Below are 105,629 nucleotides of genomic sequence, written 5' to 3' on the forward strand. Positions count from 1 at the left end.
GATAAATAAATTTCATTTCCTGTCTTAGGAGTATTTTTTGAACATTGTCAATGTTAAATGAATTGCCCTTGTATATCCAAATTACAAAAAATCTGATGTCATTTTTGGAATGTTTATTATCTATAAAATGTGGAGTTAACGGAGCATCCAACAAACGCGCTCGTATTCTGGATTTGTGTTCACTGATGCGGAGCTTGATGGGGCAAATCGTGCTCCCGACATAAAGCTTCCCACATTTACATGTTATACAATAAACTACCTTACTTGTGGAACAATTAGAAAAATGATTTATCCTGAACTTAAAATCAGTATGAACTGAATGAAATTCCTTAACCGGTAAACTTAAAGGGCAAATTGGCTCAAAGTACACAGTCCCGCCATAGACTGGGACGGCGGGACTTTAACGTTCAATAGCCCGTTGTGTGAATTACACCGACATGACGTGGCCGTTAAAACCATAGTCACGCCAACCCCTGCTCTTGCCTCGGACCCCTCCAGCCCAACCCACTTGCCACCCGACTATCAGGACTTTGTGAATGTATTCAATGTGAAAGAGTGTGATGTTTTACCTCCCCACTGCCGGACTGATTGTGCTATTGAGGTGGTGGGGGATGAAAAACTGCTAAAAAGTAAGATTTACCCAATGAGCCCTACAGAACGAACAGTGCTCCACGGGTTTTTAGACAAAAACTTGGCTCGCGGTTTCATCCGACCGTCCACAGGGCCCTATTCGGCACCAGCCTTTTTAGTGCAGGAAAAAAATGGGGGATTTGTGTTTGTGTATTGACTTCCGAAAACTCAATGCTGTTACTCAAACAAATGCCTACCCCATCCCCCTCATTTCTGATCTCTTGGGACAATTGAAGGAAGGACACATTTTCACTAAGTTGGATTTAGTTGAGGCTTATTACAGAGTCAGAATTTGGGAGGGGGATGAATCTCGGACAGCTTTCTCCAGTTGCTTTGGGATGTTCGAATTGATGGTGATGCTGGGGAGGGGGGGTCACTGTTTTTTACCCCTGGCTTTTCATATTACTGATAATTCTTGTTTTTATTATTTTAATCTATGGTTTTAACTTTGTGAGCAGGTCTCTGGAGAAGCAGGAGATAACTATTTTCTAAATGAATAAAAACCCAGCTATGCCACCCGCGATCTGTGAACAGGGCCTTTGATTCCTATCAAGTATGTTTCAAGCCAATTTGGGGTTGAAGAGTAGGACAGAAATATATTGAATGAACGTGTCTGTTACAAGGCTTTGCTAAGGAAATGCAACGGAGAAGGAGAGATGGGTTGCCAGCATCCATACGTCTAACCTGACGTCCCGTTAACCGGTCAGAGGGTGTGTTTCACAAATGGAAGACCAGGGTAAAATTAGCATTCAATCAATGGTGGTCTGACTAATGGGTGATACAAAACATTCTGGGGGAAATCTGGGAATAAAGCACAGCTGAGTGTATTGACGGAAGATTTTGTCCTTTCCCTCTTAGGGTCCCTTGGACAGAACTTCCAGCTCTCCGTTCCTGCATGGGCCCCGGGGGTCTTCATGCAACTCATTAATGAGATCCTCCATGACCTGCTGTTCAGAGGAGTGGTAGTTTACTTGGATGACATTCTTATTTACTCCAAAACCATGAAGGAACATGTTGCTTTGGTCAGAGAAGTATTGCAATGTCTTAGAGATCATCAGCTCTATGCCAAACTTTCTAAGTGCGAGTTTCACAAGAAGCAATTAACCTTCCTAGGATATGTCGCCTCGCACCAAGGACTGACTATGGATCCAGAAAAGGTGCGAGCTGTGCTCAATTGGGAACCACCCTCTACTCGCAAACAAGTCAAAAGATTCCTCGGGTTTGCAAATTTTTACAGGGCGTTCCTCCCTCATTTAGCTCGGATTGCTCTGCCCATCACGGATCTCCTTAAAACTAAGGGGAAGGAGGATTCGGCCACTTTACCCAACGCCCGGGTGGAGTGGACCCCCCAGTGTCAAGCCGCCTTCAATAGTCTAAAGCAGCTCTTTACGTCCGAGCCGGTCTTGCAACACCCCGACTGCACTCAACCGTTCATAGTTCAAGTAGATGCTTCCGACGTAGCAATGGGGGGTGCACTTCTGCAACGGGGGGAGGATGGACACCTGCGTCCGTGCGCTTATTTTTCCAAAAAGTTTACCCAATCCGAACTCAATTGGGCTATTTGGGAAAAGGAAGCTGCCGCTGTAAAACATGCCTCGACAGTATGGAGACAGTTTTTGGAGGGTTCCACGGTGCCTTTTGAAGTGTGGTCCGATCACAAAAATCTGGTCGCCCTAACGGAGGCCCGCAAACTGTCTGCAAAACAAGTGCGTTGGGCGGACTTCTTTGCCCAATTTTGATTCATCCTGAAGCATGTACCAGGGAAGCAAAATCTACTGGCTGATACCCTATCTAGACTTCCCCAATATCCCACCAAAGTTGCCCGACCCACAGAGTCGCTCTTCACCCCTGCCCAACGGGGTCTAGTACCCACTCTGGCTGTGCAAACCCATTCTCAGACTCACTCCACGCCGCTGCCGCTTCCTGAGGGAACGGATGCCCCACGCCCGGGCGAGCCGGTGGTGCCACCCATCTCGCTTCCTCCTCCCCCGGAGCAATCTACAGCCATGTCTCCCAAGGCACGGGGACCCGAGCAACCTGTTCAGCCGCCCCCCACTCCTGTATCAACTCCGTCCCCGGTCCAGCTGCCCGCCGGCACTACTCCGGAGGGGGTGGAAGGTCTGTCCGAGTCCTTTAGGGACACTCTTCTTTGTAGTTATCAAGCGGAACTTTACTCGCAGACCCTTCCAGCTTCTCTAGTTAAACGCGGGGAATTTTGGTACAAGAATTCTAAACTGTATGTGCCAGAGGTGTTGAGGGGGGAGGTTTTAGGTTTGGTTCATGGTGCCAAGACCGCCGGACATTTCGGATTCCTTAAGACGTTGCATTTACTTAGGAGACAATTTTGGTGGGCAGGCATGCGGTCAGATGTGGACTCCTTCATCCACAGCTGCCCCGTCTGTGCAGCGGCCAAACGGGCACAGGGAAAACCGCCCAGACTTTTGCAATCGTTAGAGACCCCCTCTAAGCCTTGAGAGATGATTGCAATGGACTTCATGACAGATTTACCCCCTAGTGGGGGAAAGACTGTACTTTGGGTGATTACTGATCTGTTTTCAAAACAGGTGCATCTTGTGCCCTGCGCAGGTATCCCTTCTGCCCCGAAATTGGCCCGCCTCTGTGTGTCACATGTCTTCCGTCCCCATTCTTTCCCGCGCAAGGTGGTGACGGACAGGGGCTCAAATTTTGTGGCCAAATTCTGGAAAGCTTTCCTCAAACTGGTTGGAGTGGAACAGGGACTATCTAGTGCCTTCCATCCCCAAACAGATGGTCAAACCGAACGGGTAAATGCAGTCCTGGAATGTTATTTACGCTGTTATGTCAATTACCATCAGGAAGACTGGGTAAACCTGTTGCCTTTTGCCGAGTATGCTTACAATAATGCGGTTCACCAATCCACAGGGTTCAGCCCATTTCAGATTGTTCATGGTAAAGAGTTTAATCCTGTGGGCCATGTCAATGTGTCTGAGAAGTTGGGGGGAGCTGATGTGGCTGAATGGGTGCGTTCCATTCAAACAACCTGGCCATGGATGGTTAAAAATCTGGAGCGAGCCAAACGAAAGTACAAAGCTCAGGCTGACAAACATCGCTCCCCCGGTAAGGAATACAGGGTGGGGGATCTCATCTATCTGTCCACCAAGAACCTACGATCCACCCGCCCGTGTGATAAACTCAGTGCCAAGTACGTAGGCCCGTTCCCCATTGCCTGGATTATTAATCCAGTAACTGTAGAACTCTCCTTGCCCAAGTCTCTACGGAGAATTCATCCTGTGTTCCATGTCAGTCTTTTAAAACCATACATTCCTTCCCAAAGATGGCATCCTGAGCCACAACCTGAAGTGCCTGAAATGGTGTGTGTGTGGGAGAACATTTTGAAGTGGCTAAAATACTGGATTCCCGCTTTCGCTACGGTACCCTTCAATACCTGGTTCGCTGGAAACATTTTGGTCCCGCCCACAATGAATGGGTGACGTCTCCGCCCCCCACCTGGTGCAAGAATTCCATTCCGCCTACCCTCACAAACCCTCGATGAAAGGGTGAAGGGGGGTCTTTAGGGGGGCAGAATGTCAGGAGCAGGCCATGAAGACAGTTCATGGTTGTGCTCCCAGGTGTTGTTTTGCAGTTCTCTCCAAGGCCAATCCGTGCCCCGTGTTTAGACTTCATAGAGTCCTTCATAGATTCCTTTAGTGTGGGAATTGCCAAGTACTCTTTCCTGCCTCTGGGAGGGGGGTTGCCTGGGTTACTGGTTATCTCCTTTTGCTTTTCCATATATTCCATGTACCTTGCCTTAGCCCCTTATTAGTGTCATTCTGAATATGGCTTCCGTCTGCTGGAATCTGTTTACGGGTTTGCCTCAGGACTAGAGCTCACATCTTAGGATAAACAACGTCTTTGAAGCTGATGGCTGAAGAAGCTGTCTTTTGACAGTGAAAGCGTTAAAATCATCCGGAGGACGCTTCCAACTTGTTCCTGTTCGGTCCATGCTTCATTTGTTGATTCCTGAAAAAGATATATAAGAAAAAGACATTGTACTTACCTTTGAAAAATAATTGTCAAGACTTACCTGTTTCATGTTAGCTCTTTAGCTACAGTCTACCTATGTACATAACACTGTATATATCTTTGCATTTTCATCACTGTTGGCTTCTTGAATTTGTAAAAAATATAATTGCACTTTTGCATAATTGTGTGAGCCGAGTACTGTTGTTTCATACAGCCTGTCTATTTAGTATTTGTGCTTTGTTTTTGCCAAGTACCTGGAAGTTGGCAACCCTAAGAAAGGAGGAGGTGTTTAACTGCTTCCCCTTGTCTCTCCCCCCACCCCCCATCCAAGTCCCATCTCACTGCTTTTCTAGCCACAGAGAAAAAGGTAGGTGGTCCCTGTTTCAGAGGACTAGCACTCCTCCTGCCCTTCTTAGTTTTGTGGCATGGCGAAGAGTTCTCGCTAGCTTGAAAGCCTGCACGGTATTCTGTGCTAATTTGGCTGGTCCAATAAAATGTATTACATGGATGTTGTTGTTCTTCATGGTCAAAAGAACCAAGACAGACATTCACTTCAACTCAGGGGTTTGAGGAGATGAAAGGCCAAGGGAGATCCATTCAAATTATGTTTCCTTGCATATGCTTTTGGAAAACGGTCTGGAGATAAGAGTTGGAAGGGGCCATACAGGCCATCTAGTCCAACCCCCTGTTCAATGCAGGATCAGCCAGGAGCATCCCTCACAAGTGTTTGTCCAGCTGCTCCTTGAAGACTGCCAGTGAGGGGGAGATCACCACCTCCCTAGGCAGCTGATTCCACCACTGAACAACTCTTACTGTAAAAAAAAAAATTCCTAATATCCAGCCGGTACCATTCTGCCTGTAATTTATATCTATTATTGCGAGTCCTATCCTCTGCTGCCAAGAGGAACAGCTCCCTGCCCTCCTCTAAGTGACAGCCCTTCAAATATTTAAAGAGAGCAATCATGTCCCCTCTCAACCTCTTTCTTTTCTAATACCAGTGTTGAATTAGAGCCCTACTCCTGAGACCCTCACAGAGAGTGGCAGGTAAGGTTGCCAACTCCAGGTAGGGAAATTGCTGGAGGTTTGGTGGGGGTGGAGCCTGGTGCAGGCAGAGTTTGGGAAGCGGAGGCAGCTAAGCCGAGATGTGATGCGAGAGAGTCTAGCCTCTGAAGCTGCTATTTTCTCCAGGGGAACTGATCTATGTAGTCTGGAGATGAGTTGTAATTTTGGGAGAACTCCAGGGCCCCACCTGGATGTTGGCAACCCTAGCAGCAGGTGGGGCACACACAGATACAGGAACACTTTTGCAATAGATGGCTGGATTGCAGGGAGAGAAGGAAGATTGAGAAAGAATGCCAGAATTTCAAAACCTTATGCTAACTCAGGGAGAACATATTGTCCCCCTCCCCTCTGCTTTTTCAAAACGGGTGTCGTCAATTGAGACAGGAATTTGCAATATCATTTGGAATGAACTAATTTAATCCAAAATGACAGGTGCCGTTTCAGTTGGAGTAGGTGCCAAGTGAGTACAGTGGGCAGGGGGGAAGCAGGGGATGGTGTAGAGGTTGCCATAGAAATCTACTCTTGAGCACATTCAAACTCAATTGTTTTAAAAAGCAACATATTTTGTGATTATTTTTCCTATTGTAAAAATTATAACAATGTTATCACCCCAGCCTTTTCGTGAAGCACAAAAGAGTTTTGCCATTATTGTTTATTTATTAAAACATTTATAGACCACCTTTCCTCTTCGTTAGAGGCGGTTTGGAATAATAGTTAAAACATCTCCAGTTAAAACCAAAGATAAAACAGCAAGTCCCAAATCCTCCCAACTTAAAAGATGCCTGCCATTCAAACCCCCTCCAAAGCCCTGGCAAAGCTGGCCAGCTGATACAGCAACCTCCCCACTCTTGATCTGGGCTGGTGAAGCATGGCCCGACCTGACCAAGGGACATTTATGTCATATCCAGCCCTTATAACAAATGAGTTTGACACGCCTGCATTAGAGAAACTGAGTGAACTACAAATAAGCACTCCTGGGTATGGAGCAAGAAGCAGCCTCGGGAATGCAAACAGAAGAACTCACAAACCTTCATTTACAGGAAGAAGAAAAAGAGGGGGGAAATTCCACTCCTTTCCCCAATCATATATATTAGCTCTTGGGGAGGGTTAGCCCCCAGGTTGGGGAGGGACTTTGGTGTTATCATTCACTATGTTCCCTGGAGGAAGCTATTTTTAGGTTCTCTTAATCCCTCTCACTGTCTTGCCTAGATTTGCCCTCTCTCCTGTCTTGACTAATAACTGGGCTTCCAGGAACACAGGGTGGCACAATTCCAAATATTTATTATCTTTAGTGCTCCTTGAAATTCAAGGCAGATATTTTTAACCATTTATCTTTTTTGGATCCTGTTTTAGCTTGTTTTAAATGCTTCTCAATTCATCTTGCTTTAGATTCCTTCCAAACAACCATGCCTAGCTTAATGTCATCTTGTTTAAATGTTCCAAGTGTCCCTTACAAACCTGACATTCTTCTTTCGCCCAAGAAATGAGGCATAGTCTTTTGATTTGAGACCTTTCCTCATGGTTGTTAATGATATAATTCACATGAAAGCTGAACTACAAAGCCCCGTTCACATGATGCAGGAAATTATTTTGTACAGCCTGCAGCCCTGACCTGGAGGGCTCAGGCTAGTCTGATCTCATCAGACCTCAGAAGTTAAGCCACGTTGGCCCTGGTTGGTACCTGTGTTACAGGCTTTGACATATTAGAACATATGAACTGTGGAATTAGTGTTGTACACATGCAGAAATATTCAGTGTAAAACCAAGCTACACATACGAACTACAGACTATACAGCAGAGGCTTAAATTTCCTTTTACAAGGAAAGAGAGCCTGGATATTCTTGGCCAGAGGCTTATGTTTCGTAGTTGTGGCTTCTGTGCAGTCCCACATGGGACTGCGCTTGCGCAGGCCAGCCAACAGAAGATTAAAAAGCTTCTTGAAGAGTTTTGCTCCCTCGGAGCGCTCCCCTCCCCCCGTCAGTGATCAAGCCTCAATGGCTGTTCCTGTCCAGAGATCACTTGACAGGGGGGCAGGAGAGCACTCTTCCCTCAGTTCTTATTCTGCCGCCGCGGAAGGAACACGGAGCTTCATTTACTGCAATAAGTTTTTTTGAATAAAGTGAAATCTTGATATTATAAAGAACAGCCTGAGAGTGTTTAGACACAGGATGGCTTTATTTAAAAAATGCCATACATGCAGCACGAAGATGGCCACAATTGACGGTCACTCAGACTGCCTCATATGCTTGGGGGAAGGGCATATAGTCTCTAAATGTAAGGAATGTGCGCTCTTCACGCAGAAATCCAGACAGGATAGAGCCAGAAAGCTTATGGCGGCTCTTTACAAAAAATCGTTATGCCCAGATCGGGGAGACAGAGCAAGATCGGTGGGATCACCTAATTCATCATGCTCTGTAAATAAACGATCCCTGCGGAAACCACTGAAAAAGGTTAGGGCTGCATCCGAGCCTCCTCCGAAAAAACATAAATCTAAGAAAAAGCACTTCGGATTTGAACAATGAAGGGTTGCTTACCACCGGCAAAGTTAAGGCGCCGAAGGCAAAGGGCGCGAAGGTGGTGCAGACGACGCAAAAGGGAAGTCGGAACAAGTCCCCGTCCTCAAAGGGGGGGGAGATTGCACGGAGGCTACGATGCTGGAGCCAACAAAGGCCCTGTCTCCGAGACACAGATCTCCTTCCAGGCGCCAAGAAGCAGGTCAACCTCTCCAAGGAGGGCGCCGAGAAGGGTGGAAAAGGGCTCCCCGGAGGAACGGGGAAGAAGCCCAGTAAGACGCCTGCAGAGCACAGAGGTGCCTGCAGTAGGGCGTCAGAAAACCCCTTCGCTATCGGGGGCTGAGATTCAGCTGTTGTCCTCGGACGAGGGCGAAATTGACATCCCGGAACTGATTTCCTTAGGAGAGGAGCCATGGGAAGAGATGTTGGGGCCATGGCACCTTAATCAACAGCAGGGCTGGATGCCTTATGGTTATTACCCACCTCCTTTCTACCTGGGGTACGGTTTTATTGACAACAGACAGCACAGTTTTCAACCTTATCCCGGCTGGGAGAGCGTGCAGCCCCCCGCATACATCATCCTGGGTATCGGGGAGAAGAGTCGAGGCAGAAACGGGTCGAATTCATGATGGATAACTCCCATCGACTTCAGACGTGAGAGGTCGAGGGGGGCGACGATTCGGAAATGATGCAAGGGCGCCAAGCAAGTGTCAAGGAATCGAGAGCGCACCACAGCAAGCATTGTGGGTCGACTGCGACCATGAGGCAAGTGGCCATGGAAGGAGAAGAAGAAGAGGAAGGAGAGCTGGTGTCTGATATGGAGTCAGAGGCCACCTACATGCCAGCTCCAGACGATGCTGGGGGAGATCCCACCCCCATCTCTAACGCAGAGGACTTGAAAATGTTTGTGGAGTTGATACTCCACATGGCCAAATCGCTGGGCATTTCTGCTGTGCAAATAGACCCCAGAACGGAAGACCCTATTATGGGGGTGCTATATAGTGCTGAAATAGGACCACCTAAACTACCATTAGTACAGGGAATTAAGGAGGTGGCTATGGTGGGGTGGCAGAAACCTGCCTCTGTAGTAGCTTCAATAAAAAAGATTGAAAATCTTTATAAGGTGGCAGAGGATAACTGCGAGTTCCTGTATAAGCACCCACAGACTAACTCGATAGTTACAGAGGTGTTGTCTGCAATTTACAAGTCAGGAGGGCATTCATCCCCGTTAGATAAAGAGGGTAGAAAGCTGGATGGCCTTGGCCGAAAGTTTTACTCGTCAGCAGCGCTTGGAGTGCGTATAGCAAACTTCAGCGCGCTGATGGGCAGATACCAGATGACCCTGTGAGACAGGGCATCTGAGGTCATAGAGTATTTGCCAGAGGATAAAAGAACACTCCTCACGACACTACAGGTGGAGGGGGAAAGGCTAGGCAGGCATCAGGTTGCAGCGGCAAGACATGTAGCAGACTGCTCAGGAAGAGCGATGGCCTCTAGTATTGTCCTTAGAAGGCACTCATGGTTAAGGTCGTCGGCTCTAACACCAGATGTTAAGTCAAGGATTGAGGATCTCCCGTTTGACATGAAAGCGTTGTTTTGTGATCTAACAGATGAGATATTACACAATGTGCGTAAACAAAAGGCGACAGCAAAGTCCCCAGGAGTGATCCAACAGTCGGGTCCTTACTATAAGACCAGACCATATTACAGGCAGAACCAGGGGTACTTCCAAAATAGATTCCAAAGGCCCAACACATGGAGGTACCAACACTCACAACCAAGACCATATCCCAACTCGGGACAAGGTAGACGGTTTACACCCAGGAACAGGGGCAGGAGGGGAGGGTACTTCCCCAATGATCAAGCTCCAAAAAAAGGAGCAGCATGACTAGAAATTTAACATGATGTACCTGTGTTTTTTGAAAGATTGTGCCAGTTCTTCAGTAAATGGTTATGCATTTCGTCTGACTCATGGGTATTGAATGTTATACATCATGGCTACTTTATTGAGTTTATATCTAGGCCAAAATGTTCCCTGCCCCCGGTGGGGGGAGGATTAATGACTGCAGAACTCTCCAAGGAAGTACATAATTTGTTACAAAAGGGAGCGATTCAGGTAGTCCCGCCATCTGATTCTCAATATGGGTTTTACTCCAGATACTTCTTGATAGATAAGAAGGGTGGTGGAAAACGGCCAATTCTGGATCTTAGGGACCTCAACAAGTACGTCAGGGTCAGGAAATTTAGAATGCTCTCTATAGGGGAGATTCTTCCCTTGCTATCAACACACATGTGGTTTACGGTCTTGGACTTAAAAGACGCATATTTTCACGTATCAATACATAGAGATTGTAGAAAATTTCTGAGATTCCAATGCGGAGATGTGACATATGAGTTCACTGTACTCACTTTCGGTCTAGCAACAGCCCCTACAGTATTGACCAAGGTGGTGGCAGAGGTCATAGGATTCTTGGTGACCAAGGGATGTACCATCTTTCCGTATCTAGATGATTGGCTCATAGTGGGTCAATAAGAAATTCATTTGCAACATTCTGTCGACTTGGTTAAGGGAACCCTACTGGAGTTGGGGCTGATCATTAATCAGGAGAAGTCTAAGTTGAACCCTACTAAGATTATTGAATTCATAGGTGCTGTCCTGGATGCTGACAGGGGTGCTACATTCCTTCCCATGACAAGGGTAAGGGCATTACAAAAGATGGTGCGCATGTGCTCACGCAACAGTTTCCAGAGAGCGGTATCTATTCAAAAAATTTTAAGCCTGATGGCCTCCACCACAGCAGTGGTACCATACGTTAGGCTACACATGAGACCACTCCAAAACTGGTTCATTAGGGCATTCCGCAACAATATAGATCCACAATGGAAGAAACTGTCCATTCCAAGAGTGGTTGTTAGGTCACTTTCCTGGTGGGGACAGGAAGATACCCTACTACAGGGAATCAAATTTGGAGTTGGCACACACGATGTGCAATTATTTACTGAAGCCTCTTTGGGGGTTGGGGAGCACATTGTAAAGGTCTAGTAGGTAAAGGTAGATGGACTCATAGACAATCGGCAAAACACATTAACTTATTGGAAATGGAGGCAATTAGGAATGCACTTATTTCTTTTTCAGACATTCTGCAACACAAGGCGGTCCTCATTGCCACGGACAACATGACTGCAAAATTTTACATCAACAAACAAGGGGGCACAAACTCCCTTGTGTTGTGTCAAGAAGCATCCCGAATATGGGACTGGGCTATAAAGCACCAAGTGGACATCACGGCTATTCATGCGGCAGGCATATCCAACTGCGAAGCAGATGCTCTGAGCAGAGATTCATCTTTAGACCACGAGTGGTCCATCCACAGGGATTTTATACACCCTATTTTCCACACATGGGGGTGGCCTGGGATAGACCTATTTGCCACAGCAGAAAACACAAAATGTCACAGGTTCTGCTCCAGAGCAGGGGTAGACAAGGAATCTATGGGAGACGCATTCCAGTTTCAATGGAACGAACAACTCATGTATGCGTTTCCACCAATCCCCCTCATCCCGAATGTATTAGGGAAGATCAGGGCAGACAAAGCAAACGTCATCCTCATCACCCCATTCTGGCCAAAGAGGGTGTGGTTTCCAGTGTTGTGGGAACTAGCTCGGGGCAAACACATCAAGCTCCCGGGATCAGATTACCTCCTGCACAGGGGGCAGGTATTACACCACAACCCCCAGACTCTCCACCTGACAGCTTGGAGAGTAGGCCCATAGGGGAATGGTTGGGTAGAGTAGCAGAGGTACTGATAGCCTCTCGGAAGCCGTCCACAAGACGGGCTTATGGGCTGAAATTGAATAATTTTGTTGCATGGACTTCGGGTAAAGGAGTATCACCTCAGAATTGCCCACTACCATTAATTTTTGAATATCTTCTATCTCTTAAAGATAGAGACCTCTCAAACTCATCGAGCAAGACCCATTTGGCAGCCATTTCGGCTTTTCATGAGGGAGTGGGTACATCGTCCCTTTTTTCAAACAAAATGTGTAAAAAATTTCTAAAAGGTCTGAATAACCTATTCCCTCCGGTTAAGAAACCCTTGCACCAGTGGAGTTTATCGTTGGTGTTAACAAGGCTGATGTCAGCACCTTTTGAACCCATGGCCACCTGTGACCTGGCAAAGCTGTCATATAAAACAGCGTTCCTGGTGGCAATTACATCAGCAAGGAGGGTGGGTGATCTCAGGGTTCTGAGGTATGATCCACCATTCACAAAAAATTTCCCTAACAGGGTGGTTCTATGACCTAGCATAACTTACCTGCCAAAGGTGGTGTCCAAATTCCACTTAGCGCAAGACATCATATTACCTGTTTTCTTCCAAAATCCTCAGTCAAATGCAGATAAACGGTTGCATATGTTTGATGTGTGCAGAGCGTTGCTCTTTTATTTACAGAGAACCAAACAGTTCAGACTGGAAAATAATCTTTTTATTTGTTCTAAAGGCCCTAACAAAGGTAAATCAGTTACCGCCCAGACATCCAAATGGGTGGTCTCTGCTATTAAAATGGTGTATGAAACAGCAGGGGTGGAGTGTCCGTTACAGCTGCGTGCACACTCCACTAGAGCAATAGCTGCGTCGGCGGCATTCTCCTGTATCCACAATATACAGGAGGTCTGCAAGGCAGCGACATGGTCCTCCCCGATGATGCTCATCAGACACTACACCATTGATGTCGATTCTCGAGCGGAGGCATCTGTGGGAAGAGCAGCGTTGACATCGTTATTTTAGTGAGAGCGCACACCCACCACCTATGACGGTAAGCTTGCTATTCTCCCATGTGGGACTGCACAGAAGCCATGACTACGAAAAACAGTGTTGCACTTACCTGTGACTGTTGTTCGTAGAGTGGTCTTCTGTGCAGGCACACATCCCTCCCTCCTGACCCTGCTGTGGGCTGTCACCACTGTGTGTTCAGACCCGTGGCGGCAAATGGAGAACTGAGGGAAGAGTGCTCCCCCGCCCCCCTGTCAAATGATCTCTGGGCGGGAAAAGCCATTGAGGCTTGATCACTGACAGGGGGCAGGGGAGCGCTCCGAGGGAGCGAAACTCTTCAAGAAGCTTTTTAATCTTCCGTTGGCTGGCCTGCGCAAGAGCAGTCCCATGTGTACCTGCACAGAAGACCACTCTACGAACAACAGTCACAGGTAAGTGCAACACTGTTTTTCTGAATTACTCTGTCAAAGATTTCAGTGTTAGTGCAGATTTGCTCGTCACACTATCTGCCTTTTTCAATGGCCTTCCCCAGCCTTTTCAATGGGAAGAGAGCAAAGTATTCGCAACACTTTCTGCATTTTTTAGGCTACAGAGCAGAGTGTTTGCCGCACTTCCTGCCTTTCCAATGACTTCAAGTGCAGAAGTGCTCTCCACTCCAAGGGTATTTTATGCTGACTAAGATGTAATGATGTCATGTAAACAATATATTGTATTTTAAGATTTTAACATGAAAACATGATGCTAGAAATGAATGAATAGGTTCAATCTCAATGTATTTTTCTGGAGATGAGAATGATGATAAAGTTGATTACATAAAGTATAACAAAACTCAAAACTGACTCTTCCTACAACCTTGACACTGAGAGACACTGTCCTTCAGTGTTACTACTCTGAAGATGCCTGCCACAGTTGCTGGCAAAACGTCAGGAAAGAAAATTCCAAGACCACGGTTACACAGCCCGGATAACCTACAAGAACCAATGAACTCTGACCGTGAAAGCCTTCGACAATATTTCAAAACTGACTGTTTAAGAAATAGTATGCTTAGCCTCCTGGAAGTGGAAGTCCTTATATGGTAGTCTGTAGTAGAGCAACTGAGCATGTGCGGTAACATTCCTAAAACAGTGCAGAAGCGCTGTTACTCCAATGCATGGAGTTTTTTCAAGACAGCCCCTTTTCAAGGCGATGGAAACAGTATAAATACAGGCAGGGAAATGGCTAGAATTTCAGACCTCTAAGGGAGGCTCAGAAGATGGTATTGGTATGTATGGCTTTATAAAGGTAAAGGTCCCCTGTGCAAGCACCGGGTCATTCCTGACCCATGGGGTGACGTCACAGTCCGACGTTTCCAAGGCAGACTTTGTTTGCGGGGTGGTTTGCCAGTGCCTTCTGGTTTTATTTCTAAAGTGAACACAGTAGCTGACTTTTACAAGTAGATTGTGCAGAAGCATCAGTAGGCTGTGATGGTGGTGGAAAGTGCCATGAAGTCGCTGCCAACTTACAGCAACCCCGTCGGATTTTTAAGGCAACAGATGAACTGAGGCAGTTTGTCATTACTTGCCTCTGTGTAGCAATATTATTCTAGAATGTGAATTAGATACTTTGTGTTGGATTTTAAAACTGAATAGTATGTAGAACTTGCTTGCTTTACTGTATACATTGTTACTGAATTTTAAGACTTTGTAATACTTGCATATAAGCATATATATACATAATTTCATTGGAGCACATCAATAAAAAGACTTACTTTTTAAGTGAGTAAAGTAGTTGAGTCTTGCTTAGTAGGTGACTAACTGAATTAGATAACATACCACTTCTCAGGAAGGGGTCGATTCTAAGAGTATAGTCACTCGAAAGGCACTGACCCACTTCACCTGGATGGGAGACCAAGGATGTCCAGGGTTGCTACACAGAGGCAGGCAATGACAAACCGCCTCAGTTCATCTGCTGCCTTAAAAATCCGACGGGGTTGCCATAAGTTGGCAGCAACTTCATGGCACTTTCCACCACCATCACAGCCTACTGATGCTTCTGCACAATCTACTTGTAAAAGTCAGCTACTGTGTTCACTTTAGAAATAAAACCAGAGAACAGTACCTAAAGGCAAGGTTTGAATTACATTCTAAGAAAAATCAAAATCCTTTTCAGTTATTACGACCAACATATGTTACCTCCTGGGTTGAGTCTGTTGCCAGCCAGGTCCAAGCCTAGCCCCAACGGTAGGGTTGCCAACCACCAGGTGGGACCTGGAGATTTCTCAGAATTATAACTGATCTTCAGGCAGCAGCGATCCATTGTCCTCGAGAAAATGGTTGCTTTGGAAGTAAGACAGATGGTTTAAACTACTGATGAAAAGGGAGCCGGCCATTTGGCTGCTGCTCCAGTAGTATCCTGGCTAATAAATTTAACAGTGAAATGGGAGGCCCAGTGAAGGATCGCCTTTCCTGTTCAGGGGGCACCTTGACCTGTTCTGATCCCATGTGTTTATTTTTTTATTATTATTTAAACAACTAGTATTAAATCTTTACACAAATTTAAAAAAACGAACTTGAAAGGGGATAATAAAACTACTAGTTTGAACTAGACTTTTTTTCAGATAAACGAAACTTTTTGTCAGGCTGTTATCTCGGTTTAGATGTTTCCTTTCGTTTCTCTGCTGAACCGTCCAGACTTCAAGGACGGCTACACATACCAAAGCCTGGGAACGCCACTCCTGGGAAATAATGCTCTGTTTATGCTTTGTAATCTCCCGCCATTTCTCTGCCTTATATTTCCAAATAACGGGCAAGACAAACCATAGCTGTCATCTTGCCTTCAATGCACTGTATTGCCTATTTGACCAGTAAAGCCATCTGCTTGGAATCTGATTGTCTCTGTGGTGATTTCTGGTTCGATGGGTCAAGAGCTTACATTATGACAGCTATCCCTACTCTTCTTCATCGATTCTTTAGTCAGGCTGGAGCCCCGGAGGGTTCGCCTGCCACTCGGATGGGAGCTAGGAGGGCGCTCTCCGAGTGAACCGTGACTACTGCTTCTTGGAACCCTGGAGTCCTCATCTGAGGATCCTACCCTTCTACGGGACATAGTAGCTGAACTCTTTAGGACTAATTCAGAGGTTTGCCGCTTGAGTGGACTGGTCCAGACACAGTGGCAATCTCTAGTGAGGGTTCTCTGGATGTTAACGTCGGAGGATACTAATGCTCATTTAGACCTCCAGGATTTTGATCAGTTGCTGGATGATGCCCGGCTGGCAACTGAGGACTTACAAATACTAACCGATTTATTGGATAAGCTTATTGCCCGTGAGACTCTCTCATCCACGGCTCTAACGCGTCCTGTCGCCTTGGGGGAAGGTACCATGGCAGGAGCCGCACCGGCAGGTTTTTCTTTGGTACCCAATGCAGCTGTCAAGCTGAAGCCAAGAGGGTCGCTATCCAGACGGCCCTCCTCTTTGCGGATTGTACAAAGGATACCACGATAGCCACCTTGGCTCAACGTTTGACCTCGACGTTCGGGGCCGATGCACCCGCGGTCGCGGTCCGAGTGCAACCATTGCTAGGTGGGGATCCCGACCCCCTACTCACGCTCCTGGAAACGGAACTTTTACCGCACATTACCGCAGCTGCCGCTCTGAGACTTGAAAGCGCAAAAGCTCTCGCGGATAGGGAAGCTGCTGAAGCGGCTAAGGCGGAAGCCGAGGCTCAAGCCGCAAGGGATAAAGAACTGCAGTTGGCTGCGGATCGGGCGCGGACAGGCGGCCGCCCCAAAGACTCCGGAAGGAGCGGTCCTCCATTGGGTCTGTCTTTCCCCCCGATATTTGCCCCGTCGCGCACGACCCAACGCGCACGCCGCCTCGCGGAACGATGCCAAGACTCCGAGGAGTCTGAGGAAGAGGACTTGTATGGGGACAGTTCTCAATGGGCCACAAGTTTTAGGACAAGCAAACCTCATCGTACAGGTGGCCCGGGTGAGGACGTTCACCTGTTACGAGCTCAGAATCGAGAGCTATCTGGCCGTGTAGATCAACTCCAGGAGCTAATGGAACGCTTGCTTCAGGACAACAGGCAGTTACAGCAGGCCCTGACAACCCCGGCACAACTCGTTCCACAGGGGGTCGCAGTACCGGTTCAGGGAGTGCCAGCTCAGCCACCCGCTAATGTGCCTGTTCAACCTCCGGTTCTCGGAGGTCCCGTTTTACCTGCACCCAGGGCACCCGTGCAACCGGGCCAACCCATGCCCGGTCCTTGGAAACAACTCAAGTTGAAAACTGCTTACGATGGATGTCTCGAAACCCTGCCCTGTTTCTTGCATCAGGTGGACAGCTATATGCGAGAAAAAGGACAGTTCTTCCCTACAGAGGACAGCCGGGTTCACTATGTGGCTTCCCTTTTGACTGGTAAAGCAGCCGACTGGATGGTCCTCCAGTTCGACACCCGATCCCGCTCTATCCGTTCCCTCAACAATTTCATGACTGCCTTACGGAGGAGGTTTGAGGACCCCTTTCTGGGGGAACAAGCCAAAGCGGAGCTTCTACAACTAAGACAGGGCTCTACTCCAGTTCGAGAGTTTGCCGATGAATTTCAAAGACTAGCAAGCAGAATTGTGGGCTGGCCCGAAGCCACCCTAATTCACCATTTCAGGGAAGCCTTACACCCTGACATTCTGAACTGGTCGTATATGCGGGGTGATCCCGACACCCTCGAAGATTGGATTCTATTAGCCGAAGAGGTGGAAAGCCGCCGGCGCTTTATTTCCCTTGTCCGCCAAAGAAACAAAGAGAAAAGCGTCCAAAAACCCCAGCCCAAGGCACCACCCCCCAATCCACGGAAACCCGCGCGTCCACCCCAGGATCGCGAAACCCGATTTCAAAGAGGTGCTTGCCTCACTTGTGGGGAACTGGGCCACTTTGCAGCAGTCTGCCCACATCGCCCTGAACCCTTTCGTCCCAGCATGACAGCCCGAGCTAGAGGACAACCTCAATGCAGAGGCACCATGGCCACCCGCAGCACAGCGCCGGGAAGACCCACACCCTCTGCACTTCACGTTGAGGACTCATCTATCCTTCCTACATCGAATGACCCCGCCGGGTCCCGGATTACAAATGCCCCATTGGGGGACAACTTTCCTTCTTCTGACGAAGAGAACCCATGGAATCCTCCAGCTTTAAACCCGGAATCCCCCCTTGATTTGTCAAAAAACGGTTCCGGTCTAAACCGAAAGCTCCCACTAAAGTAAAAGAAGTAGAAACCACCGTTTATGTGGACACAGTTTTACAACACTATGAAGGTGGTCCCCAACTACCCGTTAAGGCACTCATTGACTCCGGTTGCGGTCGCACTCTCATCAATGAGGCCACATTTGCAGCACTCAAAGTCAAGTCCGAGGCTTTACCAGGCCCCGTCCAATTTGCCCAAATGGATGGGAGCCATTTCAAGGGGGGCCCAGTTGATCATCGCACTATAGGGGTGGCGATGGGTATTGGCTCCCACTGGGAGCAAATAGACTTTACCATAGCCCCTATCCGATTTGAAGTGGTCCTGGGAATTAACTGGATTAAAGGTCATAGTCCCAGTATAGACTGGGAGACGAACACTATCTCCTTTGCCAACCCCAAATGCGACCAGCACCGACAGCAAGTTGCGGTGCTGTCTCCACCCGCTCCGGCATTAATCTCCGATGTCCCATCACCGCCGTCCCTACCTGATGTATACCAGGACTTTGCGGATGTCTTTAACATTAAAGAATGTGATGCCTTACCCCCCCACCGGGCCACTGACTGTGCAATTGAGGTGGTGAAGGACTGCACATTAACCAAGAGTAAGATTTACCCTATGAGCGCTTCTGAGCGCACTGTACTACGGGACTTTTTGGACAAAAACCTTGCCAGAGGGTTCATTCGCCCATCGAATGCTCCCAACTCAGCCCCCGCGTTTTTCGTCCGAAAAAAGGAGGGCGACCTATGCCTCTGCATTGACTTCCGAAAACTCAATGCAGTTACTCAAGCCAACGCCTATCCTATACCGCTAATTTCAGATATTTTGGGGCAACTACAAGAGGGACGTATATTCTCCAAATTGGACCTAGTAGAAGCCTACTACCGCGTCCGTATCCGCGAGGGGGACGAACCCCTCACTGCCTTCTCTAGCTGTTTTGGAATGTTTGAATTCCTTGTGATGCCCTTTGGGTTAAAAGGTGCCCCGGGGGTCTTCATGCAACTCATCAACGAAATCCTCCATATTTACTGTACCGCGGGGTGGTAGTTTATTTGGATGACATTCTTATTTATTCAAAAACCATGGATGAGCACGTCACTTTGGTCCGAGAAGTTCTGCACCACCTGTGCAATCACCAACTCTTTGCAAAGTTGGCTAAATGCGAATTTCACCAGAGCAAAATAACTTTCTTGGGATATATAATCTCCCACCATGGCCTTAGCATGGACCCGGCCAAGGTCCAATCCGTCCTCAATTGGACTCCTCCCTCCAACCGCAAGCAAGTACAACAGTTTCTGGGCTTTGCTAATTTCTACCGCGGATTTATCCCTAACTTCGCCCAAATAGCGCTGCCCATCACCGACCTTCTGAAAACCAAGGGTAAAGGAAGCTCTGCTACATTACCCTCCGCTAAGATACTGTGGACTGATCAATGCCAGACCTCCTTTGTAGCCCTCAAACGCCTTTTCACGTCGGAACCTGTGCTACGGCACCCAGACCCAAATCGAATGTTCATTGTACAAGTCGATGCCTCCGACGTAGCTATGGGAGGGGCCCTGCTCCAAAGAGGACCAGATGGTCTCCTTCACCCCTGCGCTTACTTCTCAAAGAAATTTGCGCACTCCAATTGAACTGGCCCATTTGGGAGAAAGAAGCCTCAGCCGTTCACCATGCACTTACTCTATGGCGACAATTCCTAGAAGGGTCTAAAGTCCCCTTCGAAGTTTGGACCGATCACAAGAATCTAGCCGCCCTCACAGGAACCCATAAGTTATCCGCGAAACAACAGCGTTGGGCGGAATTCTTTGCTCAGTTTCGTTTTGTCCTGAAGCATGTCCCTGGAAAACAAAACGTTCTCGCAGATGCTCTCTCCCGGTTGCCTCAATACCCGGCGAAACTCGATCGGCCAACAGACTCTTTATTTACGCCCGCGCAAAGAGAAGCCCTGCCCGTACTGGCTGTACAAACTCGATCCCAGACGCTGCCCCAGCGGAAGCACACGATAGCCTGCGCGCAAGCTCCTCCAGCCCTACCGGCCACCCAGCTGCCCCCACAACGGAAACACATGATAGCCGGCGCTCCAGCTCCTCCAACCCAACCGGCCGCCCAGCCGCCTGCAGTCTGCACACCACCGCACGTAAGCGCTTCCCCCTCGTCAACCCCCATAACTGCTCCTACTACCACCGTAAACAAGGGGGGAGTTCCCGTCTCCGAATCTTTCTTAAATTCCCTTCGGGAACAATGCCTTATGGAACGCTCTGCTCAAACCCTGCCTCCAGGTGTAATTGAACAAGGAGGCTCTTGGTACAAAGACTCGAAATTATATGTGCCCAAAGCGCTCCGAAAAGACGTCTTACACTTGGCTCATGGAGTAAAAACAGCTGGACACTTTGGGTTCCTAAAGACCCTTCACCTGTTGCGCAGACAATTTTGGTGGGGGGGAATGCGTTCTGACATTGACTCTTTTATTCGCAGCTGTCCTGTTTGCACCACAGTCAAACGATCTCAAGGCAAGCCCCCAGGACTACTGAAACCACTTGAAATACCCAGCAAACCCTGAGAAGTGATTGCTATGGATTTCATGACGGATCTCCCTCTCAGCGGGGGAAAAACTGTGTTATGAGTTATCACTGACTTATTTTCTAAGCAAATACATTTGGTTCCATGTGCGGGGATCCCCTCCGCTCAGAAGTTGGCCCGCCTCTTCGTGTCACATGTCTTTAGACTTCATTCGTTTCCGCGCAAGATAATCTGCGACCGCGGAAGTAGTTTCGTTGCTAAGTTTTGGAAAGCTTTTCTCAAATTGGTGGGGGTGGAGCAGGGGTTGTCTAGTGCATACCATCCCCAAACGGATGGTCAAACCGAACGTGTCAATGCTGTACTTGAATGCTATTTGCGCTGTTATGTCAATTACCACCAAGATGACTGGGTGGAACTGTTGCCTTTTGCAGAATATGCCTACAATAATGCTGTACATCAGTCCACAGGTTTCAGCCCGTTTTATGCGGTGTATGGACAGGACTTCGGTCCTATCACCCCAATCGAAGGATTAGAGGGGGAGGGGGATGCCGACATTGCCTCTTGGGCACACACCCTCCGTACAACATGGCCCTGGCTGGTTAGCAACCTAGACCGAGCCAAGCGCAAATACAAGGCGCAGGCTGACAAGCATCGTTCCCCCGGTAGGGACCTGCAAGTGGGTAACTTGGTATACCTTTCCACCAAGAACCTGCGCTCCACCCGTCCGTGCCATAAGCTCAATGCTAAATACATTGGCCCATTTCCCATCATCCGCCTCATAAATCCTGTCACAGTGGAACTGTCTCTCCCCAAAACTCTGAGGCGTGTACACCCCGTTTTCCATATGAGCCTTCTAAAGCCCCATGTTGCTTCCCCACAATGGCACCCGGAGCTGCCTCCTGAACAGCCCATAATGGTGGGGGGGGAGGAACATTTCGAAGTCTCCAAAATCCTCGATTCCCGCATACACCACGGGGCCTTGCAATACCTGATCCGCTGGAAACACTTCCCCCCTGCCTATGACGAATGGGTTCGCGCACGGGATGTCTCCGCCCCCAAACTCATCAACGCTTTTCACAATACCTACCCGGACAGACCAGCCCCCTTGCCGGATGGGAGGGGGCCTTAAGGGGAGCAGGATGTCAGGCTGTTATCTCGGTTTAGATGTTTCCTTTCGTTTCTCTGCTGAACCGTCCAGACTTCAAGGACGGCTACACATACCAAAGCCTGGGAACGCCACTCCTGGGAAATAATGCTCTGTTTATGCTTTGTAATCTCCCGCCGTTTCTCTGCCTTATATTTCCAAATAACGGGCAAGACAAACCATAGCTGTCATCTTGCCTTCAATGCACTGTATTGCCTATTTGACCAGTAAAGCCATCTGCTTGGAATCTGATTGTCTCTGTGGTGATTTCTGGTTCGATGGGTCAAGAGCTTACACGTTTATATATGTGTGTGTGCATATGTGTGTTCACATGATATATTTTTAAACATTTTATTAATGCTTGAAACTTATTTAATATATTTTCACTTTATCAGTGTGAAGATTAAAAGTGACTGTGCTCTGGATGTTGAAATCTTCTGCAATTTGTCTTGTCTTAAAAATGACCCTAATTGTGGGAAGCTACTTCTGTTGAGTCAGCATTTTGGATCCTTTAGAAATGTTTCCAGGTGCTGTCCAAATCATGCTGTAAGAGCTTGTCTTGAAAAGGCTTCTGTCGTTCCTTACTTGCAAGCTTTCTCTAATGTGGATTATTGAAGCTGACTGCATAGAATTGTATCTTAAGATGGTAAAGTGATCAATAAATGTGTTAATATAGACCATTTTTGTTTGACCTTCCTAATTTTATATCAATGTATAAAAGCAGTTCATGCTAGCTGTTCACTTGGCTGTCTGTTTGGAATGGTCAAGGCAATTTTTCATGCATACAGCATAAGAACATAAGAAGAGCCCAGCTGGATCAGACCAGTAGTCCATCTAGCCCAGCATCCTGCCTCACACAGTTCGTCTGGGGGTCCAACAGCAGGGCATAGAGGCCATGGCCTTTCCCTGATCTTGCTTCCTGGCACTAGTTTTGAGAGGTTGACTGCCTCTGAATATGGAGTTGGGTTGCCAGCTCCGGGTTGGGAAATACCTGGAGATTTTTGGGGCGGAGCCTGAGGAGGGGGGTTGGGGAGGGGGGACTGCAATGCCATAGAGTCCAATTGCCAAAGTGACCATTTTCTCCAGGTGCACCAATCTTTATTGCCTGGAGATCAGTTGTAATAGCAGGAGATCTCTAGCTAGTACCTGGAGGTTGGCAACCCTAATGTGAAGGTTCCCTTAAGTCACCATGGTTCATAGCCACTGATAGGCCGATGCTACAGGAATCTGTCTAATCCACTTTTAAAGTTATATATGCCTTTGGCCATCTGTGAGGGACCGGAGGATGTCCTGCCCCTGAAGGGAAAAACAGCCTCTCAGGGGATTAATGCATGGGCAGAATGTTCTTGGTTCGCTCCTCCCTTATCTCACAATATTTTATTCCGAGACAGGATAGTCAAACACAAACGCTAGTCCATCCCACTATAAGTCTGAAGCAAGTAGCTGCTGGAGGCTCCCCGTGCGTTTGAGCCACCCATATAATGTGGGATAGTAGGGGAGTGACTGCTGTGTCATTGCCCAAGGATTGGCTGAGGGGTTATCCAATCAAAGGCCGATTCTCCCCTTTTTTTTTCTTGGGACACCAGCATTCCGGTATACCATCGTGATGGTGTGAAACACCCCCCCTACAGGGCTGGTCGGGGGGGGCGTCTGTCTGGCCTGGAGAGGGTCGGGGCTTGAGGCGCCTCTTCAGCCTCAGATCAGTCCGAGGGAGAGTCTGAGCTTTCCTCTCCCTCGGAGGCTACCCGGGTGGCTCTATGCTCAGCCAGCCTGGGTCACAGCCTGCTTCCTCCCTGGCTACTCTTCAGGCCAGAGAAGCTCCGCCCCTTCCACCCTCTGCCCTCCCCCCGGAAGTCCATAAAAGAAGCTCTCCTTCCCCGTCACGTCACTTCCCTTCCTAGCCAGCAGCGCAGCTCGCACCTGCCCCGCCCTTGCTCACCCGCAGCTCAGCTGTTTGTCGGGGCTGGGAGCTTGAACAAAAGGAGGTTAGTAGCGGGCTAGTCGTGTGATTACACGCACGCCGGCGTTCCAGCAATGTAGCGAAATTTTAAAAAAGTAGCGGTTTAGCACCGAAAAGATCGCTAAAAACCAGGGATTGCTTAACCCGTTTTTCCCCCCTTAAATCACACCTAAGGTGGGTCTGATGCGCTGCCCTTGGACAGTCATGCGTTTAGACCACGGGAATTCGCTACTTTTAAGGCACAAAGGTGAGACAAATTGGCCATGCGTTAAACCCCTCTGTCAGGAGCAGGCCATGAGGATGGTATGCGGTAGTGTTGTTGTGCTGTTTCCAGGTGCTGTTGTGCTATTCTGTCCAAGGCCAGTCTAAGCCCCGTGTTCAGTCTTCATAGATTCCCATACTGTGGGAATCGCCGAGTGCTCCTTCCTGCCTGTTGGAGGGGGGGTTGCCTGGGTAACCAGTTATCTCCTTTTGCTCTCCCATATATGCTATGTGCCTTGCCTTTGACCCTTACTAGTGTCCTTTTGAATATGGCTTCTGAAACCTGTCGATTCTAACCAATAAAACTGCTTTCGTGGATTTGCCGTCTGCTGAAATCTGTTTATGGGTTTGTCGCAGGACTAGAGCTTACATTAGGACACTAGTCCTATCCTTACTTGCTGACCTTGGCTGGAGCCCTGGAGGGTTCGCCTAGACCAGGGGTCGGCTAACCTTGGCTCCCGAGCCGCATGCGGCTCTTTGGCCCGTTGAGTGCGGCTCTCCGAACTTGGTTCAGAGCCCCTGCTCTCGCGCCAGCAGCCGGGCTGCGGAGCCGGCGTGCCTGAGAGAGAGAGAGAGAGAGAGAGAGAGAGAGAGAGAGAGAGAGAGAGAGAGAGAGAGAGAGAGAGAGAGCAGGCGAGTGGGAGCGCTGTCTCTCTCCCCCCCGCCGTGGAGAATGGCTGGGTCCCCCTTTCCCTTGCCCTCAAAGCCTCCCCTCCCCTCTAGCTGTGCGATTGCTGGGCGGGCAGCTCGGTGGTTCCTGGCCCGCCCCCACCGGCCTATCAGCTGTTGAGCGGGGCAGGCTTCCTTTGGTAGACCTGGCCTCCGGCTGAGTCCCATTGGGAGGCCATGTCTATCCACTGGCTTTCTTGGCGGTAGACCTGGACTCCGAGGAGGGGAAAAAGTCCCCCTTCAGAGGCGAGGTCTACCAATTGGCTGCTATGGGCCTCCGGAGGCCAGGTCTACTGCCAAGAAAGCCAGTGGGTATACCTGGCCTCCCAATGGGACTCAGCCGGAGGCCAGGTCTACCAATAGGCTTTTATGGCGGTAGACCAGGCCTCCAGACGAGGACTCCGGACGGGGAGGGGGAAATGGCAGGGACTTACAATTTAATTTTTATCAATAAATAAGATCACTATTAAGTATGATATCAAGTTTTATTCAGTGTACCTACAGTTTAATTAAGACTTAAAACTTTAATTAAAGTTTATTAAGTTAATAAACAGTGTACCTACATATATAGTTTAAGTTTAAGAAATTTGGCTCTCAAAAGAAATCTCAATCATTGTACTGTTGATATTTGGCTCTTTTGACTAATGAGTTTGCCGACCCCTGGCCTAGACACTCGCCTCCTCGGTTTGGGATGCAGGACGAGTTCCCTGAGGACCCCGACTTTCTGCGTGCCATCTTGGAGGAGGCGCAGCGGACTTACGTGGAGTCCACCCAGCTGGTTGGGCTGGTGATTGATCAGTGGCGTCGCCTGGCAGCGGCAACCCCCTGGAGGACTCAGGACCCTGATCTACGTGCCCACAACAATTTTTTTGGGCTCTATACTTTGCTGGAGGAGGCCCGGTTGGCGCAACAGGACTTTGCTCTCCTAACTCAGTTGTTGGCTGAGCTTGCGCTCTGCAGGATGCAACAGGAGTTGGCGGCCCCAATTCAGGGGCCTGAGTTCTGTTTCCCAATGGTGGAGGTTCAGGGGGGAGACGTTCTGCAAACTGTTCCAGATCCCGCCCTATGCTGCCGGGAAGCACAGAACGCTGCTGCCAGGACAGTCCTGGTCCTTGTGGATTTCACTCCGACCACGGCGACGTCGGCCGACGTCGAGAAGATACTAACTCCTGAATTCGGTCTTGCCTCTGCGGATCTGGCTCAACAGGTCCAACCGCTGTTGGGCCAGCACAAGGAAATCCAAATGCTCTTGGAGCAAATGGCCGGACCAATTGTGACGGCTACCGCTGCCAAACTCGAGGCGGACAGAGCGCTTGCTAACTGGAGGCGGGCGGAGGAGCAACTGTTGGCAGATGCGGCTGCAGCTCGGGCGCAGGCGACGGCAGGAAGTGGAGCGCGGTCGAAAGTTAGCGGGGGACTGGACTGTTCTTTCCCCTCATTTTCTTTGGGCTCCCCGGAACCTGGCCTGCCCCGGAAAGTGGAGCGCAGGCAACAGCTCACCTTTGCTCCTGAATGTGCAAGAGTATTCGGAGGAGGAGGACTTGTATGCAGAGGAGGGCGACTGGAATACAAACTACCGAGTCAGCCAAGCCCGACAGACTGGGGGGGCTGAGGAGGAGATCCATGCCTTGAGGTTTCAAAACCGAGAGCTGTTGGATCGTATGGCCCATATGCAGGACCAAATGGACGTGTTGATGGGTGAGTACGGTCGCCTACAGTGAGCTCAAGGGGAGCCTGCGCAGGCACCAGTCCCAGGCCAACAACCCCTAGGCCAGCAGCCTCCGATGCAGCCGGCTCCGGTGCAGCTGGCTCCAGAGCAACCTCCGGCATAACCGCCTCCGGGGCAGCCGGCCCCGGTACAACCGGCTCCCGGGCAGCTGGCCCCTGGTCAACCACCGGCACCACCACCAGTGGGACCGGTCCAGCCTGTGGTCCCGGTCGTGCAGTGGAAGCAACCCCGTTTGCAAGTGACATTTGATGGCTCCGCGGACGCTTTGCCCTGTTTCCTACACCAAGTGGACAGTTACATGAGAGAACAAGGGCATTCCTTTCCCACGGAAGACAGCTGAGTAAGATTCATTTCCTCACTTTTGACTGGAAAGGCTGCAGAATGGATGGTCCTCGAGTTTGATACCTGGGCCCTCTCCATACGGTCACTTAATGAATTCATGCGAGTGTTGAGAAGACATTTTGAGGATCCATTTCAAGGGGAGAAGGCCAAAGCGGCCCTCCTACAACTCTGTCAAGGATCCTCCTCAGTCCGAGAGTTTGCGGATGAGTTCCAAAGACTAGCTAATAAAATAGTGGATAGTGAAGCTACCCGGGTGCATTGCTTCAGAGCAGCGTTGCATCCTGAGATTCTAAACTGGGCATACATGCAGCGAGACCCAGCCACCTTGGAAGAGTGGATTTTACTGGTGGAGGAAATGGAAAGCCGCTGCCAATTTATTTCCCGTGCCCGATGGCAGGCCAGGGAGGGGGGAAGCCAGAGAAACCCTCCCAAACCTGCCGCTCCTCAGGCCCCGCGGAGGCCGGCTCTACCTCCGCAAGACCGAGCGTTGCGGTTTCAAAGGGGAGCCTGCCTCATTTGCAGTGCCATGGGTCACTTCGCTGCCACTTGTCTGTGACGTCCGGGACTGCCGAGTCCCACTCCCCAGCCAGAGGGGACTCCTTGCGGGAGAGGACGCGCTTGAGGGAGAGGCACCACAGCTGAGCGGAGCATCGCTCCAAGACAAAAAGCGCCCCCAGCTCTGCACACCGGAGAAGTGACAACGGACCTTTTGCCAGTGGACCCGTCGGGGTCCAGGATTACAGTTACTACTCCTGGGGAGGGTAGCTCCACTTCTTCAGAGGAGGGTGACCACTGGAACTCCCCAGCCCTTAACTTGGAGTCTCCCCTCGAACAGCCAAAAAACGGACTGGGTCTGCAGTAGAAGGAGCGATACCGCAGACCTCCGCAGGTGTTCCTGCGAAACCCGAGGCTCCTTTCATGGTGAATGAAGTAGAAGATCTGTGTATGTAGATGTGTTATTACGACATTATAGAAAAGGTCCTCAATTACAAGTTAAGGCCTTAATAGACTCTGGATGTGCCCGCTCGTTAATTAACGAAACCACCTTTAAGGTGCTCCAAGTGAAATCAGTCCCTTTGCCGGCACCTGTTCAATTTGCTCAAATGGATGGCAGTGATTTTGGGGGGGGGGGGCAGTCGACCGTCTCACTGACGGAGTGGTGATAGGAATTGGCCACCATTGGGAACAAGTCAACTTTACTATTGTGCCCAGTGTTCAATATGCTGTGGTGTTAAGAGCAAATTGGCTCAAAGGACACAGTCCCACCATAGACTGGGAAGCTGAGACTTTAACGTTCAATAGCCCGCTATGTGAGTTACACCGATATGAAGTGGCCGTTAAAACCGTAATCAAACCAGCTCCTGCCCTGGCCTTGGACACCTCCAGTCCGACCCAAGTGCCGCCCGAATATCAGGACTTTGCAGACGTGTTTAATGTGCAGGAGTGTGATGTGTTACCCCCATCACCACCACCGCCGGACGGACTGTGCTATTGAAGTGGTGGGGAATGGAAAACTGCCAAAGAGTAAGATCTACCCAATGAGTCCTACGGAACGGACGGTGCTCCGCAAATTCTTAGACAAGAACTTGGCTCGCTGTTTCATCCGACCCTCCACCGCACCCTATTCGGCACTGGCTTTCTTCGTGCATAAGAAAACAGGAGATTTGCGTTTGTGTATTGACTTTCGAAAACTCAATGCTGTTACTCAAATTAATGCTTATCCCATCCCCCTCATTTCTGATCTCTTGGGACAATTGAAGGAGGGACACATTTTCACCAAATTGGACTTAGTCGAGGCTTATTACAGAGTCAGAATCCTGGAGGGGAATGAATTTTTGACAGCCTTTTCCAGTTGCTTTGGGATGTTCGAATTTATGGTGATGCCTTATGGATTAAAAGGGGCCCCGGGGGTCTTCATGCAACTCATTAATGAGATCCTCCATGATCTACTGTTCAAAGGAGTGGTGGTCTATTTAGATGATATTCTCATTTACTCGAAAACCATGGATGAGCATATTGCCTTGGTTCGAGAGGTGTTGCAACGTCTCAGAGACAATCAGCTGTATGCTAAAGTGTCTAAATGTGAGTTCCATAAAAGGCAATTTTTAGAGGGTTCCAAGGTGCCTTTTGAAGTGTGGTCCGATCACAAAAACCTAGAGGCCCTAACGGGGGTGCGCAAGCTGTCCGCGAAGCACATGCGCTGGGCGGACTTCTTTGCCCAATTTCGATTCGTCCTAAAATATGTACCAGGGAAGCAAAACCTTCTGGCTGACGCTTTATCCAGACTTCCCCAATATCCCACCAAGGTTGATCAGCCCACAGAGTCGCTCTTCACCCCTGCCCAACGAGGTCTATTGCCCACCTTAGCTGTACAAACCCGTTCTCAGACCCGATCCCCACAGCTGCCACTTTCGGTGGGAGGGGAAGCCCCACGCCCGGATGAGCCAGCAGCGCCACCTGCCTCGCTTCCTCCTCCCCCTGAGCAACTGACAGCCACGGTTCCCGAGGTGCGAGGACCTGAGTCACTCCCTGCACCTGTGTCGTCTCCATCCCCGGTCCAGCTGCCCGCCGGCACAACACCGGAGGGGGTGGAAGGACTGATTCCTTTAAGGAGACTCTTCTTCGCAGTTATCAAGCGGAACTTTCCTCGCAGTCCCTTCCACCTACTCTAATTAAACGCGGGGAATTTTGGTACAAAGGTTCTAAATTGTATGTTCTGGAAGTGTTGCGGGGGGAGGTTTTGGGTTTGGTTCATGGCGCCAAGACTGCAGGACATTTCGGATTTCTCAAGACATTGCATTTGCAACGGAGTCAGTTTTGGTGGCTGGGCATGCGGTCAGATGTGGACACTTTCATCCACAGCTGCCTCATATGTGCAGCAGCCAAAAGATCTCAGGGCAAACCGCCGGGACTTTTGAAACCGTTAGAGACTCCCTCAAAACCATGGGAAGTGATTGCAATGGACTTCATGATGGACCTACCCCCTAGTGGGGGGGAAACAGTTCTTTGGGTGATTATTGATCTGTTTTCGAAACAGGTGCATCTTGTACCCTGCACAGGTATCCCTTCCGCCCCGAAATTGGCCTCTTTGTGTCACATGTCTTCCATCTCCATTCCTTTCCACGCAAGATAGTGACGGATGGGTTCAAATTTCGTGGCCAAATTTCGGAAAGCTTTTCTCAAATTGGTCGGAGTAGAACAAGGACTGTCTAGTGCCTTCCATCCCCAAACAGATGGTCAAACTGAACGGGTGAATGCGGTGTTGGAATGCTATTTACACTGTTATGTTAATTACCATCAAGATGATTGGGTAGACCTGTTGCCTTTTGCTGAATATGCTTATAATAATGCGGTTCACCAATCCACAGGGTTCAGCCCTTTCCAGGTTGTCCATGGTAAAGAGTTTGGCCCCGCTGGTCATGTTGATGTTTCTGAGGAGGAGGGGGGAGCTGACGTGGTTGGATGGGTGCGTTCCATTCAAACAACCTGGCCATGGCTGATTAAAAATCTGGAGCGAGCCAAACGAAAGTACAAGGCTCAGGCTGACAAACATCGCTCCCCTGGTAAGGAATGCAAGGTGGGGGATCTCGTCTATCTGTCCACCAAGAACCTACGATCCACCTGCCCATGCGATAAAGTCAGTGCCAAGTACGTAGGCCCGTTCCCCATTGCCCAGATTATTAATCCAGTGACTGTAGAACTCTCCTTGCCCAAGACTCTACGGAGAATTCATCCTGTGTTCCATGTCAGTCTTTTAAAACCGTACATTCCTTCCCAAAAATGGCATCTTGAGCCACAACCCGAAGTGCCTGAAATGGTGGTGGGGGGAGGAACATTTTGAAGTAGCTAAAATACTGGATTCTCACATTCGCTATGGTACCCTTCAATACCTGGTCCGCTGGAAACATTTTAGTCCCACCCAGGATGAATGGGTGCACGCCTGTGATGTCTCCGCCCCCCGCTTAGCACAAGAATTTCATGCAGCCTACCCTCACAAGCCCATGGTGGGAGGGTGAAGGGGGGGTCTTTAGGGGGGCAGAATGTCAGGAGCAAGCCATGAGGATGGTATGCGGTAGTGTTGTTGTGCTGCTCCCAGGTGCTGTTGTGCTGTTCTGTCCAAGGCCAGTCTGTGCCCCGTGTTTAGTCTTCATAGATTCCCATACTGTGGGAATCGCCGAGTGCTCCTTCCTGCCTGTTGGAGGGGGGGTTTGCCAGGGTAACCGGTTATCTCCTTTTGCTCTCCCATATATGCTATGTGCCTTGCCTTTGACCCTTACTAGTGTCCTTTTGAATATGGCTTCTGAAACCTGTAGATTCTAACCAATAAAACTGCTTTCGTGGATTTGCCGTCTGCTGAAATCTGTTTACGGGTTTGCCACAGGGCTAGAGTTTACACCCTCAGATGAGCCCGTAGGAGTGCTGCTCCAGCATCTAATCACCTTCAGAAGGGGGATGAGACGTTGGAGGGAACACAGGAGAAGAGGGGAGAGTTGAATTCTGCCTCAGGTAGAGAGCAGTGATAGCTCAGGTGTGGCTCAGGGAAAAGAGCAGACAGGGTGAAGGGTAGCTCTGCCTCGTAGTGTGGCAGAGTGGTTTAGCTCTGTCTCGGGGACAGAATAGAGTACCCAGCTGTTAGGCCTGTCTCTGGGGATGATCTGACCTTGTACCATTTAGTCAGAATCTTGGGAAATGGCAGCCGGGTGTGGGTGGAATCCTGTGTGTGAAAGAAGAGGATCCAAAAGCCAAATGTTTGTCAGCAAAAGCTTGTTTGTGCCTGAAAGCTTTCAAGAAACTTCTAACTACTCTCTGAAGCCATAACAAGTTTAAATGCATGTGCCTCAGCCAGGTTTCTCTTTTGTCTACCTGGAGACATGTGCTGCTGATCTGTTCCTTGAAACTTGTAAACAAATAAATCTTCTTAGCTGTATATATACTAATCCTGCCTCAGTGATCTCAATAATCTCCTTGTGCATTACAAAACTTACCTCATGGCAGCGAACCCAAAGCCTATACACTTGCTACCATTAGAACACCTGGTAACTGAGGGGAAGGTTTATAGTTTAAAAAAACCAAGACCCCCCCCCCCCAAAAAAAATCACAGGAGCCTGTGTGCATCCCCTTAGAAGGAAAAAAGGCCTTTCACGAATTGGTGCCTTAGCCATGGGATACAGACAAAAGGTTTCACCTTTTGTGAACTAGAAAGATATAAATATTTAAGACATTTTGTCACAATGCCTCCTAAGCTAGTAAAAGCACTTCAGGGGACTGAAACTGAGTTCATGGCTACAGGGGATTGGGCAGAACCTGACACTGTGAATAGTGACCAAGTAGTGATATGGAAGATAAAGCAATAAATAGAACTAGCCCATTTAGCACAGGCAGAAAGACCCTGAGAAAAAGAACAAGGGCTTGAGACATTAAAATTAAAAGAGGCCCAAGAGGAAATAGAACGGAAAGACAGAGAAGCCCAGAAGCAGCATGCAATGGAATTAAATAAATTAAAAATGGAAAAATTACCATTAAGGATTCAGTTGGGAAATATTAGGCTAGGTGGTGAAGCCTACCACATTGATCAAATTTCCCAAATTTCAAAAATGAGACAATATTTAAGCTTTTTTTGTTAGCTTCGAAAGGGCTTGTAAAGATTTTCAAGTAGCTGAAAGAATGATTTCTATCTGCTCACAAATGTATGGGGGTTAAGTGACATCTACAATGGAGACTATGATCTCTTTAAAGAAAGGGTGAGACAGAGATTTGGATTAATTGCTGAGCATAGCAGAAAAGAATTTAGGGCCCTCTGGAAAAAAATCAGATGAAAACTATTGTCAGTTGGCCTATTGTCAGTTGTTTACAGCCCTTTGATTTGTTGGTTGACTGATGTTGGGGCCAAAACTAGAATCAGGTAGTCAATGCGATAGCACTGGAACAGTTTTACAGGGTCATACCCAGAGAGTATAAATGGATTGTATGGGACAAAAAGCCACAGAACATAGGGAGAGCAGCTTGAAATTATGGATTCCCTGAAGGAGGGTTGGGGGTGGGGGCACATTTTACCTCAGGGAAACAAGAAGAAACAAGCTTGGCTCCCTCAGGAAAAACATTTACCTCAGAAAACCAACTCTACAAAGCGGACTCCTCAGACCAGAACTGAACCTGAGGAATTCAGCGGTTTTAATTGTAGAGAAACACGACATGTAAGATACAATTGCCCCAAATTAGTAAAGAAAAATAACTCAGCACCTGTGAAGCAACTAAATGTAGTTACTCGAGTAATGGCGGTTCAAAGCTCCCAGGGGACAGAAATAGCAACGCCCTCAGAGGTAGAAACCTCTCACCTATCTAGTGTGTAGAAGGTGCCTGAAGGGGTTACAAATGAATACATGGAACCAGTTGAAGTGAACAATGCCAAAGTCTTTGGCTGGAGAGACTTGGGGGCTCAAGAGACCCTAATAAAACCAGAAGAACACAAGGTGGCTTGTTTAATAACCTGCATATTGGTGGGTGTGGTCCTTCACACAATAAAGCTCATAATATTCTGTCTTTCTATATATTTTTAGCAACCATAAGTGTGGGTGTGGCTAAATTGAATGCAGGTACAGGTACTTTAAAAGGTACCAGAATGTGGATAAGATTGATTGGAGCATATGGGTTAACATCTATGCATTTACTGTTTGCTGCTAACGTGGGATGGTTATACATGCTCTTCATAGTATTTTTCCACTACCCGAGAGCAGCAACACTGAGCCTGAACCAGGTGAAGGAAGCAGAATGCCCAACTGCTTTCCGAATGAGTTCTGCCTCAGGTAGGGAGCAGTGATAGCTCAGGTGTGGCTCAGGGAAAAGAGCAGCTGATAACGTCAAAAATTGTGGTAACAGCCCCTGGCTTTGCAAAATCTTTCACTGTTACCACAGACCCTTCAGAAGTGTTTGGGGAGGGGGCAGTAGTGTGTGACAGGCACACCCAGTGTTATTCCTCAGCAGGAAGCTCCTAGCCGGAGAACAACAACCCCTTTCAGCTGTGGAGAAGGAGAGTTTAGCCACTGTGTGCAGGGCTCTGAGGAAACCAAGGCCTTATGTTTGGGGACGAAAGTTTACCCTACACACAGATCATTCTCCACGGTGCTGGCTCCATAACACTGAGGGCAAATTGCTAAGGTGCAGTTTGTTTTTACAAGACTCTGGTTTTGACAGCATGGGCATGAAAAAGTGGCAGATCCAGGAGGATGTAAGCTCAAAGGTGTTGTCTGTACCAAAATAAAAGAATGGTTTGTTAATACATGTTAAAATGAAAAGTGTTACTTGTTAACTATTTTCTTATTCTGTTTCTGTAAACCAGCATTTATAAGGCTTGATAATATTACTGTTATGTAATAACGAGTAAGTGTGCCTCAGTGGCCAGGCAGAGACCTGAAAAAGGTCTCACCTGTGTGAATGAGTTTCCAAAAGGGGATCGACCATATGAGGTATCAGCCGCTCAGGTGAGCCCGTAGGAGTGTTGCTCCAGCATCTAATCACCTTCAGAAGGGGGATGAGACGTTGGAGGGAACACAGGAGAAGAGGGGAGAGTTGAATTCTGCCTCAGGTAGAGAGCAGTGATAGCTCAGGTGTGGCTCAGGGAAAAGAGCAGACGGGGTGAAGGGTAGCTCTGCCTCATAGTGTGGCAGAGTGGTTTAGCTCTGTCTCGGGGACAGAATAGAGTACCCAGCTGTTAGGCCTGTCTCCTGGGATGATCTGACCTTGTACCATTTAGTCAGAATCTTGGGAAATGGCAGCCGGGTGTGGGTGGAATCCTGTGTGTGAGAGAAGAGGATCCAAAAGCCAAATGTTTGTCAGCAAAAGCTTGTTTGTGCCTGAAAGCTTTCAAGAAACTTCTAACTACTCTCTGAAGCCATAACAAGTTTAAATGCATGTGCCTCAGCCAGGTTTCTCCTTTGTCTACCTGAAGACCTGTGCTGCTCTGTTCCTTGAAACCAGCCTGTAAACAAATAAATCTTCTTAGCTGTATATATACTAATCTTGCTTCAGTGATCTCAATAATCTCCTTGTAAGTTACAAAACGTACCTCACAGCAGCAAACCCAAAGCCTTTACCTTTATAACGCTTGGTAACTGAGAGGAAGGTTTATAGTTTAAAGCAAACCTGGATCCCCCAAAATCTTTGGAGGCTGCGTGCATCCCCTCAGAAGGAAAAAAGGCCTGTCACAATTGGCCATCACTATATCCTCTGGCAGTGAATTCCACAATTTAATCACTTGTTGTGTAAAGAAGTATTTCCCGTTATCTGTCCTGAATCTCCTGCCCATCGGATTCATTGGATACCCTCCAGTTCTAGTATTTTAGGAGAGGGAAAAAAAGTTCTCTTGATCAACTCTCCACCCCATGCATAATTTTATAAATCTCTATCATGTCCCCACTTAGTTGTCTCTTTTCTAAACTGAAAAGTCCCAGACTCTTTAGCCTTTCCTTCTAGGGAAGCCCTTCTTCATTCACCAGAAGCCCTGTCCAGTTGGGCCAAGAAGATATTTTCTGTGATGATAACCACAAGCACAGAGGCCGAGGATTGTCACAGCTCATCCTTGTTTTTGAGCTCCTCTTCCAACTGCCTTTGCATTGTCAAGCGTCCCTCACTTCTCAGAGCAAGTGCTGGGAGTAGCGCTTTACCTGGGTTGGTTCCCTTTGGAGGAGAGCGCACCAGAGGCTTGTGGTGTCTTTTGTGGCTGACACCCTGCATCAGATATCCAGAGAAAGGGAGAGAGCCTGCACCCCAATTCACTGCAGTGTCTGTCTTTCCAGCACTGACCCAACTGTGTCTTCTCTGGCAAACAAGCAGCTACCTTCTCCCTTCAGCTAGAAGAGGGCTTACCATGCCCGGATGGGCACATGGCCAGGGCCACCGACTGACACTGAAGCCCCACTGAGGAGATCTCTCTGATCATTAAGAAACATTCCCATTCTTTTACCATGTAGGATAGACTGAGTCACAGTAACTGGAATGCAAGTTCCACCCCCCCCCACCCTCCAGCAAAAGTGGGGTGGTCTCTTCACTGGTAATGAGGCTGTTTCTTTGGAGAAAATAAACAGGTTAACAAGAAGTCAAAAAAGGGCAAGATGATTTAAACCCTGATTATTCACTCAATGCAGAGATGTTTCCAGATCACGTAAGGCCCATTGAGAGATGGCTACAATAATGAAGAACTGTTACCATTCCTTTTTCTGAACTGGTTTTCTGGCAGAACCAAGCCCCACCAACTCTGCCAGTGCCTCCAGGGCCACTTGGCTCAAACCCTGTAGCAGCAATGGTGATGGGTGGCGGTTTACCAATTGCCACCTGCTGCTAGTTTGTGGGAGAAAGCAATACATGAGCCAATGCCCGTTGTTGATGTCCACCTGAGCAGAATGGTCCATTGCTACAATGGCTTGTAGCACCACAAGGGTCACTCAGCTTGGCTTACTCCAGGGTCGTTTTTGTTTCCCAATCTGCCCCTGTCGGTTAGACTGATCCAGAGTTATTAGCATCTAAGATAACACTGTTACTTTCCAAAAAAAAACAAGGGATTTGTGGGTCTTCTAGTCCCTCCTCCCTAATAAAGGTACCCAGCAGCACAGGATACTAAGAACTGGAAGCTTCTGGAAGTCTTGTGAGCTCGGGGGAAATGTTTAGCACTTTGAGCTTAAGTTGTGTCCACTAGGGCAGGGGTCTCAAAACTGCGGCTCCAGAGCCGCATGCGGCTCTTTGGCCCGTTGAGTGCGGCTCTCCGAACTTGGTTCAGAGCCCCTGCTCTTGCTCCCGCTTGCGCCGGCAGCCGGGCTGCGGAGAAATTAAGGATATGATTAAACTTCAAGAAAAATTTCAAAAGTTGAACTGGTTAACTTTTTTACAACTGAGATCCAATTTGCAAAAAGACTGCTTATATCCACAACCATTCCGTGAACCAACCGAATTCGAGCAGTTAATATCTAAAAATGACTCACACATATTAGGAAAAATATATAAACTTCTCTTGAAATACGACACAGAAGAAGAACAAGTGAAAATAAACATGATAAAGTGGATGCAAAATTTCGGAGAAATGATCAATATGGACTCATGGGAAAAACTTTGCTCCTCCGAATTGAAATACACAGTCTCCCAAGAAGTGAAAGCAAATTGGTACAAGACTTTCTACAGATGGTACCTGACTCCCAATATGCTTTCCCAAATGACAACCCCAGGGAAAAAAGGTGCATGTTGGAAATGTCAAGAATCAGACGGTTCTTATTTTCATGTTTGGTGGACGTGTCCAAAACTACAACTATACTGGAAAAGAGTTCATCGTGAACTACAATTGATGTTAGATATGAAGTTTACATTCGATCCAAAATTTTATTTACTCAGTATAGTACCGTCAAATTTATCTCAAAAATTGCATGACGTTTTTAAATATGCCACAACAGCTGCCAGAACAATCCTAGCAAGAACATGGAAACAAACCCACACACCTGAAATTGATGATTGGAAAGAAAAACTTCTGGAATATGCAGCAATGGCTAAAATGACTGATGAATTAAATCCCAAATTCAGTGATTCTACTGAGCAATTTCAGGAAAAGTGGGCATCTTTTTATACATATATGAAACGCAACTAACATAAACAATCTATGCTAAAATATTATAATACTCTGTTTACTTTTTATCTCAAATAACTGTCAGACAAGAATAAGAATTTTTAGAATATAAAAGATTATTATGATGTAAGAACAACAAACCAAAGACATTTTGTAATTTTATTTTTTTTATTCAGAAATCATATTACAATACTGTATTGTTTTTATAATGTTAACATTTACCCCTTTCCCTTTTTCCTTTCCTGTACCCCTCAAAGATATAAAGAAAATAAAAAAAAAAGAAAGAAAGAAAAGAAAAGAAAATACCAAGACCACGGACACACAGCCCGGATAGCCTACAAGAACCAATCCCCTCTATTCCTTCATCCAAATCATTTACAAAGATATTGAACAACCCAGGGCCTAGGACAGATCCCTAAGGCACTCCGCTAGTCACTCCTCTCCAAGTGGATGAGGAACCACTAACAAGCACTCTTTGGGTGAGATCTGTCAACCAGTTACAGATCCACCTAACAGTAAAAGGATCTAAATATCATTTTCCCAATTTGTCAACAAGAATATTATGAGGAACCTTATCAAAAGCCTTACTGAAATCTGCCCTGACCTGGATGGCCCAGGCTAGCCTGATCTCGTCAGGTCTCAGAAGCTAAGCAGGGTCAGCCCTGGTTAGTATTTGGATGGGAGACCACCAAGGAAGACCAGGGTTGCTGTGCAGAGGAAGGCGCTGGCAAACCACCTCTGTTAGTCTCTTGCCATGAAAACCCCAAAAAGGGGTCGCCATAAGTCGGCTGCGACTTGACGGCACTTCACACACACACACACACACACACTGAAATCTAGATAAACTATGTCTACAGCATTCCCCTGATCCAGCAAGGTAGTTTTTCCTTTCTCAAAAAAGGAGATAAGATTAGTCTGATGTGACTTTTTCTTGAGAAACCTGTGCTGGCTCTTAGTAATCAGATCCATCCTTTCTAAATGCTCAAGGACTGGCTGTTTGATGATTTGTTCAAAAACGTTTCCTGGTATAGAAGTCAAGCTGATGGGTCGGTAGTTACCCGGATCCTTTTTCCCCTTCTTGAAGATGGGGACAACATTTGCCCGCCTCCAATCTTCTGGCACCTCACCTGTTCTCCAAATCAAGTAAATCAAGCAGTAATCTGGGTGTGTGTGTGTGTGTGTGTGACTGGGTAGTGACCGATAAAGATGACAACAGCAGAGTGATCTCACAATCCAGGTCAGCATATGTTAACCATGTAGGCCATATAAACTGTCACTATCCTCAACTACAGGCCTGGTGGAACATCTCTTTCTTGTAGACCCTGCAAAGCTGGGCCAGGTCTTTTATGGCCCGGGTCTCACTTGACAAAGAGTTCCACCAGGCAGGGGCCAAGTAGTGGAAGTGCCAACCCTCCTCGATCCAGCTGTCGACGGAGATCATCTATAAGGGCAACCAGCACGGTCTCCGCCCATGGCCAGGTCAGATGCTGGACTGAAATGGCTCAAGGTGTCTTAACATATTCGTACATCTATGAAAAATGTAAAAACCCAAGTTGAAGTACAGTGCAAGATAGGAATGGACCATCATATTAAAGTTTGGCTTGCTCGCATCAGAAGATGACCCCGAGGGTTACTCGGTCCTTCTGTAAATCATCCCTGGTGAAATTCTATTTCTTCATTCTTGCTGTTGTCTGCCTCATCAGAAGGAAGTGGCTCTATTGTCTTCTTTAACTCCAGTGTAGCTCCTCCGCTTCAGGCTCATGATGCAAACAGACTTCAACTAGTTCTTGTAAAAGGTGCTTTTTGGTAGTAACCCATGTTCTGCCAAAACCATCATATGTTAATACACACACACACACATATATATATAATCAGAAATGAAGGGCATGAACCTTTCCCAGCGTAAGTACAGACAGAGCATGGACTGATCCCCTCAGGATACGCTGGAGCCGCTCTTCCTCATCCTTGACACACATGCTGCCTCCAGTCCAGAGTAACGGCTGGCAGGCAGGCTGCTGACATGCACCCACCACAGAGACGGATCCATCGGGGCCCATAGCCAGTACTCTGCACATACAGCTTTGCTGACACTGGAGACTCTAGACTGCTACAATGTCATACAGAGAGTTGATTCTTGCAGGGTTTTGGAGGCTGCCTAGCACAAGATCACGGCACTTTCTCCTTGTTCATGAGCTATACTCATGTGATCACAGAGATCATAAATTATACCCAATAGGCAAATTGTCCTTTAGAGGGGTGGGAATGGAAGGAAGGGGCTTACTCCTCCTGCACAGAAGCATTCCAGTGGTTTCCCAAGGTTTCCTGAAATCTTGGGACGCTATGGAAGGACATTTGCCAAGGTCACTGTATCATGGAAATGCACAGGTACAACTTGATTGTTCATGCCGTTAAATGTGACTGAAACTGAAACTAATTGCACTTCCCAAGAGTTCCTCTTCTCCAGCGTCAGCAGTTTCTACAAATTTCCTTTTTGGGGCTGTAGGAATTAAAAGAAACCCAAAGTTTGTTGGATGCTCATGGTAAGTTCCCATGGGCAGACCAGGAATTAAACTGAGGAATTAAAAGAAACCCAAAGTTTGTTGGATGCTCATGGTAAGTTCCCATGGGCAGACCAAGGAAACAAGGAGGAACTGAGTAAACTGCAAACCCCCTCTGAATCGGATTTCACAGTCCTTGCCAACTAAAGCCAACAGGCTCTTCCACTCACAATAAAAGGACTACCAGAGAAGCTCACAATATTACACATAACAGCACATTAAAGCTGCTCCGTCCTCAGTATCTCAAAGCTCTCGGCCTTCCCTGCTCATTCTCCTGAAGCTCAACATGACTTGTGGCTTTCCTGGAGCATCTGGGTGAGCTCCTGCAACTTGTCAGGCCAACATCATGAACAAGAGAGGCACACACTTTGCTGTTCTGCTCTTCCTCTTGGTGCGAGTGAAAGAGAGGCAGGGGGTGGCACACCAATACTCTCTATGTGCATGAGCCTTAACAGCAGCAAACGTGGGCGAGTGGGTGTTCTACAAGGGCTCCCGACCGAACAGCTGAGGCCTCACATCCCACCCATGGTTTGAATGGCACTACTCTGGAGAATCCTCCAGACCCTCAAGAGGGCTTTTTGGTAGGTAAGAAAGGGCAAGAGTGAGAAAGGAGGGACCAGAGAGTTCCAGTGCATGCAATCAAGGATTTATTTATTTGTCTCATTTCTAACCCGTCTTCCCCGGCCGCAGCTGGCTCAGGGCGGGTAACAACCTCTAAAACCATACAAAGAATCATATCCATAAAATATCCATAGAACAATCATATAAAACCCTAAGACATAAAATCATTACATTAAAAATCAAAACCAACGATGGCATGAAGTGCCCCTTATGCTGATTGTAGGGCAGACAGTCACCCCGCCAAAACCATACAATAAACATATGGGAGGGGGAGTGTAGGGAGGCCAGTAACTATGGTACCCACGGCAGACCTCAACTGTAGGCCTGGCGGAAAAGCTCTGTCTTGCAGGCCATGCGGAACTCTGTAAGCTCCTACAGGGCCCTGATGGTACCAGGCAAAGCATTCTACCAGGCCAGAGCCCGGGCTGAGGACAGCCGCACATTCTTAGGGCCAGGGTCTACCAGCAAATTATCATCTGAAGTTCATAATGGCCTTTGGGGGGTATACCAAGAGAGGCAGTTCCAAAGATACTAGGGTCCCAGACCATGTAAGGTATTAAAGGTCAAAACCAGCACCCTGAACCTGATCTGATACTCCGGCTGAAGCCAATGCAGATGGTAGAACACTGGCCATCTGTGCTCCTGAGGTGAGGCCCCGTAAGGAGCCTTGCCGCTGCATTCTGTACTAGCTGGAGCCACCAGGATGACCATGAGCCGGTCGCTCCTGGCATCAGGTTGGCTATTAGTTTTTCATTTTTATTTTATTTACTTCATTTATGCCCTACCTTTATTATTATTATTATTTATTACATTTCTACCCCGCTCTCCCCAACCCGAATGTCGGGCTCAGAGCGGCTTTCTCCCCAATGGGGGCCCAAGATGGCTTAAATAATTATCTTCTTCATTATTTACCTTCACAACATCCCTGTGAGGTAGGTTAGGCTGAGAAACAGTGACTGGCCCAAGGTCACCCAGCAAGCTTCTGTGGCAGAGTGGGGATTTGAACCTGGGTCTCCCAGATTCTAGTCTGACACTCTAACCAATACCCCACACTGGCTCTCCATTACCAAAGGAGTAATTTATTTAGTAAAGAGGCCCCAGTCTGTATCCTCACAGCCATGGGCTGACCAAGCATGCTCCAGACTCACTGGTGATCTGTAACTGCTGCGCATGAGCAGCATTTGCACTGAGGGCATTTTCTTTCACTTTGGCATGATGCGCTTTTAGTGCTTCGTTCCATACTGGTCCACCCGGCCTCCCGGTGAATGGGTAGCTGCATTCCATCAGTGACGCCAATGCAGTGTGGAAACCCTAGGCGCTCGCATCCATCCATTATCTGAAAAGTAACATACATAACACATTTCAGGCAATGCAACAGTTAAGCCAGAAACAACACACAAGTAACACCTATGATCATCCTACAACTTGCATTTAAATGGAACAAATCAGCACAAAGACACACCAGCAAGTACAATAAAGGAACCGCTCACTTTTGCGACCTGGTGGGACATCTCCGTCTTGCAATTTCTGCAACAGTCGTCAGCCCGACACCAAACTGGGGTTAGCAATGGCCACACACTTATCAACAGGAAGTGCGTCACGCATGATGGTCCTTTGGTGCACCAGGTGACCTTCTAGCACTGACACGATTCCAAGAAAAGCATTCTGGGTCATATCATATCCCCTCTCAGTCTTCTCCTCTTTAGGCTAAACATACCCAGCTCCTTCAACCTTTCCTCATAGTACTTGGTCTCCAGACCCCTCACCATCTTTGTTGCCCTCCTCTGGACACGTTCCAGCTTGTCTACATTCTTCTTAAATTGTGGTGCCCAAAACTGAACACAATACTCTAGGTGAGGTCTAACCAGAGCAGAGTAAAGTGATACCATCACTTCGCGCAATCTGGACACTATACTTCTGTTGATGAAGCCCAAGACCGCATTTGCCTTTTTAGCTACTGCATCACACTGCTGGCTCATGTTCAGTGTTTGGTCTACTAAGACCCCAAGATCCTTTTCACACACACTATGTTTTATGTATAAAACGTTGCTTAAAATACTAGTCAGTCTGAAAGATGTCGCTTCCAGGCTAAAGATTAGCGAAACAAGTAGGACTTAGCTTATAAACTATTAGGTTATCTATCATGTTTTGATTAGAGATTTAATCAAGAGATTCAGAAACTTTTTATAATGGGGTCTTCCAGTTTGACACTTTTATTATCCTAGCTGATGTAGAATGCAGTTAACTTATGGCACTTCTTGGAAGAATGGATATACTGTATGTTTGGTTTGTGTGATTATATGTGGGTTTTTTTCCTGATAATAAATAAAAACTTTATTAAAATAAACTATGTACACACAAAAAAAGACCATCAAGTCGTTGAAACAAAGAAGAACGAGATGTATTGCTGCGAATAGAATTTGCTCCAGTTCCTTGGGTGCCATGATACTTCAGTGGTTCGGAGATGACGATTCTGATAGTAAAATCAGCAGAAAACCTTTGGAAGGTTCCCACCGCTTACATTCCTAACTTTAACAACAGCAAAGAAAGCGATAACTCACACTGACCAATCCAGCATTCTTGACTAAGGATGCGCTATCGTTAGTATGCATGGGCCAAAAAAGGAAAAAAATAAGGGGTTGGGTTTCTGACACCACATGTTCCCTCCGCCCCTTCCTGTCTGCATTTGTTGGTGGATTAAAAAAAAAATCTTTTCAATGGACTAACATTAGTTCGTTGGTTTGCTGATCTGCCTGAACCCAAGATCAAGTATAGAGCAGGGTACTGGCTACCGATTTCAGCTTCCTGAGACTCTCCATTTTCATTTTAACGAGCAGCTGTCTAGGCCCGGAGTCCTCAGCCTTTTTGATCCTGTGGGCACTTTTGGAATTCTAACACAGCATGGTGGGCACAACCACAAAATGGCTGTCATATAATGGCAGCTGCAGCTTACCTTTAGTCGCACAGTAAAGATCATTTGGCAGCTGCTGCCAAAGCAACGTTTTTAAAAATCTGCACAGCTGACCAAATCTCCAACGGCCAATCAGAAGCCTTGCTGGGCAAAAGCCCCACCTCGTTCCTCTCACTTTCTAAAAACATTGGACCAGGAAAGGTGTTGGCGGGCAACATGTTGCCCATGGGCACCACGTTGGGGACTCCTAGTCTAGGCCTTATAATGGCCCTGCTTGTTTAAGTCTCAGAAACTGGAAGGGATCATTCCACAGATTTCCAGGGGGCTCAGAATGGAACTTTAGAGCTCCTTGTTGTCCCTACCCCAAGACTGGATTTTCTTGCATAGGCAATCTACTTGTCAACTATTGCTATAGCCCAACAAATAGTGTAATGGCTAGGGCTGCCAGGTCCCTCTTCGCCACCAGTGGGAGGTTTTTGGGTTGGAGCCTGAGGAGGGCGGGTATTTGGGGAGGGACTTCAATGCCATAGAGTCCAATTGGCAAAACAGCCATTTTCTCCAGGGGAAATGATCTCTATTGGTTGGAGATCAGTTGTAATAGTGGGAGATCTCCAGCTACTACCTGGAGGTTGGCAACCCTAATCATGTAACAACTTAGTAAATATTATGTAGCCAGCTAGATTTATTGTTTTATTTTGCTATTTGCCTATTGACTATGTAACCTGTATTATAATCTTTTTTGAACTTTTCTATCAATAAAGCTTTTTAAGGTTTTTGGTTTTGAGTTCACTGGCCTAACCAAGAACGGTCCAGTAATTCTACCGGTACTGACAGGGTCTCCGTGTTCATAGCTGCCACCACAACAGAAGGATTTTAATTGTTTGACCGAAGATAAAATGTGGCAGCCATTTTGTGGCTGGCGCTGCCTCCTGTGGCAGCCATTTTGTGGCTGGCTCTGCCTCTTGTGGCAGCCATTTTGTGTCTGGCTCTACCTCCTGTGGCAGCCATTTTGTGGCTGCATCCGCCATGCTGTGTTTGGATTCCAAAGGAACCCTCAGGCTCAAAAAGGCTAGGGACCTGACAGTAGGCTGTAACCACCCTAGAAATTGAGTGACTAACCTGGACATCCAGATTTCACTCTGATGATGGAAGGTCAATGCTGCCTTTTAAGACCACCAGCAGAATCTTCCTATGACAGATGAGAACCTGGTGTGTGCCCACATATCTATCTATTGCTCTCCCTGAAAGAAAAGATGGAGCTCGACTCACCAGATCTTTCTTTGCACTGCTCAGTTCTACCTTCAGACTCCTGATTTGGATGCTGTACTGCTCCTTTCGCTCAAACAGAAGCTCTGGCAAAGGCTTGTTCTCTAAAAGGAGGTTCCGAAGCGCTTGGTGCTCAGAATGGGAAGGTGGACGTCAGTCTTCACTTTTCTGGATGGCAAATGAAACCCTGCCTGCAAATTAAAAATGAGACACATCTAAGTTTGTGTTCAGAGAGATCACTGAAGCCAAGAGTCTGGCCCCAAATCACCCTTGCATCTGGAATCTGTGGTGTAATGTAGGAAGTCCAAATCAGCCAAGCAGAGCAGGTATCACTATATTTATCGCTGACATACAACGTAAGGCCTCAGCCAGGCCTCCATCTTGGAACAGCCCAGAAGCAAGAACTGAACACACTTCCCCCACAATGACTAAGCCAGGCCACTAGGTGTCAACGCTGAACATCTATTGCAACTACTTCCCTTGAGACACAGAAGCAGAGATGGGGTGTCCATAGGGTTGCCAGGTCCCTCTTTGCCACTGGTGGGAGGTTTTTGGGGCGGAGCCTGAGGAGGATGGGGTTTGGGGAGGGGAGGGACTTCAATGCCATAGAGTCCAATTGCCAAAGCAGCCATTTTCTCCAGGTGAACTGATCTCTATTGGCTGGAGATCAGTTGTAATAGCAGGAGATCTCCGGCTAGTGCCTGGAGGTTAGCAACCCTAGGTGTCCAACCTCCTTCCAGCTTCAGTGGCTGTTTGAGAAAGCTCCGTAAGATGGAGGAAAGCTTTGGACTTTGCCAAGCAGAAACTGATACAGGTCAGGAGGGAAAAGTGAGGGGAACAAATTGCCATGCTGCCCTGGAGGGTGAGAATGCAAGATCTGAGGCATCCTTACTCCACTCCAATCTCCCAATGTGCCCCAACTTTGAAAATAGGTTGAGATCTTTTCGGCCCCAAGACCTCTAATCATTCGCTTTACCGGACCAGACCCCTCTCGCCAAGCACCTTCCTTTCCGTTGGCTTAGGGAAGCCTGCATGGGGCGCTGTCAGCCAGCTGGACGGAGCAGGGTCCTTTCCCCTCGCCTGGAGAAGGGCGGGGATTCTTTTCTGTTATTTATGACTCCATTCAGGCTCTTAGAGCAAATGCCACTTTCCCACATTAACTTGACAAGGACATGGCCCGATGGACAAACCTTGACTTTTTATTAAGTAACCAAAGGGAAATTTCTTCATTGCCAAATGCATATAATACATATTCCGGATGGCATATTTTATTCATCCTAGGGTTGCCAACTCTGGATTGGGAAATTCCTGGAGAATTGGGGGTGAAGACTAGGGCGGGCGAGGTTTGGGGAGGGGAGAAACCTCAGCAGGGTGTAATGCCATACAGCAGCCATTTTTTCCAAGGAAACTGATTTCTGTAGCCTGCAGATCAGTTGACATTCCAGGAGATCTCCAAGCCCTACCTGGAGATTGGCAACGCTATTCATCCCCCTCCCCCCCATTTTCCAAATCTCTCAATAAGACCACTGGCAAGTTACCTGGCACTAAGGAACTGACCCGGTTTGCAATATAAATTGGTAGAAAACATAGCAAGGCAGTTATCACTGAGCAGCCGGGCCAGTATTACATCACAAATAGCCTCTTGTCGGATTATGGCTGTTGCTGTAGCTACAATAGCTCAACACTCCAGGCAGCCCTATTGCTCCCCTCCAAGCGTGTGCAGTGGTTGGTATGTTGCACCAGGATCCAGGAGACCCAGGTTTGAATTTCCACCCTGCCATGGAAACTTGTTGGGTGATCTTGCACCGATCATGCACTAACGTACCTCACAGGGCTGTTGTGAAGTAAATAAACAAGCCAAAGTATTGGTGGCTAGTGATGGCAGGGGATGTGCTCAGGGATGTGCTCCTCCTGCTGTACTGGCCACGTGGTTTCCACATAGGGTTGCCAACCTACAGGCGGTGGCTGGAGATCTATTGGCATCAGTGGCAGACCTACATTTTTGGGACCCTGAAGCTTGAACTGTGATGGGGCCCCTTCGCAACCAGCAACGAGGTCTGGGTAACCACTGTTATCTTCTTCACTGGGGTTGTTCTAAGGCAGAAGTAGTGGTTCATTCTCTAATAGAGAAGGAAAAGGAGGGGAGAAGAAGAAAAGGGGGCAGCTTGTATATCCACCATAGGGTTGCCAGCTCTTTGGGGCGGAGCCTGAGGAGGGTGGGGTTTGGGGAGGGACTTCAATGCCATAGAGTCCAATGGCCAAAGCAGTCATTTTCTCCAGGTGAACTGATCTCTACTAGCTGGAGATCAGTTGTAATAGGCAGGAGATCTCCAGCTACTACCTGGAGGTTAATTCACAGTGGGTAGCCGTGTTAGTCTGTCTGCAGTAGTAGAAAAGGGCAAGAGTCCAGTAGCACTAACCTGGAGGTTGGCAACCCTAATCTACCAGCACTGAGAGATCAGATATAGGAGGCCACATTTCAAAAGAGATTATCTCAGAATTTGTTTCAAATTACTTCATCGGATTACAAATGCTTAATTATTGCTGGACTGCGCCTGATGTATTTAGACGTGATGGGGTTTGATGTACGTTTGCCTTGCAGACTTTCGCCTAAGTTAAATTCATGCAAACCATCGTTGGACCCTGCTGCTCAGCTCTCGGGACCACGTTGGCTATTGGTTTTTCTTAAGGGCTGAACGACATCGTTAGGAGTCCCTTTGAATGACTGGGAGATAAACGGCGCAGGCCCAGCGGCCTCTCTGAAACCAAAACGCCGCGGTCGCTTAGCAACCGGAGCAGCCGTTAGAGGCGTTAGATCCCCCTCTGACGGACAGCGTTTCTTCCTCAAGGTTCCGCCTCAGGCAGATTCCGATTGGCTGTTCTGCAGCCGAATTAGCATAACGTGCCCTGCGAGCAAAGGGCCCGCTCACAGTCCTCGCGACGCTTCTACTGGCTTTCTCCGGCGGTAAACCGATGGAGGCCGGCAGGGCGCCGCTGACGGAGGAAGACATCCGGGAAAGAGTCAGCTTGCGGCCGGAGGACCTCGGTGACTGACGGGGGGAGGGTAGAAGGAGCCGCCGCTGTCCGGGGTGAAAAGGGCGGCAAAAAGGGGCGGGCTGGAGTTGGAAAGGGGGGTTGATGAGAGAGGGGGCGCGGACCAAATCGAAAGTTGCTCGACTGGCCACGCCCCCTGGTCTTTTGCCGCCTCTGGGAGGCCTTGTGGAGCCCTTAAGGCGCTATCTATCTATCTATCTATCTATCTATCTATCTATCTATCTATCTATCTATCTATCTATCTATCTATCTATCTATCTATCTATCTATCTATCTATCTATCTATCTATCTATCTATCTATCTATCTATCTATCTATCTATCTATCTATCTATCTATCTATCTATCTATCTATCTATCTATCTATCTATCTATCTATCTGTGGTGGGTGTAGTGTCATGAAAAATAGGACACATCAGCTTTGTTTAACTTAAGAAGGGTTTTTATTGAGCTCTTTCTTTTCCTGACTTGGCCTTCTTTTAGTCAGCCTCTCAGTCAGCCACCTCAACAGCCCACTTGCATATTTACAGGAGACCTGCAGGCTCCTGTACAAAACTAATGGAAATGCCAAGGAGAGCCTCGCTGCCTAGAGGCTTCTTATACATGTTACCACAGTAAGGAGCAGAGTTCAAAAACAACATAGTGGAAAGGAAATTAACCTGAAACACTTTCCACATAATTTTGTCTTTTAGCATTGGGGAGCATCAGTGGGATAACGTTAAGTCACTTTGAGGAACAGTTCGTTTACTACATTTATACCCTTCCTATAGCTCCAATGGGGGCCCAAAGTAACTTGTTGCTCATCTCTCCTCCATTTTAGCCTCACAACAGCCTTGTGGGGTAGTTTAGGCTGAATGTCTATGAATGGCTCAAGGTCACCAAGCAAGCTTCCCTGGCAGGGTGGGGATTCAAACCTGGGTCTCCCATTCCTAGTATGACACTTTAACCACTCCAGCATGAGGTTTCATGCAATAGCTAACTAGTTGTTCTCAAGGGCCATCAAACAGGACAAAGAAGCCATCCCCCCCCCCAAGGTTGTCTTCTGGCATTGGTTTGCTGCCTCTGAATTTGGAGGTTCCCACCAGTCCTCACGACTAGTAGCTATTGATGAACTGTTCTCCCATGCATCTGTCTAATCCCCTTGTAGAGCAATCTGCTAGTAATAGGGCTGCCAACCTCTAGGTGGTGGCTGGAGATCTGGGATCACGCATGATCTCCAGATGACAAAGATCAGTTGACCAGGAGACAATGGCCACTTTGGAAGGTGGACTCTATGGCATTATAGCCTTCGAAGGGCCTTCTTTGGAATTCTGATACAAGGTCAGGGGCACCCTGTATGTTGGAGAGTCAGTGTAGTGCAGTTCTTGTTGGACTAGGATCTGGAATATCCAGGTTTGAATCCCATTTATGCCGTGGAAGCTCTCTGGGTAACCTTTGGCCAGTCACACGCTCTCAACTAAACCTATCTTACAGGGGTGTCGTGAGGATAAAATAGAGGAGAGGGATGTACGCTGCTTTGGGTTCCCATTGGGGAGAAAGATGGGGTATAAATTAATTCATTAATAAATAAATAATAAACAACCACAAAATGGCTGCAGTATAAGGTGGTGCCAACCACAAAACGGCCAACATGGGAGGCAGTATGGCACACTTCCCAAGTGCAGGGGTGAAGAGGGGTACTTTTTAAAAACCGCTGTGAAAGCAGATGAGATAGGGAATAAAACCACCACGGTGGCGGGAGCTGCTAGTGCAACAACGTTGTTTTAATTTGCACACCCAGTCAGATCTCTAGTGGCCAATCAAAAGGCCTGATGGGCAAGAGCCCCATGTGTCTTCGCCAACTTTTAAAAAACATTTGGAGGTCTGGGTACCTCTGCCTTATCTTCTAAGCCAGGGGTATTGAATTACAAGGGCAGGATATGACATAAATGTCACTTCATCGGGCCGTGCCATGTGTACCATAAAATTTAATGCCAAGTACCGGAGATACAAACTTTATAGAAGACACAGGCAAAGCCAATTAATGATACTATTTTTTTACTTTATTTTTTACTTAAAATACAAACATGCTTAACACAAAAACACTCGCAGTGGGCTCGCCAGCACAGATCGGGAGTGGGGGTGGCTGGCTGGTGGGGGGTAGCCAGTCGGCCTTATGTTAGACACACCTGTTCTAAGCTTTATATCAACCCTGCCATGTAGTTCGGTATTGCAATCATCCACATATTGCAGATATGCAGGGAGGGGGGGACTGAGGGAAAGTGGCTTGGTTAAAGAGTGTCTAGTGCAGGGGTCCCCAACCTTTTTGATCCTGCGGGCACCTTTGCTATTCTGACACAGAGTGGTGGGTACAGCCACAAAGTAGCTGCCACTGGAGGGAGAGCCAGCCACAACATGTCAGGGAGTGAGGATATACATAACAGTAGTAGTAACTCGTCAAAAATCCAGGCAGATGTTCTCTTTAACAGGATGCCTTTTTAAGTGACTGTACTGTTTTACAATATTTTCTTGCATATGCATAGCTTACCTTCAGTCACACAGTGGAAATCCATGTGCTGTAGTGGCAGCTGCTGCCCCAGCAAGGTTTTTAAAAATCTTCACAGCCAATCAAAAGCCCTGCTTGGTGGAAACCCCATCTGTCCCCACTCACTTTCTAAAAACACTTGGTGTCTGTGGGCACCATGTTGGTGCCCCCTGACCATGTCGGGGTGCCCCCGACCTGGTTGGGGTGCACATGGTGCACCATGTTGGGGTTCCCTGGTCCAGTGAGTGGGGGGAATGAGATTTGAACCCAGGACACTGTGGTTCTCTTTGCTAGCTACCAGTAAAGCATGCTATGCAAAGCTGAATTGTTTAAGAGAGCTTTTTGCAAGGGAAACAGGGCTGCACTTTAACAGTGTGGATCAGAAAGAAGCTTGGTGTACAGGTTTATTGACTGTAGCCTATACTACTTTGTATAATTTGTACTATCTGTTGCTGTGAGTGGGTTCCTACTATGTAATTTTTGCACTCATTTAACATGCTATGTTAATACTTATACTGTGCTTCACTTCTGGTCTGTTGACTGTATTTATTTATTCTCTGTAATCCGCCTTGAGTCCCAGTGAGAAAGGCAGACTATAAATAAAATAAAGTAAATGTGGCTGGCTGCCATTTCCCCATCTTTGGAAGGAGGACTCCCCTTCCATCTTCTTTTGTTGGAATGGTGTTTTCTAAGCAATGCCACAGCAGTAGTTGTATGAGAGCAGGCAGGGTGGTTCTGTCCGTAGATGGCTCAGTACAAGTACAGAAGGGTTAGGGGCAGGTGAGGCAGTGCAGTCCTCTGCAGAGTGGTGTGGTAGGGAGAGTGTTAAAGGAGGATCTGAGAGACTCGCGTTCAAAGCCCCACTCTGCCATAGAGGTTCTCTGGATGAGATCAGACCAGTCACTCTCAGTCTAACCTACTTCACAGAGTGGTTGTGAGGATAAAATGGATGAGTACAGAACAACATATGTCACTCTGAGCTCCTCGAAGAAAGGGCAGGATAACATTCAGCCCACTGAAATCACTGGATTTTTAACTCTGTAATTTTTAACTCTGCATAGGTTTGCAGTGTCTGGATGTAATCCCCCAGCCTGTTTCATACCATTTAAATTAATTTGTGGGGGAGGGGAGGATCTAGAAGGCATAAAGAGGGGTCTGGATCATGAATTTGCATTGGCCCTTCCTCCTGTTTAGACTTCTGTGTCTTCAAGAGAAGTGCTGAGCTTCTTGACCCTTTGATTTCCAAGACACTCTCTCCTGAATTAAAAAAAGTTTATTTTGAATGAAAATTATGGCAGCCCACTTTTCCAACCAAAAGGCGTTTGTAATGTTCGAAACTTACTTAAGCCCACTCCTTTCTGCAAGGCAGTCTTCAACCTTTTCAAACATGAGACACACATTCAAGCTCACCCTGAATGTTTTGCTCCAAGTTCAGTATTTTTCTCATGCTGGCCATGCCTATTTTTTCTTTAGTCTCTCTGTTTCCCCCCCCCCCTTATGTGGCACCCTCTGTGTGCACACACATGCTCACATACCCCACACCTAACCTTATGATCCTTTATTTACTTATTTCGTTTTTTATAGTCCATCTTTCTCACCGGGATTCAAGGCAGATTGCACAGAGTGAGTCAATATAATCAACATGATGGGATTTTTAGTAAACAGTGCAATAGGATTAGGGTTGTTGAACCAACCAGAAGTCTAAAAATAGAACTGAAGCAAAGCATAAGTATAAAATGACACGTTAAATGATGCAAAATTACGTAGTAGGATCCAATTCACAGCAAGCTGTATGCAGTAGTATATACCACAGTCCCTAATCATTTATCCAAGTAACTGGTTGTTAGTGCATGAAAGTTTTACCTGAGGTTTGTTGCTTGCTGGACCCACACTTTCTTGTTGGGAATCTTTGCCCCAGCAGTCTCTAAGCTCAAATCAAATCCCTGCCCCTTGAAATGCTGCTTTGTAATTGGCTTACTTTGTAGTTCTTACTGTGAGAGAAAAGTCCACCCCCGAAACCCAATTGCTGCATAAAAAAGCATTTTAAGAACAAGAAACAAAAACGGAGCTACCTGAAAGGAGTGGGGGGGGGGCAAGTCTCGTTTTTAAAATCCATTCTTCTGCTCAGAAAGAACTCCCAGGAAGTATTTGAATCCCCGCCTCTGGACATGCTGCTTTGTAATTGGCTATAGTTCTTTGTGTGAGAGAAACGAAGCTTGTGTGTCCCACGCTTTGCCTTATGCATGGTGATTTCACCCTGGCTGAGCTCAGGGGAGATAGAAGAATCGGGTTAATAGAGGAACAGGAAGTCCCGGGATTTGCGAGGGCTGGCAGCAAAGTAATCTCTAATGGACAGAAAACTCATGCATAACTCCAAGGAACAACCGAGACAGACTGGGGGCAAATGTGAGTGAAAGTACCCATGCATAAATGACCTTTTTGAAACAATTTGTTCAGTGCAACCCTATTACCTGCATAGAAAAGTCCTCTTGAATAACTCAGGTTTGCGTAGTTCTCGTTCTGGTTGGAGGTCATCTTGGAACCCGCGGGTATTACCATCACGTGCCCAGGGTAGGCAGGACCAAAAAATCTTTATTCTACTTCCTGCCGCCTGGGCGGGAACTCCAGTTTCCATCCTGCCTTGATCAGGGTAGCAGCTTCGTTCTTTAACAGCCGCGGCGGCGACTCCATGAAAGGCGCGGAAGGGCCGACTGCCCCCAAAGAGGCGCGCTCTGTTGAGCCGCCTCAAAATGGCGCGAATCACAGCGAGAGGAGAGAGACTGCAGTGACAGCCACTCCAGCTAGGAGCACCTTAGAAGAAGGCTCTCAACTCATTCCGAAGTCTCCACCAGGGGGTAATGTAATGCGTACCGAGGCGGGAAATTGTGGATTTGTTTAACGGGGTGTTTGGATACGCAGGCTCAAATGATGACGGCCCTCAAGGAATCCCTTTCCCCACTCATGCAGGGCACGGGTTCAGATCCTGCTCTAATCACCTCACAACGCTCCCATCAGGGACAGGGAGACCAATCTAACCCGCAGTGGCGCACTAAAGCGCACTCAAGGCCCCTTCCCCCACTCTCAATCCCTTCAAGCCCTGGAGGATACCTCTTCAGTGGCCCCACATTTAGAAGGCAGAGAAATAGGGGAATTGATTCCGATGAGGACACTCTCATTCTCCTTAAAGAACAACATCCCCATCTATTTTCAGCGGAGGATTTTCAGGGACTCTTAAGCAAGGCTCTGGTAGCCCTAGACCTCAATGAGGATCCAAACCCTGTAGCCGACTCCATTCCTAAACCCAAGAAAAAGGGAGCCAAGGAGTTCTTCCCAAGTACCAAACCTCGCATCTGGGAGATCCCATTCCCAGAATTTTTTGAAACCCAGGTACAAGCTGAATTTGACAAACCCTTGGCCAATAGACAGTCCCCTACCAATACAAGAGACTGTACACCATGGTTCCACAGGCCATGTCTCTTTCAACTTCCCCTGATTGACGCCCCGGTAGCGACAGTTCACTCACCTGATTTACCATCTAAAGATGGAATGGGGTCAGTTAGAGACCCACTAGATAGGAAAGCGGAGATTCTTTCCAAAAAGGTTCATGAGGCCTCTGCCCTGGCAATCCAAGCCTCGGCAGCAACCTCCGTTATGACCAGAGCCTCCATCGTGTGGCTCAGGTAAATTATTCAGCTCTATGCAGGAGAAAATCATTAGATTGCAGAAGGCCTTAACAGACTTCTGAAGGCATCCACATTCATGGCAGACGCATCTCTTGATGCCATGTCCCTCACAGCTCGAGCCACTTCTTCCAACATTGCTATCGGAGGAGCACTGTGGGTTCGTCCCTGGCAAATGAACTCAAAAACCAAAACACTGACCATGTCATACCCCTACACTGGGGGAAGACTCTTCGGGGAAAGACTAGATAAAATCCTTATGGAGAACAAGGATAAGAAAAAGGTTCTTCCAAGATGCTACAACAAGGAGGGAAGACATTCCTTTGCTTACTCCAGTTTCAGAACTTTCCACTCTCTGGCCCCCTTCAGGCCAGAACAATGCAGGGGTTCCTGGAATAATAATAATAAGGGCTCCTTTCGCAGAAGGGGAAACAAATTTTGTCGTTCCCCCCAGGGACAACATCAATTCTCGGGCAACAAGGGAGACAAGTTCTCCAAAGCCCCTAAACAGTGACGCCAAGTCACAGCCGGTGGGGGCGGGGAAGAGACCCCTACGATTCCGCCACAAGTGGGAAAGGTCTTACACAGATGTATGGGTTTCTCAGGTGTTATCAACAGGTTATCTCATAGAATTCACATCTCTTCCAAGAGACAAATTTGTGAACTCCCCAAAATCTCTCCGCTGGGACAAAGCATCAGCGAACCCTGGACGCCATATCCCACCTACACCAAATTCAAGCCATAGAACCAGTCCCTCACCCCGAAATTGGCAACGGGGTATATTCCATCTTCTCTACAGTCCCCAAGAAAAATGGGGACTGGAGGGCTATCTTGGACTTGAAACATCTAAACAAAGGGTCAGATACAGGAGATTCCATATGGAGACCCTCCGTTCCATTATGGAAGCCCTACAGGTGGGCCAGGTCCTAACCTCCTTGGACCTGAAGAAGGCATACCTTCACGTCTCTATTCACCCCTCCCACAGGAGGTTCTCAGATTTTGCTATGCCAAGGGACAGACACCAGTCTAGAGGGTTGGGGAGCTACCTGCCAGGGCCAAATGGCTCAGGGCCAGTGGTCTCTAAGAGAAAAGCGATTACACATAAACATACAACAAGAGCCACTCAACTGGCTCTACAGCACTTCAGGAGCCTCCTACGTCGCAGACACATTCTGATCCGCAAGGACAATGTGTCCGCGAAAGCGTACCTTAACAAACAGGAGGAGTCAAAGTCTCCCAGGCTCCATCAGGAAGCCGAGATCATTCTCTCCTGGGCAGAAATGTATCTTCTGTCCCTTTCAACGGAACATGTCAGGGGAGTTATCAATCTCCAGGCCGACTGGCTGAGCCGTCAGGTTCTGGACGAAGGGGAATGGTCTCTCAACAGGATAGTTTTCAATCAGATCGCGGAGAGATTCGGCCAGCCCAAGGTGTACCTGTTTGCCTCGGCATGCATTCACCTTCTCCCGCGATACTTTACACATTATTTCCACCAAGAGGCGGAGAACATGGATGCCCTCCTGTCCCCATGGCTGAAGGAACTACTGTTCGCCTTTCCGCCCATTCCCATTCTACCAAGGGTAATAAGAAAGATCAGGAAGGAGGGTGCAAACGTCATTCTCATTGCTCCTCGTTGGCCGAGAAGACCCAGGTTTCCCAGCCTGAAGGAGTTATCCATCCAGATGCCTTGGGAACTCCCAAACATCCCAGACCTGCTTCATCAGGGTCCCTTATTTCACCCAGAACCCCAGTGGCTTCACTTAACCGCCTGGAAAATGAAAGGAAGTCCCTCTTAGAGGAGGGATACAGCAAGGTGGTGGTTGCTACCATGATAGAAGCGAGGAGACTTTCCACTAGAAGGATTTTTAACACGTCCTGGAGAGCCTATGTTCTGTGGTGTAGGCGCAATCCCTGTTACCAGGGATTCCCAAGATCCTAGAGTTCCTCCATTATGGAGTTGAACAGGGTCTCAAGGCTTCCACATTGCGCAGACAGGGGGCAGCCATATCCACCGTTCTTACGGTCTCCGAAGGTTTTCCCTCCTTCCAGGCATCCCCACATTCTGGCATTTCTAAAGGGAGTGGTTCAAATGAAGCCTCCAGTAGTCCATCGCTTCCCCACGTGGCGCCTCAATGTGGTTCTCACAGCACTGATGCACACTCCCTTTGATCCCATTAAGGGTATTCCCTAAGGATGCTGAGGATGAAAACCACCTTCCTCATAGCAGTGTCTTCAGCCCGGCGTGTCTCTGAGCTTAGGGCGCTCTCAGCGCATGAAGGACTCTATCTTTCACAGTGACAAGGTGGTCCTCAGACCGGACCCCACCTTCATGCCAAAGGTGAATTCCATCTTTCACCGTTCGCAGAGGATTCTTTTGCCGTCATTCTGCCCCCAATCCGGTTCATCCCAGGAAAAAAGAGTGGCATCATTTAGACTTGAGACGACTACTCGAGGTTTGCCTTAGTCGTACAGAACCTATCAGACATTCAGATGCCTTATTTATCTCATTAACCAATCCATCTAAAGGTCAGAAAATGTCTAACGCCGCCATCAGTTGCGCGGTGAGACAGTGCATTACTGAGGCATATAAGGCCAGTAAGATGCCTCCTCCTGCCGGCATCACCGCACATTCGGTACACAGTGTAGCCGCCTAGGCGACCTTTGATAGGCATGCCTCCTCAGACGAGATACGTAGGGCGGCCACTTGGTCTACGGCATCTACATTCATAAAACATTACAAGATTGATGCCAGGGCCTCTGCTGACGCAGCCTTCGGTAGAAGGGTCCTGCAGCACGTCTTGGATACACCATAGTCCCACCCGGTCAAACAGCTCTTGGATATCCCGCGGGTTTCAAGATGACCTCCAACCAGAACGAGAACGGAGCCTTGTTTACTCACCGTGAAGGCTCCTTCTGTTCTGGATTGGAGGTCATCTTGCCCGCCCAAAATCATAAGGGTATCAAGTTATCCAAGGCTTAGCTCCTATTGTTCATTGCAGTACCTAAGGGGTGTGGTTGCCTAATGTTAGAGGCATAATACAGAGTGCTCTTTATGTTCACCATCTTACCTGAATCAAGTATATTCTACTTACCTGTTTTTCCCCAGTATGTTAGGGCTTATAGGAGTTCATGTTCTTTGTTTATAAGGTACACTGTTGTTCCCTGGTTGGCCTTTTGTACTTACCTGTCTCCTTAGCTCGGCAAGTCCATAAACTGGAGTTCCCGCCCAGGCGGCAGGAAGTAGAATAAAGATTTTTTGGTCCTGCCTACCCTGGGCACGTGATGGTAATACCCGCAGGTTTCAAGATGACCTCCAATCCAGAACAGAAGGAGCCTTCACGGTGAGTAAACAAGGCTCCGTTTGCGGAAAGCCAGGGGAGTGGGAGCTTTCCAGACCTCCTGGGGCATGCTGTTCCAAAAGGTTGGTGCCACAACGGAGGAGGCACGTGTACAGGCAGTTGTTGATTTCCCCATTTGCCTGTACTCTGCTCAGACAAGTAAAGCTGTCATGGCAGAGCATAGGGAGAGAGGCAATCTCACAGTTATGAGGGTCCAAGGCCATGAAGGGCGTGTATGTGACAGGCAATACCTTTACATTGAGCCTGGTAACTGATGGGCAGCCATCATGCTCTGATGAGGCTGACTTCTTTGGGTTGGGAGCCTTTAAAATGAATTTGATGTATTAAACTCTTTAAATGTTCTGATTCTAGCTCATGTCAGGGTATTGTCCCTGCCTGGAACTTACCATGAAAAGATAACTCATCTAGGAAGCTCCTTGAAAAACTTTATTCATCTGAAATCTCTTGACCTCTCAAGGAATGCTTTGATTTCCTTGGAGGTAAGTTTTCTTTTTAAAAAAAATATCCATTGTCCATCTCTTGAATTAGATGGTTTTAAAGGAAAAGTATTTTGGACACCATTCACTCAGGTTGCTGCTTAGCAGTGGCTATTCTTCCCTGTCTTAAAGATATTTAGTGGCTCACAGCACCAGAAAAAAACTCATAAAGGTAATATGAAATCCCACCTGGAGAAAAGCTGGCACATTGTAATTAACTTTCCGGAGGAGAGAAAAGATATCCATGGGGAGGCTTGTTTATTTGAAGATGAATATCCTGCTTTTAATCAAAGGATCTTCAAGGTGTCCTGCAGTAAGGATTCACCTGAAAAAAATGAAAGATGGCTTCTGGCTTTTCCCTTGGTGGTAAAATGACTGAGAGGCTCTGAGAACAGGGATGCTAAAACTCCTTCCTGGGTCTCTGCAGTTTCTGCAGCTGTGCTTATGGCTGCCCAGTTGGCCCTGGGGAAAGAACTCTGCACAGCTTGCAGATGTTTCTAGTCCAGGGGATGAGGCGTCTTGTCACCCAGGCCAGAGGGAATGTGGCTTCTGGTTTGTCTCTGTTGGGAGTGGTTCCCTGAGATTGATGCTAAAGCTTCTTCCCTGCTCTGTGGTATTCCCGCCAGTGCTCCTGCCCTCATGGTGGCCCCAGCGATCATCATCCCCTGCCTGAGACCCTGGAGAGCCGCTGCCGGTCTGAGTAGACCTTTTTTTTTGTATTTTTTTTTGTTTATTGTATAATAAAAGGGATACAAAAGGGAAAAATTGGAAAGGGGAAGGCGTAATGGTATCCAACATACAATTGAAAAATCAAAAATTGGAAATCAAATCGAGCATACTACATTACCCTGCTTTTCAACAACATTTTACAATCAAATAATTGCCCGGTTATGTAATGAAGGAAAGAAAAAGTGTTCGGGCCAATTGTATATATAATATACTTGAAAGATATAATATACTTGAAAGATAACTTTTGCGTCTATCAAACATTTAGTGAATCAACATTAAGAGCACTTTCACACAGCCCAAATAATGCACTTTCAATCCACTTTCAATGCACTTTTAAGGTGGATTTTACTGTGTGAACTGGCAAAATCCACTTGCAAATGATTGTTAAGGTGCAGTGAAAGTGGATTGAAAGTGGATTATTTGGGCTGTGTGAAAGTGCCGTTATTAGTGTCTGACGATTCTGATTTTGATAGACCAAGGGTTGGATTCCGTATAAGGCAGCTTCATGTGTTCATGGGGGGAAACGGCTCACCCAAGAACAGCCTTGGCAAACAACTCCTGTCAAAATTGTGGATGAAGGCACGGGTTCAAGAGAGCAACAGATGCTCTTTGCCTGTCTCTTGGAGGCTAGCTGATGTAAAACTAAAATGGACCCTCCCGTGCCCTTACTGTTACTAAAAGGCTTATATTACAACACTGGAGTGACCAATGGCCATCTCCTGTAATCCAGCGGATTGAGGACTTTACGACCTTATCAGCATTTGAATGTACAGCATATAGACTACAATTGTGCATGGACATATTTTTAGATATTTGGAAACCTTTGGTAGATGCTTATCTGTAGACTTGCCACCATTGTTGTTTTTTAAATATTTGTATTTCTTTTCTGTTTGGGGGTTACAACTAAACATTTAAAGCTTTAAAGTTAATTTTTTTAAGCGAGCAACAGGCCAGCTGGCAACTGTTTGGGGGCTGGATCTGGCTGCCAGCTGCAGACCAGTGCAGACTGTGTCATGAGCTTGCAGTGACACCCCCCCCCCCCCCCGGAAAGAACACTATTGCCCTCTGCATTAGGTGGCATCTCAGGGGCAGCCGTGCAGAGCAGCGTTTGCAGTGGTGCGTTTTTGAGATCGCCGTCCATATTCTCACAATCACTAAATCCGAATCATAAGGGAATTGGTTGAGGAACCTGGATGGAAAAGCTGGTGAAAATCTCTCCTGGCCACCTACCTTATTTCAGCCTGAATGAATACAAGAAGCTGCCTTATACTAAATCAGACTGCTGGTCTATCAAGGTCAGTATAGTCTATTCAGACTGGCAGTGGCTCCAGGGTCTCAGGCAGTGGTCTTCCACATCACCTGCTACATGATCCTTTCCACTGGACATGCTGGGGATTGAATCTGGGATATTCTGCACACCAAGCATGTGCTCTACCATTAAGCCAATGTAGAGCCATGAGTCCAGAAGCACTCCAATACAGGTGGATCATACTGGCAATGTGTCCCTCCTTGGCCACTGGACTATGAACCATGCAAGCCACCATCCTTTGAGGCTTGTCAGTTGACGCACTTGCTTAGAGCTCCCCTGAAATGCTCAGACTCAAAAAAGTTGGTGTTACAGGAATTATCTGATCTGACTCAGATTAAAGAGGAGCTATTTGTGGAGTTGTAACAAGTAGGAGCCAGTGCAAAACTCCTTTCTATTTTTGTATCTTTCAACAGGGCCTTCAGCATCTCACAAGCTTAGAAAAGCTGAATCTCTATTTCAATCGCATTTCCTCGCTCTCAGAAGTGTTTCGCCTCCAAACCTTAACAGCGCTGCAGGAAGTGGACCTCCGACTGAATCCTGTCATTAAAAATGAATCGGATTATCGTCCTTTTGTTGTGCACATGCTCCCCAACCTCAGGCAACTGGGTAAGGAGATTGACCAGGCTGTTTTTCAGATAAGGAATATGAGGCCAGAGCGTGAACCTGATCTCAGGACTTCAGCATGGTAGTTTCAAAACATCACTTGTCCTGCCCATATATATATTTGCAAAATATTGTGATCTGAAGAATCGCTCCATTTAGTGTCTGAATTAGCCTGCCTGAAGGAGTTGGGCAAGTTACACGATCATTCCTTTACACTGTTGTACGTTACTGGGTTGGATACAGTGATCCATGGGCACAAGAGGGGACTGCTGGCAGGAGGAGAACCAGAGAAAGATTTGCTTCTGTCGGTGCCTTCTGCTGACAAACTGCTCGGTCCAACTCACTGGTCGTTTACACATGGCTAGGATGTCACTGATTTGTCCCTCTCATGTCTCACGCTTTTCTATCCCGAGGTCAAAAAATTGAACACATGGTGAACTGTGCCCTGCATCAATCCTGCAAAACACCAGGGAGCAATGTTCCCATGTGCAGCACCGCAGGATAGTAGGGAGGTGGTCATCATTTTCGTCACCGCTTTGTGATTGGCTGAGGCCAGTTAAGGGTTGACCTAACACTGAGGGTTTTTAACATATATATATAATTTTTTTATATACCGGCATGCTGGTATACCGTCGTTTCAACATTAAACTTCCTCTTTTTTTTTTTTTAGTAAGCATGGTTTTAGACCTCCCCCCTCCTCTTGGATCTGTCTTTGTCTGCCTTTGCAAAATAAAAACATCCTGGTGTCATGAGTTTTAGGGTGCAGCAAGGCAGTGAAGGAGCACTGGGGGGGGGTAGGCTTTCGCAGACCTTGGAGGAAGGCTGCCTCTTTGTTCTTGGTGGGGGAGGGGAGCCATTACTATTACTATTACATTACTATTACTATTACTTATTCCTTCCCGCATTGTGTGCCTCTTTGCAGCAGCAGCTGCTGCAGCAGAGGAGTGTGTGTTTGTGAATGTATAGGAGAGCACTTCCCTGTTTCTTGTTACTGCTGTGTTTTCTCAAATACTGAAGCATCGCTGGCCTGCCACTCTGATTCGTTGGTATACTGACATACCGTGTACTGACATACCGTCCAGCTCTTTTTTCTTAAAAAAAGAAAATTAGAACAAAGGAACACTCAGGAGATGTACGGGCATTCCGGGCAATGGCGGACATGTTGCTGAGGTCCCCCGAGAGGAAAATGGGAGGAAGAATGGTAGGGGGAAAGTGGAATGGGGGAATGTCGGTATGAAGGGGAGTTGACCCGCTCACTGAAGCATGCACCAGCTGCCACTTGCAATTGCCACGATTTTTTATTTACTTTTGCAACAAAACTAGGATGGCAAATCCTGGGGAAATTTCACAACAGAAGTAGGTTGGACCTGCAGGCAGGCAGATGACCACACGTTACGACAACGGAGATTCGCTACATTTGCGGGAGAATCGCAAGACAAAACAGCCATGTGTAAATGACCATTGTTTCTACCTTTTATGGCTCTTGTCAGTGGACTTTTCAAATGGCCATCAGAGCCTTCGGCTTCTCCTCAAAGGAGCCACTCCTGGTTTTCTAGCCTCACGCTATGCCCTTAACTATTTTAGTGCCCCCTAAATTTACCCGCCCTGCCCTGGATGACCCAAGGTAGCCCATTGTCATCAGATCTCAGGAGATAAGTAGACAAACTACCTCTCTTCGTCTCTTACCTTGAAAACCCCTTGAGTGGTCTCCATAAGTCCATTGTGACTCAATGGCACTTTCCACTACCACAACCACCAGATTTACCCTCAGCCTTTGCCAATCTGGAAATAGCCAATCATGAAAGACAAAACGGAGTTAGAGAGAGAGAAAGTTTAGTTTTAAATAGGAACAGACCATCTTGATGGCTGGTAAATCTTAGTAGAGAGCCTAGTTCATTTTCCTTTGTAAGTGTAAGGATTTGAGGGGTGGGGGAAGTCAACAGGTGTAGGATCTGAGATTGGCTTTTCTGTATTGTGCACATGAAGTCACAAAACCGTTGACTCAAAGGCGAGAGGTTTATTGATTGCGGCTTTTTAAACCAAGTTCTTGGGAGTTCCACCTTGAGGAACAAAGGCTAATGCACCATAACTGTCAGCGATTGGCAGGCCAGGAGGGGAGGGAAAGGTGACTTCCATTTGCTGAGCCCAATTGGGAGCAGTTAAAGGGCTAAACCTTGGCCATAAAACAGTTCTTTGAACATTTTCACAGTTTGCCGATGAAAGGAACCTTTATTCTGTTTTATGGCTGCATTTCAACAATTTTTACAAATGTGATTTCATTAGATACATTGATCCGAGTGCACACGTAATGGCTTTGATAAGAAAACGGTTTACTTCATTGTTTCCTACTTTTTCTATTAAATATTCTGTGGAGAGAAATTAAGCTGCCATTGGGCCAGCCCCAGCCATCTCAGTTCTCGGTCCTTGTAATGGGTTACTTACAGTAACTTAGGTAGATTCAAGTCTGGGAGCACTGTAGAGGCCAACAAGATTTCTTGGGAGTATGAGCTTTCCAGACTCTCAAAAGCTCATACCCCCAAGATCTTGTTGGTCTCCCCAAAATCTTGTTGGTCTCTCAGGTGCTCCTGGACCTGAATCTGGCTGTTTTACTGCAGACTGACACAGCCACCAACTGCAACTATCTTCGGGGTAACTTAGGCCAGCTCTTGTTCCAGTCACCTCAGACCATCGCTGCTTCGCTTGACCTCAAGATCTCCCCAGGCTCAGGACAAGTGGCCTTGGTGGAGGCTGAGTCCCAGGCTCCACTGTCTCCTTCGATTGGAAGCCCAGGTTAGGATTGTCCTGCAGCCAAACCTCTGGGACCCAGAAGGGAGGGATTCTCTGGCCTGCCAGCATGTCAAGCCGTGGCTCAGTGGTAGGACATCTGCTTGGCATGCAGAAGGTCCCAGGTTCAATCCTCGGTGTCTCCAGTTAAAAAGAACCAGGTAGGAGGTGATGTGGAAGACCTCTGCTTGAGACCTTGGAGAGCTGCTGCCAGTCTGAGTAGACAATACTGACCCAGATGGACCAAGGATCTGATTCAGTGCAAGGCAGCTTCATGTGCTCATTGGAAAAGCTTCTGAGGTCCAGCTCTTTGACAGAGTAATTACACCTTGAAGCAAAAGGGATGCTTATTTAGCCTGAAGTCATGATGATCACTCCCAGGCTGGCATGCCCAGAGCAACTGGCACTTATGCCAAGTGAACAGAGGAGTGGCAAATTGTACGTCTGCTTTATTTACTTTATTGATTAAAATATTTACATCCTGGCTTCAAAGGGATAACATCCCTTTGAAAGGGCCTGAAAATAAGCTGGGAATCAATGTTGATGGTTCAAAACTGGGGTGATAATGTTGCTTCCAAGATGGCAGGCTCACGATGAACTGTGTAGCTTCTAGGCTATGCCCTGCATTGCAATGGTTTCACCTGTAGATTGTCAGGAGAGGCATAACAGTGGTCACTTCCTTCCCGTCAAGGTGGTGGACCAGTCTTAGCTGATTAAAAAGTGTGCCTGGTAATTGCTGCCACCAATATATACAAGTTAAATTTGAGTCCGGTAGCACCTTAGAGACCAACAAGATTTTCGGGGTATGAGCTTTCAAGAGTCAAATCTCCCTTTGTCAGATACGAGTTGGAATGGAGATGTCTGAGTGCTTATATTCCAGAGAGAAGGTGGGAGTGATGTTTCAAAGATATGCCCCGAAACCTTATTGGTCTCTAAGGTTCTACTGGACTCAGATCTAGCTGTTTCGCTACAGACCAGAACCACTACCCTCTGAAATGATTCCCATATTCAAATGCATCGCTAAATCCAGAAGCACTCCTAAAATGTGGGCCTCTGTCTTCTAGGGAAGGTCCTTTATCATTCTCATTCTTTCTCTTTTTTAATCTAAAAGAAAACCCTTGTCTCTATGTGTCTGGTATCCTTCCCAAAATTAAGGCTTTTGCCTGGACATTCTGGGAATGTTCTCTAAAGTGTAAAAAAGAACAAAGTTGGAACAGTGACTGGCTTTTATGCTTGGAATCCGTATGCAGGAAAAGAGTTGGCCCTGCACAGTAGCCAGGATTTTGGTTTGCTAAGCTACAGTCCCTAATCAGCACTCATTGATAGATAAAGAGGGGGAAAGGCCAATACAATACAGCAATTTAGGCTTCCATAACACTGGGTGAAGTCCCACTGATATTGATGGGATTTTGCAAACAAATTATCCTAGGCTAGCCCAGTCTCATCACATCTTGGAAGCTAAGCAAAGTCAGCCCTGGCTAATACTTGGATGAGAGACCACCAAGCAAGCCCAGGCAGGCAATGGCAAACCACCTGTGATCATCCCTTGCTTTGAAAACCCTACAGGGTTGCCATAAGTTGGCCAAAACCTGATAGCACTCTCCACCACCAACAGTTCCAGTAATTGTAGCCCACCATGGGACTCCTTGTAGCTTTGCCCTTCTCTGCTGGACCTCAACCATCTACTGTCAGAGGAAGAAGAATCATCCAGTTCTTGAAGCCTTCTCTGGTCAACCATTTCCAGTTTGAACAGAAAAGAACCTACTGTAAGATAAGAGGAAGGACAGTGCAAGGTCTAGCACTGGAAAGGAGTCCCCATTTCTTCCTCCCCCTGCTTTCTCCTTTCTTGCTCTGGCTCACCTTTGCCTCTTCTTTTTCTGTCTTTCCTTTCAACACCACCTACTCTTCCTCCCTCCCTCTGCCTTCCTGTCTCTGCTTCCTCTTCCCATATTGCTGGCTCCACCCCCTGCTTTCCCTGCTCATCTCCTCTTGCTGGTTGTGGCAGCTGCCCCAACGGTCTGCTAGATACGGTGGTGGAAAGTGTCGTCAAGACACAGCTGACTTTTGGCAACCCCTCACAAGGCAAGAGACCACCAAAGGTGGTTTGCCATTGCCTGCCTCTGCGTAGCAGCCCAGGACTTCCTTGATGGTCTCCCATCTGCGTACTAACCAGGGCTGGCCATGCTTAGCTTCTGAGATGTGACAAGATCAGGCTAGCCTGGGCCATCCATATCAGGGTCTACTAGATTTTTGGGATGCTAAAAAAGGCTTATATTATCTTGGGAGCGTGGGTCTTTTTTCCTCAGTCACATCTCTGATTTGTTAAATTTAAATTTCCTGCCTTTATTGTTTATAAGTACAGCAATTAAGGAAAAAATCACCTTCAATTTTGGAAATAATTATTCCAGCCTCTGTAACTAAAATTCATTCACTACTGTTCTCCTTTCTCATGCGATTTTTCCTAGATGACTGTCCTGTGAGAGACCGTGAGCGAAAAGCCTCCCTTTTGCATTTCACTCCAGAGCAAGCGTATGAATTCCAGAAGCCCCCTGAGGCACCAGAGGAGCCCCAAACAGAGAGGTATGGCATGGTTTTGGTTTGAAAGCAATGGACTGAGATCACAATGGCTACACAGGAAGGGGAGTTATCTTGAGTGGAAAGCAGCTCCCTCACCCCCATTTTAGTGTAAATCTCCCAAGAGGTGTACCATACTAAACTGTAATAAAATATACAACCATCAAACAAAAATACGGTAAAAGCAAAATACGTAAACATCCAAGCAGAGAGAACCCTTTGAGCAGACTCGGCTTCTGAAAGCACGGCAGCAAAGATAGGTCCAAGCTGGGGTTCCCCAAGTTTTTTGAGCCTGTGGGCCCCTTTCAAATTCTGATACAGGGTTGTAGGCACAACTACAAAATGGCCACCATGGGAGGCAGGGCCAGACACAAACACGCAGAAGGAACCCCAGGGCAGGGGATGAGAGGAGTAATTTTTCAATATACACTGGGGAAAAGGAGTGAGAGAGAAAACAACGTGGCAGCTGCCACCAAAACAATGTTGTTTTAATCTGTCCCGCCAACGAGATCTTCAGTGGCCAATCAGCAGCCCACCTGGCCCCGCCCACTTTTAAAGAACCTTTGATGGGTTCAAGGTGTCAACAGACACCAGGGTGCCCACGGGCACTATTTTGGGGACCCCCAGTCTAAGCCCATTTCTATAGATAAAACCGCACAGCTTTTCTGCAGAAGAACAATTTCAAAGTTCTGGTCCTCAAGAGGAAAGGCCCTTACCTCACTTGGAACAGTGTGGCTTCCACTCAATGGTATTTTCATCAGGGCCATATTAGATGATCTTAAGTCACTTCCAAAAAGGTGTATTATCTGTTGGCTTTTGTACAAAATCTGAATTTAGCAGAGTGCTCAAAGGCTACTGCAGCCAGCAAAGCCGTTCAGGTCTGTCTGCTGGACTAAGAACAAAGTTACATAGAGCCTCTTTTTCTTTTCAAACTAATATGCTTACTTTACTATAGAAAATCCATTTCTAGATAGGATAGGGCAGATATAAATTCCTAATCTAGTCTAACTAACTAGTATGGAGGGAGATACAGGACCTACGTCCTACCCTCATGGAGAAGTGTGCATGCTTGTGGAGGTGTGAAAGCAGGAAGGAAAGAAGTTTCCCTGTGAGTATCAGTCTGCACATCAAAGGGATAGTGTCAGAGCAGTAGAGAAAGGATGCCTAGTGTCTTGTCCCCTCTATCTCTCTGACTCTCTAGTCTAGTCCCCTCTGAAGTCTGAAGTTATGAGGCAGCGTAAAAGTCCTTCACTTCCAACATTGGCTGCTTCCCGTGCTGACTGGGTTGGCTAGGCTCCTCTTACTGAGATTGCCAGGCAAGGGGGGAGGCATACTTCTTCAAGCAGCTTGGATGAAATCCACTGGCACTGGGATGGCACCAAGTCGTTAAGGACTCACCATTCCATTTTGAAATGGAACCGTTTTTCCTCCTGGGTTCATCCCGCTCGGGATAACGTGGAAGCAGGATGATGGGGGGGGGGGAGGGGAGAGCAGGTGGACAAAGCCTAAACGGAATTACGCAGTCTTCATTTTCAGCCAGCTCTACATCCAGTGAGAAGGTTTAGAGAGGCTTAATGGTCTCCTGAGTGTGTTTCTATGTTTATTTACTTCATTCCAAAGTGGCTTACATTGTTCTCCTCTCCTCCATTTTATCCTCACAACAACCCTTGGAGGTAAGTCAGGCTGTGAGTGCGTGACAGTCTCCAGCTCCAAAATGGGGCAAATAATCCCCCCAACCCTGATCTGCATGGCCCAGGCTAGCCTGTTCTCATCAGATCTCGGATGCTAAGCAAGGTCGGCCTTGGTTAGTACTTGGATGGGAGACCACCAAGGAAGCCCAGGGTCGCTATGCAATGCCCAGCCACCTCTGGACGTCTCTTGCCTTGAAATCCCTACAGGGTCGCCCTAAGTCAGCTGTGACATTATAGCACTTTCCACCACCACTTAAAGTGTTACCTACTAGGCCAACAAGTCTGGTCTCCCTCATCAAAAGTGTGTTAATTAGAATGAAACGATGGCTCTTTTCTGTCTCTTACTTAGTTTTCTTAAGTTACAAGGTTGCCTAGCACCAAACAGAGGCTGCATTGAATCAACCAATGCCTTGTTTTCTGCAGCACGTCCATCCATAAAAGAGCAGAGTACGTTTACTCCCTGTCCAAGAAGTGCTCAGTGATGGACGAAGATGATGAGGCCGTCCTCAACCTAATTGCCAAGTGCGAGCACGTCTTAAGTAAGCCTCCGGGAGTGACCGGCTCAACTAAAAGGGACCCTGAGGTTCAATTTCACATTTCAAACAGTACGTGGCTTTTGCATTTCCTGTTTGGGGTGTGTGTGTGGGGGGGATGTGGGGTGCTGCTGCTGTCATCACTATAGTTTTAAATCAGGATGGACAACTAGTCCTTAAGTGTTGACCTGGCTGTGGCATATACTGGGAGCTGAGGCTTTGTGTCCCAAGCAAACCTGTCCTCAGCGTGCATCATCATTGTGCCACCACAGTGACAAACTCAGAGTTTGTCAAAACGGCCTTCTGCCCTCCTGTGTTGTGCTAGGGTCAATTAAGGCTGCCAAAGGAATAGCTGTTCTTTGGGATCCTAACGTTGCCCTAGATCAGTGTTTGCCAACCTTTTTTCACTTGTGTACCCCTTAAGAACATAAGAAAGGCCCTGCTGGATCAGATCAAGGTCCATCAAGTTCAGCAGTCTGTTCACACAGTGGCCAACCAGGTGCCTCTAGGAAGCCACTAACAAGACGAGTGCAGCCCACTAACAAGTGCAGCCACTAACAAGCCACTAACAAGACGAGTGCAGCCTTGGCAGTCCATTTCCATAAATTGTACACATCATATTACCAAAATGTTTGTAATTAATATAGTTGCTGCTTTTTCAAATGCTTTCCCCCACCGCTATTCAATTTTTATCGCGTACTCCTAAATGTCCTGTTTCGTACCCCTGGGGATATGTGTACCCCAGGTTGGGACCCACTGCCCTAGTTGTTAGAGAAGTTTTAAAAGCAGTTAGTGAGGCACTGACCGCTTGGCTGGGACATTCCCTCCATTAGTATATGGAGTCAGTCAGGGGTTCCCAACCTTTTTAAGCCCACAGGCATCTTTGGAATACTGACAGAGGGCAGTGAACACAATCACAAAATTGCTGCCATGGTAGGTGGAGCCAGTCACAAAATAGATGCTACAGGAGGTCAAGCCAACCACACAATGTCAGGGCTTGAGGTTATATATAACCGTAATAGTAACTCATCAACATTTTGGACAGAAGCTCTGTTTAACAAGATGACTTTTAATCTACACAGCCAATCAGAAGCCCTGTTGGGCAAAAGCCCCACCTAGTCCTGCCCACTTTCTAAAAGCACTTTGTGGGCACCAGGAAAGGTGTTAGTGAGTGCCATGACACCCACAGGCACCACATTGAGGACCCCCACAGTAGAGTCTTCAGCATCTGGGATTCTGACACCAGGGGTTGCATGGGGGGAGAGGATGGGGCAGGCAGGCAGCTAGCTAAAGAGAGAACATACCCCAGGTTATCACATGGATGGATAAGGGCAGAGTAAATAAATGCTGAGCTTGGGACCAGACTGCCTTCCGTGGTCAGTCCTGTAGCCACAGAGAGACATGGAGAGGTCCAGGCAGCAGATTCAATGGAGGTTGGGGGCAGGCTAGTTATGCCCCCCTTTGAGCCTTTTAAAACAGTAGCATGGGGTGCTCAATGCAATAGGTAGGGGCTCTGGTGCTCCCTTGGCATTGGAGTATTGCTTGGCTTGCCTTACTCTTCTTCCTGTTCAATTGACTGCAGCCAGCCAATAGCAAGTGGGCTGTATGTGTGTGTGTGTTTGTGGGGGGGGGGGCTTTGCCAAGTAGCCTGGCCATGCTAGGGAGCTTGGGATCACACCCAGAGTTTCAGCTGGGAGGTGGGAAAGGAAAACCAGCTGGAATTACCTAACTATCTGGTACTAACTGGAAGATTTAACAGCAGCCCAACTGGGTTTACAAAGCAGCTGTGATCTGTTATGGATGTCTGATAGACTATCTGGGGTTTCTACAACAAACTCTGGGTTTAAGCAAAACCATGGTTTATTATGATGATGGAAATCAGCCAGGCATTGCATGTTTTTAAATGCTTCTGAGTGGACATAATTTCACCTAGAAAGCTGTCTGAGCCCTTATCCCTGACCTCCTAGTTCATACATATATAGAGGAGGAGTTTTTTTGGCATAGAGCCACCACCCCTTACCTGCCACCTGAATTGGTTCAGCCAAGGGTACCCACTTCACCCACTTGCGTCTGTAACTTGGTCCTTTTGTCTCATTAAAACCACTGTAACAGTGCCCTAAACTAGAGTTTACATTCTACCCCCCTCTCTCTCGTATATATTTCATTTACTGTACTGATTATAAGAGAGTAGTATAAGTATGTGTGTGTGTATAAATTTCAAAATATGCTGTCATAATGTGAGTTTTTTCTTCTCAAGAAGGTAGACACTTGCCTGATTCGCCAGTGTCACCAGTTGCTGTGAATCGGAAAAAAAGCGTCAATGTGGCATTTTTAGACTGTAAGACGCCAGAGTGGCCCAAGAGAGATCCAAGCTTGATGTTCCATGATGAAGCCGAAGCATGTGAAAAAGTCGCAGGACATGTTCATTTTACACCCTATCCAGGTAAAATGGCTGTTTGAAAATGTAGTCTGGGGCCACGCTTGATAGAGTCTTATGTGTGCTAGTAGCACTTCAAAAAGCAGCCACACATCCATCCTGAAAAATTGTGTCGAGATTACCTGAGTGGTGATATTCCTGCCCCACTACCATCTGCAGCCAGGGTTGTGGTGTGTGGCTGGGGAAGTGTAACAAACACATCATGATCTCAGGGCATGGGTAAGATCCCCTAGAGCAGGGTTCCCAATGTGGTGCTTGTGGGCACCGTGGTACCTGCCAGCACCTTTCCTGGCTGGAAAAGGTTGGGGCCCTCTGCCCTAAAGGTTCCAGAGAGAGATCAGAGAGCAACGTGACTCAGTGCTGCTTTCGGTGATGGCTGCGGCAGGTGGAGTGTGGGATCTCGCTTGGCCCTCAGTCTTGTTTGAGGTCACTCAGTAAATGGACTCATTTTAACTGGCAGTGAGCATAATGTCTGCTATTTCTTTGTGTTATTTGGAGGGGGGTCCTTTTTCCCAATGAAAGCCAAAGTTTCAGTCTTCAGAAATTTCTCCTCTTTGGCAGAGCATGTTGGGTAATGTTCATGTTCCTGCTGAGCAAAAAGCTTAAGTATGCTGTAAATTTAGGGTGTTGCGTGCCCCAAATATTTGGGATGGGTAGAATTGCTTAGAAAATGTTCTACTGAATTCCTTCCAGAAGTTCTCTGATCAGTTTTTGTGCTAATGGTGCCATCATGTGGATTCTCCTGATATGCCATTTGCTATTTATATCCTTTATTTAGCTGTAGTTCTATCTAGTTTCTCTCCGTAGAATCATAGAATCACAGAGTTGGGCCATACAGGCCATCTAGTCCAACCCCCTGTTCAATGCAGGATAAGCCTACAGCATCCCTGACAAGTGTTTGTTGAGCCACTGCTTGAACATTGCTTGTGCAGAAAACAGTTATCGGTACATTTTTTTCTTAGGACAGACTAGGAATAGTAAATTACTGACAGAGTTTCACATCAATATTGCAGTGTTATTGTGTAGTATCACCTTGCTTTTAATGTACTGTCTTCTAATCCCCTCTCAGCTCTGTTTATGGTATGCCTTTGCATTAGTTTTCTGTCTGCACTGATCCAAATTTCTGTAATCCTAGTCTAATTGCATTGTTACTGGATGTCTTATGCTGTCTGATTGAAATGGTTTTTTTAATGTTTTATGATCTGCCTTGGGTCTCAGTGAGATAGGTGGACTACAACTGAAGTAAATAAATCAATAACATGCCCATCACATCTTCTCCTGGTTATTTAGTGTCTTTTCCTTTGAACCAGCTAGGGGTTTGTAGGAAACTTTCTTGACTGTTTTTGTAATATGTGGCCTAGTGCACGTTGTGTGCAGATTTCTCAGATTAAACTTAAGTTTGCATCTAGCAGAAAGTTCTCATCTGGTTCTCCTTGGCCTCTCCTCCAGCCAACTGCTTATGGTATGCTATGGACAGAGTTCCTAAGACAAAAGTCATGGATTCTAAAGCCTCAGGCCTTCTTTCATTTTTCTGTTATATTTCCCTCTCCTCCACATTTCATTCTGCCTTTGCACTCTTGTGAGGGGCTGTGGCTTAATGGAAAAGCTTCTGCTTTGCCTGCAGGAAATCCCAGGTTGAATCTGCAGCATCTTCAGTTAAGAGGATCAGGTGGCAGGTGATGTGAGAGGCCTCTGCCTGAGACCCTGGAGAGCTGCTCCCAGTCTGGGTAGACAGTACTGACTTGGATGGGCCAATGTTCGGATTTGGTATAAGGCAGATTCGTGTGTTTATGTGTTCATTTCAGAACCGGCAAAATATTTTTCCTGGCAGTCCCCATCTTGAATGGGAGAGGATCTAGCTTGTGTGTTCCCGTGGTTTTCTCCCCCCCCCCCCCCCCCGGGTCCTTGCTGTCCCCAAAGTTGCCTGGCTGGGACTGGAGGGGAGAAGGATTGATGTCTGGCTTGAGCTTTCACTTCCTTCCTAAAACCTGCATGTATCGCCCCAGCCACAGTCCAACTTCTCTAATCTCTAAATTCGAGAGAGTTCCCATGGGCTAATTTGTCAAATGTTTGGCTATGGAAAAGTTTGCCAGGCTGCAGAAGTTTGTTCTAGACTGCGAATGGTCATTTCTTCTTGGGGGCTTCTCTGGCCTTGGAGATGGGAAGTGTGCTTCTAACATTTCTGTTCAGGATCTCCTGTAATTAATTCTAGGTTTTCCCACCTAGAAGGAAATCATTATGCCCCAGGAGTGATCTGTTCTCCTTCTATAACCCTACCAGGATTGAATGAAAACTGTGCTGCTTCTGAAAAGAAGAAACGTGATCATCGGAAGGGCCATAAACCTGAAGAGCACAGGCAAAATAACCAAGTAGGAGGCATTGAAGCAAAATACTACAGAGAACTGGGAAAATGGGCCTGTCTGATATTAGCCTGAATTTCACAGTGGATCAGTAGTAACAAATTTGTTATACTCGCAACACCCAAGCATTGGTTATTTGCACCATTCATTCACAGTCCATCACTAAAAACAGCTGCCTTTATCAGGGTACTGTCAATCTTTCCACCACAGTTCTCAAAGTGGCATTAATTGGTACTTCTTTGGTAATTAATTTCTTCCCCGGTCAGCATTGCACTTGCTGGGAATTTTTTGCATGACCGTCAGGGCCAAACTACACGTTACACTTTGCAACGAGTCGGGTCCAGGTTCCCATGACCTGGCTCACTTTCCCCAAAAAACATCAGAACAGCAGCTGTGGGGAACAGAAGGGCCACAGGACTGCAGCTCAGGACTGCAGCACTGGAGGAGGAGGAGCTCCTGCTTTACTCTCTACACTGTTTTCTCAAACTAGCCTGGGAGGGGATTGCGTGTGTGTGTGTAAAGTGCCATCAAGCTGTGGCGCTGATTGGAGGTGTTTGCCATCGCCTGCCTCCACATAGTGACCCTGGGATTCCTTGGTGGTCTTCCCTCCAAGTACTAACCAGGGTCGACCCTGCTTAGCATCTGAAATCTGATGAGAACAGGCTAGCCTGGACCATCCAGGTCGGAGGGTTTGTGTGGGGATTATTTGCCCCATTTTGCAGCTGAACGAACAGTATCCTGTAACATAATTGGACTCACTCCCTGACTCACAGAGAGTCACATTCACAATCGCCATCTAGCAAAAGTGCCACATGACTATTGTATGCCATGTACCACCCCAGATACATATAACAATGTAACATTATTAGATATAGAACTATAAACTTTTTAAAAATACCAGATCACTTCTGAATGGGTAGGGTTGTCTCTCCCCACCACTACAGAACTTCAGCCAGCCCTTGTGGATCTGGAGTGAAGGGAAGGCCTTTTTTCTCTTTCTTCCCACTCCCTCCTCAGCATGGGGAACAGCAGCTCAGGGGAGAGTGAGTTAGCCAAGGCTCCCACAGGAGTGGTGGTTGGTCTTGGAGAAAGGGTAGTAAAGTCACCACTGCCCCACTGTGGCCAGCTTGCCATTTTCCTGGGTGGCTCCCAGGGTAGTGTTGATTGTATTCTCCACAGCTGGCTTTCCTCTCGCCACCTGCCTGGGTGTTGGGATGACAGCGTGGAGTCTGCAGAGAAGGGGTGTGTGTGTTGGGAGTGGATGGGCTGACTTCCAGCTAGGGTTGCCAGGTCCCCCCAGCTTAACGGCAGGGTGTGTGAGGGGGAGGGATGCCAGATCCAGGTTGAGAAACCCCTGGACATTTGGGGGTGGACCCTGGGGAGGAGAGGGACCTCAGTGGGGTACCATGCCATAGTGTTCACCCTCCAAAGCATCTTCTTTCTCCAGGGGGACCGATCTCTGTAGTCTGGAGATGAGCTGTAATTCCAGGGGATTCCCCATGTCCCACCTGGAGGCTGGTATCCCTCCTTCCAACACCATGTGGTCTGCAGCTCAGGCAGGCTTACAAGCTCACCCATCTTCTGGTGTCTTTCAGAGTGGGCACCATCTGCCACCCCCAGGGCCCATAGGGCAGTGGCCTTGCTTTCTTTCCTGGAACTGGGGCCATGTGCCACTTTGGAGAACAGTGCCTAGAAGAGCCACAGGGGCCTCCCGAGCCTTGGAATCGGTGTCACTGCGGTTGCGTGTAGTTTGGCCCTTCCATGGAGAGTGACTTCCTGCAGGGCCCTTCTGGACCCTCCTCCTCCATAGATCTTTGTTCCTTTTTTAAAAAAAATCAACTCTATTAGTGCACGTCTCCCTCTTTGGCGATCTTTTCTCCTCAGATGTTTAAAATTTCAAGTCAATACATCAGATCCATGCCATATATACTGTGCACTGCTGAATTTCTGTTCTGCAAACGGTTCTGGCTTTCCTGTGATCCCATTGGAACACTTCAGAGCCCTCCAGGGGAAATAGTCAACTAAATAGTAGACACAAGCCTCTTGCCCCAGATTTAGGATCTCTTCGAATTCCACTCAGTCTTCAAAGGGTTTTTTCACAAGGGATAGACATCATCTAGATCAGGGGTGGGGAACCTCTCAAAACTCATCAATAAGCCCCCATACAGAGTTTTGAGAATTTGGAGTGGGGGAGAAATGTGCATCTGGAGAACGGCAAATCTAAGGCAAAACCTCCCGTGCATGAATGGCCAGAGACAGAAAAAGCCTTCCCGCTTTTTCCAAACACACACACATACGGCCCCCCGCCTCCTCCCCCCACAGCAGAGAAGTGGGGGGCGCGCGCAAAACAGCTCACGGGGCACCGGGAGACCCTTCCCTTCCCGCGGAGGCTCGGCGTCCTGCCCCACTGACAGCTGTCCCCTCCCAGCCTCTTTCTGTCTCCCTCCGTCCTTTTCTTTCCCTACTTTTCTTTCTTTTTCTCCCTTGCTCCATTTCTTTCTCTCTCTCTCTCCCTCCTTTCCCTCTTTCCGGTGGCTTCTCCAGCACCCTTGGGTGAAGGGGCGTGCAGTCCTATTCCACCTTTGAACTGCTCACAAGCCACCCTCCAAACACCTTTCCATTTGTCTTGATATGTAGAGAGAAAACAGTAAGGAACTAGGGTTGCCAATCTCCAGGTACTAGCTGGAGATCTGCTATTACAAGTGATCTCCAGCCAATAGAGATCACTTCCCCTGAATAAAATGGCCACTTTGGCAATTGGACTCTATGGCACTGAAGTCTCTCCCCAAACCCCGTCCTCCTCAGGCGCCACCCAAAAAACCTCCCACTCATGGCGAAGAGGAACTTGGCAACCCTAACCTCCCCCCACCCCCCTGCGGGGAGATCAATGTCCGGTATGGCCCCCGATTGATGTTATAAATATGCAAATGGCCCTTGGCAGGAAAAAGGTTCCCCACCCCTGATCTAGATCTATACCCAAAATAACTTCTTACGGTATTATTTGTCGGGTTTTTAGCACCCAAAAGTGGCGGTGTGCTTACTGCCTGGAAGAGAAACTTAATGTGTTTCCTTGTTTAAGGACATGCCTCAAGCAGCATCCCACTTACAGAATACGCTGCCGGGCGAGGGAGCATCGTTAGAACATCTTCTGGACCTGGTTGACAAATACTGGAACGGTTGCCGATCACTTCACTGTAATGAGGAATTTCTTAGTAAGTGAGGACGTGTGTTGCGACCGGGCCTGTCTTCCTGAGAGATTTGCCTTTCCTCCCCAGCTGGGCGCCATGACAGTGGCAATGGTTCTTTAGGCCAGGGAGGGCTCAGTTTCTCCCCTTACCCTGGCTAATAGAACAAGGGATCACCATTTCCAGTGGGAATAGGAACATAAGAAGAGCTCTGCTGGATGAGACCAGCGAGAGTCCATCTAGTCCAGCATCTTGTCTCACACAGTGGCCAGCCGCTTCCTCTGGAGGGCGTGGAGGCCGATGCTGCCTCCTGGCACTGGGATTCAGAGGTTGACTGCCTTTGAATGTGGAGGTTCCCTTTAGTTAGCATGGCTAGTAGCTGCTGATAGACTTGTCCTCCATAATGAGAGGCAAGCTTCCCTAGTGGTGCTTTCAAGTGAGAAGCGGCAGCCTGTCTGGTACTTTGGCCCAGCTGGCGACCTTTCTGGAGGGAAGCTTCTTGGCCAGCACAAGCTCTGGAAAGCCACCTGGGAGAAGCCCCCGTGTCATTTCACCGAGAGACCTTCCACGTCCCAGTGAGATGGTCGCCGGGGAAGGAGCCATCTGGGAATGGGAGTCATCTCAAAGACATTTGCATCATTGCTGAGGCACTGGAGCAGTCTCCAGACCTCACTTCCTGGGGGGAGGGGCATCAGACTATTCGGATATTTGGTGACTGTAGCACAATTTGCCCAGTCATAGAAGCGTGATATTGAGTGCAGTAAATAAATCTCCCAAGAAGTATATTGCAAAAAGTAAAATGTTACATTTATTCAAATAGATTCTGTTCACATTCGGGTTGCAGTCGAAAGGATGAAAGAGAAACCTAATCTAAAAAGTACTTTCCCCTGTCACAAGTGGCCAGCTAGTCCAGCATCACGTATGTGGCTCTGCTTCTACAGGAGAGACCTGTAGATACGTGTGACTCCATGCAAAGCTGTGAGGAGAGCGAGGTTAAGACAGGCAGCTCCCAGGTTAAGACAAAGAGAGGGACATTCCATTCAAAGAGATAATGCTAAACACACTTAGAGTGATGAAGCGCCCCCCAGTGTACAGGAATGCTGAGTCGCTCACTCCAACACAGACCTGGATGAAGCTTCTTGCCAGTATCTTCTGCCAGGGATCTGGCAAGGGATAATCCTGGCAAGAAAGTCGTGTCTGATCTTCCTGAATTAAAAAATTAAAAACTGTGGCTTTAAATTGGAACTCCAGACCTCGAACTACTGCTGGAGTCTGTCTGCAGTGATCTGGTGCCACGCAAGATCAACCGGACAGGAGATGAATTCCCCACCAGCAACCTTTTTATATTAAAGGATCCGTATGTATATCATCAGTCTGAGGTGGTTTTTTTTCCATCCTTACCATGGGGCAGCTGTTGATCTGTTTTTCTCCCTGAGATAAAGCCACGGATGCCAGATGCAAGGGCAATTTGGGGCCAGATTCTTGGTTTTTGTGGTCTTACTGAACACAGACTTAGATGTGTCTCCTTTTTCATTTGCAGCTCAGGCAGGCATGGTTTTATCTGCCATCCAGAAAGGTGAAGACGACCGGCCACCTTCCCATTTTGAGGACCAAGCGCTTCCAAACCTCCTCTTAGAGGACAAGCTTTTGCCGGAGCTTCTGTTTGAGCGAGAGGAACAGCACAGCATCCAAATCAAAAGCCTGAAGGCAGAACTGAGCAGCAAGAAGAAAGATCTGGTGAGCCGAACCCCATCTTTTCTTTCAAGCACAGCAGTAGATAGGAAGATCCATCTGGCAGCATGGACCTCCCATAATCAGGGGTGAAATCTGGTTGTCCAGGATAGTTGCTCCATTTTCTAGGGTGGGTCTACTACTGGGTCCCCAACCTTTTTGAGCCAGCAGGTACCTTTGGAATCCTAACATAGCATGGCAGATGCAGCCACAAAATGTCTGCTGCAGGAGGCAGAGCCAGCCACAAAATGGCTGCCGCAGCTTATCTTTGCTCAGTCAGTGAAGAACCTGGTGTTGTGGTGGGAACTGCTGCCAAAGCAATTCTTTTAAAAATGTGTACAGCTGATCAAATGGCTGGTCAGAAGCCTTGCTGGGCAAAAGCCCCGCCACTTTCTAAAAACCCTTGGCGGGCTCCAGAAAAGGTGTTGGCAGGTGTCCTAGCACCCACCGGCACCAGCTTGGGGACCCCTGGTCTAGTAATTCTCCTTTTCTTGAGCAGAGGCCAGTTTGAGTGAAAGTCTCTTGCACCTTACAGGTGATACAGGTGACTCCCAAGGAAAAGTGTTCCAGAGTAGAGGGTGATTCTCTAAGACAGCCTGTCTGTCTTGGAGCTGCTGGAAAGGGTAACTGCCTCGCCTCCCCTTCCCACTGCAGTCCCAAATGCCCCCTGAAATTCTCCTTCTGGGGGACCTCCAGGAACAGAATGGGGGGGGGAGGGAGTCATAGGTCTGCAGGCAGAGGGAGGAGTCAGTTAAAATGGCTCCCTGTTCTGTCTACAGGACTCCTCCCTGGAATCCAACCCTCTGTGTGCCCTTCTGAATCTGATTTGGGGCCCAGGGGGTGCAATTCAGAAAACATTCCTGCTCAGTCGATTTGGAGGCAGGGCTGGGCATGCTCTAGTTTCAGAAGAACAACTGGAATTCTGCCCCAAGCGGATTGAAAATTCCCTGCACAGAAAAAGTGGGATTCTGTACCATGAAATTGTGCAGGTTTATATCATTTGTCTTTACTTGCAAGGTGTTTTTCTCCATAATATTGTGCATTGTCCCTCTGCTGACAGTCTTGGGGGTGGGGGATGACAAGGAGCTCTAAAGTTCCATTGCGAGCCCCCTGAAAGTCTGTGGAACGATCCCTTCTGGTTTCTGAGACTTAAAACAAGCAGGACCATTATAAGGCCTAGACTAGGAGTCCCCAACGTGGTGCCCATGGGCGTCATGTTGCCTGCCTACACCTTTCCTGGTCAAATGTTTTTAGAAAGTGAGAGGAACGAGGTGGGGCTTTTGCCCAGCAAGGCTTCTGATTGCCCAATGGAGATTTGGTCAGCTGTGCAGATTTTTAAAAACGTTGCTTTGGCAGCAGCTGCCGCCATAGCACAAGGATCTTTATTGTGCGACTAAAGGTAAGCTGCTTCCATTCTATGACAGCCATTTTGTGGTTGTGCCCACCATGCTGTGTTAGAATTCCAAAAGTGCCCACAGGATCAAAAAGGCTGAGGACTCCAGGCCGAGACAGCTGCTTGTTAAAATGAAAATGGAGAGTCTCGGGAAGCTGAAATCTGTAGCCAGTACCCTGCCCTATCCTTGCATGGAACTGCTGCATGTATAGTCCCAACTCTAACCATACAGCAGGGGTCCGGGGCGAATTTCTCCAGATTTGTTTGCATACTGTAGCTCATGGAAGTGCCTCAGCTGCACAGCAGCCAGCGCAGAAGCAGAAGAGAGATGAAGGCCCTGTCCAGAGAAATCTTCTAGCTCTGTGCGTCTGGCTGCTGCCTTCTGCTGCTTCTGCAGGATCCCCAGAGCCTCTTCTGCTCGCTGCCACCTGTGACCAAGGCTCAGGAGCTGCAGCCGGATCCTGCTGGGGAATTTTAGAGCTCCTCCTCCCGGGACACTGGCAGCCGGAGGACTGACAGCTGCTTGCTCAGCTTTCCTTGGTGGCAGCTCTTTGGTGGGAAGGTGAAGAGTTCTCTGCTCCACTCCCTGGTGTACAGGCCCACTCCCACCAGTCCCCTGCTAAGGTTGGGTCACGCAGGCACAAAATGTTCGTTCTTCGCTTCCGGCTAGTTCTGTGCTCAGCAGCTGGCCGGCCCAGGACCAGGTGTTATTTTGGCAAGCCTCCCAAGGAGTGGCCCTAATTCTTTCTCTTCCCGCTTCTGCATTGGTCTGTCTCCCCCGGGCCCAGCTATCTCTTCCCTTCTGCCCCTTTACCGGAGAGCTTGTCTCTCTCCTGCCTCCTTCAAGCCTGTCCCTTGTAGGATTCCATGGGGGGCTCAGCCAGGATGCAGCTGGGCTGCTCCCTCCCCCAAGCTGAGGAGCCAGTGCTCAGAGCCTTCTATGCCTGATTCTGGGCACCGTAGCCTCAGAGTGGGGCTCACAGGATCAGGCCACAGAAGGACTACCATTTGGAGCTGAGGAGTGGACCTTCTTCGACTCACCTCCATTAATCTTTGATGCCCTGCTGTGTACACACTCCCTTCTCTGTCCCTCTCTCCCCATTAGGATATCTTGAAGGAGCATTTGCATCAGGTATTGGAAGAAAATGAAATACTAAAAGCGTGTCAGGCTGAAGTGACCAAAAATGCCCAGAGTGCGGATGCTGCTAATGCGCAGCGGTTACAGATCACCAGTGAGTTTGGAGCATCCTCGGCTAGCCCATGGCTTGGGGGTACAGACTGGGCCCTCTTTACTAATAAAAATAATAATACTCCATTGGTAATGGAGAGGTCCCTCTTTTTGTCACATGACACTGGTAGCATTCAGTTAGAGAGGTCCCTGAGTTGGAGAGGTCCCTCTTTCTGTCACGTGACTCTGGTGGCGTTCAGTAGAAGGGTCCTTTCAGTAACCTGACTCCGGCGGCGTTCAGTTGGAGGGGTCCTTTCAGTCACCTGACTCTGGCAGTGTTCAGTTGGAGAGGTTCCTCTTTCTGTCACGTGACTCTGGTAGCGTTCAGTTGGAGGGGTCCTTTCAGTTACATGACAGGCAGCGTTCAGTTGGAGAGGTCCCCCTTTCTGTCACGTGACTCTGGTGGCGTTCAGTAGGAGGGGTCCTTTCAGTTACATGACGCTGGCAGCGTTCAGTTGGAGAGGTCCCTCTTTCTGTCACGTGACCCTGGCGGCGTTCAGTTGGAGAGGTCCCTCTTTCTGTCATGTGACTCTGGCGGCGTTCAGTTGGAGGGGTCCTTTCAGTCACATGACTCTGGTAGCGTTCAGTTAGAGAGGTCCCCCTTTCTGTCACGTGACTCTTGTGGCGTTCAGTAGGAGGGGTCCTTTCAGTCACCTGACTCTGGCAGCGTTCAGTTGGAGAGGTCCCTCTTTCTGTCATGTGACTCTGGCGGCGTTCAGTTGGAGGGGTCCTTTCAGTTACATGACGCTGGCAGCGTTCAGTTGGAGAGGTCCCTCTTTCTGTCACGTGACCCTGGTGGCGTTCAGTTGGAGAGGTCCCTCTTTCAGTCATGTGACTCTGGCGGCGTTCAGTTGGAGGGGTCCTTTCAGTCACATGACTCTGGTAGCGTTCAGTTAGAGAGGTCCCCCTTTCTGTCACGTGACTCTTGTGGCGTTCAGTAGGAGGGGTCCTTTCAGTCACCTGACTCTGGCAGCGTTCAGTTGGAGAGGTCCCTCTTTCTGTCACGTGACTCTGGTGGCGTTCAGTTGGAGGGGTCCTTTCAGTTACATGACGCTGGCAGCGTTCAGTTGGAGAGGTCCCTCTTTCTGTCATGTGACTCTGGCGGCGTTCAGTTGGAGGGGTCCTTTCAGTCACATGACTCTGGTAGCGTTCAGTTAGAGAGGTTCCTCTTTCTGTCACGTGACTCTGGTAGCGTTCAGTTGGAGGGGTCCTTTCAGTTACATGACAGGCAGCGTTCAGTTGGAGCGGTCCCCCTTTCTGTCATGTGACTCTGGTGGTGTTCAGTAGGAGGGGTCCTTTCAGTCACCTGACTCTGGCAGCGTTCAGTTGGAAGGTCCCTCTTTCTGTCACGTGACTCTGGTAGTGTTCAGTTGGAGAGGTCCCTCTTTCAGTCATGTGACTCTGGCGGCGTTCAGTTGGAGGGGTCCTTTCAGTCACATGACTCTGGTAGCGTTCAGTTAGAGAGGTTCCTCTTTCTGTCACGTGACTGGTGGCGTTCAGTTAGAGAGGTCCCTCTTTCTGTCACGTGACTCTGGTAGCGTTCAGTTGGAGGGGTCCTTTCAGTCACATGACTCTGGTAGCGTTCAGTTAGAGAGGTTCCTCTTTCTGTCACGTGACTCTGGTAGCGTTCAGTTGGAGGGGTCCTTTCAGTTACATGACAGGCAGCGTTCAGTTGGAGAGGTCCCTCTTTCTGTCATGTGACTCTGGTGGTGTTCAGTAGGAGGGGTCCTTTCAGTCACCTGACTCTGGCAGCGTTCAGTTGGAAGGTCCCTCTTTCTGTCACGTGACTCTAGTAGCGTTCAGTTGGAGAGGTCCCTCTTTCAGTCATGTGACTCTGGCGGCGTTCAGTTGGAGGGGTCCTTTCAGTCACATGACTCTGGTAGCGTTCAGTTAGAGAGGTTCCTCTTTCTGTCACGTGACTGGTGGCGTTCAGTTAGAGAGGTCCCTCTTTCTGTCACGTGACTCTGGTAGCGTTCAGTTGGAGGGGTCCTTTCAGTCACATGACTCTGGCAGCGTTCAGTTGGAGAGGTCCCTCTTTCTGTCACCTGACTCTGGTGGCGTTCAGTTGGAAAGGTCCCTCTTTCTGTCATGTGACTCTGGTGGTGTTCAGTTGGAAAGGTCCCTCTTTCTGTCATGTGACTCATGGCGTTCAGTTGGAGGGATCCTTTCAGTCACGTGACTCTGGCAGCGTTCAGTTGGAGGGGTCCTTTCTGTCACGTGACTGGCAGTGTTCAGTTGGAGGGGTCCTTCAGTCACATGACTGGTAGCGTTCAGTTAGAGAGGTTCCTCTTTCTGTCATGTGACTGGTGGCGTTCAATAGGAGGGGTCCTTTCAGTCACCTTACTCTGGCAGCGTTCAGTTGGAGAGGTCCCTCTTTCTGTCACGTGACTCTGGCAGCGTTCAGTTGGGGGTCCTTTCAGTTACATGATTCTGGCAGCGTTCAGTTGGAGAGGTCCCTCTTTCTGTCATGTGACTCTGGCGGCATTCAGTTGGAGGGGTCCTTTCAGTCACATGACTCTTGTAGCGTTCAGTTAGAGAGGTTCCTCTTTCTGTCACGTGACTCTGGTGGCGTTCAGTAGAAGGGTCCTTTCAGTCATCTGACTGGCAGTGTTCAGTTGGAGAGGTTCCTCTTTCTGTCACGTGACTCTGGTAGCGTTCAGTTGGAGGTGTCCTTTCAGTTACATGACAGGCAGCATTCAGTTGGAGAGGTCCCTCTTTCAGTCATGTGACTCTGGTAGCGTTCAGTTGGAGGTGTCCTTTCAGTTACATGACAGGCAGCATTCAGTTGGAGAGGTTCCTCTTTCTGTCACGTGACTCTGGTAGCGTTCAGTTGGAGGTGTCCTTTCAGTTACATGACAGGCAGCATTCAGTTGGAGAGGTCCCTCTTTCAGTCATGTGACTCTGGTAGCGTTCAGTTAGAGAGGTTCCTCTTTCTGTCACGTGACGCGTTCAGTTAGAGAGGTTCCTCTTTCTGTCACGTGACTCTGGCAGCGTTCAGTTGGCGATGTCACTCTTTCAGTCACGTGACTGGCAGCGTTCAGTTGGAGGGGTCCTTTCAGTTACATGACTCTGGCAGCGTTCAGTTGGAGAGGTCCCTCTTTCTGTCACCTGACTCTGATGGCGTTCAGTTGGAGGGGTCCCTCTTTCAGTCACGTGACTCTGGCAGCGTTCAGTTGGAGAGGTCCCTCTTTCTGTCACCTGACTCTGGTGGCGTTCAGTTGGAGGAGTCCCTCTTTCTGTCACGTGACTCTGGCAGCATTCAATTGGAGAGGTCCCTCTTTCTGTCACGTGACTCTGTTAGCGTTCAGTTGGAGGGGTCTTTTCAGTCACGTGACTGGCAGCGTTCTGTTGGAGGGATCCTTGCTGTCACATGACTTTGGCAGCATTCAGTTGGAGAGGTCCCTCTTTCTGTCACGTGACTCTGGCGGCGTTCAGTTGGAGATGTCACTCTTTCAGTCACGTGACTGGCAGCGTTCAGTTGGAGAGGTCCTTTCTGTCACATTACTCTGGCAGCGTTCAGTTGGAGGGGTCCTTTCAGTCACGTGACTCTGGCAGCATTCAGTTGGGGGTCCTTTCAGTTACATGATTCTGGCAGCGTTCAGTTGGAGAGGTCCCTCTTTCTGTCACGTGACTCTGGTGGTGTTCAGTTGGAAAGGTCCCTCTTTCTGTCATGTGACTCTGGTGGTGTTCAGTTGGAAAGGTCCCTCTTTCTGTCACGTGACTCTGGTGGCGTTCAGTTGGAGAGGTCCCTCTGTCTCACGTGACTCTGATAGTGTTCAGTTGGAGGGGTCCTTTCAGTCACCTGACTCTGGCAGCGTTCAGTTGGAGAGGTCCCTCTTTCTGTCACGTGACTCTGTTAGCGTTCAGTTGGAGGGGTCTTTTCAGTCACCTGACTCTGGAAGCGTTCAGTTGGAGAGGTCCCTCTTTCTGTCACGTGACTCTGGTAGCGTTCAGTTGGAGGGGTCTTTTCAGTCACGTGACTGGCAGCATTCTGTTGGAGGGATCCTTGCTGTCACATGACTCTGGCAGCATTCAGTTGGAGAGGTCCCTCTTTCTGTCACGTGACTCTGGTGGCGTTCAGTTGGCGATGTCACTCTTTCAGTCACGTGACTGGCAGCGTTCAGTTGGAGGGGTCCTTTCAGTCACATGACTCTGGTAGCGTTCAGTTAGAGTGGTTCCTCTTTCTGTTATGTGACTCTGGTGGCGTTCAGTTGGAGGGGTCTTTTCAGTCACGTGACTCTGGCGGCGTTCAGTTGACTTGGCCTGCAGAAGAGGACTGGGAGTGCGAAGGCGTGCATGGGGGTGGGGGAATCTGTGTGCCTCTCTTGTTCATGACGTTGGCTGTTTCGTAGCCTCAGGCTAGCCTCTCTCTCTTTCTCTCTCTCAGAGCTTCAGAACCAAAACCAATTGTTAACCAAGGAGAACGCCAGTTTGAAGCAGCGTCTCCAGCACTTTGACAAGTTGCAGGAGCTCACCCAGATGCTCCAGGAAAGCCACAAGTAGGTGTCATATTGAGTTTCAGGAGAATGAGCATCCAAGGAACATGGGAGTGTTTCCTGTTCTGTAGAACTTGCCATGAGCAGTCCAGCAAATTTTGTTTGGGTCTTTTAGTTCCTATCACCCAAAAAGGGAAATTTATAGAAACTGCTTGACACTGGGGAAGGGGGAATCCTGGGTAGTGCTGTCAAGTTAATGCATTCATTCCCATGATTTGCTGACCTTGGCAAATGTTCTCCTGTAGCTTCCCAAAATTTCAAGCAACCTTTGGGAAAGCACTGGAATGCTTCTGCCTGGCAAGAGTTAGCCGGTCCTGCCTTCCACTCCCACCTCCATAGGGCAGTTTCCCTTTGGGGTATAATGTATAATCTCTGCGATCACGTGAGTATAGTTCGTGAACAAGGAGATCACTTGGAAGGACACTTGGAGGGGCAGTGATCTTGTGCGAGGCAGCCTCCAAAACCCTGCAAGAATCAACTCTCTGTATGACGTAGCAGTTGAGAGCCTCCAGTTTCAGCAAAGCTGTATGTCCAGAATACTGGCTATGGGCCCCAATGGATCCATCTCTGTGGTGGGTGCATGTCAGCAGCCTGCCTGCCAGCCGTTACTCTGGACTGGAGGCAGCATGTGTGTCAAGGATGAGGAAGAGGGGTTCCAGCGTATCCTGAGGTGATCAGTCCATGCTCTGTCTGTACTTAACACTGGGAAAGGTTCATGCCCTTCATTTCCGATTGCATTTAAATATATATTTATATTTAGATGTATGACATTTTTTGGCAGGACGTTGATTTCTACCAATGAGTGCCTTTTAAGAGAACTGGAGGAGGCCCGTTCGCGTCATGAGGTTGAAGTGGAGGAGCTACACTGGAGCTATAATCAGTTAAAGATGACAATGAAGCAACTTCCTTCTGCCAAGGCAGACAGCAGCAAGAGTTAAGAATCAAAATTTCACTGGGGTTGATTTCCAGAAGGGCCAAGTAACCCTCGGGGTCATCTTCCAGCATGAGCAAGCCAATCTTTAATATGGTGGTTGTTTGTTCCTGTCTTGCACTGTACAGTACTTTAACTTGGGTTTTAATATTCACCATAGAGGGACGAATGTGTGTGTGTAATGCAGATTCAAACAATAGCAATTTTTAAAGAGAGCCGGGCCTAGTTAATTTTGTGCCTAGTGTGACTTTCCCCACTCACTTTCTCAGATCCAGGCCAGGCTGGTCATTGAGCCAACTTACGGTCCAAAGCTTTAGCTCTGATACTTGATAATGCTTTCAGATATGCTTCAGTTTTGAGCAGGCGCGCACAAGTTACAAAAATTTAGCACTACATCTGGCTTACCAGGACAAAACCTATTTGCACCATTTTCAGTATTTGGAAGAAACTCTTGATTTCTCCTGGGAGTATCAGGCAAGCGACACCCACTGACCTAGAACTTCTTGGTTGTGCATTTTGTGTGTGAGGAAAATCAAGCAGTGTTAGGGGAAGGGCCTCTTTAATGTGAGAATGCTTAGTGGATCAGGTCAACCCTTTCTGAATGCATTCCAGTGTGGTGTAGTGGTTAAGAGCGGTAGTTTGGAGTGGTGGACTCTACTCTGGAGAACCAGGTTTGATTTCCCACTATTCCACATGAGTGGTGGACGCTAATCTGGTGAACTGGATTTGTTTCCCCACTCCTCCACATGAAGCCAGCTGGGTGACCTTGGGCTAGTAGCAGCTCTCAGCCTCACCTACCTCACAGGGTGTCTGTTGTGGGGAGGGGAAGGGAAGGAGATTGTAAACTGGCTTGAATCATCCTTAAGTGGTAGAGAAAGTTGGCATATAAAAACCAACTCTTCTTAAAAAAAACTTTACCTCTTCAGCTTGTTTTCTACATGATTCTAACAGTGACGAAAAACAGAGTTGCTCTTACCTGTTCATTGAGTGGTCTTCTGTGCAGGCACACACTGGGATTGTGCAGGGGCGGGCCAACCAATCAGAATTTTTTCTTAGCGATTTCTAAGTCTATGTGCACTGAGGAGGGACCCCCCCCCCAATTCGGAGCGTGTGCAGGGCTGATTTCCCACCTAAAGGGTCAGGTGCTCCAGGGAGGCGCTCCCTCCTTCCCTCAGTTCTATGCCGCCATGGAGAGCTAAACCATACAAGAAAACAAAAGAGAGCTCACAGTGGGGCCCGAGGGAGGAAGTGTGTGCCTCCACAGGAGACAACTCAATGAGCAACAGTTACAGGTCCCACACTGGGAGTCCCACACTGGGAGACCAGCAAGAAAACTCACCTGAAGGTGGGGTGAGGCTCTCGTTGAAAGAGAGAATGAAGGACAGCTTTCCCCACTGATGTCTCCCTTCTTGTGTTTATGTCCACAGAATAATGTCTGATAAGTGTCCCTCAGCCATGTCGCTGACTTGCAGATGTCGTGTAAGGGGACACCCCGAATGATAGCTGAAGTGGACTGTGCTCTGGTGGAATGATCCCGTATATTAAGGGGGCACGCCAGTCCAGCCTGTTCATCACATAACTTTATGGAGGAAACCATCCTTCTTGACAATGTCTGAGAGGACGCGGCTCTACCTTTCGAGGGGCCATAGAAGCCAACAAACATCAGTTTCACTTTTCAAAATATCTTTGTTCTGTTCAAGTAAAACAGCATTGCCTTTTTAACATCCCGTGGGCATAATGTCCTTTTCTGATGGTGAGGTGGGCTTAGGGGAGAACTCTGGGAGTTCTAGATCCTGTCCTAAATGAAACTTAGGTATAATTTTCGGCAAAAAGTTTATTCTCATGAAATTTAATAAAGGGTTGGTCTGCCCTGAGGGCTGCTAATTCCCCAACCCTTCTGAAGGAGGTAATGGCCACGAAAAAGACCACCAGCATCAAATGAGATACCAAACATGTTGCTAATGGGTCAGAAGGCGAAAGCATTAGCTGGGGCAGCACTGCTGACAAGGACCGCTGGGGGACTATAGGTGTTCTAGGGGCATAGAATTATTTAAGCCTTTAAGGAACATCCGAGGGGACTTATGAGAAAAACCTGACTTACCCTCGACTAAGGTATGAGAGGCTGATATTGCTGCAAAAAGTGCACCTAAGAAGGAAGAGAAAACTGGAAGTTGCCTGGGAAGGACCCTACGAGATTGTCAGCCGAGCGTCCAAAGGGAACTATGTGGTAAATATGGATCCTGAAGGTGGTCAGTGTAAAATGTTCCAAGTAAACTTTTTCCCAAGTCTCTGAGAGGTGGAGATATCTGGTCAGTGTTAAATTCAGCTGCAAGTGTTCTGCTATCTGGACCACTAAGAGCCAATCATCTAAGTAAGGGTAGATAACATACCCCTGTGATCTAAGGTGGGCTACCACCACAGACATGCATTTTGTGAAGACAGAGATACAGAAGCAAAACCAAATGGGAGAGCTGCATATTGAAACATTTCCCAGTTACAGTTAAAACGTAGGTATTTTCTATGGTGTGCACAGGAAAACAAGCATCTTGCAAATCTTAAACAGAACCAATAATATAAGAAACTGTAAAACTGTAGGCAATGCAATCATAGGAAACTAACTGTGAGGAAATGATTTAATCTTCTAAGCTCCAAAATGGAACATTGTCCTCCGTCCTTTTTGTTTACCAGAAAAAAATCTTGAATAAAACCCATCTGTGCAGACAGGTGTTGGTGCTCTCTGAACTGCACCCTTATCCAATAACGACTGCATCTCCGAGTACAATTCAGAAAAAGAGTTATCAATGGTTGATGTAGCTGTTTGCAAGGGAGGTAGATATCTCAACTCTGATAACCTTTTCTGACAATAGAGAATATCCAGGCATTCGAGGTGATACAGCAGCACTCAGACTGAAAACCTGGCAGGGGAAGCCACCCTTATCTGAGATAGTCAGAAAGATTTTTGACCCTAGGAGGGATCTGTCGACAAAGGTTGGTGCACTGGTGGCTTAGGGCGACCTCTGCCTCTACCCATGTTAAGTTGGGTGGCCTGTGGATATGGCCTTTGAGCAGGATTCGTGTGTGATTGCTGAGGCAGATAAGGCCTCTGATCTCTCTGATAGAGTTGAAATCTATTGGCTACGTTGTTTGTTCTGTGGGGTAGATCCAGATGTGATTCAAAAAGAATGCTCCATTTGTCGTTTTTTCTTGATCTGGGACCAGAATTCATCTGTCCCAGAAGAGAAGAACAAAGTCACCCCTATTATGGGTCTCCATAATGTGCTACAGGGTGGAGCCAAGAATGTCTTCTGAGGACTATTGAGGAGGCTAGTAGATGTATCTGCTGCATGGCGCCCCGCATTTATCTGTTGCTTGGACAAGCTAATGGCTTCCATTTGGATTAATGTTGCCAACGATTTCTTGTCATCCAGTAAAAGGTCTAAATAAGCAGCAAGTTCTTCCCATAGGAAAAGCTGATAGCCTCCACCCCCCATTGTCACCTGTTAGTTGGTATTCTAAGGTTCAGGGCTGCAGAAGGATAGGCTTAACAGCTGATAGCATCAGACTTCCTGTCCTTTTTGCCAGCAAGGGTAGAAAGGGCGCCTTGGCGATGTTTAGCCTGCATTGCCTCTGGTATTAATGATGATAGAGCATGGTGAAAAAAAAGGAATGGCTACAGTTCCAGGTGAGTCTGTGTGCAGTCTACTCAGTATCCCTAGGTTTGGGATCCGTCAAGGTGATCTTACTTTCCAAGGATTGGGCCATCCTCACCATCTGCTTGGAGTAGAGCCTTGGAGAAATGGGGTCTGGATCTCTCATGGTGTCATCTCATGGTGTCATAGATCTACTCCGTACGTTCCCCCCACCCACTGTTGTGCGGTGGGTAGCAGAACTTTACTTTTGCTGAGGTAGCCATGGCCCAAAGGGCTCTCTTCAAGACGTGAACTAAAATGCAGTGCAAAAATGACTCAAACTGATGAACATTAATTGTGTGTGCGCTGTCTAGGAGAGACCCATAACGCCTCCGCATTATGTAAGATCTGCCAGGGCTTTACTGCAGAGGCCAGAACAGAACATACTTCTAAGTTAAAGGCTGAATTTTGGGAAAAGGCTCTCTTAGCAACCGAGAGCCCAACCATACCAATTGTGGGACTGGAGGGCCTTCCCAAGTCTTCCTCCTCGGTCTCAGTTGGGTCACCAATCTGAGCCTCAGTGGCACCGATCACATTCTCCCTCCCCATCGGTTCCGAGATGCTCTTTGGAACCACTAACCAAATGGCCCAAGTTGAAGGCCAAACATAGGATATGCCCTCCTTAACACATAAGAACAATTCAAAATAGCACTCTTTTTCTGTCCTAGGGATAGTACTGAACTAATTAATGGGAAAGCAGGTGACCTCCCCTTAGAGGAGAGGTGGGGAAGAACTTGTATCTGAGCCCACAAAGTGACAGGTGTACAAAAAACTAGGAAATGTTGAAGTTGATTTTTATATGCCAACTTTCTCTACCACATAAGGAAGAATCAATCTACCTTACAATCACCCTTTCCTTCTCCTCCCCACAACAGACACCCTGTGAGGTAGGTGGGGCTGAGAGGGCTCGAAGAAAACTGACTAGGCCAAGGTCACCCAGCTGGCTTCATGTGTAGTAGTGGGGAAACCAACCCGGTTCACCAGATTAGAGTCTACCACTTGTGTAGGAGTGGGGAATTAAACCCAGTTCTCCAGATTAGAGTCCACTGCTCCAAACCACCTCTCTTAATCACACCACCATGCTGGCTCTCTGGTGGACAACACGACAGACCACAGAATGTTTACTTTCTCTTGTAAAGCATGTCACCATAGAGGAGATATGTATGGATTTAAAGGATTTTTGACAAATCCAATTGCCAGAGATTTTTTCAGTAGGAGATGCCAAGGATGGAACCTGGCAACCCGCACATGGAAAAAACGTGCACAGCCCTGAGACACGTTATTTGAAGTAGCGGGAGAAAGAGGTAGCTCTTAAGGATCCAGCAGCAAGACTGCTACTCCCTATAGAGTGTTGTCCAACTGGACTAAAGAATTTATAGCATCTGTGTAGACAACTGGGGAAGGTGATGGCAAACCACCCCGTAAGCATAGTCTGCCTAGTGAATGTTGTGATGTGACATCACCCCATGGGTCAGTAATGACCTGGTGCTTGCACAGGGGACTGCCTTTACTTTTTTTACCTGTGGAGTCACCATAACAACCAATTATTTCTTTTTTATTTTCAAAACTAATTCCTAGCATGGGCTAGGGCAGTATAAAAAGACTGACCCAGATTAAAGGAACAGATTTGTCATGTACACCACTGGCATAGGCTGTGAGACATGGTGTGTCAAGCTCCCAAGGGAATAGTAAAAGGGCCATACTGACCTGTTGATTGGCAACTTAAAGGGAAAGTGTGGCAGAGAAATTCTGCTTCCCACCAGGGGTAACAATTTACAGCACTCACACTCCACAGTGGCTAAAGTAGAGATGAAGGGGTATTTAATCCACGTGTTATCAACAGCAATAGAGATGACTAGGAGAATCAAACATATATTTGCTAAAGGACTCGTAGAGGCTGCAATATCAGCTAATAATTAGAGTTTGCATGTCAAAGACTTTGTCCCGTGGGACACATGTTTTGAGTAGAAACATAAGTTGTCCTTTGAAAAGTTGGGTATAGAGTGTATTTTACCCCATCTTACTCCCTGGAACCCCACAAGGCAGGTCAGGTTGAGAGAAAACAATGAGCCCAAGGTCACAAGCAAGTTTTCAGACATAAAGGCATTTGAACCTGAGTCTCTCAGATCTTAGCCCAACGCTCTATCCACTATACAACACTGGCTTTCACTATAAATGGTGTCACATAAGAGTGACTCCAGAGACAGTCTGAACCCAGTTGAAATAGGAGGTCTCTCCCAGAAGCAGCAGTGAGATGGGGGACCCTGGGTAGAGCCAGTGGCATTTCCTGGGAGGAAGGAAGGTGTGTGGACATATATGAAACTGCCATGGGGAAATTGCCTACAAAAAGATTGGGCTTCGAGGTGCAGGTCTATCAATATTAAAAACAGGAACAGCCAAGGAGCACCAAACCATCACTGATGGTTCAAGAAGGCAACCATGGAACCAAGAGGAGAGGCGAACTGCTCAGGCTTGCCTCCAAAAAGCATGCTGCTTTATCAATTCTGAGCTCCCCACGGAGAAGGCAACAGCAAGCCCTGGCTCTGCTTGAAACAGCACCTGTGCCGAAATCCCCGGGTGCAGTGTCAGTGCTGAGGGACTGCAGCTAGATGGTGGACTGAGGCTACTGTGCTGAATCGTCAAATGAAGTTCAGCAGACCTTAAGCCTGCTTGTTGCCTCCGAACACAACTAACAAGCACAGGAAACTCCACATATTTCAGCAACTCTCCAAAAAATACAGGGGCTGAAGAGGCCCAAACAACCCCAACTAAAAACCACAAGACCCTCCTGAGGTATAAGACCTTTTACAAAGAGCCATTGAGAATTGCAAGGCTCTGTTAACCTAGGGTTGCCAGCTCCAGGTTGGGAAATGCCTGGAGATTTGGGGGGTGGAGACTAAGGAGGGTGGGGTTTGGGAAGGGGAAGGATCTCAGTGGGATACAATGCCAAAGACTAGCTTCCAAAGCAGCCATTTTCTCCAGGTGAGCTGATCTCTGTCACCTGGAGGTCAGTTGTAATAGTGGGAGATCTCCAGCCACTACCTGGAGGTTGGCAACCCTATATTAACCTCCAAGGTTTTCACCTTGAAACTGAGGGCAGCCAGGAAAAGGGTCCTTCACTGCGGAGCTATGAAGATGACAAGGGCCTTCTCCCATCGAACCTTCCGAAGCACCTTGGGTATTATTGGAAGAGGGGGGAAGGTGTAAAGAAGCCCTGTCGGCCAGGTTGACTCCAGGGTGTCTACCCCTTCGGCCTTCGGGTGGTAGAACCTTGAGAGAAAATTTGGGGTTTGGTGATTGCTTCCTGAGGCGAACAAGTCCATCACTGGCTGACCGAACCTCTCCACTATCTGAAGAAAGATCTCTCTCTTCAGGGACCATTCCCCTTCGTCTACCTGCTGACGGTTTAACCAGTCTGCCTGAGTGTTTAGACTGCCCTTGATATGTTCCGTTCTGATGGATGCCAGATGTTTCTCTGCCCAATTTAAGATGATTCTTGCCTCCGCGTGGAGGGACAAGGAATGAGACCCTCCCTGTTTGTTTATGTGGGCCTTTGCTGAGACGTTGTCCATTCTCAGCAACACATGGTGTTTTTTTATTCTTGGGCTGAAAACAAGGAGGGCTGTCCGGATCGCCCTCAGTTCCAGCACATTTATGTGCAGGTGTTTTTCCTTCTGGGACCATACACCCTGTGTCATGTGTTGGAGGTATGTGGCTCCCCAGCCCTCCAGGCTGGCATCGGTAAAGATCTGCGTCACTGATTCCTGTAGATAGGTCTGAGCCCTGGCTAGGATGGTAGGCTGACCTTCACCGAGACAGGGAGGATGATACGTGGATTCCTCTTTTGACTGATCTGGACCTGGTACGGCTTCAGAAACCGCTGGAGCTCTCTCATGTGTAGCCGTGCCCATGGGACTACACCAATACAGGCGACCATCAGGCCCTGCAGTCTTACCAGTATCGAAAGGCCTGAAGATTTGGAGGCAATGATCTTCTGGGCCAGATCCACAATGGTGGATGTTCTGAGACGTGTCAATGATTACTCCCAGGTGACCAATTGATTGAGAGGGGATGAGGTTGCTCTTGCTCCGGTTTATCAAAAATCCATGGCGCTCTGAATGACTCTTGCTGTATGTTGAATTGACAGTTGCTCTGACAGGGCACTCACTAAGATGTCGTCGAGATAGGGGAATATGTGGATCCCCTCCTCAGGTGGGCCACCAGAGTCACCAGGACCTTCGAAAAGACCTTCGGAGCAGATGAAAGACCAAACGGGAGGGTTCGAAACTGGAAGTGCTGTTGATTGTGGGCAAAACGGAGGAACCTGCGATGCATTTGATGAATTGCGATGTGTAAATACTCTTCTGTCAGGTCTATAGACGTCAGGAACACCTTGCGACGAAGTGCTTCCACTATGGACCGGAGAGTCTCCATCCTGAAGTGCTTGAGCCGAATGTATCTGTTCACGTGTTTCAGATTTAGAATGGCATGCCAGTCCCCATTTTTCTTCGGAACGGTGAAGAAAATAGAATAGACCCCAGTGCACTGCTCTGAGGAAGGTACAGGTTTGATTGCCCTTATTTCCAGAAGATGATTTATAGCCACTGTAGTCCGAGTCACCTTGTTTAGTTTTGATGGCATGGGTGATGCTAGGAATCAGTCTGGGGGTGACCTCTGAAATTCCAGCATGTAACCCTCTTGATCAATTCTTCTCACCCAGGAGTCTGGGCGAACAGAGTCCCAAATACTGGAAAATAGCTGAAGTCTTCCCCCTACTGGACTGTACCTGAAGTCATTGTTTACCAGACTTCTCTCCGAATCTGCTGGCTTTGTCCCCTCCCTGTGGAATCTAGATCCCCTGCGGAAGGAACCTTGGCCGGAGTTCCAGTTGCCTCGTCTTCCATCGGGTCTGGAACGAGCCAATGTGTGCGAGGAGCGAAAGGGCCAAAAGGAAGAAGAATAAGATCCCTTACCTTCCTTCCTGATGTACTTAGGCAAGGCCTTCTTCTTATCTCGATAAGGATGTCATCAAGCCTTGACCCAAACAACCGTCCTTCTTCGAAGGGGTAGTTCAGCAGGATGGACTTGGAACCGTAGTCAGCTGAAAAGGGTCTAATCCATGAGGCCCACCTAGAAACAGAAGAAGCAGCCAGAGCCCTGGCAGAAAGCATCATTGAGTCAAGTGTAGCATCAGCCATAAAATTTATTGCCTTCAAAAGCCTACCAAGGCCATTCAGCACTCTCTTGTTCTCCTGTGGGAGCAAGTCAATTAGCTTTCTAATCCACATGATGGAGGCACGTGCAAATAGAGTGGTAGTGGCTGAAGCCTGTATGGATAAGGCAGAGGCCTCATGTGCTCTCTTGCATGCAAAATCAATTTTTCTGTCCACTGGATCCTTTATGTTGCCCACCCCTCTGAGAGGAGGTTGGCCGACTGCAGGGCAGCCACAGGAGCTTCTACTAAGGGTGTCTGCAGTAGGGACATTGCCCACGGTTCTAAGTTATACATTTTCTTAACTGCTGCGGGGCGCTGTTTGTTTGAGATGGGTTTATCCCATTCTGCCTTTAAGAGGTCTTCGAAATATTCTGGGAAGGGCACTGATCGAGAGTGAGTCTTCAGCCTAGTGAACTCCTTAGTGCCTCTAAACTTAGACTTGCTTTTAACCGCCTCTGTCTCCACGTCTTCCTGGAGGTCCAAGGCAGCCATCACCTTAATCAATAGGGACTGATAGTCCTCCCCAGCAAAGAGGCGAGTCTGTTGATCTTGGTCTTTTGAGCACCCTCCAGTAGATTCCTCTCCAGAGGAGAACTCCCCCTCCTCCTTCTCACTGTCTCTAGATGAGGGGGAAGGGGACCTTGCCTTGCTACTAGATGGTACTGCCGCCTTTCTAGCCGCTTTAGTGGGCCAGGGATGATTGGAGCCCCATGTTCTGAGCCTGACTGGGTAGAATACATGGAAACCGGCGATGAATCCCTAGAGTCGGATTGTCTCCCCCTGGAAGGGCCACCAAACTGTGCAAATTCCTCTCTAAGGGCCTGACATAAAAGCGCAACCATGCTGTGGCTTTCCACCCCTCCCCCACAGGTGAGAAAAGAGAAAAGGAGGCACCAACGTTACCAAGCTCCGCTCCTGTGGCATGATCTCCTCTGGAGCCTGCATCACAGGTAGCCTTCTTACCCTTGAAACCTTTTTGGGCTGAACTGGGAGTTGCGGCAGCCATCTTGGATTGGCGCGCTTTCTTCGCGCCATTTTCATCGGCCTCCGCCTGCAGCCTCCGCTTCGGAGCGGTGGCCCTGGTTTCGTGCCCATCCGGGCATGGTGAGCCCTCTTCTAGCTGAAGGGAGAAGGTAGCTGCTTGTTTGCCAGAGAAGAAACAGTTGGGTCAGTGCTGGAAAGACAGACACTGCAGTGAATTGGGGTGCAGGCTCTCTCCCTGGATATCTGATGCAGGGTGTCAGCCACAAAAGACATCACAAGCCTCCAGTGCTCTCTCCTCCAAAGGGAACCAACCCAGGTAAAGCGCTACTCCCAGCACTTGCTCTGAGTAGTGAGGGACACTTGGCAATGTAAAGGCAGAGAACGGGCCGTGGCTCAGTGGTAGAGCGTCTGCTTGGCATGCAGAAGGTCCCCTGTTCAATCCCCATCCTCTCCAGGTAAAGGGACTAGGCAAGTAGGTGATGTGAAAGACCTCTACCTGAGACCCTGGAGAGTCGCTGCTGGTCTGAGTAGACAACACTGACTTTGATGGACCAAGGGTCTGATTCAGTATAAGGCTGCTTCATGTGTTCATAAGAAGCTCAAAAACAAGGATGAGCTGTGGCAATCCTCAGCCTCCATGCTTGTGGTGATCACATCCCACAAAATGTCGTCTTGTCCCAACTGGACAGGGCTTCTGGTGAATGAAGAAGGGCTTCCCTAGAAGGAAAGGCTGAAGAGTCTAGGACTTTTCAGTTTAGAAAGCGATGACTAAGCGGGGACATGATAGAATTTTATAAATTCATGCACGGGGTGGAGAGAGTTGATCAAGAGAACTTTTTCTGCCTCTGATGGGCAGGAGATTAAGGATAGACAAAAGGAAATACTTCTTTACACAGCGAGTGGTTAAAAAGTGCAGTTCACTGCCAGAGCATGTATTGATGGCCACAGGCATAGACAGCTTTAAAAGGGGATTAGACAGATTCACGGAGGATAGGTCTATCTGTGTCTACTAGCCACGGTGACTAAATGGAACCTCCATGTTCAGAGGCAGTCAACCTCTGAATACCAGTACCAGGCCCTGCTGCTGAATCTCCAGACAAACTGGTTGTCCTGTGTGAGACAGGATGCTAGACTAGATGGACCACTGGTCTGATCCAGCAGGGCTCTTTTTATGTTCTTATGCTGTATTCAGCCCTGCATGAAAAATTGCCTTGACCATTCAAAACAGACAGCCAAGTGAACAGTTTGCATGAACTGCTTTTATATGTTGATATAAAATTAAGATCACACGAAAACAACTATATTAACACATTTATTGATCACTTTACCATCTTAAGATACAATTCTATGCAGTCAGCTTCAATAATCCACATTAGAGAAAGCTTGCAAGTAAGAAATGACAGAAGCCTTTTCAAGCCAAGCTCTTACAGCATGATTTGGACAGCACCTGGAAACATTTCTAAAGGATCCAAAACGCTGACTCAACAGAAACAGCTTCCCACAATTAGGGTCATTTTTAAGACAAGACAAATTGCAATTTTCAACATCCAGAGCACAGTCACTTTCAATCTTCACACTGATAAAGTGATAACATATTAAATAAGTTTCAAGCATTAATAAAATGTGTAAAAATATATTGCATATATATATATATACACACATATACATACACACACACACATATAAATGTTTCATTTTCCTGAAAAAGTCTAGTACAACTAGTATCATTATCCCCGTTCAAGTTTTTTTAAAAAAATTTGTGTAAAGATTTAATACTAGTTGTTTAAATTAATTAAAAAAAATAAACACATGGGATCAGAACAGGTCAAGGTGCCCCCTGAACAGGAAAGGCGATCCTTCACTGGGCCTCCCGTTTCACTGTTAAATTTATTAGCCAGGATACTACTGGAGCAGCAGCCAAATGTCCGGCTCCCTTTTCATCAGTAGTTTAAACCATCTGTTTTCTTTTGCGGTTCAGGTAAATCTACGCTTCCAATCGAGTGAAAATACTTTAAAATTCTCAATGACTCACCTGGAGACGCAACTTCATTTTCAAGGTTAAAGTAAGTGTAGGCTTTTCACAATCTTAAACTCTCAGGGAGGGGGCTACAAGTTGGCAAAAGTGAACTGCAATGAAGTCCCACTGGAAGCCATGGAAGTAACTTAAGGTTGAATTTATTTTGGTGGAATGGGTAGCAGGCCCAACTCAAAACTAAGGTGCACTGATCATCTCCATGAGTCTTACTCCTAGACAAGAATTCTCAGGGCTGAAGCTTCAGTCGGGAGGAATAACTTGCTCAAGATTGTGCCCATTCTGCTCAGAATGTTACTGGCTATGAGATTTTTGCTTCTTAATACTAGGTGATCGTCAAAGCACACGGCTTTTGTAGAAAACAACAAAACCAAAGACATCAAAAGAACAAGGGAGACAGAAGCCAAGTCAGCACTTTCCCCTGCTGTCCCGCATTCTAGGGAAGATGAGATAGGAGAAAGTCCCATCTCTCCACCATGAGTCACTGAATGATGCCATTGTGCTACACATCTTGGCATGTGCTACACTTACATGCGCAAGACCAAAAAAAGAGGAGAGCCAAAGCTGAGGTGTTTGCTCAAAACAGCCAAGAAAGAAAAGAAAGAGGCCAAAGAATAACATGGACAAAAAAGGTCATGATGAATATTTGTCAAAAATAGTTTTTAGTATAAATATATAGTGTTCCTGTTGATCTTAACAATGGTGGATATACTGAACTTCCAGCAAGGATAGGCTAATTTGCCCATCGCTCTCCAGCCCCGTGCCTTTCAAATCACGGACTGACTTTCAGGGACCCCATTCCGAACTGAACCACCCGTGATCCACAGAAGTCTCTGGGGAATGTTCAAGGGTGCAACATCAGTTCCTGTTGGATGCTGGGCCCCACCCACAGCCTCACATTCACCCCGTGTGGCTTGGAACGTATCCAGCACACCTGTATCTCTGGCTCGCAGGGGTTAGGTGGGTACTGAAGGACAGCTGTCTTTCTGCATCACTGATTTTCTCATTGAAGGAACCCAAGGATTTGCAACATCGGCTGGAAATCACTGCAGTAACACATATACCTATGGCTGAGTACTAGAAAGCATATTCCCCCTATGCTGCTGCAGTCTTCTTCGGCTCAGAACTCAGATACAAAAGAAGGTGGTAGAGGGCTGTGGCTCAGTGGTAGAGCCTCTGCTTGGCATGCAGAAGGTCCCAGGTTCAATCCCTACCATCTCCAGGTAAAAGGATCAGGTAGCAGGTGATGTGAAAGACCTCCACCTAGACTCTGTAGAGCCACTGTCAGTCTGAATAGACAATATTGGCCCTGATGGACCAGTGGACCGATTAAATATAAGGCAACTTTATGTTTTTGCGTATGTGGGACAGGTTTACAAACCAGTCACCTGATACCATTTTCACAATCCCCATCTTTAAAAATGGATATTAAGCCCATAGAGCTTGACCATAGGAAGTGCCAGTACCTCCAATTATTAACTAAGCCCGAATCAAACAAGCTTTAGATAGCCATTGAAATGCAACCATAACAGCCTTTTGATCTCGTTCTTTTAAAGAAACCTAAATCCTGCCCCTCTCCCAGGTTATTTGGTTTCCATTAGGAGTTGAATTCTTAAATCCTAAAAATACTTTTTACAAGAATGCACAGACTGCATTAAGAATCCGTTCCTTCAAGTCCAACCATGTCATAGGAATTCAGAGATGTTGGCCATGATCCACAAATCCTTGTGCAGGTTGAGGCAATTTCGAATGTAACCTTTCAGTCCTAACTCAAGTACGTAAGCAGCATTAAGATTGGCTAGAGGAAGTGGTCAAGAAGGAAAAGTTGAAAGAAAGTCGACTCTAGGCCTGTTTCCATGACAAGCTGACATTTTTAGAAAACTGTTGAGCGGATCTCTATACAAGAGGCGCGATTGCAATATCTTGCAGCTTCACCTGCCATATTTATGGCCCTCCAGACTTGTGCTGAATCAATTCCATGACCTGCCAATTTTGCATCAGTACAGATTTACCACAAAGAAAGGAATCACTAACTAATCTTCCCAAGCTGTCTCATTTCATATCTTCTTAAGTGACCCTGCTCATAAAACAGACAGTAAATCTAACCCATCTGAGCAAATCCGCCCCACTTTCTCCTTGGATGACTGCTTCTCAAGCGCCAACAATGGAAATATACTTTTCCACCTCTTAGGTAGTGAACAGGTTTTGTATATTCAGTGCTAGAAGAGTAGGGTTTGCATGTCTAAGGTAATGCCTCCAGCTTGGGTGGGGGGAAGGGGTGGAGTTAAAGCCTAATTCTCATCTGTACTTGTTATAGCAGTAGCCTTCCGTGTATTGTAGAGATGTTGCAAATGTCTGTCTTTCTAGCCTGATGTGAAACCCACACCTTGGCTGTTGCAAGTAAATGGCCCTGACCATGCAGCAGGTTTTAGAATATTTGGCATCCAATCCATGGGGGTGGGGGGACCAATAGCTGGATGTATGACCTGATCCCCAGTTAACCATCTGCAGATCATACACACCCGACCACCAGCAACAATCCAGCTCAACATGCTGTTGTTTAGAAAGATTTAAATGGGCATGGGCAACCTGCTGCTTACAGCATAGATACTGATTCGGATGTGAACCACAGAAAGCCAGCTTTGGTAAAACAGGCACACCAAACATGTTAATGGGTCCATAGGGGAAGCGGCAGAACCAGTTTAACACATTCCTTGTTTATGTTGTTTCAAACAGATATGGCTTGGATACTTTTGTAAGATCCCCCGAACTCGGAAATATGCTGAAATTGCTGTTCTATGACTTAACGGCCCCCACCGGTCCAGAAGGCTTAGTAAGCTGCAACACCTACTTTTTGGCAAATGCTGGCGTGACTCCTGGGAAAGATCGGCCGACAATGGCTAAATACAACAGCTGGCTGCCTGATGCTGGAAAAAGTCGGAAGCCAAAGTCTTGGATCCAGTGAGACACAAGCCCACGGGAGTGGGTCTCCAACTCCTGCCAACTCCCTTGCCCCAGCTGCCGCTCCCCACAACATGTCACCCCAGGGGCTGTGGTGTGAAAGACCTGCTGAGGGAGCAGAACTCAACTCGCAGCTCCTAGGATAAAAGCCACAGACCTCAGGAATGATTATGGCTTCTCCTTCCCCAAGCAAAACGTTGCTCCCTTTGGGAAAACAGACATGATATTCTGGCCTCGCATTCTTACCCAGTGACAGCTTCCATTCCACCTCCCAAGCTTCAATACATGGTAGAAAAAAAACAGTGGGCAGAGGTACAGTACTTGGAGAACTAAAGGAGTTGGATGGAGATCCATACAAGGTTGCTCCCTACATTACCACACTGGTTGTTGTTGGTGGAAAGTGCTGTTAAGTCTCAGCTGACTTATAGCACCGTGAATGTGGCTATGCTTTGTCAGGCAGTATTAATTCGTTTTGGATTAGCACCCATGTGAGGGTAATGCAAGTAGCACATACACATATACGCACGCATTGACAGACTACTTTTTAGATATCACTACTAACAATGGTTAGTAACTTCTCACAACGCTTAGAAGAAGCACCACCACAAGCCAAGTTTACAGAAACAGAGGAGCTATGTGCCGCTCATGCAAGGCCAGAAGAGCATGCAGGACCACATGCCTACCACTGACACATTACAATTTCCTCCAGATCACAAAGGTTGAGTCAGTTGCTCCTAGATCTACAAAGGCAGAACACAATTGTACACAACTGCAAAGACAATGACACACAGAGATGCCCTTCATAGCTGCACCTGGACCACCGTAAGGCTTTGAAACAAGATACAAGGAAGAGAAGGAAGAGACTCCAAAGGTTTTAACAACACCCTCACAAAGAAAATGATTTTTTTAAAATTTCTTATACAATACAAAATGCTGCTCTCCACAAAACCAGAAACCAAGGAAGGAAATCAGAGTTGAAACTTCAAAGACATTTCTGAAATAATCTCGTGAGGGGGCTTCAGATGAGTCATGTTGACTACCAAGGAAAAACATTGTTGAGATGTGATCCATGCGGGGAACCCTTGTTGAGCTGCACATGCAGAAGGGCCCAGCTTAAGTTCTCGGCCTCCGCACATAAAAAGGATCCTGGGCTTCAGGACTGGGAAAGACCTCTTTGGAAAGACTTTGAACAGCCTCCACCAGTGAAGTGTAGACAATAATGGTGTTGATGGTGTTGAAGTCAGGATTAGGCAAGGAAGGGTTCTCAGCCAAATCCAGCCTGCCAAGCTTCTTCCCCTAAAAATGTCCTCCCTGGCTTTCCTTCCAACTCACAGTGTAGTTGCTAGGCACATTCTTGCAGGCTGGAAGCAGCCCGCAGGCTCTGAGGTACCCACCCTGTTCTACACCTGATATATATATAAAACACTTTAGGGAAACTGTACACACTGGAAATATTTTTGGAAGGACAGCAAGGTCTTAACCTCAGTGTATACTGGTGCCCTACTGGAGAGCAAGAGGAGGAGGAGGAGAAGAGGAAGAAGAAGAGCTGGTTTTTATATGCCAATTTTCTCTACCTTTTTTAAAAGGAGAATCAAACTGGCTTACAAGCTCCTTCCCTTCCCCTCCCCACAACAGACACCTTGTGAGGTAGGTGGGGCTGAGAGAGTTTAGAGAGAACTGTGACTAGCCCAAGGTCACTCAGCAGGCTTCATGTGGAGGAGTGGAGAAGCCAACCCAGTTCACCAGATTAGCATCTGCCGCTCACGTGTGGAGGAGTAGGGAATCAAACCCGTTCCCCAGATTAGAGTCCACCACTCTTAACCACTATACCACACTGGGAAGCAGATCAGCTGGGCAGGGTTCCTTAAACTGTGTGGCAATGAATTAAAAGATACCCAGCTGCACAATCCAAAACTCAGGGGCTCTGCACTCAGAGACGACCCCTACCATTTTCTCAGTGGTGTAATGCTTTGCATTCTGGCAAAGGTAACATTTTCTAGGTCACAGAAAAGAGGAGAGACATTCCCTGTGCACATGGCACTCCATGCGGGTGCACTAGAAGCACTGTAAATAAAACATGTTTGATTCAAAAGGGAAATACTTTGGAGTGAACTGCGTTTCACATACAGTATAAAACATTGTGTGCTTAAAGTGATTTTATTAAACCAGCAAGAAAAGTTGTAAACATATTACTGTTGTAAAATAGCTAAAAAATCTACAGATATTGATCTCTACTATATTCACATTTGAAGAACCACTTCACATTTTTCCCCTTAGTGCAAATTTAAAGGGGGGGCTGATGGTAACAGAGAAGACGAAGGTAGGCATTACTGTGTATTTATTTACAAGGATGTTTTGTGCTTGAACGCTTCTTTAAAGAAGAAGAGTTGGTTTTTGTATGCCGACTTTCTCTACCACTTAAGGGAGACTCAAACCGGCTTACAATCACCTTCCTTTCCCCTCCCCACAACAGACACCTGTGAGGCGGGTGGGGATGAGAGCTGTGACTAGCCCAAGGTCACCCAGCTGGCTTCATGTGTAGGAGTGGGGAAGCCAACCCAGTTCTCCAGATTAGAGTCCACTGCTTTAAACCACTGCTCTTAACCACTACATCATTCAAGAGAAGGGTTCAGGGAAGGCAGTAGAGAAAGGTAAAATATTCCAAGATCAAAGTTGGCACACAGACTGTGATTTGGATTAATGGACTGGAGGAAGACAATTCTATCATATTCCTGTCGCCAGATTGTAGTACACCCATGCCCTCAATTATTCTGGGATAGCCACTGTCTCTGGCTGGACACTAACTTAAGGTTGGACATTGGAAACCAATACAGTTGGCTTAAGGGCTGAATCCTGCTCTGATGTGCTTATTCCCGCCCCCCTTCACAAATAATAGAGGGCCGGGGTCACATTTGAATCCAATCGGATTTTGAAGTTTCTGTTCGGTGTTTAAAAAATGAGCTCCCCCCCGCCCACATAAACCTACCCACACTTGAGCCTCATGTGCAAAGCCCAAGGGGACCGATTCAACTCCATGGTGACTTCCCCCATCAAAGCACGGAGCTGTGCTATTGCCCATACTCAATGCAGTTGGCATGCAGCTGGCAAACAGAGCAGGAGAAAAATACCTGCCCTCATTGGAACAAACTGTTCCAATAAAGCAGGGGGAGCACACCTTGCCAGGATAAATATTGCAATGCCAGCAATCCTGGCATCAGGTAACCTCCAAAGCTGCTACCCTGCAAAAACATTCCCCGGGCTGTGCAGATTTCCTTCTGCTCGGTCCTGATATTTTAAACAATGTTCAGAAGCTCAAAAAGGTAGTGCTTAACTTCAGGGGTTAACTACATTCTTCTTGGATTCCCTTCTGAAGTGCGGACTGAAGGACGTGTGGCTGTCCCTTGGAAGAGAAGCCTCCACAAACTGTCGGGGCTAGAGAAGCTGCAGAGGGGAAGGTGGACCATCGGCTCAGCCATGGAACAAAGGCCATTGCCCAGGCGATGTGACTAAAACAGCCGACAGTACTGGAAGCAGTCCGTTCTTTCGTTTACAGGCGGTCTGGCCACAGGAAGTGGCAGTGACAGTAGCCAAAAGCTAATAAATCAAATGCCCAAACTTGGTTCTAAAAGGAAGCAAAGCTGAACACTCATCCGCTGGCAAACAGACGTCTAAAATCTCAGCCATTATTTTTCTCGATCTATCATCAATACAATGGTGTATAATCTACTCTACATGAAAGAAAGATGTAAAGATCATCCAACAAGCTGAACTGTTGTCACTCTATGGTATGCTGGTATATTGCCTCCTTTTTGGCAGCATAAAATTAGATACACACACACACACACCCCGAGGCAACATTTCAACACAGCAGTATAATTTTATGCAGTTACTCCAGTCTAAGCCCACTGAAATCGACGGGTTTAGATTGGGGCAATTCTGCTGAAGACTCAGCCGCACGGAAGCTCAGCAGCTGACAGCACTGAAATCAACCAGCCTCTGTTTTATCTTGTCTGTGTTCTGCGTTGGCGTAAGTGAACCTTGGAATTGTACCTGATATCCAGTACAGTGAATCAGAGAATCATTTGCTTTCTTTTTAATTTTTGGAATGGACATGTTAGTAGACTGATACAAAGAATCAAAACATTTTTAAGGGGGGACCCAAATCAAGCAGAGAATTTAAACTGTCAGTATTTCTGTCTGATAATTTGGGTGGAAGAAGAGGAAGAAGAAGAGTTGGTTTTTATATGCCAACTTCCTCTGCCACTTAAGGAAGAATCAAACCGGCTCACAATCTCCTTCCCTTCCCCTCCCCACAACAGACACCCTGTGAGGTAGGTGGAGCTGAGAGAGCTCTAAGAAAGCTGTGACTAGCCCAAGGTCACTCCATAGGCTTAATGAGAAGGAGTGGGGAAACCAACCCGGTCCACCAGATTAGCATCCGCTGCTCATGTGAAGGAGTGGGCAATTGAACCTGGTTCTCCAGATTAGACAGGACTTCTGGATATTCATAGCCTTCTGGAAGTATCACTGGGTGCCAAAGTTCTAAGTAAACATGAGTCCAATTGGTGGGGTTTATTCCAAAAGTTATTTTGAAGATCCCTCCCCCATCGCCTTTGGACTTTCAGTTTGAGGCAATGCAGACTTCGATACTGCAAGCCGCTGGCACAAGCCTTCTGCAGCAGTCTCTGCAGCTTCTGTGAGTATTCCGCACCCTCTGTAGCCTCCATGGCACACAGTTTGCAAGAAAGACCTTGCTTGGGGCAGGAGTGGATTTGGGGTTCAGAATCGAGGGCTGGAATTTCCCACCTCTTTTTGAGAACGAGCATAACCTGAGACCTCAGTTCAGTACAAAGAATTTAAAGAATTGGGTTGTTTTTTTGCTGCTGCTGCTGCTCT

General features: G+C 47.7%; 1 protein-coding gene across 1 annotated transcript; it reads left to right on the forward strand.

Annotated features, from left to right (window-relative positions):
- Positions 1-47,749: 47,749 nt before the first annotated feature.
- Positions 47,750-85,859, forward strand: CEP72 (centrosomal protein 72). The gene is made up of 11 exons (XM_056857860.1): positions 47,750-47,822; positions 57,744-57,871; positions 60,320-60,512; positions 65,759-65,873; positions 67,982-68,163; positions 70,334-70,429; positions 75,984-76,100; positions 77,614-77,810; positions 80,303-80,429; positions 84,813-84,924; positions 85,703-85,859. The coding sequence occupies exons 1-11, from the start codon at positions 47,750-47,752 to the stop codon at positions 85,857-85,859; spliced, it is 1,497 nt and encodes a 498-aa protein (XP_056713838.1).
- The last annotated feature ends 19,770 nt before the right edge of the window (positions 85,860-105,629 follow it).

This window comes from Euleptes europaea, chromosome 11, assembly GCF_029931775.1.
Source record: "Euleptes europaea isolate rEulEur1 chromosome 11, rEulEur1.hap1, whole genome shotgun sequence".
Classification (NCBI taxonomy): Eukaryota; Metazoa; Chordata; class Lepidosauria; order Squamata; family Sphaerodactylidae; genus Euleptes; species Euleptes europaea.

What these genes read in the sequence shown, in the direction of transcription:
- CEP72 (XM_056857860.1), top strand. Translation starts at nt 47,750, where the DNA reads ATGGAGGCCGGCAGGGCGCCGCTGACGGAGGAAGACATCCGGGAAAGA. An exon ending in CTTGCGGCCGGAGGACCTCG is followed by an intron (nt 47,823 to 57,743) that starts GTGACTGACGGG and finishes TTCTGATTCTAG; the next exon opens with CTCATGTCAGGGTATTGTCC. An exon ending in CTGTAATGAGGAATTTCTTA is followed by an intron (nt 76,101 to 77,613) that starts GTAAGTGAGGAC and finishes TTTCATTTGCAG; the next exon opens with CTCAGGCAGGCATGGTTTTA.